This window comes from Strix uralensis, chromosome 1 (genome assembly GCF_047716275.1).
Source record: "Strix uralensis isolate ZFMK-TIS-50842 chromosome 1, bStrUra1, whole genome shotgun sequence".
In the NCBI taxonomy this organism is placed as follows: Eukaryota; Metazoa; Chordata; class Aves; order Strigiformes; family Strigidae; genus Strix; species Strix uralensis.
Window position 1 is genome coordinate 29,371,740 of NC_133972.1, and position 129,754 is coordinate 29,501,493.

The 129,754-nt window shown below is 43.5% G+C and overlaps 3 protein-coding genes and 1 long non-coding RNA gene across 11 annotated transcripts; 2 read left to right on the forward strand and 2 right to left on the reverse strand.

Annotated features, from left to right (window-relative positions):
* Positions 1–5,609: 5,609 nt before the first annotated feature.
* RPL15 (ribosomal protein L15) lies at positions 5,610–10,928 on the reverse strand. Of its 2 annotated transcripts, none has more exons than XM_074861125.1 (4): positions 10,826–10,928; positions 9,660–9,844; positions 8,480–8,616; positions 5,610–6,339 (listed from the first exon to the last, which is right to left on the reverse strand). In XM_074861125.1, the coding sequence occupies exons 2-4, from the start codon at positions 9,829–9,831 to the stop codon at positions 6,034–6,036; spliced, it is 615 nt and encodes a 204-aa protein (XP_074717226.1). In that variant the 5' UTR covers positions 9,832–9,844; positions 10,826–10,928; the 3' UTR covers positions 5,610–6,033. The 2 variants fall into 2 exon arrangements, with proteins under 2 accessions (XP_074717226.1, XP_074717236.1); XM_074861135.1 differs by having other exon boundaries at positions 9,660–9,841; positions 10,826–10,880.
* A 63-nt stretch (positions 10,929–10,991) lies between these two features.
* Positions 10,992–23,126, forward strand: NKIRAS1 (NFKB inhibitor interacting Ras like 1). Of its 2 annotated transcripts, XM_074861207.1 has the most exons (5): positions 10,992–11,059; positions 11,776–11,869; positions 12,563–12,689; positions 19,724–19,965; positions 22,762–23,126. In XM_074861207.1, the coding sequence occupies exons 3-5, from the start codon at positions 12,596–12,598 to the stop codon at positions 22,999–23,001; spliced, it is 576 nt and encodes a 191-aa protein (XP_074717308.1). In that variant the 5' UTR covers positions 10,992–11,059; positions 11,776–11,869; positions 12,563–12,595; the 3' UTR covers positions 23,002–23,126. The 2 variants fall into 2 exon arrangements, with proteins under 2 accessions (XP_074717308.1, XP_074717318.1); XM_074861217.1 differs by lacking the exons at positions 10,992–11,059; positions 11,776–11,869 and adding an exon at positions 11,904–12,225.
* A 3,833-nt stretch (positions 23,127–26,959) lies between these two features.
* UBE2E1 (ubiquitin conjugating enzyme E2 E1) lies at positions 26,960–72,511 on the reverse strand. Of its 6 annotated transcripts, XM_074861194.1 has the most exons (8): positions 72,332–72,511; positions 72,197–72,233; positions 71,590–71,654; positions 70,022–70,200; positions 67,844–67,894; positions 35,064–35,196; positions 28,887–29,034; positions 26,960–27,876 (listed from the first exon to the last, which is right to left on the reverse strand). In XM_074861194.1, the coding sequence occupies exons 1-8, from the start codon at positions 72,509–72,511 to the stop codon at positions 27,779–27,781; spliced, it is 891 nt and encodes a 296-aa protein (XP_074717295.1). In that variant the 3' UTR covers positions 26,960–27,778. The 6 variants fall into 6 exon arrangements, with proteins under 6 accessions (XP_074717295.1, XP_074717258.1, XP_074717249.1 ...); XM_074861157.1 differs by lacking the exons at positions 71,590–71,654; positions 72,197–72,233 and having other exon boundaries at positions 70,022–70,110; XM_074861148.1 differs by lacking the exons at positions 71,590–71,654; positions 72,197–72,233.
* Positions 72,512–82,826: 10,315 nt separating this feature from the next.
* On the forward strand, positions 82,827–88,998 carry LOC141940405 (uncharacterized). Its single transcript, XR_012627978.1, has 2 exons — positions 82,827–83,119; positions 88,286–88,998. It is a non-coding gene; the product is annotated as an uncharacterized LOC141940405 (long non-coding RNA).
* The last annotated feature ends 40,756 nt before the right edge of the window (positions 88,999–129,754 follow it).

Sequence of the window (129,754 nt, forward strand, 5' to 3'; positions counted from 1 at the left end):
CAGGGTTAATACTTCAAGGACCAAAGTGGGGCAAGATGGAAGGTAATCGCTTCCCTGGTTCTCCATCTCACTCCTCTGCATAGGACAAAATTGCTTCAGCCTTTACTGCCATTACAATGTTCCTATAAAAGGACCATACAATTCAATATTCAAACTGTAATGCAATTAATATGAGTTTAGGACAATTTGCAACATCTCCAAAAACCATCAAGTTTCAGTGTTCATTATGATCTGGACAAAATTCCAGTGCTGCTAGAAGGCAAGATCGTTTATTAGAGAGGTATTTTAAAGTTTTCAGTTCTAAACAGATGGGATCATCACTGGGGAAAGTAGAACTCATATGTCATATGTTTTCTATAGTTTTATGATTCTTGTATTTTTTTATTAAACTAGCCAATGAAAATAATAACTTTAGCAGAGTTTTTCATTTAGCCTCAGGAGTCAGAACAGTGACTCAGTTGTTCAGCAGGTTGTTTTCTTTTCTCCTTTTTTCCTTCTCAGCAACATAAATCATAAATCTAAGAATTGGGTTTCTAGCGTAACCCATTATAGTAATTAATTTATTTTGTTTCCCATGGACATGGTATAACTGTTGCTTTAAAATTGCTGTTTGGGTAGAACAGGGCTCAAAACCCAAGCAGCAAGTATAACCTAAAATGTGTATCACACAAAGTGCAGCAATTGTCTTCCCAGCTCAAATCTTTGGTGTTAACATGAAAAACTTAGTATCTCACTATAAGTTCACATGGGGTTTTAGTCTCTGCCTATTAAAATGGACAACCAGGCATCTATCAAATAAAGCTACCTACATTAAGACTGGGAACTAGATTCTCCAGATTCAATAGAACCAACTGCATCATGTATTTTGTATAAATAATGTATGTATAAATCTATTTTTTTAAAAAAATCAAGAAAGTTCCTTTTATTTCTACCTCTTTTTCTAAATTTATATTAACTGGTTTATATCTGTCCTTGATTTTTGTTGTGCAGATGAATCTTACTTTGTGTCATTTTCTGTAAAAAAGATCATAAGCAGATGTCCTCCATCAACACCTACAGCAACAGCTTTTAAACAAAGTGAAAATAATACGAAATTTTCTATTTTACGTAAAAGGTTTACTATGACTTTGTTTAACCATGCATTGACAAAACTGCTTTCCAAATAGTTGTGAACAACATAGCAACTTACAAGACATCATTTTTATATATAGCTCTGAACAAACTGAAAACACAAAGCCCAAAACACATTATTTATAAAGGTTGCATAACTTGCTATCTAAACTCATCTGACTAATCACGAAACCCATGAGAGAGGCAGGTGGATCGTAACAGCGGATGAGTTGAAGGGCCGCGATTCTCCTACAAGGAAAGGGTTCAAATAATTGCTTGTTAGTCACAGAAAAACAATGCTGGAAGAAAAAATGTATGAATAAATGAATGAGTGAACACCGGACTAATGAGCTACTTCCTCCGCTTCGCCTATGAGCTCTCTGGGGACGGCGACTCATTTTCGTTACACGTGTGAACACAACGCAGAGTGTAATAGGATCTTGGTTTCTGCCTGCTCTTCTGGCTATTGACACACAGCCTGGTGATGAGGCCTGGAAGACAGAGGGCCTGAGCGTTGGATGTAGTGCCTTTCACAGCCCGCAGTTCGCAGCACCAACCAAGAACCGTCCTTCAGCTCTGGGTTTGGTGAAGCGCAGCCACTGCCTGGTCTGTCGGGGTTGCAGATTGACACCAGAGGCACAGGCACACAGAGCTAGCTCTGTGCTGAGGAGACCTGCGTCCAGCCAAGTTCATACCACGGCAACTGCGCCATGCAAACTTGGCTGGTGAACCCTGCGGGACCCTGGCTAGCTACAGCCTCCTCTGCAACGCGTTCCTGTCACCGGGCAGCACCAGGGTACTAACAAGCCCCATGGGAAGCCAGCTGACTTGTCCTCTTTTTTCTTCTCGTTTTCTTTTTTTTTTCCTTCAACATGCCTCTTGATTCTTGTGTTTCCAAGGGAACTTCTCAGCTTGCACGTGGACAGTCAGCTTGGGTCCAAGGGTATGCTTCCACCGCCCTTCCGCAACAAGATACACACTGCATAACCCCTAAGGAGCCAGCTAGGGTCCAACATACTAACTAGCAAGGGTTATTCTAAAGCCTGGTAGCAGAAAGGCAATGTGGGGAGACCTGAGCAGGCTTGGAAGGGGGCTACCTTCTATGTGGGAGAGCGATCTCAAACAGCACTGATCTTAACACAGCCAGGCTTAATTTAGTCACTCATCTGCTCCCACTGAGCTCCCTGATCTCCAGGATACCCCAGCTCTCCATTTCCTTGAATGATGGAGAATTGACAATATTTAACGAGATTAAATGTCATCTTCATTACATAAGACCCTTTAATTATATGATATCTTTGAGCATCATTTGATACAGAGGAAAAGCATGCTCTCTTAAAATTTCAGGCAGTGACAAGGGGCCCAGAACTGGGTTCCAGACCTGGCTTTGCCAGAGGCCTCTTGTGGCACGTTAGGTAAGAGCAGATAGCCACCAAATTAAAGATTGTGTAAGCAGCGTAGCTCAGGCACTGCCTAACTTTAGGGAGCGAGACTTTGCAACCTAAACACTCTGTGTGTAATTATTGAATTGAGGCTGATTCAGAACCTTGACACATGAAGAGAACAACCCACAGGCTCTCCATCCTTTTCTACAGCTTTACATTTCAAGCAATTAACTTGAAAAGGATTGGATCAAAAAGTTTGTGTTTGCTCAAAGCCCTAGAAAAGAGCCTCCAATTCAAATCCAAATTGCTTTTTTGTGGCTGAAACAGTGTTTCCATCACTCTGGGTATTTTGGCCTGATACTCTCAGAACTAGACCTGTGCGTGCTGCCAAAGAAAAGAGCAGTACAAGGGCAAAAAAGGTGGTGTTTTTCCCTATCTTGGAGAGTGAGTAGGTAAAAGACTAGGAACTAGGTTTAGAGTTTAATTCATTAGCTGGACAGGACTGTTCACACGCAGCCACCTTTCTCACGGGGTCAAGGCTCGTGAACAACTACTGCATTACACAGACAGAGGTGAGCAAGTTGAGCTATTCCTCTCCTCCACCGCCAACTACCTCATTCTAGGACACCCACAAAATCACCAGCGACATCCAACGACCTTCTGCTGCAAGGAAGGAGCCAACCGTCCCCTCCACCAGCATCCATGCCTACCGCGGGCAGCACGCCAGCGTCCCTTGCCCAGCAGCGCCCAGCTGCCTTGCAGAGAGTCCCAACGCTTCGGAGACAATGTAAGGAAACAATTACACTCGCTGTTGATTAGCGAGTCTTTACTTTTCAACTTCGCTAGTGTTGCCAAGTAATGAGCACTTCTATTAGCTACATCGAAGGGAGTTTACTACTTGCTTATCTAAAGAGCATGCTAAATCACACAATCTGTTTTTACACATCCCACCCTCCAGGAGGACAGAATTAGGTTCTAACAGGGGCTGAGTTCCTTGCCAGGCCCTCATCTTCTACTAAAGGCTAAGCAATTAGTTCATCTAGGCAGCTTACACAAAACTGAAATCCAGCCTAATAAAAGCTTAAAAGCAACTATTTTCAACAGCACCCGTTACCAGGCTGAAAGAGACTGGTACTGTACAGTCCTGTTTCACTGCAGTTTTAACTGTGATACTCATTTTGTCTTGCCTAGAAACCAGACAGCTCTTTTAATTATGTCTAAAACATGCCTGCTCAGACTGAGAAATAATCAGTCCTGCAAGCAGAGCCAAGTAGGTGCCTTGGAAACAGATTATTGATTCCTCTGTGTCTTAACAAATTTCACTAGTGAAATTCCTGATGATTCCTCTTCCCTCTCCCTGTCCTCGTTCAGAGCTACAGCACAGTACCCATGTTTCAGACAGACTCTTGGTGTATAAGGAGGGTTGAACTCAAGTAACAGCCTCTCACTAGGACTATTGCTCAGATGACTGATCTTCACCAAACTCTTAAGGAACACAAATTCGCAATCTGTTGAACTTGCACAAGAGGTTCAAAAATCAAGTAGGAAAGGCAGAGATCACATAACCTCGCTAAGCCTGGTTTCCTAAGCTAACAACCCCAAACAATAAGAGTTTTTCCTCAATGTTTTGCCTGGTTTACATACAGATTTTAATAAAGAAAAATATAATTTGCCGTTCCTCTTCAAACAAACACCATACTGCAATTTCCCCTCCTTCCATCTCAAAACACTGTTTAACAGAGCATAAGACACTTCCAGCATGAGAAGATGCCAAGGCAATCTGATTTCCCAGACTTGGGATGAGCGTACCCAGAGCTCCCCTTGAAGACAGTACCAGATGTTTCAAATTCCTTAGTTAGTCTGAGAAACACCATGCCCTTACAAACACTATCATCAGTAGCTTTCAATAAAATTTGGAGGGGATAGCATTCCTCCCCCTCCCAATTTAAAGTTCAAAAAGCTACAGGACCATGAGGGGAAACCCCAGGCAACTCTCACTGAAGACACCCCCCTACATGCTCTAGGTTTTGAAATCTGAAAAGGGACACAGCATCAGTGCTCCCTGCCCAGTCACCTGCTATCACCTTCCCCCATCAATGGCAAAGGTCCTGAAAACTTAACAAGACCTAGTACAGTATTCAAAGTTGTTACCTTAAAAAAAAAAAACAAAAAAAAACCGGACACGTTGGCTATACTGGCACCACCTTAAGCCCTTAGATCTACAAAAGGGAGAGAGTAACCCCCTCCAAGCTCAAGGGAGACCTCATTCACTGAATTTGCTCCTAGGAACTTTCACTTCCTGTCCTACACCACTACAGGAGCTGCTTTCAAGAATACTAGTGCTACTTCACAGGAAAGGTTACCAAAAAAAAAAAAAAAAATCTCTTCTTTAGAGGAGCAGATAGCACTTTTTTAAGAGATTCCTTTTGAATTTTTTCTTGTTTGAGCCAAACAAAACATATCATGAAAGGATTGCCCCCTTGAGCTGGCTTGAAGAACACTACCAAAAACTTTCTTCAGACTACTGTCCTCCCGTAAGAATTTAAAGAGCAAATAAGTTTAATTTCTCAGTTGAAATCTTGGGAGAGTTCAGTCCCAGCATTTATTTTTTTTTTTTTAAATCTTTCTACATCCCAAGTTGAAGCTCCAGGAAGACACAGCTACTTCTTGGGCCTTCTACTGACCCCTTTTCCTATCACTGCACAATGGACATGGTACAAAATCTGTGGATAGCCTTGCAGCTGATTTACCAGAAAGTGCAGTTTTCTCCTCTCCGTTTACATGCAAGTTGACTTCACGCTGAGAGGTCACACTGCAATTTCACAAAATGTACACTAAAATATATTCATCTGTAACTATGTAACATCCAAATGTGATTATTTCTACCACCTAACCATGCAGAGTAAACCAGAATGCAGCTCTCTAACACCAGAGATATGTTAAAGGTTGTATAGCTCTTTGTGAAGTGTCTGTATTTAAAGTACTGTGCACTTTAAAGAACAGAGCCTTACCTTTCTATTCTGTCCTTAGTCAATTTAACCAACGTTTGCAGATAACACAGGCCCAAGAGCTGGTTTCACACTGAAGGCATACAAAAAACCAGAACTTGAAAGATAAAATTGCCATTAGTATTTAATCACCTATAAAATATAAACTAGCACTTTCAGTTTACATCTTATTGCACAAGATCAAAGCTGGCCTTCAGTCTAAGCACAGGACACAGAGACCCTGACCTACAAACAGCGAAGTATACTCAGAGCAACATAAAAAAGGAACACGGACTAGCCATTTTGGCTTTCAATTCACACTGCACATGTCTTTTCAGTCTTATCGAAAGTGAAACCCATCACGGAACTCTATGCTCAGGGCCTACAATCTTCACAAATATCAATTACATTTTCAAAAGCCTTTCAAAATATAGAAACAACTGAACTCCTGGAGAATTCTACACTTCTCCACATAAACCAAGAAGCAGCAGAAGCACTTGTTAAATTCAACAACCCGCATCAGCTTTATTAGATCGTTACATTTACAAGAATTAACGGTAACGGTGCAGCTGCAGGGTATTGCGTCTTCTCCAGGCAGCACGACGTGAGCCACCGATGGTGTGGTGGAATTTGTGGCCCTTGCCAAGGCCACGACTCTTCCGCCCAGCCGATGTCAGCCCACGCATCTCTCTGTGCTTGTGGACGGGCTTGGTGATCCACTGGGTATCAGGGTTGCGCCTGATGGTCTTATGGAAGGGATCAATCAGGATCACTTCAAAAAACTTGTAAGTGGAATCTTCCCCCACCCAATACGAGTTCAAGACTCTCAGAGCCCCACAGTGACGACCAGCACGTTCCTAGAGGAAAAAAATAAACGCAAAAGGCTGTAAAATCACAGATGCAGGGCACTCTTCATGCAGAAAGAGATGAATAATTCAAACCTAACAATTTGTAGGTGCTAGAAATTTCAATTTGCTCTGAGAGACCCTCTCTTCCTAAAAGAAGTGTTCCCCTTCCAGTCGCAAAGACGCAGAAGAAGTAATAGCTGAAAGGAATGCTGCATTAAAAAAAAAAAGGCTACTTGGATTCCTACATGAAATGTAGGGTTTTAAAGAACCTTAAGAAGGAAGGTGCTTGGTTGACAAAAGAACTACTTTGTACACAGAAGCACCAGATCAGTAAATACAGAGTTAAAAACAACTCTAACATGAAGATAAAGAGCACAAGCTGCACTTGGGGCCACAAACAATCTTCTGTGGGAAGTTATGAAAGACTGATCAATTTGCACATCCAAAGCTACAGGGAAGAAACACATTTCTGCAGAGAATAGGCCCATACTGATAGGAGAAAAGGAAGAGCTGATGTAACAAGTCTTTGTTCCACTGCTGACATATTAGTCTTGCTATTCCTATCCTTACTTGTGCTTGGAAAGCAGCAGTCTCAGTTTAGAAAACAAAACAAAGCAGAAAATATCAATTATGCAACTCCATCTGCCTCTCCTGTCAAGAATGTTCCTTACTTAAAAACACTGAAAGTATGTTTAGTCGTAGGACTTCATCACCACCCTGGGAAGGTATGAACCAACAGAGCCCACCCATCTTCTATCCCAATGAGATCCCAATCTATTGCTGCAGTTTTCCAGTAAAGAGCACTTGACTATTTTCTGCATATGTAATAAAATTCTTTCAAGTCCTTGTTTTATTCTAGCACATGAGAGCAACACATATTAAACATTAAAACACCATCCACCCTCAACCAGCTTCTATGTGGGGATGGCAGCTACAAGAGGCCTCATATTTCTATATTTCTACCTGAAAAATGTTAAGTCTTCCAGGAAAAAGTGTGTCAGATTCAGAAAATTTCAAAATAAAACTAAGGGCCAATAACCTCTTCCATGAGGTGTCACCACAAGTGAACATGTGACTAGCCATCAGGTATCTGGCAGTAGCGTATATGAAGAGCATGCCATGAGCACTGAAAACACCAAACTGCATGTTTAATATTTTAAACTCATCATCTGTATTTCTTTTAAATTAACATGTCCTATTTACGTTTTTCTCTTCCCTTTGAAAAAACCCCACCATATTCAACTTGTTGAAGTCACTTAAGAATATTTTTGAAGTCCTGGGAACAGAAGTCTTCGGCTTCAAGATGGAAAGGCAACGAGCAGTCTCCATTCTTTCACAATGTCTCTTTTTTGAGAGTGCAGACTAGTACTAATTCTAGCCCACTGAAAAGAGTTTTTTCTGAAGGCGAGAACTAAATCTCTTCAAGACCACTACTGTGACATTACAAAACTTATAAGACCTCATCAAATGAGGGTTGCCATTTTGAGTATTTTAGCAGGTAACATCATCTCACCTAAAACCAAGTTAACCACCAACTCTGTGCTTGTGAGGTACCCAAGTTTTTTGCAAGAACCAGCAGGTCTCAGGCATGCTGCTTTCAGATCCTCTGATACAGCCAAGCAGACTGTGCAGCACGCCTACTACACAAACAGGCACTACAGACTTCAAGACAGGAACTCATCTGCACTTTGTGGAAGGACCATTACCTAAAGCTGGTAATACATGCAACGTGGCAGGGAACACAGCGGTGTGATTTAGTGATGAGTAAAGTCAGACACCTTGGCATATTTGTATTTTTATTTCTCGTGCCTAACCCTTTATTTTACTGGGTTTTCTATTAGTTGTACATCTTTTTCCATTACAATACCATGGCATACTTTAGAAGCAAGTATACGCTATGAACTTCAATAAAACTCCTAAGTAGTACTTACCCCAGACCCCATTTGTAAAGTCTGAATAGTTTTTTCATTTGTCTCAATACAGCTTTTCAGGACCTTCTGGTGCTTTCCTGCCATCAGTATTCAAGATCTTTTACCCAACACATTATCAAAGCAGTTGTTTGGTTTTTTTTATCTCTTGAGTATTTTCAACTTTCACAGCCTAAGACCTTCCTACCATCAAGTTTCTGAGCAATAACAGAAATAGTCACCTCTGCTACAGACTGAAGACTCCGGGCAAACTTCAGCTGGTTAACACCATGATGCACAGGTTTACCATAGGTTGCACCTTTCGGGACTGGGCGTTTACGACCACCACGGCGAACGCGGACACGGTAGATAACGTAACCTAAAAGAAACGGTGACTTAGGAACTAGAAGAATTCTGTAGTGTAGCAAGTGCAGATCACAGCAAGACAGTTTTGATGGCCATACTGTATTTCCAACCCCAAAAACTTTACATGGAACGCTGCAAAATTAGGTCAGTACATGAATCTTCACCAAAACCTACAAGTGGAGGTGGCTAGCACAAGATGTTTTTGTTATTTCCATTACAACTGAGTAAAAGAAGTGATGTCCTGTCACAATTATTTTTTAGTTCCAAACCAGAGCTTATGGAACCTTTCCACTGTGGAGTTCCAAATACACTTATGAACAGCTACAGCTATGTTGTAACACCAAAAAACCCAACCCACCCCCAAACACGTAACAAAACAATCACCCTGAACCTAAAATCCCATATCCTGGTAGCAGCATTCATAAAGCACTGACACACAAGTCATCTGCAAACCCTGCTGCAACGTGATCACTGAAAAATGAGGAAACTAGACAAACTTCACGAACGTTGACAGAGGCATACTCTTAGCTTTGCATTTTCCTAGTGAACAAACACACTGTTTCAAAGATTTGCTCAAGTTACAGATGGATGACCACTTTCCCCACGTTTCTTTCACTGACCAGTAACTGCTAATGACAGTACAAACAACGTCATCTTGCTTACTCAAGCACATGCAGCTTTTTCACATGAAGTAATGCATGACTAATTCTGGGCAGAGAAAGGACACCCCCAAACCGAGGATACTAAAAGCACTGGTCAGCTCTACAGTACTAACACAGCACAAAATTAAAGCCAAAACCCACTTGATCTCCATCTGCCAAAATGGCCACAGATGTCAATTCAAAATGACATGAAGTAAGGTTTTGCGCTGCAGGCACCGTTACCAATGTAACACATTTATAATAGTTCATTTCAAGTTAGACACTTCAGATTCCGTGGAAATATTTAAGTTTCAGATTTTGTTATTCTACTATCACTTAAGGAAGGAAGGGAACTGACATAAAACTTGGCCACTCCATCACGAAGCACATGGACTTCACCTCTACATCTCGTTACCTTGCTTGGCCTTATATCCCAGCCTGCGAGCTTTGTCTGGTCTGGTTGGCCGGGGAGCTCGGTGCAAGGCAGACAGCTGGCGGTACTGCCAACAGCGGACACGAAGGAGGAATCGCATCACATCCGACTGCTTTTTCCTCCATAGCTCCTGGATGTACTTGTAGGCACCCATGTTTTTCTACCTGCTGAATTGAGAGGTCAATGAATAAAGCGTACCAAATCTGATGGCAAATTTGAACAGCTTCTAACAGAGACACTGCATAAAACCATACGCATAACACCACCGACACACAGGATGCTCTCCAGCTTCTGTATACCGCTGCTACACCTGGTAACATGGCTGACACTTGGCAGCCTCCAACAGGACACACTGCAGTTATCACGCTCAGCAATTTTCTTCCTTTTCAAACGTTCTTAAGTGGTGAACTCATCAGCTGAGAATTTTTCAGATGCGTATGTCAGATACTACCAAAATCGACAGTTAAGATCTGAAACAAGTTGTAAACATTAATCTATAAAGTATGTGATTGTGAGTGGTGTGGTCTTTATTCTTAACATGGTTTAATTACCTCTAAAATAGTTTGAGCTCTCACACACCCGCAGCAATTAGCAGATGTAAGTGAACTCCATCAAACCCCACCCAAATCACCACCAGAAAAACGTAGCTCACTTTATTTGCACCAAAAAAAACCCCAAACCAAAACCAGTTCATGTGTGATTTTTCCATACCCCTCTTTTTTTAATCTGCCCAGCTATGGCCTAGCTCTCGCCATCCCCAAGCTACCCCTTCTTTATGACTGCATTGTGGCATAAAACACCACAAATCAACTGCAAACCCAGAGCCAAGCCAGGACGTGCGACCTGTGAGCAACCTGCAGCCGCTACGTCACGATGCGCGGCCTTCCGCTCACACCAGGCGACCCCGGGCCCCACCGAACCTCCCCCTCCCCGCACCCCGGGTAGCCAGCCCGCCCCGACGAGGCGCAGCCTACGGGCCCTCCACCGGCCTCCCGGGGCCTGCGGCCCTCCCGGGCCCAGCTCGCCGCAGGCGCAGCCCCGTCCCAGCCCGCCAGGGTGGCGGCGAGCGGGCGCGGCGGGCGGATGGCCGCCTCGGGCCCGGGATGGACGCGGATTGAGGGGAAGGCCGAGCGCAGACAACCCCTCACCTGATGGCGCCCAGCACCGGAAAGGAAGAGGCCTACTTCCCACAACCCCCTGCGGTGGCACCGCACTTCCGGCAGCGGCAGCAGTGCCTCATGGGTAACGTAGTCCTGGGGAGGCGGGCCGCCCCCTCGCCCCGACCCGACCCGGCCCCCGCGCCCGCCAATGGGCGGCAGGGGGCGGGGCTCGGCCCGCAGGGCCGGCGCGGCTCCATGGGCCCTGCGGGAAGCGCTGCCCAGGTGCGCGTTCGCGCTGGGGGGGCGGGAGGGGGTACGCGGCGCCAGGGGCGCGCACGGGGCCGGGGGCGCGCGGAGCTGCAGGCGGGGCCGCGGCCCGTCGGGGCTGGGGGGCCGACGTGGGGACAGGGGCTCCGCCGGCTGGGGCCTCCTCTGAAACACCCCATAAGAGCCCCAAACTAGCGGGCGGGGGGGGGGGGGGGTTTGGCATAAAAAAGTCCTTAAAATCCTGAAAGAACCCTTAAAAAAAGCCTAAAAAATAATAATTAAAAAAATCATACAATTAAATCATAAATCCTGAAGGGCAAAAAAAGCCCTAAAGACAACCCTAAAACCTTTTCCGCGGGGTGGGGGGGGTGTCAGTGCCAGGGAGCCCCCGGTGCTGCAGGCCGGGAGTGCTCCCTGACAAGGTGAGCGCGAGCGGCCGGCGCTGGGGCCAAGGCCCGGCGTTACCCACGTCCCTCCTGTGCCCCAGCATTTCTGTGCCTCCCCCTGCATGCCTCCTCCCCACCACCCCCCGCAGAGGTGGATTTGCAGGAGCAGGGAAGGGGCCTGGTGCAGAGGGGACTTTTGTCCCCCTCTTTGGCTCCCTCAGTGCGCAGTGTGCTGTGCTGGAGGTGTCGGGCCCTTCTGGGGAATCAAAACTGGAATTAGGCTTTCCCTGCCTGAAAGCCCCCCCTGCCTCCCTGCGGCTGCGGGGTGACCTTTCTGTTTTGCAGTGTATGCTTTGCAGAGCACCCTGGCTTGTGAAGCGTTACCCGGTTAAACTGGAATCGAACCAGGACACCGCCAGCCCCTCCTGGTCCTAAAAAGGTACTCCTCAGCTCGCGCTGTGGCGAACGGCTCCAAACAGCAAACCGAGAGTGACGGCCTGCCACCCTGCCATGGCTCACTGGTGCGGGGAGCTGCCCCTGGCGCCCGGACACCTCCTGCTAAAACCAACCCCCACTCATCCAAGCTGATTTAACGCAGACCAAAACAGTTGCTTTTGCATTTGCTTTCCTGTGCTTCTGCCTTTAACGCTCCTATTTTCTAGCCCCTAGCCGGTAAAAGCTAGAAACTTTCTGTGTGTGAAATAAAAGGGAAGGAACCGCCGTTTTGTCGTGTTTCCAGAAGCCATCCCAATACCACCAGATGCCATCAGGCCCGCAGCAAAACCACAAAGCCTGGTAACACAAGTCTTTCAGTGTACCTACATGCCAACTAACATAGCCCTTGCCCCAGAGGGTTTATACACTTCAGTCCCCCCAAACCCAACAGGACAAGTGTCGAGGCTGCAGACAAGCATCTGCACCGATGGCAGCAGCCTAAAACATTAAAAAATGGTGTGGGAGGAAACTCCAGTCCTAAAAATATCAGTCGCTGATGAGTGCCTGGGAGGGAGCTGTGCCTCCGAGTCACCCGCTGCTTCGCGTTTTGCCTCTCGCCTTTTGTCGTGGGCTTCGCTTCTGTCTGGTGCCGAGCTCTGCCACCGCGCCAGGCTAACAGCCTCCTGTGTCTGCCCAGGGCTCGCCAGCTGACGCTGCCCTCTCAGGGAAGATGGGAAAGGGCTACAAGGTGGTGGTTTGTGGAATGGCCTCTGTGGGAAAGACAGCGATTTTGGAGCAGCTTCTCTATGGAAAGCATACTGTTGGTGAGATATTTTTGCTTTTTCGGGGGGATTGTTTCATTTTCCAGCATCTTGTTCTGTGTGGGCTTCAAAAAAACAGTAATCGAGGACCGCGAACTGCACTGGGGTGAAGGAGGAAACTAATGTGGTTTTGTTGCATCTCTGGGCAGTTCTTGAAATTCGTAGTCCCTTACCGATTTTTAAAAGAGGCTTGGAGAAGAACCCTTTCCGTGATGTTCCCAGTTATAAAATATGTGGATGTTTAAAAAGAAACAAACACAGAAAGTAGGTGATGTGCTTGCTGCCTATTTACATAAGAAATACCTCGTTCCCTGAAAGATGCTGTAGATGCCTGAAAAATAAATAGATGTCACATGATGAGTAGAGAGACTGTTTACATTTTTGTTCTCTTCTTAAAGCTTTATTTTGCTTGGTTTTGACTAATATTTAAAGCGCTGGAAAGAAAAACAGCTCAGCTTTAGGTCCCACATTATGTACAGAACTTCAAGGGCCAAGCTTCTCGGCTCTCAAAGAAATCCTTCTGTGGAAAAAAGGCTTGAGAGAGGAGCATGGGAAGTCTGAGACTTGCTGTGCACAAAAGAAAGGGAATGAAGGCAAAGCCGGCTTGTTTCCCTCTGTTTCCACATGACTTGGCTTTGAGAGGAAGGGCAATGATCAGCAGGCTGACAAATTATTCCTGCCTCACCCAGAAACAAGGGGTGGCACCAGGGGTGAATCTCGGGGCTTTGATGGAAGATGTCTAGTCAATTTGTATCTTTTTCTTGGGCTGGTAAATTCAATGTTGGGGTAAGTTATTGGATAAACACGAGGATTTCTAGAATGGTTCTTTGCAGGCACTGCGCCTTTAAAATGTGTTCAAAATGTGTGGATGGGAGGAATTTGCTGGCAAAGCGTGATGCAGAACTGCGTGCTAATACCCTTGTTTAAAAGGAGGATTTCCTCTAATGTTGCAGCAACATCTGTTTCCAGCATCCTACCGAGCCCTATGCACGTAGCCCCGTGTACCTTTCAGTGTGAAGGTTGCAAAACCTGCAGGCTGAAGGTTTTTCCCTTTGCTACTGACCTGCCTCTCCTCTGAGGTGGGCTGGGTGATTGTCAGAGCAGCATGAGCAAGGCCACGTTACTTAAATCGTATTGCCTTGCATTACTTCCTGCCCCGAGCTCCTATTAGCGACCCAGGCAGGAAGGATATTCGGGTGTTGCTGATCGGAGGAGCTATTTATGGAGCTAGCCATGTAAACGATTATACGACGTCATGGATGCTGGCTGACATAACCAGAGGGAGGCCTCGTGCCTGGGGTTTAGCTGTGGGTGTCCCTCTGTCATTCCTGAATGCTCCGCTCCAGCTCGACCGTTGCACAACGCAGACCTTCCCCCCACCTCTCTTAAAAAAGGTAGTTTTCCTTTCCTGCAGCTCTGCTTATTTTTCAGAGTTAGCAGTGAGGGAGGGAACATCTGATAGCGGAGCAGGGGTGCAAGGGGAGAAGGAAGAAGGCAGTCTCCTGTTTTCTATTATTTTGGTTAAATCTTATTCCCAAGACATTCGGAGGAAGAGGGCAAATAGCAGAGTCAAGATCAGAGTATGGAGAGGGCTCATATGGAGCCTCTGTAGCCCAAGGGATGAGTGGCCATGGCCCAGCACTTTTGATATCCCCTGCATGTGTCATCAGGCACATTTTGGGGGATGGACTGATATGTTAGTGTTCCTCGCAGTCCCGCTGAGTGGTGACGAGTCCTCCCTGCCTCTTCCTCAGCCCACGGGCAGTTCTGGCAAAGGGTGCCTGAAGTATGGGCTGCTGAAAATGGTTCCCGGAAGATCTTTAGCTACTGCTCCAATCTGTATTGATTTAAGCCTTGAACTGCAGAGGCAGTACACCACTGTGAGGGTCTCACTGGGCAAGGACAGAGTTTGAGGAATGGTGAGTCTTTTGACTGCTCCTTAGCTGAGCTGCTTTAAACTGCACAGACCCATTGCTGGTGCTACTGTTGCAGGGGTGGCCCCTCCACCCTTAAAACCTGATTACTGAAGCTTGATCCTCATTTCCTAAAGCTTGCAAGCTCCAGAAAGCTGACATGTACATCCTGGCTGCTGGCCTTTTTGGCAGGAGGCAAAAAGGACTAGTGTGTTTGCTGAAAGCCCGTCTGTTCAGAGCCAACCAGCAAGGCAGCTCACTAGGTATGGCAACATGGACACAAACTGTTTCAAAACCTGTGCTTCCTGACTGACGTCAGGAGCAGCTCTGCGGCTGGTCTGAGAGCTGGGGAGCCGTGGGGAGGACTGCCTAGCCAACAAACGGAGTCTCTCTGTTCCTGACATCATCCACATCCTCCTCCAGTGACAAGAGGCATGCCTGAACTTGGTTGCAGGCTCAGAGCACAAGGTCTGGTGCCATCCTCCGAGGTGTCCCAGCCACTGATGTGTGGGTCTCCTCCTGGCTGTAAATCGGCCACAAGTCTGTGTCGCTGCTCACGTGCCTCCTGTTGACTTTCCTGTAAAAGGGAGTGGTGGCACAGCTGCTATCAGGGAAGTGATTAGTGTCCTTGGAGGTTTCATGCTGCTATATAAAGCCCTTGGCTTTGAGCCCATGCTCCTGGCTGTGTGCTTGGTGATGGTGCTGTAAACCTAGTTGTGCTGTGTTTCTTTTCCTAGACAAATGTGCACCTTCAGCTCTCCCTGGCTTGCCATGGATGAAGTCTCTAAGTGCTGCTGTTGCTTACATGGTCAGCAGCTAGCACTCTTGGAAAGGCATTAAGATTGCTTGAGGTCGAAGCGGGAAAAGTACTTGTGAGGGAAGAATACACCCCAAAAATGAATATTTGTGTCCCTGGAGCATGTGAACAACAGTGTGTGGTACTGGGCTTTGTGCTAGGCTTTACAACTGCAAGAGGGGCTGTTTGCCTTGGGCCCTCGGATGAGAAAGGAGAGGGCAAAAAGATAAGAGATGCTGTCAGAGCCACGTAAAGTAACGCATGTATTGTATGGCAGCCTCTCCGGCTAAACTGATACAAGGAATCAGACAAAACCTGAAAGGAGATGTTTGAAATGGGTGCAGATTTAGCTTTGAGTCGTGTAGGGACTATACTGCCATAGGTCAGGCCGAATAGTTGCTAAGGTTTGCACATATATGCATGGTTGTCTGGTACCTGGGATGATCTCTCTTTTTGTGGGTTCAATGCTGTGTTTGTCCAAATCTTTCACCTTCTCTTGCATTCCTGAAGAAAGAGGGGCCAGTCTTTTCTCCTCGGTCATGAAACGGGTCCCTGACTGGCAACAGAATATTGTCCCAATAAATACCTGTGGTACCTGGCACTGCTTGTCCTGAACTCTCTTGAGAGGGCCAACAGGAGAGTTGCTGGCTTAACTTTGGCATGGGACACGTCTGTAAAGAGGATAGATATTTTTTCTTAAACAGTGTCCCTGTTCAGTAATGGTGCAGAAAGGAGTCTTCCTTATGCTTTTAAAATATCTCTGGCCCCTCAACCTATGGTAAAGCTTATCAGCTCAACAGGAGGAGGTGAGAACTCTTCCTGCAGAAAACACAATTTTGCTTATCTCTGCCTCCTGGCTGTGTAAATAGCTGGTATGGTCAGGTTACTCATAAGCAGCTACCTCAAATCATCTTACTAGCTAGGAATGAAAACACCATGTATTAGCGTGGTAGAACCCATAACAAGGGAATTTGCCTTGCTTGGTCGCAGCTGAAGGGATTTGGGGTTTTGGCTCTCACACATATGGAAGGCTAATTAACCAAATTATGCATTCTTACGTCTTAAATCAAAACTGCCTCCTGATAGAGCTGCAGTCAGCTTTCCATTTTATAGATAGATTAAAGTGGAGCTGAACGCATGGAAGTGATGGTCACAACTGTGCCTACTGGTTGGTGGGTCCAGTACTTAACTAGCAGCTAAATCTAAACAGACCAGCTCCTGTTGAGGCCTGTCCAGCTCTTCTCCAAGTCAGGGATCCTCTGATATGCTGTCATTTGAGATCTAAGTAAGCAAAGCCTGCAGTTTGCAAACACAAGGAATAGCAGGCTTTAGGAGCTCTTTGCTAAATTCCTGCTGGAAAGAGGCAAGGAGAGATTACATAGATCTTCAAAAGTACTCAAGAGGACACAAAATTTGCACTGCATTTATGGTTAAGAGTCACTCGGGATCTTCTGAAATTCTGTCCATCTAGAAATTTTGCTTTATTTTGTTATTTGCAATATCTCTGCCTTGCCTAGTCTGAGTGTGCAGTATTCATTAGTATATTGAGCCTTTTCTCTTCCTCATTGGAAACCACCAGGGGTTGAAACACCACCCAATTTATGACTGAGGCTTCCCCTTGCAGTTCCTCTGTGGCTGCAGTCGGTTGCATAGACGAAGACCTTTCTGCCTCTCCCAAGACTTCCACTAGCTAAGTAGGCGCTAGAGAACAGCATCAATCTTCTGTCTATTCCTCCTTTTCCTCCCTAACTTTTTTTCATCTTTAGTTTCCAAAGAAACCGTGAGATTGTTCACTGTCTTGTTAGTTCCCCTTTCCCCCTGTAGCTTCTGAACCTGAAAGCTGGTTCCATCTGTCCATTCATCTGTGTCACAGCAGTAGATATCTCAAAATATGTTTCTGTAAATTTAAAAAAACTAGTAGCGGGAAAGAGAGAAAAGGCCCGTGATAACGCTCTCCTCTCCAGGGAAAACCTACTCGAGCCAGCAGCAGTCTGCAGGGCAGTCACTCCCTAGCACAAGCTGCCCTGGCCCACCATGGTAGTGAAGATGAGAGGATGCCTGGGGATGCCAGGGAAGGAAAGGAGAACCAGGGTCCTTGTGACAGGGAGGCTGGGATGGAGCAAGACACCTTCCCAGGACACTGGGCTTTCCTGACTAGCTTTGCCGCTCGTACAACAACTTGCCCAGCCCATGTCTGAATGGAGACCAGGAAAGCATTTGAATGGGATGGTACTAACAAGCAGCATAAATATCGTTGTCAGCAAGATGTGGCTAGCATGCGGTCTGGGCTTTAGAAGAACGGTCTAGGATAAGGTGACACAGGTATGTCTAAAAATTGTCTGTGTTTGTTTAGGAATCTACTTCCATATATTCCCTCCCTCAATGTATGTAGGTGAAATTTCACCTCTGGAATCTGATACTGATGCATAAATTCCAGGTTCCTCCAAAGTGCCCCCCTCCCCCCCCCCCCCCCCCGTTTCACATCAAAATTTTTTGCTCTGTTCTGCTGACTTAAGTCCCAGGTCTTAATTCTTCCTCTTCATTTTCAAGTAGGATGTTGAAAGACATAATTTTCACTGCTACTTTTAATGCTATTAGGAAGAGACTGTCACAAGAGAATGTGGATATATTAAAGACTGTTGAATTACAGTGCAGCATTTAGATGGTAAAAACCTGTACGACATTATTTATTGCTTTCTAAAAAGAAAAACTTAGGTACTTATGGTTCATTCCTTCTTTCCAAAGTAGTATTTACTGATGCTAGATATTCCCTTGACCTGTCTGTACAACGTAACGAGGCAGAGCAAGAAAAAATACAGTGCTATATCCAGAAAGGGCTCTGTTACCTACTTCAGTCTTTAAAAATGCCCTTGTAACACATTCTCCAACCACACAGAATATGTTCGTGCTTCCTCTTTTCCTTAACCTTTGTTTTGTCCTTCTGCTCTTAGTCTTGCTCCTGCACGTTAGCATGGCTATATTTGGATGCGAGATAAATTAATTCGTTGCAAACCTAATAAAGAGTTTGATCTATGAAGACTGCACAGAGAGGGGCAAAAAGAACAGCTTGTGCCACTTTCCTGTGCAGGAATGCTGCATACATCATGGGAAACCATCAGCGTGGGTGGAATGCTTTAGCTTGTTTGTCAATGTGAATATTTTGAATAGTGTCATTGAATATAGCAAAATCCTTATTTTCACAAGCCAGATAATCCCTCGCGTTTTCTTAAACAATGCTGTAATATGGTCCCTTTTTGGCAGACAAAGAGAATAACGCGGGACTCATTATTGTAGCCCTGCAACGGCAAACAATTCATGCATATAGGAGTGCAGTGGAGGCAAAAACGTGGATTGCAGAGGGTTTACGTGAATACTTAAAACCGACTCTGAAAGTAGCCCAGCGACACTGTACGTAGTTTGTTGGGACCTGTAACCTTATGCACCTGCATCCAGGGGGAAGACAAAGCTAAGGTGATCTATGTGTTTTCAGGTTTGGCTTTGAAAAAATTGTTTTAATTAGTTCAAAGTAAGCTGCCTTGAATTACCTCACGTTTACCATGGGGAGAGGAAGGAAGGAGAGCCAGTATGCAGATAGTTACCATGGAGCAGGTGATATATATATGAAAGCTCATTACCTTGTGCACGCTCGTACCTTGCAGTAAATGAGCTTGCTCCTGTTAGCAAATCTGAGTAATTTTAAATCCCTAAGGGATAGAAAAAGCTCACTGTGTGTTTAAGTAAATATAGCATGCAACTTTGCTTGCACGCAAACATCCCCTTCCCTTTCTGGCTTGATTGCACTTGTTAGTTAGTTGTACCACCAATACACATCCATTTCCAGAATTATTCCTTTGGCTTCTGCTTCTGCTGGATCATCCAGCTCAGTATGAAGCAAAGAAGTAGGCTCAAGATGTTAGTACTTGACTATCTGGTGTTCCAAAAGGGTATGTTTGGGCAGGCCTGTTTGCAGCATGTTTGGCACAGAACTCGTACACTGGGTGGTTGGAGTTTGGGAAACCAGGGGGAAGAGCTGTATGTATTATCCTATCCTGAATGTGCATGTTGTATAGATTAATTTTACAGGCATAATCGTGCTCATATATTAGACGGTTGTATTTACGCAGTGTTGCTATTGTAAATAGCTGGTGTGGTGATCTATGAATACAGCCCTTCATAAGGGTGCCAGGCAAGGTTGAGTCCGGGTCAAGTCACGCTGGAAAACATGCACTGAAAGCTATTGTGAGGTAAAATTCTGCTGTGCTGCGAATAATTCTTACAGCGGTGCTGTACTTAACACCAGTTGAACTTTCCTGCTTGTTTTAAAACAGGCTTAGAAGAGGGTGCCACAATGGAAGATGTGTATTTGGCATCGGTGGAGACAGACCGAGGTGTGAAGGAGCAGTTGCGGCTTTATGACACCAGGGGTCTGCAGGAGGGGGTAGAATTGCCAAAACACTATTTCTCCGTCGCTGATGGCTTTGTTCTGGTGTACGCCGTGACTAGCCTTGAAGCTTTCCAAAGAGTCGAACTGCTCAAAAAGGAGATCGATGTTTTTAGAGACAAAAAGGAGGTAAATGCACGGTTCCTTAACTGCGTGTCTTATCGCTATGTCAGTGATAGGAAGTTAAGGTTGCAAAGCATAGATTTTGTTTCCATAAAACTCGCATACAAAGGAAAACGAATGTATCCACAGCCTTGGGCAATCCATCAAAAGGAAGATTTCGCATGCTGGGGAAGCCTAATTCACATGCCATGCGGGTCATGCAAAAGAACGTGGGTTTTTGTGTGCCTCCTTTCTTCCTCTGCTACAGCTAAAATTCAGTTAGCTGAATGCACCAGCCAGGACACTTACAACTAATAAAACATATGGTGTACAGTAGTGCAGTTCATATGTTTTTTTAGATATTGTACACAGGAAGTCAAGTGCATAGAATAATATAACAAAGGGCATTATCTTTGTTTGTTTTGTATTCATGTACTTGATGGCTTACAAACTAGTGTAATTGACAATGGGTCTCCCAGACATTAGTCAATTGGCAAAGCAGCTTTAATGTATTTTAACAACCATATTGAATCAATTCAATTGTGTGAAATGACTGCTCTATTTTCCCTTAGAAAGCAGCTAGTGTTTTCAGCTGACAGTGTTCCAGCTTAGCTAAACAAATATAACTTGCATGTGGCATTAGCATTATGGCTTTTCCTACAGTATCTTTATATTCTCAAGTAGTTTTCCCCGTGAAATGTCTTTAGCCTACAGCTTTCCAAATGTCTGGTTTATGCTGTTAAAAAAAAAAAAAAAAAAGTGCATGAAGAATTAATTGGGTAATGGTAGGGAGAGACTTTCCAAAAATGTAACTTGTTTAGTACTGACAGCACACAGGGTGGTAGAGGAAGGCAGGCTCCAAGTTTGACAGCAGCCAAACGTGCAGTCACAGGAGAGGTATGTTAGCTGGTAGGGCTGGTGTGAGCTGCAGACTGTCACGTATATCAGGGATATGGGAGTCAATCATAACTCCCCTGCAGGGCAAGGAAAGGTAGACAAGCAGGAAACTTTTCCCAGGCGCTGTGTTTTGCGAGGGCCCTGATTTGTTACTTTACAGGGTGTTGTAATGCAGAGAGGGAGTTGCAGCCCCAGCAGGATCTGCATCCCTCTCTTCTGTGTTACCTGCCGGAACTCTTCTCTCTTGTTGCATGCAGGTATTTTAAAAAACAGCCAATGTGCTTATCCTCTGGGAGAGCTTAAAGTTGTGATCTTGACTGAGGATAACATAATCGAAAGAATGGTGCCCACAATAAGCTAAATTAGTTTTATTCTTGTGATTTCTAATCCATATAAAATAGGCTTTGAAGAACAGAAGATGAGATCAGGAGTCCTACCTTAAGATAGTGTCAGTGGACTTATGGGCTCTGCTAGAATGCATCCTTAACTGAATTAGGGATGTATCTCCACATGTGGTCCTTTTGAGCTGGTAGAACTTCACCTTGTTGAGTGGCACAGTCCCCTGTTGTGTGGCAGATGACAGAAAGCACCGATGGCTGGTTCCTTGCCTCTGCTGGCTATGGGGGCTCTCCAGCATGCACCTTAAAATCTGGCCAAATTTTGTACTAAATAAAGGTTGTGTTCTCTTGTACTGACAGAGCTTAACCATAGGTAAAAGTCAGTTGAAGGATGTGGTAAATGCATATGAACATTAGGGCTTCTTTCAAAGCCTTTGCAGAGGGAAAAAAACATTTTTCCAAACACCCTGGGCTGCTATAGAAAAGAAAGAAAGCCTTAGATCTCACAGGAACAGGACAAACATCTCTAGCTGGAAAGAAACAGAAGACATCCTGGAGTTAGCCTGATGAACAGGAAAGAGCAAGCAGGTGTGGACACAGCAAATACCCCAAATCATCAGCAAGAGAAGGCTTTATCACTTGATCAAACCAGGAGTGTAGAGATGAGACCAGAGTTTGACTAAGGACCTTGAACTATAAACATAGGCATCGTTTCCCCTAAGAGCTGATGCTGGTAAAACATTTTTAGAAAATGGTTATCTTGAAATAAGCAGGAGCAGTACCTTTAAGAGGCCAGCACTACCTTCAGCACCTCCCAGAACTGAAGCACCAGGCAGGCCGCCAAGCTCAGCCACGCTGTACTGTCTCGGTGAGACCAAAGTCACTTGATGGATCCTTACAACTCGGGGTCTGGCTTGATACTGCTGTGCTGCTCTCGTTAGCTAACCAGCTGCTCTTGAAAGTGCTTCTGAGAGGCTGGTGCCAGGGTGCTCACCCGACCCTGTCAGCGGCAGAGGGCTGTCCCCGGAGGTCCCTCTAGAGGCTCACCGTGCATGGGGAGTCAGCCGGGGAGCGGGGCCCAGCAGCCTTCTGGCAGCCTTCTGGCAGGGTTGGCCTTGTTTGTATTGTGGGCTGGGGCTTGGGGGAAAAAAAAGCTGGGCAAAACCCACAGCTGTGGGGTCCCGGCTTTCTCTGTTGCCATGCGCTTTTTCATCTCTCGAGCATCCACTGCTCTGACCTACTTGGATGTCATGCTCTTATCATTTGTCTAGGGCAGCTCAATTGCCAAGTAAACGGAGAATAGGGCTGTTTAACTTTGGCTCTCTTGGGTGTCATTTCCCTTTAAGCAGTCGGAGGGAGAAGGGGAAGTCCTGCATATTCTATGATTCAGACCAACTCCCAGCCCACAAGTAGATGAAGCCAAATCAAAGCCCAGACCCTGATCTTCCAAACTACACACAGCTTTAATTTTAGCCAGCGCTAAATTAAAGAACAGGTTTGAACTGTGTTGCTACTTGCCTGCTGTTTAAAAGCATTGTGAATGGTGGATGCTTTTTGGATAAAGCTCACCCTTTTGTTTTATTTGTAGGTAACAGTTATTGTCTTGGGAAACAAAACTGACCTCCTGGACCAAAGGCAAGTGGAAACAGAAGCAGCCCAGCAATGGGCAAGGGCCGAGAAAGTGAGACTGTGGGAAGTGACTGTGACAGATCGGAAAACACTGCTTGAGCCCTTCACCTTCTTAGCCAGCAAACTCTCCCAGTCCCAGAACAAATCAACATTTCCTTTGCCTGGAAGGAAGAGCAAAGGGAATAACTGTGATAACTAAGCTACCTTAGCATTGTCTGCTGCTACCAGGTCACAGCCTAAGTCCTTTCTGTGCCATTTGCTTCTCACAGTTCCACTTAAAGCAATAATCTCATTCAGCAATAAAATCAGCAAGCTTATGGCTAAGAGGTATCCTCCCTTCTCACAGACTTAGCTTGAAAGTCACTGGCGGGAAAAGCCTTAAAAAGCACTTATGAGAGTTGTCGTCTTGCAACAAGGGTTATAGAGGAGAGAGGGACAGGGGGACGCCTCTCTAGCAGGGGCTTTGAGTATGCCTGGATACAGCCATGTTGAGGGACAAATCAACAATCCTGTCATTAAACAATCCCTCTGCAGATCTATAGCCTCTAGTCACAAATAGTACTAGCTGCAATAAAGCATTCAGTTTGGAGAGAGGATATGTTTGAAATAGCAACAGTCCTTTTACCTGGACCTTAAACAAGGCCATAGGACATATTGATGCTGCAGGAGACTGAGGTCAGTGTGTTGCAGTAGAAGGGTTTGGGGCAGGAGGAACAACTACCAGCAGATTCAGCACTGAAGTTCTGCTAGCATCTGGAAGGAAAAAAAACCAAAACAAAAAAACCAACCAAATCTTGTGGGAGATACTAGAGCAGATCCATCCCAACATGAAACGTCAGCAAAGTCTGGCAGGTAGTGCTTTCCGCTCAGGAATTTATTTGTACAAACCAGAAAAGCACTCAGAGCACTCATTAATTTAACTGCGACCTGAAGGACAACATAGCTGTACAAGGTTTTGTTCCAGCATGTCCAGTACAAATCAGTCACATTCACATAGGTGATAATTTTACTGAGAAATTATACAGATTAGTTTTGTATGCAGGAGGTACTGCCCAGGCTCTGCTTAGAGCATTGCATAATGTTCCTACCCAGCCGTTCAGCCAAGCTGGAGGGGAGAGAGGGGGCTAGGGCGCGTAGGAGGCTGCCCTTTGGGAACATCCCCATGGCAAACACCCAGAAATACCTGTACAAATGGCCTTGGTCTTAATATGCCGCACATTGTCCAGCAGCAGGAGCACAACTGTACGTGCTGTGTTTGACTCCACACTGGTAAACCTGTACTGTAGGAATCTGCTGTCCTAGGTCAGCCTGTCAGTAAACTAAACAACATTGGATATAGAGGGGCAGAATGAGCAACCGTTCCCAGAGAGTGGCCAGCTCTTGGCCTCTAACAATCTCTTACACTAATTGCTACTAGCTTTTCTTTATATTTGAGGACAAGAGTGGGGAGAGGGAGTGAAGTACTCAGTTCCCTCATTTTCCACGAACTTAATGTTGTTTTGAACAAATGTTGAGAATTTCACTGTGAGTCAGCAAAACCACGAGCAATATTTGCACTGTCATATCATAACTGCTAAATATAAGTGTGCTTAATGATCACAATTAAACTGTGTGCTTATAGCATTGCTCTTCCTGAATACTGACAAATAAAGTCCGTCAGCATTATTAACGTCAGAGCAGCAGTACAATTCAACTAAAAATTAAGCAGGTATTCCTACCTTTATAATGAAGGCAGACGAAACTGTTTATGTGCTTTACTCAATATAGTTTGGATTACTGTGGCCAAGGAGTAAGATAAGAGAGCAATTATGAATGAGCAAGCTCTTGTAATGCCCTGCTAGAAACATACAATTGTTTTCATTGCAACACTGCAGCTGAGTAAGCACTATAGCACAACCTCCCCTGACCTGGCTAGCAATAGTCATGGTCCCCAGCGATGCTGCAGAACAACACTCCCTCCTCACTCATTTCCTACCGAACACACGTGTACTCAAGGGTTCTCCCTCCCCAGAAGACTCTACATCTGCCTGTGTGCTTGGGAAGTGGGGGTGACTTCAGAGCAGCAGCAGTTCACCTCCTTGCTGCAACCTCTCACCAAGGAATTGGTGATGTTCCTCCCCTTCAGTTCTGCAGAACCCTTCTTCTAGAACAGACTTGATTCAGCTTTGCATCAATCAAAATAAGCGAAGACCTCTGCTAACTGCACATCGTCACTGAAGCTGACCCTAGAGCTAAGGCAGTGCAGGTTGACAAGTCAGAATTAACTCAAAATGCTTGGAGACGGAAGGAATGGAGATGACTGGTTCCCGTCCAGTTCTGCACCCTGCAGACTCGGTGCCAATTCCACTGCCAAGACTGATGTCACCTGTAGGCTGCCAGAGCCACACTGTGAGAGATCAGCTTGCCCTCTTGCTCCCCTGGACACTCAGGACTTGACAATGTTTTAAGAAAGGCAAGAGAAAAAAGGATCTTCTGAATTACTAAGGCCATTTTTCCAGACAGGTTACCTGAAGGCAAACACCTTCTCTTTGATTTGGTTAAATTAATTAGAAATGAGTTTAGATTATTTTGGGTATTCACATAAATAACCATTACCCACTGTTTTCTTTCATAAGAATTATTCTGATGCTTTTTAAGCATTCAAATTAATTGTCTTTTCTAGATACCATAGTATTTTACTGACAAGTGATGGAAAATGTAGTGTCTCCTCTGCAATCAATCTACACATAGTGGCTGGTATTGAGTAAAAATGAAACTCACTGTAGTACAGTTTTACATAGGGTTAATAAGTAAAGCACACAGTATAATGTAGTAGCTAAAGGGCAAAATGTGTATTTTGTTCCTACTATTCCACTGACTCAAAACCTGTCCTAGGTCACTGGGATCACTTACCTCCTACAAAGCTAGAGAGTCCCTTCAAAATATAATGGAGAAAAGTTATTATAAAAATGAAAAATAAATTAGTAAATTGAACCATCTTTCTCTGTTCCTCTTAAACTTCTATCATGCTGAATCAGTCACCCCAAATCAGCTCCCTTCCCCCTGCCAGCTACAACAGTTAATTTGGCATGCCCTGGTAGCACGAAGCAAGGGGCCCACAAAAACCTACTGAGATTAAGCCATTTACCTCCTCACTCAGTAAAGGACAGGCGGAAACAATTACCAGAGATGCTCCTGGTGCGATGTAGCTCTATACCAATAATTTTCCAAGGCTGAGCCAAACAGCTGAGGGAGCTCATAGACCAAAACATACATTGTGTCAAAAGAAAGCAGTTCAGGTGAGGTTAATGTACTACTACCCATAACCAGCCAGCAAGGAAGGGTACCTCTAATTAACAGATTACTTTGTACCAACTAAGATTTGATCTATATATATACAGATAGGAAGAGAAGTATATAAATAAAATATACACAGAATTTATTTTAAAGCACCAAAACAAATCTGAGCGCGCAGATGACCACATAGCACTCAGAAGAATGTCGCAAGGTGAAGTACTTGCTGTGTGAAAATGAATCTGTACTTCCGGCCTTTACCTTAAGGGAGTGGTCAAAAATGCCATATCCACAACTAACTGCCCTGTTGCTACACACCTCAATGTAAACACCATGTCTCTAGGAGATAATCTTTGTAGATAGTTAAAGGATCTACAGATTAAGTCTCCTTTACTCTCCTTTAAGGTGTCTTCTATTAGCTTACCAGGACACGATTCCTTCTCCTCTTCCAAGTGGGAACAGACCACTCCATCAGAAAACCATGAAGATATTCTCTTCTTCCTTTTACTTCCTGCTTGTTTCCCTTCCAGATCTCTTACACTTTTCCGGTTGTATTTTCAAATAATGCACCAATGCTGAAAAGCCAATGCTGTGAAAACTTAAGCTAGAAAGTAACCAGCACAGACCCTGTGGCAGGTTAACCTCTTCATGGGCCGTGCCAGCCTGGCAACACACAGTACACAGCTACAGGTACATGGTAAACAGCTGAAAAAGTCTTACGCTGTTATTTGTTGTATGCTTGTCTAGAAGTGTCTTCCTAAAATAGCAGCCGTCAGCACACTCACCTGCAGATCTGCCTGGTCCTCATCCATACTGTAATCCTCAAAGCGTACTGGGAGACACTGCTCTGGCAAAATGACAAAGCAAGGCATGAAGGAGAAATCTTTTCTTCTTCTTTTTTTTAAACATCTTTTTATTAGCACAGTAACAAATGCAGACTTGAGTAGCCCACAACATACAACCAATCCACTGAGTGACTCCTATTCCACGCCTTACAGTTAAACAGCTTAAGGTATTTCACTACAGGTTACCGTAAGTCCCGATTAAATCCTTTATTCTTTTCACAAAGATAGATTGGCTTATAAAATAATACATTAACTACTTCTCATTTCATATATGAGGCCATATATCCACCTCTCCGTATCACAGATCATGAGATGACAGTCTTTAAAAAGGATTTGTTAAATACCAATGTGCCCTCCATAGGGGAAAACAATCCCGACATCTTTTTACAAAAAAAAAAAAAAAAAAAAAAAAGAAACCCAACCCAAAACAAAATAAACCCCCCAAACCCAAAACAAAACAAAAAGCAAAAACAGTGTGTAGAGTCTTGAAAGGACTTTTACATAAATGTCAACATATGTACCTGTACAAAATGAAGCTGTTTTAATCTTTTACATATTGCAAGCAAACTGAAAACCAAAGAAGTCTAAGAAGTTTACATTCTTCTCAGGACTATATGTGAGCTAATATTGCTGAACTAATTACAGTCTTAAAATATGCTATTCCCAATCCTAGCTGTCTACTGTAGCAAGATACCTTAAGTTACAACAACAAAATCTTAGGAAATAAAAGACTGAATAAAATCTGTTATAGAAATACCCTACTCTTTACCAGCACCCTCCCTCCCCCCACCCCTTCAAAATCATAAGCAGCTCTTTCCATCACAGACGAATAATGTAAGAGTTTGACGAAAATCCGATTTATGTAGCGTATCTTTTGGTCCATTGTCTGGCCATTCTGTCATGCTCTGCTCTGTTAGTCATATACTGAGTGGCAATACTTCCAACCAGGGGGTCAGCTGAAAAGAAAACAGACCACTTATTTCAGACAAGTTATCAAATCTTAAAAATAAAGATGAAGTGTGAATTTAATTCAAGGGAAGCACACAGGTAGGGTACATTGCAACAATTTAAATATACTGGTGTGATGGTCTGTATCTTCACTGATTTGTGTGTATTTATGGTGATGTACTAATGTATTACTTAATAAAGAGCAAAATGACAATTAAAGTTTTAAGGAGTTTAAAAGACAACAATCCAATAGTCATATTTTGCATTACTGAGGACTTACACAGATTCACACATTTCTGGTTTATTTTACCTCTTCTAAAAGAGCCCGGGACATACTCATTGCTAAGTGTACTTGTATCAGTACAAATCTGCCTTCTAGGAAAATGAGATCTCAAGAGGAGGTTTTACTTTTCCAACAAGTTTATTTTTATTATACATAATACAGTGTGAAATCTGGTGTTTCTCTCATCTTCAGACACATATAGAAATACAACCTGCAAAACTGACTTTGGAAACGACGACATATTCCTCTTAACTGGTGTGGATAACAGGTGGGTTAGAGAAGCAGCAAGGGCTACTTGTGGCATAGTTGGTCACTGGTTTTAAGTGGATGAAGGAAAGTAAAAGGCTAATCCCCTTATTTTCAGAACTGTGTTTGTGGCTCTTCTAGCTGTGTTACTGAATTACTCCAGTCCTACAGACCAGCAAAGAGTGTTTAACCCTTACCCAAACCCAGAGTTAGTCTGGAAGGGGAAGGAGTTTTCGTGTGCAGGCGGAGGACGGCAGCTTTCCTCGCGGGTCAGCCTGAGGAGCAGTGAAGAGCAGGCAGGTAGGGTGTATCACCTCCACCACCTCCATCCCCTCTCCGGCTGCCCTGGAGAGGGAAGTGTGCTGTGCTGGAGGCCAGAACCGTGCTGGCCAAAGCCAACAGGACAAGATGAGATGCGGGCCACGTTACTTGGGTGCCGGGTGGGGTGCAAGGTGGTGGGCGGCCTGCATGGACGCGCAGGGGACTTACCCGGGTTGCAGTCTGTGAGGAGGGAGCAGATGGAGAGAAGAACTTTAGAAATGGTTAATGCCGGACTCCAGTTGTCTTTTAAAATGTCCAGGCAGATGACACCTTGGCTGTTAATATTACAGTGGTAGATTCTCGTCCGAAACGTTACCTGCAAGAAAACGGGTATTAGCTGGTGTGCTGGGGTACCACACGCCCCGTGGTAAAGTGACAGGCAGCAAAAACTGGCGGGAAAGGAAAAGAGCCCACGCACGCTGGCAGAGAAGAGGGCACGGAGGCCGGCCTTTCGGCCCGGGCTGAGGCGGGCTGACCGCCCGGGGCCGGCGGGGCCGGCGGGCCAGCTCCCGCCCCGGGGCCGGGCCGGGCCGGGCCGGGCTCCCCGGGCCGCCGCCGCCCTCTCGCGGCCGTTGGCGAGAGCGCAGCTGCCCCCCGGGGCCGGGCCCCCCCGGGGGTCCCCGCGGCCCCACCTCGGCCGACCGCAGCCGCCTTGCACTAAACGGGCATTTCCCACCGGTACGTCCAGGGTGAAATAAAAGATACAGCCCGAGCGCCCCTCTGAGGCCAGAGGCAAATAAAACCCAGCCTGATTTAAAATAAAGCCTCGGGAGCGCGTGGCTGGCAGTACGGTTTGTGGTACACCCGAGCAGCATCGAACACGCTGTGACGGGTGACAGCACACATTTCCCATCCGAAGGGAACCGAAATGCAGGGCTGTGGGTGACTTATGGGAGCCCTGGGGTGAATCCCAGTGGCCTCGGCACGGCTCACGACTGACAACACATTCACCACCTCGCTGGCAAACAACGGCCAACTTTCCAACATCAGGTGCCTACTGTGAAACACTGGTTGCGGGGGTTTTAATTTTTTTTAATTACCTTTTGTCTTTCTGCTCACAGCAGCAAAGGCGACTGGGGCTTTAACACCAGCATTTTTCTCCCGCTGAGCTCCCAAGGACTTACAAAATCCCCCAGACAGGCCAGGGCACTCAGAATCATGGCTCCCATCACTTCTAAGAGCTCAGCAATTGGGGATGTTGGTCAGATTTTTTTATTTTCAAATCTGGGAGATGCGAATAAGCCGGGCAGCTTGCCACAGAAGTTATCCAAAAGGGAAACAAAAGCACCACGAGCCGTTTTCAGAACACAATGTGACCTGCAGAAAGGCCTTACTCTGACTCTCTGGATGAACAGCGACAACAAATTTGGTGGAACTCGCATGGATTAGGATTATCTGTGTGAATAAAGGTTGGCGGGTTCATGCCCTAAATCCTCAGAATTTGTCAGCTCTCCACACCCACAAATTTTATTATCTGTTTATAGGTCAGAGGGGTATTTGCGAAACACACTCGGTAAGCGTGCAGTATGACAAGAACACACTAGTGCTTTCTCTCGAGATGAGACCAGCCCACACATAAAACTTGCCAGCCAACCCTCATTTTTTCTACTGTCTTTCTGATGCAAAAGATTTTGCCTGTGACCCTCCCTCTCGCAGGCTCGGGTGGGTGACACAGCTACAGAACCCCAGTGCCTGGCGTGTCCCCATACTATGCATCCAGGCAGTGTCCCCAAGAACACTCCTGATGCACAAGAGCGCACAGGCTATTTTCGGACTCACAAAAGCAGTTACTTGTCACACAGGAGACACCCACACTGCATGCTTGAGGAGACTTTCTGCTTTGTTCCTTGTAAACTGATTGGATTTTAGACTAAAACAGTAAGAAAACAAACACAAAAACCCCCAAATCCTTACACTTTTGCACATTATGGGTGGGAATGGCAAAATGCCTGCAAGAGACCGATGTGTCCCCCTTCCACACCTTCTGCAACAAGCTGCAACTCCAAAACCAAGAACCCCTGCTGCTTTCTATCTAGGGAACTTAAAGGTATCTGGTAAGAAACCAAAATCACCTTTGTTTCTCAGATCATCTAATCCTCAGAGGAAAAGCAGCAACGATTCCCTACACTCATGTGGAAGCCCACGTACATCAGCTTGAGCAGAGGGCGGATCTGACTCCGCAGTACCTGCCCCAGCCCATACTGTTTAGGGCAAAACAGAAGTTTGTGGCATTTGCAGTTGCTGGCAATGGCTCTGCCTCGGGTTCCCAAGCAGCCATCAGCCTAGCCCCACTGTTTGCTCAGTATTTCTCCATTTCACTTGCAGCTTTGGTCTCCTTCCAAGTGACTTCTAAATGTAGGTGAAGTAATAATTTTAACAGATTAAACACTTCCAGAAGGGGAAGCGTGGAGTATTTCCAAGTTGATACAATAAGGACCAAATTAACAGAGAGGTCAAGAGTTCTAATTTGTAAAGGGAAAGTTGTTAATCGTGATTCTGAGCACAAAAGCTAAATACATTGCAGGCAGTCTCTCAGTCCAGTTGACTAATAACTGATAAAAAAGCATGAATCCTGTTTGCCTTTAAAAATAACTTTTTAATTATTTTTTTTTTGGGGGGGAGAGAAGGAAAACTCCTCTGTATCTGCAGAACAGCCTGTTTCCTTAAGAAACCTTAAGATTCAATCCTTAAGGGTCATATCCATGGCACCAAAAGCAGTTTTCTCCAGTTAGAGGAGATCTACCTAACCAAAGCACTGTGGGAAAAATCTAAATTTGTTTTCACTTAAGCAGCAAGTCAGAACTGGAATGGTGTTAGACACATGTAGTCCAGCTGTTTGTCATTTACAGTTTTTGCTGATGGTACAAAAGCCAGTTGTGCTGGGAACCCAAATGAAGCTAGGAGAGGGAGAAGAATTGAAGGCCCACTTAAAAACAAACCAAAACATTTTAAGTAAACATTCATTACACCTTAAAAAGGGAATAAATAATGTGTTTTTTATTAAAAATCCCATAAACCTAGCACATTCAGACCAAAACCAAGAGAAACTGAATTACCTGAAAGGTAGTACAATGTATTCAGGGTCAAGAGAACAGCATGTGGAATAGCAGAAAAATATAGTGTAACTGAACAATCCTTTGGAAATGTCCCACCTGAGATTACATTAACGCAGTAACTACACAGAGCTTTTGAAAAGACATAAAAGCAGCTAATCTCAACCTTACCCTGAAGTGATAGCAGAGGTTAATTTATATAAGCAGCAAAATGGGAGTAGGGGGAAGGAAGTGGTTAGAGGTTATTAATACAAATGATCAAAGCACGCACCAGGTCAACACAAGCTACTGTTTTCACCTCAATAAATGAAATCTAACCCAACTATAATATAACTCTTGGGAAAACGTCCACTGCAATAGTACAAAAGAATAGCAATCATCTTGAGGACTAAGTACTGAACTCTTAAATTCTAATTATACTTGTTTACTGGATTCTCCTGAATCCAGGCCCACCCAGCACGTGCCTGACTCAACTGCTATCTGAAACAAAGGCAAAACCAGAATACCACACAAAATGAGAAAACATAAATGCAGAGAACAGATTAACACTAACATTTTCAAAGTGTTGTATAGAATGCTCAATAAATGCAAAAGAACTCCATTCTACATATTTAGGACAGGAGAGAGAGTATCTGTCCCTGTATCAGATTTCTCTCACTGAAGTTCCTTGCACTGTGCAACGCATTTCCAAGTCAAATTTTAAGACCTTTAATTTTTCCAGACTCAAGTACAGTAGTATAGTGCCTCTTTATATCCTTCCAGGAATCTGTTAACATCACTTCAAGCACAGTCCTCTGTCTCTCCTATAGGAACATCCTCCCCGCAAAGGTTTGCTCCAACATACTGAATCGAACCCTCATCTGGAGCTAGACCCAGTCCTCAAAGGCTGCACCTGTATATCCTTCATCACACACCTCTAGGATGCTCATCAACCACTGCATTTGTCAGCAGTGGCTATGCCTCAACACCTCTCATGCATATGCCTAGGGCTTGGAAGCTTGCTAGGATGACCAGTTTCAACTCACTTTATTTAAGAACGTAAATCCTGTAATGACATTTCATCTTCAGGTTACGAAATGTGTTCTACTATAGGCACTTCACCACAGGGCAGCCCACAGCAGGGACTGTCCTTGTTAAGAACTACTGAGGACTCAAAAGAGGCATAGAGGTTTTCTTCCACTGGTCTTGCAAGGCTTACTGAGGAAGATTCAAGGGAAACTAATCCTTTCACTCTAGAGAGCTTAATCTTTTCAGAGGTCAAGGCTTTTGAAATAACCTTCAACCACTCTACTGCTCTACTAGTGCTTATCATCAAAATGATAAACTGGGGTTTTTTTCAACTAGCAGTTTCTTTATTTCTTGCCCTAAAAGACAAATATAGAAAGGCTATAGTAATTACATTAGTCCTATAACTTCCAGATGACCCACAAACAATATTTATCAGTCACTGCAAGCAGTTGGGCAATCTGAAATCAACAAATTAATGGAAATAAAGCAGGAGCAATACGGTAATTATATTTTCCACATTATCATTAATTAACACTAGTGTTGGTGTTAACACAAGAGCTGCTCTAAGAGTTTGGTTCTCAGCAAAAGAAAGGTTCTTCGTTTAAACCTGAAGTACCTAAGGAGCACAAGTACATTCTATTACAGCACTGCTGTGCTTTCTCCTACATTTCATCTCACTGTGACTGAAGCTACATATATTTTATTTCCATACACACGTGATTTGTAAGCCAACTTAGACCCTGATAGAGAAAAGACTCCATTTAGATGCACCTCTGCTACATACAGTGAATCTCCACTAAATTAGTCTTTTAAGGACTCACTAAGTGGTCCCTGTTTTGGGTTTTTTTTTGTTGGTGTTTTTTTTTTTTTTTTTTTAATAATCCCACCCTTCTTTTCATCTGGGTGAGGGTTTAGATGGAAAGATAAAGGCAGAGAGATCCCTGTCAGAAGTGCAGAGCCGAAAGCAGGGCTGAGCTGGAACGACAAAACCATCTTTGGTTCTGCATCAGGGAACTAGGGCTGTCTCAATACCACTGGTAGTTATAATATGGTCTTGTAAGGCACCAGGCTGGATAAACCTGGGATGATAAATACTTCTGACCTGTAGCATAGAAAGCAAAGGTGTAGTGAAGCACATATGGGAAGGTAAAAGCTCCCTCTTTAAATACTTACTGGGCTCATGACATAAGATATTTCATATAGTCAGACAATAAATTATCCAATGCAAACTAATTAAACCAAAATGATGAAAAACTATTCTGAACTGAATTAAACTCTAACACAAGACACAAGAGAATCATCTGTGCTGTCAGAGAACCTCCAAAGAAGGATGGACGGATGTCAGCAGGAAATCATTAGAGATGTCCCAAGGTAGACCATGCTGCTTGTGAATTGGAACCCCAGCTAAGGGGTAGAGTTTAAAGCCCTGTTGATACTACCAGAAACCCTGCAGTTACACTAGCAAGAACAGTTTCCTTAATTCGGGAAGCTTGTATTAATTTGTCTGGTATGACCAATTAGCATTGTCTCGCTGAGATGGACTGATGGCCTGAACTACAAAAAGTCCTTTCTACTGCAAACTAGACCAAAGTCTGAAGATGGGGCAGTCACTGGCGTTTATATTTATCTCATTAATGCAATGACTTTTAAATAGTAAGTTAAACATGCACATAAATTATTTCAGATACAAGGCGAACATAAAGCGTATACACGGCCACCTCTTCCTGTAACCCAACACTCTTCCTCTGGCCATGTATGTGAACTACAAGGTAACATTCACTTGCAATGGTATTTGCTTTGTAGCATTGGAACACAAGACTGGAATATTAGAGCTTCACAAACAAAGCACACCTACAGAAAAAGTTTATTACTGTACAAGCAGGTGAACAACACAAGTACCCGACAAAACTGAAAAATCAAATACTACTTTAGTGGCCAAAACACACATAACTGTTATGCTTCTTGTAACCATGGTTTGAGAAACAAGTATTTGTATGCTTTCTCCTCTCCCCAAGCTTAATTACTTTTCAGTTTCTCAGTCCTGACCCGATGCTTGCACTAATTACTTAGGACCTCTTATAAACAGAAGCAGGGAAAAAGAAAACAAGATGACTGGAAAAGCTGTTAACATCAGCTAATAGAAACCAATGTAATGTCTGAAATGAGCTGAAGCTTGTTCTTAAAGAGAGTGGCTTTCAAATGGGCTGCATTCCATTAACACTGCTTGCTACTCCATGGCCTGTTGAGGGTTCATGACTTAAGATGTCAGCTACAAGTCTCTTACCTTTGGAGGCTTGAAAGGATATTCTGGTGTAAATGTGATGTCAAGGAAGAAAACACCTCCCTCATAGACTGAACCTGGAGGTCCTAAAATGGTTGATCTCCATTCGTAGATGTTATCACCTTTGGGGCCAGCACTAAAAGATAAAAAAACCAAATTGTTTAGGAATATTACCACAGTTCAAATAAATGTGACCTCTTACATTCTTCAAGTATGATATGGAAGAAAGCTTTCAGTGTTACGCTACATATACCACCTGAAGTAAAGACAGGGATTAAAATTAGATTGAACGCTTCCAAAATCTCAAGAGACCTTACCTGGTCTTCCAGATCTTACCAGTGTTCCAGACTGCTTAGCAAAGCTGAGAAACCAGAGGTGGGGTACGGTTTTCAGCTTCTCTCTCCTGAGATTTATAAGAGCAGTGTTGCCCAGAACTACTTCTAAGCATGCTACATAATCTCAACACAACAGAAAAGTTAAATTTCAAAGAACAATTTCCTACTGTATTTCAGAAATGGCTCTTTCAGATCAGCCTTAATAAAACTGTACCACACCAAAGACCGTACTAAATAAATTAAGGGCTTATGTTGATTTTATTAATCTTGTGTGTTCTTTAAAATTAAAATATATTCCTGTATTATTGCTAAACCCAAGGCTCGTGGTATGACTGAAGGAAGCCAAATACATGACGATAGTCTTAAATGTCAAAATTTTCTACACTTTTATCATTTTGCTACACTGATTTCTAAAATGAGGCCACATTAACTCATCCCATTGATATTGTCTGTATTGTGGAACTGCTTTTGTAAGGGGAATTAAAATCACTGTGTCAAATTAAAACAGCATTTTCTCAAATCAGCTTTGTCTAATTCTAGATTCTCCCTAACCTGCTAGCAGCTCACCAAGAGCAGCACAAACTAAAGGTGTTGCAGAACACAAATGTCTGTTTGTTGAAAATTAGTTTTACTGAGATCCTCAGACACTTGTATTCTGTAGCGTGCCATATGTCACTGAGTATTTCTAAGTACAGCTCAACCTATAAAGCCATTAGTGGTTTAGGACTCCATTGCTACCCCTTTCTTTCTGTGCTGCTATGGTAGTATTTTATCTGTAAAATGCCAGAGCTGAAAACTCCCTTTGCATAAAGGGAGGTGCTGACACAGCTTTTTCTATCATGGATGTGCTACGACTTCAGAAATCTCTTCTCCCCTTGTTCTGTAAGGGGATGGATTTTAACATCCCTAATACAACGAAAAACAGCCTTGCTCTTCTTTCCCTGTTCTTTTAACAAGGCTAATGTAAGACAGAAGGATAAAAAAAGGGTCTTTTCATATTATAACAATTATGGAGCATGAGGGGGAAGGCAATCCAATAAATTCAATATATACATGACTATGTATTTGATTAACGTGAATGGAACCAAAGTAATTGCTAGGTGTTAGTAACAGTGTTACAAATAGAAATACAATTACAAAAACATAAACTCTCAATGTAACAACAGTGATTAGAGACATGCTTTTTTTCCCCCTGCTCTTTGCAGTACTGGTGAACATGTTCTTGACAGCAGGGGAATCAGGGGAGAGAAAGGGAGTTAGTTCTGTTATCAAACCTAAAATTTTATTTTCAGATTAAACTAAAAATAAAAGTTCACAATATGTTGGTGCTAAATAGTTCAACAATAGCGAAGCTATGACTAAAAGCATGCTTCCAGGGGAAGGAAAGCGTGTAAGAAAGCAGTAAAGGGAGACAGGTTCTCTGCAAAGTGACACACCAGTCCCTAGGGGAAGATTTCTCTCCTCAGAACACAAAGCCCTGCGCTGCTCAAGATCGGTACTAAATTAAAGTAAAAGCCATTCCACCCTGAACACTCCTGGCATCCTGCTCTACGTTAATGACTTGTCCCTGTCCTATGCAGGTCTATATATTTGGGCATTCAGTACTCTCCAGCTACCACTTGTGCATTAGACTGGAAGAGCGCTGTATTTCGACAGGAAGCTCTACCTCTTGAAAGACACCAGCTTAACTGTGCAAACTTACTGAAAAGGACTCTCTGGGGCACCCTTAGCTACCACTCCAAGGAATCACCTCTTTATGTACATATTAGCAACCTACTGACACACTGTCATTACTGCAAGTTGCACTGGCGATCATCCTCCCCTCCCTCCCCTAAAGATGGAGCTACTGAACGGAACAGGTACTTGAGCTTTGTTAGCACCGATTTACTGTTGGAATTTATATCATGAGAACTGCCCACTGGGAGCACTTCAGCACTCGAGAAATGTGATGTGCGATTAGCGCTGAATACAGCCCTCTGAACCAGCGAGAAATATTACAACGTTTTGCATTTTACTTCCAGCTTCAACCCAAAGGACTGTCAATAAAAAAATCCCACAAACTTAAAAAATAATATATTATTATTTGTAATAGTCTTAGAAATCTCTTGTATCCTATTAGGTTTCCAATTAGAGCTATTGCTGTATGCAAGTAATATATTGCTGGACCTCTGTATTAAAAGAGTGCAACATCTTTGTAAGACATGAGTAGGCTTTAACAGCGATGTACTAACGCTTAGCTTTTAAGGTTTTCATAATTCAATTAACAGGGCGAAATAGCTGTAGAAGTCTAATTTTTACATATTAACATTGATTTCTTATAAATGAAAGACTGAAAGAGGAGGATGCAAGTCAGCTTCAGAGTGCAATATTACTTGGATTTAAATTAGGATTAGGTAATATCAAGCAGCTCAAGACGACCTAGTGCTTGATAGAAAGGTGACGATACTGGAACACAGCATAAGTGCAGCAGCAATAAATTTTGGTGGAGATAAAAAAAAAAAAACAAACAAACTGCCAAAGGTTAAAGATTACATTCTTTGTTTAAAACCCTTGCAATTATCGCCTTCAAAAAGAAATTCACTGATGCATAGATACAGGGCTCACTGGCACAGCTGCCACCTTGCCTGATGTGCATCATCACTGCTCAAATTAAGTGTCTAGATCTACTAATGCAACATTCTGAAGCTGTCCAACATATGACCACTGGAAAGACAATTTTTACCAATTAAGTAGAAATTGTTTTCACTGCAAGACAAGAGTATGAGAGCAACAACTTTCTGTATTGAACTCAATAGACTATAACCTCTTCACTTCAAAGAAAGAAATGAGACAAAGACTGGTAATGCAGAGCAAAAGACAACATCTGAAAGAAAACTAAAAAAATCCCAACCCATCATTATCATACCAGGCAGCATGTGTTACATAGCAGTGCAAATGAGAGCTCTCTTCCCTGGAAAAAGTGATATACTCAGTGAAGATGTGTTGTACCCACTGTAACAACTGTTTCTGATCAATCCTAAGTTGCTGCTAGCTTATCCTCTGGGTGGATGCCCAGTGCCAAGGCAGTTTTTGTTTAAGGACTCTCTACCTGTCCAAGTCTAGAAGCAGCAGCAAAGAAAGAAGCAGCTGGTAAAGGCAAGGCAGAGAGAAAGTCTTGGTACAGGTGAGACCAAGCTCAAAGTTCTGCCAAGTCCCAACCAGCCTTGTGTCACTTTGGAAGAACCTCATCTTGCTCTGCCTCCCTTTGCTGGCAGATGTCATGTTCTTTCTCAATTTAAAAACCAAACAGGTAAATTAGAAACACCTGCAGGAGAGGCTGGGGAGGAGAACAATGCCTTGGTAAATCAGCTTCATGCTCCAATGTCTTGTAGTACTAAGCAATTGTAAACAGGTCTGTCTTAGAGATTAAGTGTTCACAGAGAAGACACACACACCTTTTCATGTACTGAAAAGACTGAAATGACAGATAGTCTGCATGAACAGCCAGCCTGTGGCTTTTTCATGTTAAGCCAGCCAGATACAACCTCCACCTCGGGCATACATTACATGACACTACTCTGATATTTTTGGTGCACAAACTCAGCTCCCTCCTCTGCCTGGTCATCCCTGGGGAAATCACTCAAAGTATGCCTGCACCATGGAGGGAGAGCAGGATTTTTTGGTGTTCACCACATGTAGCTAATGTCTGAAAATCCCTGGGAACACACTGCTGGTACTTTCCAGGAGATTGACTCAGAAAGAGCCCGCTGTTTATGTCAACTTGCTAGGACATTTGGAAACTACCTAGTCCTTTCTAGGAGTTGACCAAATGATAACATAAGCTTTTCCTCTAGTGAAAATATAGCCCAGTGAATACTTCTGTTCCTCTTCTTTGAGATACGGAAAGTATGCAATAGAAGGTCACTGCAGTGATAAATGAACCAAAAATTAGTTGATGCTACAGACACTAGGTTAATACCCTGCTATACCAAAGAGGCATATATTCCTTTTATAATCTAATTAATTTAGCAGAGTAGTTTAAAAATGCTAGACAGCTATCCATCAGGGTGGTGAGAAGGGCAATTTCATGTATGTTGAAATAAATAACAGCTAAAGAAAAACTACAATGTTTCAGTTAAAACTGCAAGTAAAAAAAATCACGAACTCATACCCCAACTACTCCATACCCCTAGATTCTATTTTTGAGGCTATTTTGCCCTGAACAGAAAGAGTCTGATGTAAGTACCTAAGCTGTTTTGAAGTTGCACACTTGTGGAAAATAAATATAATTTCCAAAAACACTGCAGACATGACCTTTTCCAAGGGACATAGCTTGAATCAGAAAGCAAACGACATACTTACGGCACATGGGAATTCCAAAGTGGCAGAGAATCTAATGATCTCCAGTGTAAAGCTGCACCATTACAAACTGATAGCAACATCATTTTTTGTTGCTGCTGTTGTTTTATTTTGTAGTAGGAAACAATGAATGACTGAACATGGAATTGCATCTTGGTCATGTACACATCACCTTACTAGGCAGCTTTAGGAAACAGTTGATTGTTAGAAGGCCTTTTTTTTCCCCATTCTTCCCCCCCTTCCCCCCCCCTCCACCCCCCCCCTTTTTTTTTTTTAAAAGATGCAAGCCCAAAATGCATTAGAAATTTTGACTGTCAGGGAGGCAGCATATCATTCTCACATGAAGTTCTGGTGCACCTTGGTTTTCCCTCTTAATCCACCCCATTCCTGACCACGGGGTACATATCCTTTCTCTTCTGGTAGTCCACCAAGTGGGTCCACACTGAGCTTGCTCACCTACATTGTTAGGCTGAATCTGGTGCAGAGATTGCAAAGGTACCCCAAAAGTCCTAGATCACTTGGGGAGGCAGGTGCAAAGCCTACAAAGAAGCAGGACAGCTCATCTAGCTTAGCCATTGAAAAACACACACTTACAAAATCCCTCATTCGAAGAAATTTTGCTCTACAGACCTTTAAGCAAGCTGTGTTAAAAATGGGAATGTCAAGGGACAGAGTTAAAAATCAACCAACCAAGCAACTAATCCTTTGGCCACAATGTGCCTTCAAAAATTTCATATTAATGCGTAGCTCTAATTTTAGAAATAAATTGTCACCTTCTGGACATGCATTAGCTACCAAAATGTATTATTATTTTTATTATTATAGCATGGAGACACTTCATTCACAGACAGGACCCCACTATGCTAAGCATGCTACAACACAATACAAAGACTCGTACACACAACTTACATAGGTTTTTCGATTATAAAATAAGCATTAAAACATTACACAGTTATTAGGAAGAAATTCAGCCAGACAAGACTAGTTAAAAGGATACCCTGGGCCATCCATTTAATTGCCATTTTTCAGTAAGTAAAAGTGGGATATAAATTTTTGCCTCCTATTTTTAGTCAGAATGTAACTGAATGGAAAAGAAAGGAAAAAAAAAAATATCACACCAAAACCTCCTGGGAAACTGTAGAAACATATTGAATTACCCCATGACTATGTGAACCAGAGTAGTATTTTTTGCCCACTGTCATTATACACAGCCAAGCTGCTCCTCTGTGTTAACATTGGCTAAGAATGATGGACTGACCAGGTGAAATGCCTAGAGTTCAATGAGGGAACAGACAGCAAGAGAAGAAGTTGCAGCTGGCTTTAATTAAAACATAAGAAGGGAGCAAAGGAGGGAAAGGAGAGGTAAGTGAGCAAAGATGGAACATTATATTGCTACAGCAATCCAAACTATAAAATTATGAAAACAGAACTCAGTTCTCCTTCTAATGCATGTTCAGGGCATGGTTTTCAAGTACAAAGCAGTAAATATTATTATTTCTCTTGTAACTCATGCAAGGTACTGTATTTTCTGTCTTAAATTTAAAATGGCAGTCAAAATATTATTGCACAAGGGTAAGTACCTTACAAATCCCACCACATTTCTAACAGAGAAAAGCATGCACAAAATTTCTGTTTTAGCATCTGGGAAAGCTTTTCCCTTAAGTATCAGACTAATGTAAAATTGGGGAGGGAAGGTTTGAAACATTGCACATAAATTGCACAAAGCTTAATCTGGAGGATAAATGGTGCAGCGAATTACATTCTTACGAGGTTAAAAAAAGGAACTAAATAACTAAATAGCTCTGATAATGGAGCTGATAAGGTGTTATGCAGGGATTTATGAGACTTCAAGGAAAACTGTTTCAGGGGATTTCTTTGTGGGAAGAAAAAAAGAAAAGACTAGGTTTTCCAGGTTATATAAAAAATACTTGGCAATAAGATCACACAACAGCCAAGAGCCTTCTCATTGCCAAGATCTCACTCTTTTCAATTACAACAGGAAGAGAAATGCCCAGGAGTATTTGCAAATTTAGGACCTTCACCTGAAATATTTCAGTCTCTGCAAAATATTACTGTGAAGTTACTACTAAACTACTTGGTGAAAAGGCCAACCCTCTTCAATAATTTCACTGCAGAGTTTGATTTTTAAACCAGGCTTCAAAGATTTAAAATAAAATCTCAGTTAACAGGGAGGTCAGAAGGACACTTATGATATTCTCAGGAGTGTGCTGCAGCTCTATTTAGTTTAACAATAATCACTTCAATTTAGGAGCAAGTCCTCATAAAAAGGTTCAAGAGAAATTAATCCATTTAGCATTGGTTCCAAAATTGAAAATAAATCCAGCCTGCTCAGCTCTCAAGGGCTTCCGTTTTCCTTTGCAGTGGCTTCTTCTTAGCCTTCTCCACCTCAAAGCACTGGAATTTTGTCCCGCTACACATAGGAACATTTTCAGTGTCCAACATTACTGCAGAGAGGCTGCTTCTGCAAGTCTGTGGCTTTAGTATGTACAATATGCAAATACAGAAAATGCCAAACTAAGTAGTCAATAAAATTATTTTCACTGTATGTACATCTGTTTTCGTTTTCTCCTCATAGTTATAGCTTGACACCGTGACCAAAAATTAAATAAATTAAAATGTACTGGTTATATTTGACCTTGCATCTCCCATTAAATAATACCCTGCACAAGCAACAATAAAACAAATTGGGAAAGAGTAGAAGAGAATCTGACTTGCCTAACAATTAGCAAGGGCTTATTTAAAATGACAAGAAGATGTGATGGTAGAAACTGTGCTCTGCCAGCTTAACCTTGTGTTATTTTTACATCGGTTTCCTTCCTGCCATTTGTCAACTGGACTATTAGCTGCCAACAGGGGGACAGAAATTCCTTCACATCATCAGACCTCATTTCCAAATTTAGTATTTATGGCACAGATGTGTAATTTACAATTGGTAAGCAAAACTAGGCAGTTTCACAAATGCACCATTTTTGCAACTACGCCACTTGTTTGGGGCCTCTTCACGTTCCAATAGGTTTTTAGAAGTTGGTATAAAAATAAAACTAGTAATCCTACTTGTTTCTGTAATTTTAATGCTTTTGTAAAGCAAACGTACTCTTAAAGTGGTTGCCCAGCATCAAATTTGAAGACAATAAAAGGGAGTCGCTACTGTTAATATGAAAGTTCTTGTGTCACTAATCTCAAAGGTGGCATACCCCTCAAGAGAAAACAAAAGCTCTACTTCCTCCTGGCATTTATTGGGACATAACAGGTTCTTCACACATGGAAAAGAAACTACCCCCTCTGACAACAAAGCAGTTCAATAATGCCCCCTTCCCTCCCATAAGCTGCCCTAACTGTACTACATTAAATGATCAGAGGGCTATCTCCTAAATACCATGCTTTATCCTTTAGGGAAAATAGAAATCCCCCACAATTAACCTGCCATTTGAGAATCAAGCTGGGACCTACATCTGTGTTTCTGTCCTCCATGCCCATCTTCCATCTTGTCTGTATCAGTGTGGGAATATGAAAGGTGGTCTCAATAAACAGATAAAAAAAGCCAGCACATCATAAATATTTAGGTGTTCTGTAGTACATCAATTGTAAAACTGCTAAGTTTGGACCCACATGATCTGGAGGCTTCTGTCTCCTCAAAAGCCACTCGCCCTGTTTAGGGGGAAAAAAAAAAAAAAAAAAAAGGATCCCACCCATTTCATAAGTCTACCTATACAGCAACAAGATAAAGTAGTGGACTGGTTATTTTGGACTTTATCATCAGTTTGCCCTACTGATTTCATTATAACTAGTAATTCTGCAGATCAAGAAATGCATATGCCAAATAACTTTGATCGGAAGGGCAACAGCAGCTACAAACCAGCCTGGAAAAACTGGCCCCAGAAAGTTAAAGATGATGTGTAACAGTTGGCAAGATGCCCCTGCTATGCTGAAAATTGAAAGCAGACGAGACTCTCAAACTTCCTCAAACTAATAAGGACATGGTTCTTGTGGCTTCACCCCACCGTCTCCTTGAGCTAGCTTTCTTACTACCATGGGGAAGAAAAGGGCTATTTTAAAGAGGGCAGACAATGCATTGCCAGAGTAGAGATACACTATCATCTCCCTTGCACTGAACTACAGAAATTTCGTTTAAAGTCTGTACTCAGAACAGATGATGCAGTATTTTAAGATTGCTAGTTTATATGCAACTTTAAGTTTTAAAGAGAACATAACCTAAGGAAAAAAAAATCTGCTCATGTCCCACATGTTCCAAAACTGATCCGCCTGTCCCACCACCTACCTACCTACCAACCAGCTCACCCTAAAAACACACTACAAATTAAAACAAATCCATCAGCCAATCAACACCAACAGAGTCTCTTTCCCATTAGATCAAGGATAGGTGGAGTCAACATCACTTAACCAGAGAACCAGGTCATCCCATTATCTTGGCTTCAATCATTATATTGCTTCCCATCAGCATACCAATGCTGATACCAATAACATTATGTTGGTAATCAAAATATACTATGTTTTGCAGGGCATATCTTAGCAATACATGAAAACTAGAAAGAAGAGGGAAAAAAATCTTATCTGGATGTCTTCCCCTTCTCCTTTACCCACATTAAACTCTTTACATTAGCTTCCTTTCCTTGCCATTCACTAAAATCAAGATCACTGCATTTGGATGAACGTATTTCACTGCAGGTGATAACAGCAAAATTACACAAACCACCCAATACCAAAACAAAATTTGGTTACTCTTCTCAAAATAACAACAAAATAGTCTCAATTATGCTGCACTACCCAGAGCATCTCTCCTGATTTTCACAATTCTAAACTACTATCAAAGTTGTCTAGCAGAAAAGTAATTTGAAAAAACTGCCTTTGAGTTTTGAAACTGACAGGCACAGACTAGAAACTTTATCTGAGAGATCTAAGATGAGAGTTTACTATTTTCTAAGTAAAACAAGATTACCTACACTTTAATACAGCACAGCTGCCAGCCAACTACATAGCAATCACTGAAAATTGTTTATATACCACTGCAAGTTGTTCTCATTAATAACAGTTGCAAACACCAGCCAGTCACAATAGCTAATCGGCATTTATTGTAGCAGATACATATGTAAATATTATTCTGAAGCTGACATAAGGGCAAAAACTTGAAAAACAAAAAGTCTTTCCAGGGATTTAAAAACAAAATTAGGCTTTTGATTTCTTGATAGCATATTCACATGCATAAGGATAGCCTGAATAGGCATTTGTGGTGGCTCTTCTAAAGTTTGGTTGTTTTTTTGTTTTTTTTTTTTTTTTCCCCCAAAGTATTAGGAACATTAAATTTAATCCACATTATGAGCCACAAGAGGACTAAGCAGTGCTCTTAAATAAGGTATACAGTGTTGGGGCCAACCTGCATGCCTTAACCTTAAGGACAGATATAGCCCTTCACAAATTATCTTTTTTTCTCTGGAACCCTATCTGGCAATTGACATTAAATACCTTCCCCCCAAACCAAAAAAAAAAAAAAAAACCAAACCAAAACCACCACAACCAAACCAAAAAACAAACCACACATCACTGACTTTCAAACTTCTAAATGCCTTCACTTCATGACATTTTTGTCTGGAAGTATCTCCTGAATGTAACAAAACATTAAAGACAATGAAGTGCCAGGGAATAAGAGTTTCAATTTAGGGCATTACATCACTTACAGCTTTTATAAAAAGAACGCCACATTCACACACCAACAAAAAACCAACAACATAAAAGATGTCTGCTCCTCCCTGATTTCTACCAAAGAGAGAAGACTTAGCAACAATTTAATAAGATGGAAAGACAACACCCATGGATGGCAGTTAAATTCTGCTGACAGAGGTCTGCAGTGGGCAGGTAAAAGGGAACTAACTGCCAGGGAGCACAAGAAGTCCAGGCATCCTCCTCAACATCACTCCTGGTCCCACACGGCTTGGAAACTTGGCTCTTTCAGCTGATCACTGACATTCTTAGTTTAAACCAAGTTTCTACCTTTTGTCATCATGAAAAAAAAATGCTAAGTTTACATTGTAACTAGCTGAAAACACTGATGTTAAATAACACTTTAGGTATGTTCCCATGATCTGGAGGCTTTTCTAGTCATTAAAAAAAAAAAGAAAAAAAAAAAGGAGACATATTTTCCTCATAAACTTCCTGTGCAACCCATGAAGTTCACAGAGAAGGATCTTTAGTGACATTTAGAAAAAACTCACATTTCTTTATTAGATGGCATTAACATTGTAATTGGTAGTAGTGCTAGCATGAGATTTTCTATTATATTTCATAAATAGAGGCAGAAGGAGGAAAACACACCTCACAGACACATGCAAGTGTTTTAGACAGAGCAGTTTACATTTTCTAACCTTTTAACCTGAGCACTGTTACAAGTAACACCTTAAAACAAGAGTGACAAGATTGGAGAGAGTTCCTGGGTATGTTTTGAGAGTTGTGCATCACTTTTGTTATACTGTAACCATCTCCATATGGACAGCAACAGAAATACAGACAGAGATGTACAGTTTCCGCCTAATTTTACAGTATTAAATTTTGAAAAAAACCCAAACATGTTACTTCTAATCAGACACAAATATGAAACTGGCATAATAGCATACAGTAGTATGGCAAAACACCTGGAAGAACTGACAGCCTTAATACCCATGCTTGATGTAATTTTACATACATAACAACATAAGAAAAATAAATCTACCATTAGCTACAAATCACAGGGATTTGGGGTATGAAGGAAGGGAAAAGCACTGTAAGAACAAAGAAAAATGATTTGTCTCCAGTCACTACAGCTTCATTCACTTTGATTTTCACACTAAAAGGCATTTCAAATATTCCTTTTAGTGAAATAAAGATGTTCAAACAGCAATACATTTACAATGTAAATACATTTACACTATGTTAGAAAATTCCTCAGCCAGTCTAGGCAATCCCACCCGAACTTTCAAGACAAAATAATAAAGAGATATTTCTTCATTTAAGTTTCTATGTCAAGATCTCAGTTCAGAAAGGTCAATAAATAAAACCCTTAGAGTACACACAAACAGTGTTCTTAATAAAACAGTAAGAACAGACAAATTCCAAAGGCAGTGGACACTCTCATCATTAAACCAAACTTCTAATAATTTTTTATTTTATACTGGGTTTTTACTCAAATTTAATTTAAAGTTATGATGAGACAACTTCTTTTTTCCAGTTGAGGCAAACTAACTGAAAACAGTTCTCTCTTGCCAAGTTTGTGCCTGTCACGGAAGAGTAAAACAGATCACACACAAAAAAATCATTCCAACAGTAGTATCATTAACAGAGCAGCAAACTAACCAATACTAAAATGATTTTTTAATTCATTCTGTATAAATATAAGTAGAACTACATGACAGACAAGTAACTTTCAAGTCATGAGTTAATGATACTACAAGCTTGAAATCTGATCAGGTAAAGTCAACCTTAGGATTAAGTACTGGAGTAAGACACCAAAGTATGTGTGCACTTCTTTGCAGCTTTAAGACTCAATTCTCTGAGAGAGATATTATTTTGATAAAAACATTATGGGAAATATTTTTGGAAATTACTCGTAAAGGTGCTTTTGTTGCACATACATATAGATAAATGAGTTTGTGTTTCATAATGCACAAACTTCTTTATAACATGACTTATGAAGATTTTTTCTAAACAGAGTTTTCCCCTACAAAACAACGTTAAGATAAAGCTCAGTCCACCCATTAGTGTAACAGAAGTAGTATTACTGCAAAAACTTTGATCACAGGTCAAATGCAAATTTTGTCACAGAACTTTGTTCCTCTACTAGCTTATCAAAAGAAATACAGGAAATCACCAGGCTGGATCTGGTCTGAAGTCCGCCTATTCCAATGCCCTGTTTCTCACTGGTTTCCAGTGCTAAATGGGTCAGAGATGGGCATTGGAAGGCTCCTGCTGGGTCTTCTGCTTTCCCCTACCTTAGCAACATTCTCAGCAGTAACTGACTGAGCCTCAAAAACTGGCATCTGTGTTTCCCTTCTGAAATCAGTATTACAAATAAGCTGCAGTAATTTTGTCTGGTTTTGCCCTCCACAGAAGTCTGAGTCTTTTTGAAGCTTGCTAAATTCCTGGTTTCAGCAATGTAATACAGCATGGAATCCCTGTGTCTAATTTCATTCTCTAAAAATTAAATAAATTAAATTTCTCTATCTTTTAATCTCATTCCATATGCCTTTGTTCTTGTATTAGAAGACAGAGGAAAATAAGCTTCCCATCTATTTTCTCTAGAGAATAAAAATAAGGAAAATAAATATTCAGTCTATTTGCTGAAGGAAACAATCCCTGTGTCTTCACACGAGAACTCCTCTGGTTTCTTTTTAAATAATTTCCACCTCTTCTCTTCAAAATCTACCTACTTTTCCAAATTCTTTTTGGGATAAAGAGGACACCATTACACTAAAGTTGATGGACAAGACATTACTTTGTATGTATCTATATTAAGCCTTTTTCTCAATCACATGCCAGAAAAACCTACTGCCCTTCCTTTTTCAAAATGGGAAGACTTACCACCGTAGGCATACCCTCAATGAGCTCTAGGCCAGTAAAGAATAAGTTTCTTCCCTACTTTCAAAGTAAGAAGTTTGCAGCAGACCATGTGTTGTAAAGATCTGTCCTGTTAGCAAATACATTTGTCAAGCGTCTTTCTGGAAGCCAGTACTTCTGTATCAGTCTGGGCTAACTGAAGTCAATGACAAAACTTCCATCAAATTCATATGCAACACAGGACAAAGAAATCTCTTTGGGAACCTGGAAAAAAAAACAGCAGTGACTGCAAAAACCAGATTGCTGAAAAGCACTTTGATGGGGGTTTGCTTCATCACACTTAGCCCAGTCAGTAATTATGGCATTCCTCATTCTCACACTTACTGTCAGCAAAGAACACTTTTGAAAGCATCCTTGTTGCTTCTGCATCATGTAAAAAGACAGAATATTGTGTTCTTTATGGAAGAATAAACTCTTAACAGTTTGTTATCAATCAGTGCTGCTGCTGAGCATCTTCGAAGCAAGCAACAAGCTTTGCTTCTGTCATTAATCTGACTGTAGTTTTTAGATAATTAAAGAAAAGCAGAACCTTACAAAGGAATGCACACAGCTCTGCTGAACTCCTCTACAGGAGACATTTTAAGGTTCTTTCCTTTAAAGCCACATGATTTATTCAAGTTGCCCTTCCTAAACTCTCAATAAGAGAATTTGAAGACCAGGAATATTTTGGCTAATGCCCAGTGATTTCTAATTATTGTTTCTACTATGCTTTTGCTCAACTGGTTTTTTTCTTTTCTTTCTGACACTACAGATGTGGGTTTGTTGTTTTTTGGTTGGGTGGTTTTTTTGTTTGCTTGGTTGTTGGTTTTTTTGTGGTGTTTTTTGTTGGTTTTTAGTTTTTTTTTTAAAAAAAAAAGCTTTAGCATATCAAAAAGATATTTCTCCTCCCTGGCCGCAATGTGTAGGAACTGTGTGGTTTAAAGGCCTGCTGAGATTTGCAGGCATAAATGTCAACTACAATAGTCAAACCTTTTAACATATTTATTACTTCACTCCTGATATTTTTCCACTCTGTGGAATTAATTCCATAACTTGAAGTGCCACTTATTAAAAAGCCAAGACAGGGTAAAGAGCCTGCTACCATCATCACTTCCTTTACAGAAATATAGTGATTTCACTCATCACAGCATACTCAAGTTTAATCAACGTTGTGGCTCTTGCTCTGTGTAGGTATTAATCATTCATAAGTCCTCGGATTCTATTGCTCACTTTGTAGGTCGTTTCTGTAGGCATTCCTGTGCAACCTGATCAGACGTGATGCATAATGGTCATTCCTGGGATGAGCTGATATGGAAAGGAAGTGGAAAAGGGGCATGGAAAGGGACAACGAAAATATGTGAGGGGGACATTCAGTCCCAATGAGATATAAGACAGGTGCGTAAAAGTGCATGTTGAAGAAGGGAAGGAGAAAAACACTTGCATATGTACAAGCCGGGACTGGACAAAAAGATTTCCATGCAATGCTCAGAATTCAAGTAAATTTTAGTCTATAGGCAAGTTTAATTTGAAGGAACAAAACCCAGCACACTTTTGATACAACATCTCAAGCTAAACTTGCTTAAGACTAGAAGCATGGGTTTAATATTGCTCCAAAATCAGCATAATTAGTAAGACAGACTTTGAACATTCATGATAAACACATGCCTGCCCAATTCTATTTCAAATTCTGTTATATTCTTGGCCTCAATAATTTCCTGTGACAGTAAGTTCCATAGACTAATTATATGTGTGAAAGACACATATAATACCTACCTTTTATTACTCTTATATTTGCCACCTTTTATTTCAATAGAACATATCTCTTTGTTCTTCTGTTATGAGAAAAAGAAAACAGATGTTTCCAATTTATTTTCTTTTACACTAGTATTCAGTGCAGCATGAAGCTAACAGTTAAATAAATGACTGAAATATTTCATCCTGTGTTCTTCCAGACAGAGTAAACTTGCCTGCCTACTAGGAGAATCACAGAAAGATGAGCAAGTAAAGGAAGCAAAGAAACTCAAACTTGTGAGCTCTAAGCAAGAGGCTTATGAGAGAACATGAGAAAACAAATACTACAAGTGTTAAAAAACAGTCCCCTGTTCAATGCTGGTATGCCTATAATTCAAAGAAGAAAAACCAAACAAACCACAAACTCTAACCAAATGAAATATAGCACATATGACCGGAGATGCTAGTGAGGGAGAGGAACAATAAAAAAGCAGAAGAGAACCTATCGTGTAATGACACCCAAACCTCTGATATCACATATACTCAGCATGCTATTTTAAACCTCACTGTAGAAGCAGTTACAGTCAACAGTTCCAACTTACTTTGTAAGCATAAGCAAGTTCTCAGGTGCTATCATCAATGAATGGCTTGAAAGGGATTAATGCCACAGTTTTGGAATGACATTTCTAGGCACTTGCAGGAAGGGCGTACCTCTATATTCATATATAACTACCATTATCTAGGTGAAAGCTGCACCAAACACAAGCGTGACTTCAACCAAAACATTTCATAAAACAGAGAACTTTCATAGCATAGGGATCTTTATGTAGAGGCATTAAATTTATAAAAGCAGTGGAAGTAGATTTCAGAAGGACTTCACTGGATTACAGACTAATGACACTGATGTTACAATTTCAGTGGAAACCTTGGTTGATTTAGTTATTGCAGGACAAATCAGAGAAACTGCAGAGCTTTTGTATTACCTCAGCTATAGCACTAATCCCTAAATACAAAGGTTACCTACCCTCAGATCCAATGCCAGCCTGCACTGTGGCTTACCGAGCCCAATTCCAACTTCCCTCACCTTCCAATGACTGAGACACTGCTGCAGTTAGCTGCATCCAAACTAGCATCAAATCATCCAAATAAAACCACAGAATGCAGGAAAAAATTGACTTGAGAATTCTGGCAGTTTCTGTATGAAATCTTAGTCACCTATGAAGTATGCATAGAGCATGCTTGAAAGATATTTGCGTGACTTTGTCTCAACCTCTCTCCCAGGCTAAGCACTGAAAATCACAAGATTGTAATTCAGAAGGACAAATACAAAACCAATGGATCTGAGAAGTCCAAGATCACAGTCCTTTTATGTTATTCTACTTAAATGAGGACTACAGCCTCCTCATTTTGAATAATCTGTTTGTTCTTATGTTTAATGGAAATGACACTGTACTTGAGGAAAAAATATGCTTACATTGCAATGCTTCATTTTGCGGTATCATGGGATCCTTGATCTTTACACCAGCATCATTAATATACATTAGTTACACATGAAAAGGCATCAGCTATATGTGACCAGCTTTGAGGACTTGCAAACAAATTTCTGGAGCAGAGAAACTTGCTGACAATACACGTCATTTGGATCAGATTTTTTTTTTAAAGGTGTATTTTCAACAAAGAAAAAGTTTATGAAACAAATAAAGTGTTCTTACATAGCTAAAGTTCAATTTTTACGTCAAAACTCTGCAAAGACTGGGGGAAAGCCACCAGTCCGCTATGAGTAGCCAAGGGCACAAGAGCACGATTAGTACTTACTTGCTGACAGAAGGACTGGATGGAAAAAAAGAAAGCCAGGTGGGTGAAATACAAAATGAGGTGTCCTTGTTGAGTCTCTTGACATTCAGATTGAGTTTTCTAAAAGTGTCATACAACTTTTAACAAACTTGGGTGATAAAGATACAGTTATATCTAGTTCTGATCATACACACATTGTTTCATATATAAAATCTGAGTCTATATGCATGTGCATATAAACATGCAAATGTACATACACACACACAAAATCTGTATGCTCCATAGCTGTACTAACTCAGTTCACTGGCAGTTAAAATGAACAGCTACTGCTACCATAATAATACTGCAGAAGGTGCAGAAAGACCATCCAAGACTGATAAAAGAGAATTAGCCCACTTCAAACCCTCAGCACAGATATTTGTTCAGAACACACACACTCATATAGTCTTCCATAATGGCAGATCTAGAATTTATATTATCATTTTTGCTACAAAATGATGACAAGAATATACAATACTGCGGCACTGATCCCAGCTAACATCTTTTGCTCTCAGTCATGACAAGAAGTTTGGCTTTACCCTTTATACCACTGGGATTAATTGTAGCAAGTCAGCATTATCCTTGGAGTCTGTTTTGCCTGCACTTAAGAGACATTCCCATGTGAGCGTCTCCTGGGTGATGCAATGTTCAGAGTTTAGGAAAATGTGTATTCTGTCAACTTCTGCAAGTCAAGTTAAATGCTGAAGAAAAGGAGAGTTGATCTTACAATAATTCTTTTCCATATAGCCATTTTTGCACATTTGCGGGGGGAAAAGTAAAGAAAAAATAACCCTTTACTTTCTCAGAAATATAACCGCATTTTAGTAAGTGAATGCAAAAGGGGTGTTTGCACACAGACACACACACACACGCTCTAAACACACTACTAACAAAAACCAGATCTGATGCAACACTGTTCCCTTAGAGCTGTTGTACAGATAGTATCTAGTGGTTTTTAAATTTGTAAATTATTATTAACTCATAATTTGCAAAGTGAAATGGTGCGCAAAATAAAAACCAGGCTAAAGTCTACTTCATTTATTTCAAACTTGAAGGCCAACAGCTGTATTCTATTGTCATTCTTGAACAATTCACCTACTGGAAAACACATATCGAGAGGCACTATTTAGAGCCTTCCTTACTGTGAGGGATCTACCTCTAACCACTAGCAAAATCCAAGTACACATTCCCCTCCTGAGCATCTTTTAATCTTTACAATTTTTTTCTGTTCCAAGTAGAGCAGACCCCCAACAAGCAGGCATGCCTCCCTTGCACAGGCTACAGAAGTCAGGCAGCTCTGGCTCAGTGGCGACTGAGTTCAGGTATCTTTCTGAAGAGAAGTGGAAAGCAGGATCTAAGCTACGCAAGCTCCAATTAGAGGAAGAGTTTAAAGTAAGAAAAAAATCTACCCATTAAAAATGTCTTAGCAGCTGCGACCAGCATGGATGGAAAGTTGTGAGAGAGGCTGCCCAGTGGCTGTTGTGCTGGTTTTACACACTTTTCCCACTAGGGCAAAGAATGATCAAGAGACTCATCACCTCAACAAATACTCTTACTGTAAACAGCTAGTGTTGAAACTCAGACCATTAATAAATATATACATTTCATAATTTCACTCCTGAGACATGCAGTTCTACTACATACCAAAAGAGGTACAGAAAGAATCAAAAATATAGGATAATTTAAGCCCTTGTTTTCTTCAGTACTACTTGTAAAGGGAAACTTGCAACACATAAAATAAGTCACCTTTCATAATCCTGTGAGTGTGTGAAGGATGCAAACAGGACTGATTCCCTACAGGCATGCAAGTATTAAAAAAACCCCAAACCGTTCAACAGACCTTCCCTCATCTAGATCAATGTCTTGATGCATTTGTCTTTTTCCTTTATTTGTTATATTCCCACTTGCCCTACAATTGTCGAAGTTTCCCAAAATAGAGGACTGTAACAGTCAAACCAATGCACAGAGAAGACAAAAAAACCCAACCCTCCCACCAAAAAAACACCCCAGCACAGCATGCCCTAGCTTTTCTTATACTGTGAAACAGGCTAATAAATATGAATAAGGAAGCGACATGAATCTGTACATGGCATTATTATTATTATTTTTAAACAGTCTATATGCTTGCTTTTCATTAGCTCCCTGTGGTGGCAAAACTATAAATGTAAAAGTTAGAGACATAAAGGGAAAAAATGAAGTAGCCAATAGCAAAGATTTCAAATACACTTACACAACCACACTGTTTGTTTTACAGCTGCTTTACATAACAATAAAAATGCAATATACCGTGGGCTTTTGGCAGAGTGTAGAGAAACAGCATCAAATGGCAATAACAGAGTAAGCACAAATGATCTCTTTGGAACAATTAAGCAATTTTAGAAGCACCACTATGTCCAACAACTAATGAGTCCAAAGAGACAGAAAGGTCAAAAGCATGAGTTTCTCCCTATTGACAAGAGATCACATACATGACCCTTTGGAAGAGAGGATAGCTTCATAATCATAGTATATAATCCCTACTACAGAATAACCCTATATAAAACCCAGAACACTAAACAAAAAAAACAAAACAAAACAAATATATCTTTCCTTCAGAAGCCAAACGGAAGGTGAATTCTTCTATCCAACTGTCTCAGCATAATTAAAAAATTTTAAAAAGGAGAAAAAAATAAACGCTTACCTTCTTTTTATATAACCAGCTGAGAAAAAGATGATCACTGGCTATACATAAAACAGTAAGGTGCTCGCGTAGTTCAGTAAAGAGTCTGGCACTTTTTAAGAAAGAATGGGTAAATCACGTATATTGTACATTAAAACCCACCACTCTTCTAGTGACCTTGAACCCTAGTAATATGAACAGGGACACACAAAACCACTTATTTCTGGACACAGTTCATTCACAATCTCCAGCCAGGACTGAAATTTAGCACTTGACCTAGTGTGTCATTAGAATATGACACATCATCTTCAAGAAAGCAAAACATCACAGTTTCATTACTATTTTAATATCCAGAAAACAAGATTCTCTCTCTGAAAAGAAACCATTTGCTAAAACAGGTACTAGATGACTTTCCAGATGTGTCATTCAATATGTACATGAGAGAAAGATTAGTAAAAATACTGACCAAATAATCTTTCATTTGCCTGACATACAGTTGTCTGCTGTGTAAATGCTCATACAGGCTCACCTACTGCACATGTCAAATGTCCTCATAACCCCAAAGTGAAGTTTAGATGCATCCTCCTGACCAGAAACCTTTCAAGATAATAAAATTCACTTTTCCAATGACCAAAGAGTACTACAAAAAGAAAGATGACAAATGTCAATTCTTATGTTACCTTGCACTCAGGATTATCCCAACTGCCCATTTAAGTAGTTTAAAAACACTTTCCTCTTTCCCTTTCATCAAGCTCCTCTGATTCGTGATCCAAATACTTAAGCAATTTAAAAAAAAATAAATCTATATCCACAGTCAGTAGTTTAGCTGATCACTGCTACTTCATTTGCAAGTAAATTAATAAAACAAGAATGGTTTTGTCTGTTTATTTTTTAATTCCTCATAAACATTTTCCTTCTCTCAACAGGACAGCCTTGCCTCTTCAGTTCCCTGTGAGCATGGGCTGGAGACTTTGACAGATGTAATGGCTTACTGCCGAAGGACCAGTGCAGCCGTCAGGAAAGATAAGGGGCCAGAACCTGCTCAGCTCAGCAGGATAAGGAGGCAGAAGACACTAGCACTGTTCCTTACAAGCCTGTGACGGTTTGCAGAAAGAGGCCCAGCTCCATGGGCCAGAACAAGCACACTAGCTCTCTTCTGCAGAACTTACACCACACTGGTGACTTGGGACACATTGGAGTGTAATGAAGAGAGAGCCTAGGAAAGAAGTACAGACAGAGAGCTGAGAATCTGTGCAAGAGACTGGCAGCTTTACTACTGGAAAAGGATCTGGCAAAATGCATTTTTTTTCCCCTATTGTTCTCTGCTTTTAAGGGTCACATCTAACCCCACCCTATATTTTCACTCTTTTTCATAGTTCAGCCATCAACTCTAGCTCCGTCCTTTTTTTCCCCATTCATTCTGAATTGACGAAGACCACTGCAAACAGAACAGACTTCACTAGGTAACAGACAAGTCTCCTTCCCAAATCCAGACCCCAATCAGCACTCCTTCCTTATCTCTCTTTAAGCTAAGCTGTGAATCACTAACAAATCCAGCTGTTCAGCCAGCCATGAGAGAGGTCACAGCACATCCCCACTTACCCTCAGCCCTTTACTCTGCTGCTCCAGTTTACAGCTGGACCCTGCCAGTTCATTGCATCCCCGCTGCAAAGTGTCACCATACAGAGGCTCCACTATCCAATCCCTATTTTTCAGTCTTTCCTGGCAAAATCCAGTACTAGTTATTTAATATGTCCTAAATGGCTAGTTCTGTGCTACTTAGCACTGCAGTGAAACATGCACCTGAACAATTTCAACGCTAAGTTGTCTGAACTTTACACCTCCTCGTAAACAAGACTCTACTATGAAAAACAAAGCAAAAATCCTTGTAAAGCAATGTAGAAAGTACAGCTTGCACCATCTATGGGTTAGAAAATTTGCATTTTCTGTGGAAAAAACAATGTACAAGACATACCTGATACATCATAATACCTCAAATGTAAAATAATATTTGTAGTCATTAGGAGTACCCACACTGAATACTAAGTACTTTAAATTGGAATGTCTCGGCACATGTAATAACACTGCAATTTAACTACTATTTCCCTAACAAATAGTTACAGTCCTCCTAGTTATTGAGGTGGAAGGTGAAGTAGGAGCACAAAGACAGCAAGGAAGGAGATTAGCTCTTGGACACCTTTATTATTTCTCTGCCACTATCCAGGAAGAAAAAAACCCCAACACTAATATATCTCAAAACACATTATCCTATTACAATGTAGTAGTATCACAAAGTAACAGCTGTGATAACCTTGATGTGCATAAAACCGGAAAATAACCAAATCACATATTCAAGATAATACAATAGCTGCTGAATAAAACAACTCGCTTATTTACCTCAATCAGATAAAGAAAAAAAAAGCAATATTGCAACATAAGCAGAAATTCATTTTTTTGGGAAGGGGGGATAGGTAGACATCTATAAGCCCAAGGACTGAACCTACTTTATTATTAAAGAACATTTAAACATAGCTGGAAATTTACATACCACTTTGCAAACACAGACAAAAATGAAAGAAGTCCTTTGCCCTGAAAATTTTACAGCCTAAATTCAGCAAAACAAAGCACATGAAGGTTAACTCTTCACAGAATCAAGGAGAAGTGGCTGAGTGACAGGAAATGAGGGCTTGCTTTAAACAGCAAAGCATAAAAAGAGGGGCAAGAACAGTTCTGTAAAGGGCAGAAGTTGAGCATTTCATGTGGCTAAAAGTGATGTCAAGTGCAACGAGGCAACAGAAAAGAGACTGAAGTTAGCGGACTGAAATGAGGGACAGTGGGGTGGGGGAAGGAGGTAATTTTGTGGGTATTCCATGTAGAATGTAAAAAGATCAATTGGGGTCATCTAATTCAGGACCCTACTCCTGGCAATGGTAACAGCAGATACTCCTCAGAATAGGTGACTGTCACCACTATCTGTAGCCCATTCCCCCCGTACTCCCGCAGCATCCGCAGCCACTGCATTAGGGGTGCTAAAGGGTACATCCCTGACCTCTCTCTTTGAGTCTGTTAATGGACCTGTTGCCTGTGAATTTGTTCAGCCCATTTTTAAATGTGCTGATAATGCCTCCACAACCTCCTGCAGGAACAGCTTCCAGAACTCCACTGCCTACTGGGTAGAAGGACTTAATCTGTTCTAAAATGATCTCTTAACAGTTTGTTCACTGAGTATCTCAGTGCCTAGTACTATAGAACTTACTGAATAACAGTTCTTGTCATGCTTCTCTTCCAGATGCTACAAAAGCAAGGTGTGCTCCTTTGGGAGATACAGGTTCACAGGGCATTCAACAAATTAAATTTGCAACTTCCTATCTTTAATACTAGTCTACTTGACTGGGATTCACTGAGTTTCAAGTAGTTTTTCGAACTTTCCTACCTGTTTTTGCTTGCTTACTTGTTTCTCTCTCCCCCTTCTGTTGCCTCCCTCCACTTCTGCCTCTGCCCTTCCCTCTGCTCCTTTCTTGCTATCACTCCTCCAATTTTCTTTTCCCACTCCTCACATCTTGCTCATGCACTTCTAAAGATACAGGACAATCCATGGGTCAAGAACCACACGAGGCTCATGCAGTGGTTCAAGAAGGTCTGCAATGATACAGTTGGGCACCTGTTACATGTAATATTCAAGGTATAGTAGGTTATGCCTTCTTAATTTACAGAGTATTGTAAACAGTGTCAGACCATATAAATGCACTGACTTTATGGGTGTATGAACATTTTGCCTCCCAGGTGGGTTGTAATACAAGCAGCACAGCAAAAACTATTGTTGCAGCTAGCATGCTTGCCTGTTTAAAAATTCACCCATGCCCATGAAGAGGTTGGCCCATGGATGGCCCTCCCCATTCATTCAAGAGGAGGATGCCCTGTCTCTTCTGCTCCTTAGAGAAGGCAATAAGAAAGTGGAGCTAAATTGCTAGAGCAGACAAAGAACCAGTCTATCTTTGCTTCCAACTGTTTCAGCAACCAGTGCAAAATTGCCTCTGCTGTCTTGAAGGGCCATCTCTCTCTGTCACCCCTTACAGTCTCCATTAACACCTTGCACAATCTTGCTGTCCATAGGAACATAACACCCTTCTGCCTTGAGTGGTTTTATGTCCTTTTCCATTCCTCACCTGCAACTCATTCATCTTCTCAGTCTTGCCAATGCCTGCAATCTGATTAACCTAGTAAGGAGAGTGAGGGGATGGAAAAAATTGGAAAAATGCTATTCTAAAGGAAGTATTAAAATTTCACTAGAGACTTCAATCCTGGGATCCAACTAAAAGACAAGCAGTAGGGCAGCTGAAGGCCTGAAACTAATTACATTCAGAATCTAGATTTCCTAGGTCACTCTTGTCACTACTATACATTTTCTTGCCCGATTTTGTAGATCACGAGGGTGCTGTTGAAGTTTGATTTGAAGTAGAAAAGAAAACATCACCACAGCTTTAATACAATGGAGAACTCTAGTCAGATTCATGATATTTTGAGATTTTATCTGGCACATCTGTTCAAAGCCTTCAGTCTTTTCCCTCTCTCCTACAAACCCCCAAGGGTAAGCAAGCATAAATACTTTTATCAGAAGCCAGAGCACTACAAAAATATGAGATTCTCAAATGGAGAATTACCCCATCAAAACCAAAACTAGACAATTCTTATTAATAAACTACTTACAGGGAAGTCAAGGAAGACACCAGCTATAAATGCTTGCATGCATCATCTAATTTATCTCCTTTAAAAAGGTTATCAAGACATACAGGAAATAATGTGCAAATATAGTATTACAACAATCAGTCTGATTGATCAGAAACTTCTGATGAAATGACCTTTTGTGGTACACTACAGTATTGATATAATTGCTTTAAAACTATGTTACTACAACAGCGTGCATTTTAGCAATCTTTCAAAGCCATCTGCAACAGTTAATTAAATATATTGCACTTTTCCCACCATTCATAGGCCACTTCTCAGAGCAGTCTACACTTTTCAGAATACAAAATAACACACTGAAACTTTCTAGAAGTTGTCCACTTGAAAATTTCAAACATATGACAGATCCATAACAGTCATCACCTAAATCAGGACCTTAAAATTTCAGTGAAGATCTTCAAGCTGCATGTAAAACCTTTGAGACAGATACCCTGACAGGCTTCCTTGTATAACAATAGCTATTGCCCTGAAGCTTTGCTGTTGTCTCCAAAAACCCTGACAACATTTTGAGTCCACACTAGAAGTATTTTTCTTTTTTTCATCAATTCATCTACTGTGAAAAGACACCTTCGACTTCAGAATTAATTTTTAATGTTTGTGAGCCTTTTCACTCCTGTACGCAACTCTCTGTGGGATCCTAGGCATCAAAAGAAAGAAAGAAAGAAAAAAAAAGAACCCAAGACCCTTCTCCTTCTTTCTCCTTAATAGATACTGAAATTAGCCTCAATGGCAAGAATCTATTGCTCAGATACCCACAGCAGAAATAGCATTAAATATTAGCAGTCCACCTGCCTCAGGAAGCACCTTCCCTCTAGCCCACAGCATTTACTACTGCCTTTACAATTCTCGGTACCAGTTCAAGATTCTGTTTCCAGCAAGTCCAGCGGCTCCAGAGGGAAAGATGAGAAATGCAGTTCTCTAATCTCTTAAATAATCATTTACGCTGATACAAAGTAAGTGCAAAATACACCTAACTAACATGCTGATTTGGTTTACTCACTTTTGACTCCAAAAGTTGAAGCCCTTGAGGAATCAAGCCCAGAATTCTGCACTGATTCACAGAAATACAGAAGTAAAGGAATTTAACAGGACTCTACATCATTAAACGTACAGCTTCTTTAATCCAATTACTTTGTATTTTCCCTTAAACAAATGAACTGCCAAAACCTGGCCTGAACCCAATTCTCAAAACGTTCAACTTCATCATGTTATGTTTTCAGTTGTGAAATCAAGGAAGAGATTGGAAGGAGTGTGGGGTATCAAACACCACAGCTATAATCTGTACGCCCCACTCTCCTTTCTTCCCCCACGTCCTATCCCAGGGAGGTCAGGTTAATAAAGAAAACACTGCATTTTGGATGTTGCAGTTAAGCATACAGATCTATGATATATTCTCTTGCTAATGTCAATTAGCCACTCATGCACAGAAAATGCACTGTAGTAACCATTACACTTTCCACAAATGCCTTGGAACACCAATTGCATGTTGCTGAAATGTGCAAATTGGCAAGAGAAACAAGAAAACCCCTCTGAATTCCAGTGTGTACAGTGTTTATTTTGACAGTTGTAGTTTATTTATAGTACTTGACAATACATGTTCTCTAGTTCATCTTGTAAAATAACAAAGTCCATATTTAGACCTCCACTGTTAAGCCTCAGAGGGAAAAATAAGTATAAATTTATTTCATTCAAATAAATGTACAGATTGGCAAGATTCTACTATAATGACTAAACTACATCATTAATTTAACTTAGTTGAAAGCACTTTCTTTGGTGGAGAAAGCACAGCGCCTAGCTTTGTATGTGGTGTGCAAGTCTGCACAGATGTGCAATAATCTCTGAACTCATTCACATGAAATGATACCTTCTTTTTGTTTGGTACATTAAATACTTTGAGAGACATGCTGTATGGAAGGCTGGTCTATCATGCAGAATTACACCAAAGTGCAAGCAGAGGCTGCAGAAGTTTCGCTGTGTGCTAACTCATACTTAATCCACTGACATAACTCGTACCAGTGCAGGTCAGCTCTGTTCTCCCAGAACAAACCCCCTTAACAGCGGGGCCAAAGTTAACGTCTTGTCAGATGGCATCTTATCAGCTCTCAAGACCAACCCGTTCTTCAGAATCCACAAAGCTCTCTGTCACTAGCAACCTGCCCTCGTTGAAATCCTCAAACACAAAACCGTGTCCTATCACTTTCTCAATCCCCTAGACTAGCCAGTTCTCTGCGGATAATTTTGTCTTCATATAAAAAGACAAGATACATTCAAGCCCTTAAAGTATAAATACTCCACACAGTGTTTCCCGTTTATGTCTACAAAGTACCATACACATATCATGAATATTTCTTAAAACAAAACCAGACGTATAAACCGCTGCTATACACATATCCAATATAAAAATCTAGACAAGCAGAGCTGGAATACAACAAAAATGAAACCAAATTAAAGACTGCATAACCAAGAGGAAATATTAGAATTTCTCAGATAAAACATATACACAGCATCATAAACACAGTTGCACAGTGCCCTCCAAGGGCAGCAAAGCTGAAAGTCAAATAATAAAATTAAGTGGTATACAAGAGAGTGTGCACAGAAGGGATTTCAATCCTCTTTGTTCTTAGCCATGATACAATTTCACAGCCGCTCTCAAGATTCATCGTTCCGATGTTTGGCATGCAAGAGCACAGAATGCAGTGCATTTGGGAATTACTGAGCCAGGATGTGCCAAACAAAATCTACCACAGCATCAGCCAGCTCCTGCCACAGCGTCCGAGAAGCCTGGCCATCAAAACATTTCTGATGTTTAAAGGGAGATAATAAATAAAAACAGGAATATCTTCAGAAAGGTGAATTCCTGCAATATTAACTAATCAATCCACAATAAAGCAGCTGCTCCTGTGCAGCTATTGTCTGAGTACATCAGGCAGAGGACTTCGCCTGCAGGAGCTGCAACCTACACATACTTCACATTCACCAAGTGTAGAAATGGTATGATTTTTATGGTTTGCAAGCTAGACCATACACAGCTGCGGAGGATCTCTAAATTAGTTAATACACCATTTCAAAAGGAAGAGTTATTTCTCCAGGGATCATGTGCCAAACAAAGCGGGGAGGGAATGCTGAACCACTGGTAGTTTATATGACAAAAGATATTTTTCAGCTACACACAGCGCTAATTAACGAAGGTCCTTCCTATCCTACGGCTGGAAACTTCTCACAGAAAACATTCCCATTTCAGAAAAACAACAGGGGAGAAAAAAAAGTGCTAAAACCACTTTTGCAAGATGATAATTTTCATTAAACATAATCTGCACCTTTTTTTACAAGGAAGTAAAATCCAGCATTTGTGTCATTCTTGATCTAATAATTTGAGTGTGCACATTAAAAAAAAAAACCTGCCTCACTGAAATTAAGATTTCTATTTACAAAATGCAAGACAAAAAAGTTTATGTTGGAATATGGCTATGTCCAGGAAGGACTATTCCAAGCATGAAAATAATAAAAACAACACTGATATTATAATTTAACAGTGACAATCCACCCTTAGATAATACACCAGATTTAAAAGCAAACACACTTAAAGCATTATTGGAGGTATTGAGAAAATACCTTTGCAAAAAATTACAAGCACCATAAAAACAAATGTAATCAAAACAAATGCCAGACTTTCATGGCATGTAGATGAAATCTATTAATTATAATATGAAACTATTGAGCTCAAAACTGCCTTTGAGCCACACATTTTCTGCAGACTTCTCTCCAGACAAGAAATCTTAATTCCACATTGCAAAGTTTTGAAAACTATGAATATTCCACACATTATAGTGGATAGCACTTCTCCCCACCACCTATACCGAGACATATATTTATTAAGTGCTGACAGTTAACTTTCACAAGACTCTCAGGGAGATCTGGTCCTTATTCTGTGAATTTTCAAAAACTGGGCTCAAGGAGACAGGAGACACAACTGTATTTTATTATTATTCTTTAAATAATGAATTTGTGACAGCATTTTACTCTGAAGCAATGGTAAGCCTTGCAGGCAAATGCCTTCTTCAGTGAAGATTTGAAAATTATTTTTGTTTATGTAACAGCTGGTTTTTCCTATATGGACTTAAATAAGCCACGTGGAGACAACCTTGTTTCAGTTTGGGTAAGAAAGATTAAAAAACATTAATTTGAGTTAATATCCATTTTGGTCCCTCTACACAGATGGGAAAAATAACATTAGATTACCATGCCTACATACAGTCAATACCAGACACCCAATAAAGCACAAATTCAAAGCCCTGCTCATAACGCAACCAATGCACACAGTTCCAGCAGAACAGCTCAGCTGCAAGTTAGCCTGAAACAAAGGAGATTTACATTCATTTCTCCACTTTGCCACAGACTTCCTGTGTGACCTTGGACAAGTCACTTGGTTTTTGTGTACTGCAAATCCCCATCCCTAAAATGGGGAAAACCATTTATTTCATAACTTCACAGCAGCAATTAGATTTACTATCAGGAGATGCTTAGATACAGAGATCAAATAAATGACATAAAGAGAATAAACAGTACTTAAAGCTTTAATTAACTTCTGTTAAAGCTTTGGGAACTTCGTCACAGTGACAGAAGGAAAGCTTTGGCACAATACTCACAAGTGTTAGCTACAAAGATCAGGCTTGCCTACGTAGCAAGATGGAACCGTATTTTGACACCTGCAGACAGTTGCAGACGCAGACTTCCATGACGCAAAAGAAATACGTGACTTACTCCACCAGAAGTCCAAAGTCTCTAGGTACCCTCTCTGAGTTCTAAAACAAGAGTTATAACTTTCTGATATAATATAAAGTAGAAGAAATCACCCGGTACTCTCTTAAAAGATTTAAACCACTCCAGGTCCGAACAGTTATTCTCCAATTCATATTAACCACTAACCACCTTTTGAACTTGAAAGCCACTTTCAACTTTCATAACTCAGTGTTAATATCAGAAGTCAAATCATCTTGGAGACAACAGAAATTAAAGACCTCTAGAGCACCAGCCTACCAAAAATGATGATGAAGAGTAAGAACTATTCAGAAGCAGCCGAATGCCACACATATACTACTACACCAGGACACTCAGGAGAACAGCATTGTCTCCATCAGGAACACACATATTTGTGACATGTATTAAATGTATCTTTTCAGAAAATGTCTTCAAGTCCAAAAATCTATTTTTTAAATGCAGACCAAACTCAGTCTGTGTTTATCTGCACACAGTCTGCACCTCTGTACAAGTGACTGTACTAGCCTGCATAAAATCAAAATCACAGCCTGGGGAGGGAAACACGAGGGGCAAAGGGACTACAAAGAGATGATGAAGCAGTCAATGAGAGACAAGCACAGGTAAGCATTTGGGGGACACAGGCAAGCTATGGAAAACCAGAAGCGAGGAAACTCCTGAGGGGAGAGGAAGGTCTGGAATAAACTTCCCCTCCTATTACCCACATATGTGTAAAACCCAGACAGCTGCTCAATCACAGGGTGTTGAGTGTGCTTGGGGTTTGGTTTTGTGTTTTTTTTTTTTTTTCTTTTTAAACAGATGATCTGTGGGTTACACACATGAAAATATGGTCACTGTAAGCTACAAAAATAAAAATGAAACTCATTTGTTTTTAAGCTATTTTGTTTGAAATATCAAATGGTTTTCATTATTTGTAATTGCATCTTATATGTGGTGTTTTATAAGAAGAAAAATAAAACAGTTCCTTACTAAAAATCATTTACAACCTAAAGCTTTTTCTTTCAATATGCAGAGCTGCTCTGGGATGTGTTAAATATCTCAAACTCCCATTACTGCAATAAGACTGGAAGAAGAACAGCACTTTGCAACACGGCCAACAATGAACTGCTATCAAACACCGGGCACAGCACAGAACAGTGGAAAATACAACGATAGTGGTGTAAGAACAAACATCCAGTAGAAAAAAAGAATAACACAGGATACAGTTTCAGACACACGTTTTCAAGTGTGACTTCTGACACTGTGACACCCCTAAAGCTGACAGTAGAATACCAGGTAGTACCTGGTATTGTATATAGCTCCCTGAATATGTAAGTTTTGAGATTAGTCTTGCAGAAAAGAGTGAGATGCCTAAAAGGAGAGGACTGCACTCCTCTCCAGTGACACCTGAAAAAAGACTGTAGAGGCACAAAGGCAGCAGAAAGATGAGGGGCTAGAGGTCAGAGTAAAGGTGAGGATAAGCAAAGTCATGAAGGCAGAAAATTGAAACTAAGTTCTGGACCTATGTATTTAATAGCTTCCTCACAGCATGCTAATAATGTTCATATAAAGGAAAAAAAAAAAAAAAAAAAAAAGAAAAAAAGGACATCAGTGACACAGTTAGCAGGCTTCCCCAGAGCAAATTTTGGCAACCTTAAACATCACGCAACAACCAGTCTCTCACTTGCTTAATCTCCTCGCACTCACAAATTGACTATTTCTATTTCTTTTTCCACAAGAGGTGAACTTTCCCCATAACTGCAATAGTTGAAACTCATCTCACTGTTGAAGCAATCAGCACCTGCCTACCCTCTTACAAACCAGCTGCTACAGGAGCAAACTCCCAGTGCTTGGCTGTGCAGTTGGAACCTCGTTTGCCGTAAGCAGAGCCGCTCTCCACTCTCAGCACTACCTTTACTGCAGTAAGATGACTTCACCCCAAGATGAGCAATACCAAAACTCCTCTGGTCACACACACACAAACCCCTCCATTCACATTTTCCTACCTATCAACATATTAAGAGACAGTAACAATGACACCAGCTTCATGTATTATTTGCAAGAGTTGCCAGCCTTCACTGTCACTCATTTAAAGGTCGAAGGAATGCAGAATACTTGTAACTGCATTATGAGAGAAGATTAATCATCGCTACTTGTACTATGAACTAATTTTTATCATTAGAAATATTTATAAAGGCTGAAACAACACAAGTTTACTATGTGGGCTTTGAAGTGCATTATCCTCAGTGGTCCATGTAATTAAAAAAAGAAAAATCAAAAACATATTCTATTTTGACAGGCAGTCTGCTAGCTCGTCTTTACCTGTGAATTATGCCAATTGAAACAAGGACAAATTAAGGTTCTAATATTATTTACACAAACCTTCAGATGAAACCTGTAATCTGACATACTTGCAATCTATCACAACTTTTGGATAGATTTGCAAAGTTCAGACTGCAGTCCCTGCACCTTGATGATCCAAACTCAAGTTACCACAGTGCCTTTCTGAGCTGTGCTTTTGGGTTTCTCTCCCATGAAAATTAGGTTATGGCGGGAGGAGGAGGAGAAGCACGTGGACTTCACCCTGACACACAGCCAGGACAGACACCTCCAGCCCAAGAGCTGGAAGCTCTTATACTATTCAGGTAGTCATTATTGTCACACCTAAAGATTTCAGAGCTCATCGCTTATCTTCCAAACAGCACAAAAATCTTAGTATCAGCCTAGACCTCTGCTCACATGCCTCATCCCATCCCTCCCTTCATTAATTATGGTCCTTGGCACTGGTACTGAAAGAGTGGCTCTGGACCTGTCAGGCCAACTCTTGTGCTAGCTAATGCCTCCCTGCAGACCAACGTGGCAAAAAGCTTCAGTAAAAAGGTTCACGTGCATTTGTGGGTGGCAACTCAATACTAAAAAGATCAACTTAAATAGTTATTTATAAACAGAATTTTGATTTCTGCTATTACCAACATCAAAAAGGCCTCAAACCTCAGCCACAGCAAGAAGACAGGACAGAGTTCTGCTTTGGCAACTTCAGCGAACACAAATCAGACTGAAAGCCACTTTCCTCTCGAATGAACAAGCACAACCAAAGATGTTACACTGCTACTGCCTCCTCTCCAAATGCAAAGGGGCTCAAGCCGCCAGGCAATGAACTAAATCAACCTGCTAGATGTTTCAAACAACAGTACAAGTTTCTAAAACATAGTTAAAAACAAGCCGCTCTATAAAGGGCAACAGAATATCCCTGCTTTTTATTTCATCAGCTAACATGTGTGCTTCTGTAGGGCACCCACTAAGCAACGAATTCACATTTCTCTTCCACTGTTGAGTTACTGTTCGCAACAGAACTCTGAGCTAAAAAGCTCATTGCATTTTACTATTCTCTGCTTCCTTGGCAGAACTCTTATTTATATAAGATTAGTGCAGTCAGGCATTAGATTTATAAACCAGAAAAAACAAACAAGGAGAAAGTTTTCATACTCTTTATAGTCCAGTTTTGGAAACATACACATAAAGCAGTATAACAGATTGAAATGCAATTGTTAAAAAACACCAAAACAAGCCCAAACACAAACAGAAAACTCCTATCAAAACACTTATAATCTCTGGAGGCCCCCCCCCCAAACTAATGTCATCCAAGCATTCACAAAAATACTGTCGGCCAGCTAAACAGCCATTCCTCTGCTCTATCCAGAGCCTCTGAGGACACTTACAAACACACACAGGCCCACTTCAGCCCCTCACCTTCCCCCACCCTCCTCCGGTAAGGAATCGACACCAACCTGCAGTTGGGAGGTGGATCTAAGGTGATGTCAGCCAATTCCTTCTGAATCCTGTGGCAATAAAAGCAAGAAGGAACAAAGGTAAATCACTGTGTGGGATAGCAGTTAACACATACACCTTACAGACATACCGTGAGTTTGCAACACTACATAAGAGAGAGGCACTGTCAGCTGCAGCCTCCCACCCGTCCAATCACACTAAGCAAGACAGGTGCCCTGTTACAGAGCCGGACAGAAAAGCTGACCAGCACCGTCACAGAAAAACCGACCAGCACTGAGCCCAGACAGGTGCGCTGTTGTATGCTCCCACAAAGATGCCAACCACGCAGGGGCAGTGGAAAAGACTGTTCGCTTTACCCTGTCAACCAGCCTGTAAATGAGGGAAAACCTCTGCAAATGTGATGCACCAAGTTCTAGGAGTTGACTTGCTGGATTGCGAGAACAGTCATTGCCAAACTGGCTCCCCTCCCCCCCAGCTTCCCATCACCATCCTGAGAAAAAACACCAGCCCCAAGGGAGTGAATAACTGCACCGTTCCCAAGGACACTTAAAGGAAGGTGAATATCTATTTCCGAGGCTCCTGCACATTCCTGCCACCTTCAATTCTCCCTTCTCTTCACCCTCAAGAGCTACACAACATCCCCACGTCCCCTCCCTCAGGACTCCAGACGCTCCCTCTCTTCACTGCGTTCAGACAACACCCTGTCCTCCCTGCCCAGACTATTCTGGGCTCACACTGCTTTTGCCACAAAACGCCCAACCAGCTATCATGCCCTTCCCTGGAGTCCCATTACTGTCACTCAGGCTTCCCCTCCAGATTTCCCCACCCAGCACTCAGTCTGCTTCCCTTCTCCTTTAAACTCGGCTAGCATCTTCTGCCTCTCTTCCACTTGTACGTGAGAACCACAGTCTTTTCATATTAGGCAGTTTACAATCTTCTTTTTAAAATAGTTAAGGGCATGACGCGTAAACACCACTTGCCACTATCTATGTCAGTTTGCCATGGAAACCTGCTGAGTGGAGATCTGGAGTAACCAAACTGCCTAAATTCTACAAAGCCACAGAGAACTCAGTTGCGACGACAGGGCATTTTGCACAGAACCCCAGTCACTTTTGACACCTACAGACACAACCTCTCTGTGCTGCTTGGCAAAGCTGTTCAGTGAGATGGTTTATTATTCTTACTGAAGTACTGCAAGTTTGCTTGAAAACTTCCATTTTTCAGCTTAGCTCCCTGGAGCAGGATGGTGCTGAATTCAGGTGAAATGCAGAATAAATAAGGTAACAACTTATTTTTTTCAAAAAAACCTGAGTGGCTACAAGAGCCTGTCCAGGTGAAAAACACTGACCGACATAGCTGTTCTTGAATTACTATTCTATGCAGGCACCTCTCCCCCACGTAGACATTATTCTGGAATAAAAATTACTTCATTCCCCAAAAAACCCAACCCACTCTGTGCTGTGCGCAAGAGCTACTGTAAAACAGAATGTCCACAAGTGGACCTGCTGTGGATTATTTATTCTAGTCAACATCCAACCATACACAGAAAATTCAATACAAGTGATGAGCAGACAGAACAACAGTAATATATTTGGTGGAAAATATTTGAGGCTATATTACACCACTTGCACTAGAGTGCACTCCCCCAGTGCAAGCAAACTCAAAACTCTTCACAAACATTAATTAATCCCCAAAGCAGTCCTGGAAAGAAAAAAGGCCCTCTAGATCAATCCCAACCTACAGAGGGGGAAACTGACATTGAAATGCAATGCTTTACTCAAGACCACATAGCTTCCAGTAGCAGAGAAGGAATTACGGTCCTCTCTGACAATCCTGCACCATCCCTATAACTGATGCTAATAAGGAAAAAGGAAAAAACAGTGGAAATAATTGAGGGACAGAATAACAGCCTGCAGGAAGGAAAAGAGGAAAATATTTGGGATGGAACAGAGGAAGAAGCAGGAAAAAGACCAGAGAGCAGTGAAGTTGGGCAGCCACTCGCTGCACCGAGATGCTGAAAAAAGTGAGACAATGGCAGCTTCATGTGGAAAGGTTGAGCGTAAGGGCTAGAGATGAGGAATGGGAGCAGCAAAGGAGCAGTGGGGGAACGGGGCAAAATAAAATGAGGAAGGAGAGAAGATGCAGCGAATCAGTGAGAAAACTGACTGCAGCCTCACCTCTTGGCACTGGTAGATAGCAGCTTAGAGTTTTTACTCATGCTGACTTTGCTTTCCTTCTTCTTAGGCGTGCTTGTCTCTTTCTCTGTCTGTTGGTTGGAGGATGAAGATGAGGAGGAGCTGGTGCTGGCCCTCGAATCGTCATCCGACATAGCGACCCCCCCACCACACACCCCAACCTGGAGAGGAAACACCATGGGGCGTGGGGAACAAACAGTGAACACAAACACACAGAGAAAGGCTGCTGACAATCTCGCTCTGTGTTTGGGTCATGCTCCTTTTAAAGGGTCCTCGCGTCTCCCTCTCCTCTTCAGGCCCTACAGCTGAAGCAGGAGGAGCAGTAGCCTCCCCTGCACTAGTAACACTGAGGAGCAGGGGGAAAGGGACTTTTAAAGCTTCCTCTCAGAAAGCAAGTGCGAAATGAGAGAAGGGACTGGAACGAGGACGACTGTGAGGATCAGGGAAGCTCGAAGCAATTCCTTCTAATCTCCCCCAAACTGCACACACAAGAGGAGCCATCACCACCCACCACTATCCAGCCTAGGGGTGTAGGAGATAAAAATGGAACAGCTCCGGTCCCTTGGGTTCCCGGGAGGCACGTGGGGGAGGCAGGAAGGGACGGAGCTGGGGGGGGGGGGTGACGGTCGCCAGCACTAAAATGGAAGTGGGGCATCCCTGGCAACAGGGGGGAGACCCCGAAGGAGGATCTGTGACCTGCAGTGGGGAAACCCCTGCCTGCTAGATAACCCTGCCTGCTGGATCGGGTGTTGGGAGCAGGGGGGGCAGGGAGGGGGCAATGAAGGGGAACAGCTAAGCAGGGAGTGGGGTGCACGGAGGGATCCCGCCGAGGCCCACTGCACCGAGGGGCATGCCGGCAAAGGGGGAAGGGAGCGGAGGGTCTGTGCTGGGGGGGTGCGGGGGAGGGAAGAAAAGGAAGGGCCGGGGCCTACAAAGGGTGAGAGTGGAGGGCCTGGGGAGGCCGGTGGTAGGGAGGGGGGCAGCGGGGTGCCGAGGGGAGGCTGCCCGGTTTCATGCGGGCACCTCTAGGGTAACAGGGGAGGAGGGCGAGCACAGTGGGCTACCAGGGGCAGGTCCACACCCGAGAGGGGCGAGAAGCCGTCGAGAGGGATTGGGGGGGGGGGGGGGGGGCAGGCAGGGCACCCCGGGAGAGTTGGGGTGGGAGCGAGGGGGGCAGCCGCGGGCCCGGGGCGAGCGGCGGCGGGGCAGCAGCGGGCCGGGGTGCCGGCGCACTGCCCCCTCCCTCCCAGGGCCCCCGGGGAGCTCCCCGGCCCCCCCCGCCGGGCCGCCCCTCCGCCGGGAGAAAGCCGGGGGCAGGGGCGGTCCGGCCGAGCTCCCCGGGCCGCGGGCCCGCAGGGCCGGGCGGTCAGGGGCCGGGGGGGGGTGGTGGGGGGGGGGACACAGCGGTACCTGACAGCCCCGGGCGCGATCCCCCTGCCCCGCCGGCTCCGCCGCCTCTCGCCCCATCTCCGGGCCGCAGCCGGCCCTGCCCCTCGCCCCTGCCCCCGGGGCCGGCGGGGAGGGCGGCGGGGGGTGCCCCGTCCCCCTACCTCTCCCTTTGTGTCTGGCTGCTCCTCCTCGGTGCGGCTGGGCCTGGCCACTCGTGTCTCTCTCGCTGGGAGAGAAGCGGAAGTGCTGCAACAGCAACTATTAAACAGGCAATGGCTTCCCTGGCTGCCTCCCCCACCGCCGAGCGGGGCTGAGGGGCGGCGGGGCCGGGGCGCCACCCGCCGCCACTTCGCGGGGGCCGGGGGGGGGGAGGGGTCGGGCGGCGGAGCCCCCGCTCCGGGGCTGGAGGGGGGATCACCGGCAGCCAACAGTGTCCCCCGTCCCGTGTCCCCCGTCCCCCTCCCCGCCTCCGGCGGGTGCTGGGGAAGGAAGAAAGGGGCGCTCGGAGAGGGACGTGAGTTTTTAATGGAGACCCTCTGGAAAGTAATCTGTAGGGGTGTCGGGGAGGAGGGATAAACGCCCTCCCCGGCTCCGCTTCTGCTTCCGTGGGAGAGCCCCACAGGGACGCGGTCGAGGCAGGTGGCTGGGAGAGGGGGCGAGATCCCGGGGCGGCTTTTTTTAAGGCTGAGAGGGGGTTATTAGGCTTGGCGGGGGGGCTGCTTCCTTTCCTCCTATTCTTACAACTGTTTCAACCCCAAAGCTTCTCACCTGCTTTGTCCCTCCGGCAGCAGCAGCAACTTCTCACCTGTCTCAGTCGGAAAGCAAAAAGGGGGGGGGGGAGCCCAGCCCAAAGCCCCCCCCAGCAAGCCAAAAGGAATCCCCAGCAGCTTTCCCGTCTCTCACCTGTTTCAGCCCTAAAGCAGCAGCTGTGTCTTCCCTTCCCTCCCCCGGCTCAGCCCTGAACCAGCAGCAGGAGCAGCCGCTTCCCACTCGCCCTCGCCTGGAGTTCAGGATTCCATTGTCCCCCACACTGCACTTGGTGACATCACTGACACACAAAGAAGGGGTACTTCGTGATGTCATCAACGCATGCTGGGAGAGAAAACAAAATCCTGGGCTTGGCAGCGACAGCGTGAAAAAACCCCCTTCAATTTTCCAAAGGTAAAAGTATTAGGGATTTTTCTTTTTTCTTTTTTTTTTTTTTTTTTTTTTCCCTCCCGAGTCCCCTGATGGGGAGCCCGTCTGCGGGAACGGCGCAGCGGCGTTCAGCCGCCTGGACTGCCCCCGTAATGTATTTTGCGAGGCGTTTGCCTCGTCTCCCCGAAACCTTCGCTGTCCATCCCTCGCTCTCCCTGTCCACCCAACGCAGAAAAGTGCTGTGGCCGGAGCGACCCGCCGCGCCGGCCCACGCGCGGGCGCAGGGAGCAGCCCGCCGCCCCGCCGCGCTGCCGCGGCTCTTCCCGGAGGTGCCGGACCCACTCGTGAAGGGACAATAGGGACCAGCGTTCCCACTGCGCTCACCCGGGGCAAGTTTGGCTCGCTGCCGCCACTTTCCACAGCCTGTGGAGGGATCGCCTTATCGAATTACTTGGTAGCTTCAGTGGCCGAAAATGCAACGACTGTCGCCACCGCGCATCACGATAACGAACAGGAGTTTGTATTTTCGCCCTTCCTTCCTCCGCGGGGGACCCCGAGGTGACCCGCAGGCACACACGCCGCTGCTACGGCAGGACCCCTTGGGAGTCCCCGGCGTTCCACGACAAAACCGAGGCGCGGCGGAGGACGGGCGGGGGGGCGACACGGCCCCGTGCCGCGGGGACATCCCGGGGCTGGACATGTCCACAGCGCTGGGAGGGGGATCGGGGAGCGCGGGGGGGGTATGTGCGCAGCCGAGGCTGTCTCCTCCCGAAGCCCAGGCTTGCCGCCTCCCGCTGCCAGGGCTCCCGGGAGCCGCCGCGGGGCCCGGGGCCGGCGCTGGCTCCCTCCCTCCCTCCGGCCGGGCGGCGCTGGGCCCGGCCCCGCACGCCAAGATGGCCCCAGCGGGCGGCGGCGGCTGGCGCGTGGGCCCCGCGGCCGCTGGGCGCCCTCAGGGGAGCGGCGGGCCCGGGCCCGGGTCCAGCCGGGGGAAGCCTCGCCGAGCCCCCGCGGCGAGCGGGCTCGCCAGGTGCCGCCTCCGGGCTCCCGTGGGACCCGGCTCTCAGCCCGGGGTTGGGTCCGCGCCGGGGGTGCCCTGTCCCTTCGCAAGGGCGCGGGACTTGAGTGGGGACAAAAACCTGACGGTCGGGCCGGGTAATGGGTGCCCGTGGCTTCTGTTGGGGACACTTGGGACCGGGAGAAAAGGGGTGTTTGGGCCGGCTGCGGGCAGGACTGCCTGGGGATGCTGAGCCTCCCCCCATGCGACAGCGGCTTCACACTTTTGTGACTCACCGCAAGGATCTGGTCGTGGCACTGATCTTTCACCATTTATATCCAGTAATCCTTGAGCCAGAGGTACCCCTGGAGGGGACACCCCTGCAGGGACAGGCTTTCCCTTTGTCACCCCTCCTCTGTTTCCTTCGACCTCTGCATCTGCTGCTTATCTCTCCTCATCGTCTCTTTCTTCCCCCACCCCCTCTCCTTTTCTACACACAGCAGCACCTCACTTCACCTGGGTCAATCCCCAAACTCCCTGCACTCCCCACAAACCTGCTGCCCAGCCTCCCGTGTGGCTGAGCCGTGAAAAGTGTTAGATACGTACATCAGTGACACCGAGAGTCACCCTCACAAAAGAAGGAATTCCACTGCAGTGTTACACTTCCTGGGGTTTAGGTGGGTTTTTTTGCTTTTGGGGTTTCTTTTTCTTTGCTAACCCTCCTCTTCAGTCTTTATTACCGGTAGTACGGAGACTGGCGATGCTTAAAAAGGAAATGCTGGGTTTCTTTATAGGCTGAAATGTAGGAATCTCATCTTATGAGAAGCGATTGAAGGAGCTGGGACTGTTTAGGTTGAGGAAGAGAAGGCTGAGGGGAGACCTCATCACTCTCTACAACTACCTGAAAGGACATTGTAGAGCGGTTGGTGCTGGTCTCTTCTCACAGGTGATTAGTGACAGAACAAGAGGGAATGGCTTTGAACTGCAACAGGGGAGGTTTAGACTGGACATTAGGAAGAAATTTTTCACAGCAAGAGTGGTCAGACAGTGGAATAGGCTGCCCAGGGAGGTGGTGGAGTCACCATCCCTGGATGTGTTTAAGGGTCGTTTAGATGAGATACTGGGGGATATGGTGTAGGGGAGAACTTTGTAGAGTAGGGCTGAGGGTTGGACTCGATGATCCCAAGGGTCTTCTCCAACCTGAATGATTCAGTGATTCAGTGATTCTATTAGGCCTCAGTGAATTGTCCTCCAAAAGCAGCCTGCTAGCAGAGCCAACCTGTCTAGCTTGACCTATGGGAGTGACCCTTGAAAAGCCATGGTCGTCCTTCCCTCCAGTATCTGTGGAGCTTTGGCATCTCCACCATTGACAACGGCCTCAAAGACACATAATAAATTTCATGAAAACTGGCATTTAGATAAAGACAGGTGATCTGATCACTTCATGCCCCTCATTGATGAAAGGGGGACAGAATTCAGCTCCTATATACTTAACAGCAACTGTCAGCATTCTCCTAACTAACCTGGGGGGCTCTGGAGGATGGGGCTGGTCGTATGGTGGTACGTGCCAGGTGCAAATGCAGGAGATGAGAGGACACAAAGCAAGGTGACCAGGCTTTACAAATTCCACTGCTTATGGAACAACTTTCTTAAAACAGAAGATCTTCACTTTCACCACAAACAAACCTCCATCCCTTTCCTGTCATCACAGGAAACTTACACCAAAGTCAAATGAGACAACTGACAGTAATAATGAAAGCCCTCCACTTCTGTAATAAGGGGCAGGGAAAACATAAAGATCACATATGCACTTTACCTTTATTATATTAACAACCTTGGTAGGGGGTTGTCTGTAAACTAACCTTTTCTGCAGCATACAATCCTTGGTAACCCTGTTCAGCAGCAGTTATTTACTTTGAAGTCTACACAAAAATGCATTTGCTGAAAGCACCTACTAGTGTCATCACTTGAGCAGCTGTTACAGTGGCAACTCCTATTTTATGACTCACCCCCTATGGGTCATGGCTAGGACCTGGCAATAGGCTGTTCTCCTGTGCTAGCCATGCCATACCCATAGCCCTGGAGAGAGAGGGAGCCAACTTCCATGCCCAGAAACATTTTTGCAGCTTGCCGTGCTCCCACCCATCATTGTCCTCCCAGGCCTGCATGGACAGTGAAGAACTGTAAAATCGTGTAGAACATGATCCTTTTTCCAGCAAATAGGAGAACTACCTCCTCTAATCTAATCTCTTCCTACCTGGGGAATTTTGACAAAACCTCACTGATCTGCTTCTATTTCTTTTCTGTAAAGCACATGCATGTTATTGGGTGAGCTTTCCTTCTTATGAGTGCTTCCTCTCTTCCTCTTGCTGTCTCCTTACTTTTTTTTTTTTTTTTTTTTGACAAGTTGTGCGAAGGACTTGCAGAGGAAAACTGACCCAGATTATTCATTTTCCCTGTGCCCCAAGCTTTTTTAATCGATGGCACTAGCTCAGTGTAGCAACTGAATAGGATTAGTCACTTTTCCCTCTGGATCAAGTTTGGAGGAGGCTGCAAAGCTAGATGACTAGAATTGAGTTGCCTTTGGGGCTTTGAGCTTAATTCACAACAGAAGCTAGCCAATTCAAATCACTCTGAGCTTTCTGCTAAAGGAAGGTGACTGCGATTAGTTCCTTTGTACCATCTCAGCTCCAGATACATTTTCAGCATTATTCCTGGCTGGTCTGTTTGAGCCTGAGTCAAAGCCCCTTATATTTCTACCAATTCCAGCGAGTTTTGCGTCAGGCCTTTTGTGGGGAGCAGAAGAGAAATGATCATCTGTTTGGCTCTTCTAATGTCAGCTCGCTGGTAATGTCATGCTTGCAGGTAACAGTGGCAAAGCCAGAAACACGCTGATATCTCACACAGTTCTGTGATGACACACTTTGTCCTTTTTGTGTGACTCTGTGATACAAGGTGAGGTAGCAAGGAAAAGCTACAATAAGCTCAGGACCTAGGCAGAAACTCTGATTTGGGCCAAAAGAGGAAGGAACTGCATTCAAATGAGAGAAAATGTAGCCGAGAAAACACAAGTGGCTCATTTATGTGACATGAGGGTAGTGAGCTTACAGGCTCACCCTTTCGTTTCCTGCTCACGACAATCTTGCCGTAACTTAATGATGCAGTCCAACTTCCCTTGCTGTAATTTTCTCACACAATACAGCTCTTAGTCCTTAGAGTTATACCTTTTTCAGTTCCTTACAGGAGAATGAAAGGGTCCACAAGCAGAAAAAGACTTGTTTCCTCTCCTTTTATTCCAGTGCCAAAGAGGACTTAGTTGTGGAAGGAAAAGTTTAGGTCTCATTGTCAGACCCCTGCTATTTGCTATTTGGTTTTCATTTTGTTTGAGACTAGTCCTCAGAGTTCCCTGAAGGCCTTGTTGAGAGTCTGTCGTGCGGGCAGAAAGACTTGAGACCTGTTACATGTCTTGGCCTTATTAAAGTCCTGGCCGAACTCCCACAGACTTGAAGAGTGGCTGGCAATTTCATACATATCTTCTACATCTACCGTGCTTCTTTTATGCCTTTCCTGGTATACGGTCTGGTTCATTTTGGTAACTGAAAAACTGAAGATACTTAGATCAATTCAGCTTCACAGCATCATAAGAAGTTTCATGAGATATATTTCCAGGGTTTTCTGCCTTGCTTCCAGGTGATGAGATTGAGCCTTAAAATTGCTTTACCTTGAAGATACGATGATTCACTGCTTTCTCAGTTTGCCTGACCTATAGCTAGTACTTAGCAATCAGGACTGAGAGATACGTGATGCTGTCCCTGTCTATGTTCCTAGCAGTGACTCCATATTTCTGATCCTCATTTTCTCTCCTGTAAAAGAAGAGAATAATGTTAGTCAGGAGTGAGACTGAAAGTGTAAATAGAGGTGCACATACAGACTTCACCCCTAGCCACTCATTAGACTTTTCTGTCACTTCCTTTTTGTGCCTGATGGATCTGCTTTTCTGCAGAATGCTGCCTCCCCAGTGGTCTCTCTGCTTCCTTCGGGCTTTGCAGTAGCTGGCTCTGCTTTTCTTCTCTGTCTCTTCAGCACACAGGCTCCCTCAATTGCTGTATTCCAGACTCCTTGACTTTTTCTCTTCTGGCACAGCATGCTCCCCTAGTTCAGATAGTTTTCCTGTTTCTGCCTTTTTCAGTTTACAGAAACTGCTGCTTTATTGATCGTCATCAGCTCTCCATTTCTACATACCACTTCTATTTGGCAGCAGTACTCAGGTCCTGAAGAAACTCAGAAAGTGGAGTGATTATATTAGATTAAGCAGTAGATGGACTATCATCAATCAGTCCTGCCCTTGGAAAGCTCCCAGGGCAATGACATTCCTGTTGGCAAGAGCCCTGGGAGAGGTGAAAGGTGTTGGCCAACATGACCCAGGCTAAAGGACTCCTGGAGGCAATGGGTCAAACAGCAGCAAATGCGTTACTTTTGCCACTCTTCTCCTGCTAACTTGCAGGAAATTCCAACTTGACATTTAAACTTGCCTTTATTTTTTATTTGTCACCAATAAACGGCCAATGGTAATGGCCACTGCTGGACCAAATCCGAGGTTGAAGCTTTCCACTACAGTAATAAATGGTTAGGTTGTTACATTCCTATGCTGGCATAATGCCAGGTATAGCCCAGGAAAAGCCAGACTAAAGACTGTTTTGCCAGCACAAACTGCACCTCCTGATGTTGCGTTTTGCCTGTACCACTGTCTTGCCTGCACAGCTATCTCAAGAGATCTTTTTCTGGTGTAAGCTTAACCTCAGAGTGTCTGTCTTGCATGGAATAGTCAGAGAGGAGAACTGCTGGGGATGGCTTATTAATAGTGTATGCTCACACTTTAAGCCTCTGCCTGTATAGGGTGCTTTGATAAGTTCAGATTAAAAGGACAGTATTTTTCATATGGTCACCAGAATGTTACAGGTTGACCATAGACTCCGAAGATGTACCCTGGAAAATCACTCATTGTGGAGATGCAGATCTGCAGTAAGACACATAAAATGTCAGTCAATTGTACTGAAGGGGCTATTTAAGAGCTCAGCAATAAGTGGACAAAGTAATTTTCCTAGTATCCGAGACAAAAGGGTTTCTCACCATATAAATAATACTTACACCTACAGTCCTTTCTGCCCTTTCAAATATTTCTCAGTGTCACAGTATGTGTCACTCTGGCTCAGATGGGTTAGTACAAGAAAATCTGCTTTGCTTGCTCATATGCTGAATTGGTAATATTCTTATTCTAGTTTATTCTTTTTACTAAAAAAATGAGTGATTCCCCGTCTGCTCCAATTCTGTGGATTCATAAATCCATGTGGGGAAAAAAATCCACATGTCCTAACTTCTCAGAAAATGTATTTAGTGAGGATTTCAATTGAGTCTTTCAACCTCGGCCTCCGCATCTAACAAAGGTTCTTCTCAACAGAGAAGGATCAGGAGAGGTGTTCAGGGCTCAGTAATTTCACTCTGTGGCTTGACTACAGTTCAAGACTTCAATGGTCTTCAACTGCAATTTTTCTCCCTAGGCCTCCTTATTATTAGAGCCCTTCAAAAGGAAGCAATAGAATCACTCAGACTTTTACAGATCCCTGATGCTGCATTCTTGAGAAACCGGTGTATAGCACTTCTTTTCTTCTTTTTTGTCTGACCAGCACATGGAAGCAAATAATAGAACATGCATTTGATTGCTAACCGTTACTTATATTTAACACTCGAATCATATCTTTTTCATATTTATTGAGGGATAAAGCTATCTCTATTTGCCATGTAAAGTCCATAGTTAAAACAAAAAGGTGTATGTTATCAAAAATTCCAGCATTAGAGAGCCCTTCAGTTCAAGTCTTCTTAAATGCCATTGTCTACTTTTTTCTTCCTGATATAGGCCATGGTAACTCTCAGATTATGCCAAAGGTTATAGAAGTGTTCACAGCATGGACTAAAACTTCACACATAATATTTTCTTGTTATCCCTTCTCACATTCAAGATCACAAAACTTCCATTTAGCATCTTCAGCAATTGCTTACATGGGACTATAAGCTTAGGAAACCTAAACATTTCCGAACACCTGTAAGAGACTTTTTTTTTTTTGTTAAATAGCCTTGTGTTGTTCTGCTGTCTTCCCATACAATCATAAAAGGTGTCTTTGAAATGTGGCTTCTTGCTAAGCTAAAGAATGTCATGTCTATGGCCTGAAGGACAGCTAGATATTTCAGGCTTTGTCCACACAGGCACATTTCACCCTTCACATCAATACAACTATACAGATATAGTTAAACAAGCATAACCCTACCTATGAACTCCTGTCCCAACACAAAAATACTGTCTCCAGTTCAACTAACCCCCTTTCCAGAGCAATGTAAGTCAAAATTGGAAAAAGACTCACTTCTAGAGTGTTTACACAAGGAACTATACCAGCATAATTGTATAATATTACATAATATAATATCTTTTATCATTATTTTATATCATTGCATAATATAATAATATCTTTTCATTCAACATTTCTGTTGAGTTAGAACTGAAACAGGAGAGCCTTGCTTTGATGCTGTGATCCTTTCTCATGATGTTTGCGATTCTTTCTCAAAGAATTCACTGCACCTTTTCTCCACCTTTGTTTTTTTCCTTTCACTCCTCCCATAGCCTGAAGCACCATCTTTCTCCATTTTTGCCTGGCCATGATTCTCTGGTTCTTTTTAACCTTTATCACTTTATTTCCTTTACACCCTTCCTTGTTTCTGGCTTTTTGTAACACCCTGGAAGTGTGTCCAGTCAGCCAAGTTTTTTTTCTCCCATCTTCTCCAAGCATACAAAATGGACCATTAGTTCGTTCTTCCCCTTCCTTCCAGATATGGTGGCTACTTCTCTAGCAAATGCCACTACATTTGTTCCTTCTCCTTATTTACTACTTCTTCCAGGCTTACAGGCTGCTTCTTGAAGTGCCTTGCAAATGGCCATGAAAGCAGCTTTCTCTCAACAGACCAGCAGCACAGTAAATGTTCTACATCCTTGCTGGTCCACAGCGGCCTGTAGTTTGAGAGCCGAGCCACTACTTATGGCATCAGTTGGCATGATAAAAACAGGAGCCCTCTGGACGTGAACTTTTCCTTCTTATAGCACAGCTGGGCTTTAGGCATTACCACAATATGAACAGGACACAACAGCATAACTGCAGCAATTTAAGTCCTGTTTCGAGAGTTTTAACTTCTTTTTTGGAACAATACACCAAGTCAAAAAATATTTTTATAGAACCTGATTTAGTAAGACATCTACTAGCCTAGAGACACATGGCTGGTAAGAATCCAGTCATGTATATGCTTAAAGCAAATCAGAAGGACATGCCTCCTATACAGAATACGATGTTCAAGGTGTTAGTAAAACTGTGCAGCTCTGTGGTACTTTGGGTGGCAATCATACCACACCCTTGAAGCATTTGTTTGCAAAACTGAGGTTGAAAAAAAAAAAAAAGACACTGAACAACAGATGTCAAGCGTACTTCCTCTACTAGGTGTAGTCAGGAGGACAGAGAAGAATCTTTTCACTTGCTCTTTGAAGATTTGCACACAAATTTCTGTGTCCTCAAAAATGAGATTTGCCTTTCAGATCTCAGAATTTATGTATTGAAACTACAAACTACAGGCAGTCTTTACAGGGTGGGCTGATATGAAAGGCGTATTCATATGATTTTTTAAAAACAGCTAATAATGACATGGAATATTGCCATTTTTTCTAGGAATTTGTTGGCAAGGAAATTGGAGATTTTTCAAATAGCAGAGACGGGACTAACACCTTTCCAATGTCACTTCTAAATTCTGCCATTATTTTTGTTTTAAACATCTGCTAATCTCAAAAGATGCACATTTTTTTTTGTTGATGTCATAGAAAGATGACACTCACTCTTCTAAATATACAGAGTCACACAGGACAAACAATGCAGTACAATCATCTGCAGTCTGGGAAACTGGGTTCATTTATCACGACAGTATTTCACGAGTTTGCCTTTTATTTAAACTCATCAGGCCTCATGCACTGACTGATGAAGTCAATAAGGTTCTTTTCACTGGTTTGATCTGTTTCAAACCAAGCCATTGGATAAAGACAGATTTTTGGAAGGAACTCATTAGTGGAGATGATTCTACTTTCTGCAACTCCAAGATTGCCATTGGGAGAATCCTTTAGTTGCCTTAATGTCTCCGCTGCAGCCATGTGCTGTGTGGGGGCTGTGTTACTCAGGTATTGTGGGTTTCTTTAATTTAGCTGCCTTGATCTCCATTCAGTTATGTTTTTTCCCCTGCTGTGAAATATTATTTTCCCATCTTCTAGTTTCTGTGCTATTGGCAGCCCTTCCTCTCTGCTTATCACAAAGGCAAGAGAGAGGACAGTGTCACACTTGAATGATTTTTTATAAGGTTGGGGTATACTGTAGGTTTCACAATAAGATATCCTGGCCAATGGAGTTTGTATATATAGATTTTCCAGTTTCATTGCAGCTATGGGATTAGCTAGCACAGTAAAAGAAAAAAAGCAAAGAGAGGGATTCTGATTTTGCCTTGGCATAACTCTATTTTCAGCAGGCTTACTCCAGATTTACGCTGGAATAAAGGGAGTTCAGAGTCAAGCCAAATGGATCAGTTTACAGTGCTTTTGGAGACATCAATTTACTCAGTCACTTGGAAAATCTTACTCCCCTACTGCCAAAGATCTGGGACAGTTCACGATTCTAATGTATTTGGGGGTCTGCTCTGTGGTGTGTAGATGTGTTTGCTTAACAGAATTAGGAATCTGTAAAGTAAACTTTATACAGCAAGCCCTGCCCTCTCCTGTGCTCAAGGGCAAAGTAGAGAATAAGACGCACGGGGAATTTCCTGTCCCTGTACAAAGACAAAAAGCTCATGAGTGCTGGCCTGTAACAGACCTGGATATAGCCTTCCAGCCAGTGATCGCTTACGCAGCCCTCAGAAGCAAATTCTAGCTAGATACAGATCTGAGAGCTCTCATTCGCAGTGAAAAGGATGCCAACAGCCTGCTGTGAGGAGCCCTGTCCTGGCTGATAGCATTTCTCATAGCAGAGCCCACGCTGAACCGCACCTTTGCTCCCCTTCATTGCACAGACAGGATTCTGGTCCCGCTATTAAATGGCTTAATGTATGTATCGGGTCTGGCTGAGCCAGAATTGTTTTTCCCCTGTAGCAGCCCTCATGGTGCTGTGTTTTATGCTGGGAGCTGGCAAGGTGTTGATAGCACACTGGTGTTGTGGCTACTGCTGAGTAGTGCTTACACAGCACCAAGGCTCTTTCTGACATTTCCCCCCCACAGTGGGACGGGGTGGGCAAGATCTTGGGAGGGGACACAACCAGGACAGCTGACCCGAACTGACCAAAGGGATATTCCATACCATATGACGTCTGCTCAGTATAAAGCTGGGAGAAAGGAGGAAGGGGGTGGGGTCACCCTTGGTCCTCCGAGGCAACCGCTACGCGTATCAGAGCCCTGCTTCCTGAGAAGGCCCGACATCGCCTGTTAATGGGAAGTAGAGAATAAATCTGTTTTCTTTTTTTTGCTTCCGCGCGCGGACCTTTGCTTCGCTTTGCTTATATTAAAACTGCTGTTGTTTTACCCACAAGGGTTGTTTTGTTTTCCTATCTTATTTTCTTTCCCTTCTTTGCCCTATTGAGAAAAAAAAGGGGAAAGGGGGGGAAGTGATAGAGCGACTTGGTGGGTACCTGGCATTTAGCCAAGGTCAAACCACCACAGTCTATTTTGGCGCCCAACGTGGGGCGGGACAACGGCAGTTTTATATTAATTGTGCTATAGCAGTTAGTAAGCGACAAGCTCTTGTGCTGGTCACGGGTTTGTTTATTGCTCTGCTTATCTTTATTTTGCTAAGCTCGGGAACATGCTGGAAGAAATTGGGAACATCATGAGTGGTTTTATTCTGCAAGCTCCCGAAGTACTTATTAATCCTTATGTTAGCTCTTTGATACTGTTCATTAATGCTATTCGCCTATTGTGGGCTGTGTGGAGCTCGTTAGGTTTTTGGTGTAAGAGAAAGCAAATTTTGGGTGAGAGAATACCAAAATGTGCCCTGAGGCGGCCTGTCCCTGGGTGGCAGGGGGAGTGGAAGGATTTGGGCAGATTCCTAGGACGGTTATCACCTCCTGTAGCCTGGGATCTTACCCCTGAACAGGCAAGCAACCCCGCAAAACTGACACAACACCTGATAGAAGGGTGCCTTGTCTATCCCGATGAAAATCAGCAACTCCTAGCGCTGTACTGGGGCCTGGCCTATGCTTATCGAGCTGCAGTTCAGTGCTCTCAAAGGACTGTGGTGGAAACGGGAACTCAAACAAAAACAATAACAGCAGAGATTGCCCCAGTAGTAAAAAAGAAACAGTGGACAAGGAGAACAACAGGTCCATACCCTCGATTAATAAGGGAGGAGAAAGAAGAGGAAGAAGCAGGTCCTTCAGCAAAGGGGTCAGAAGAGGGAATAACAGAACTTAAACAGGAGGCAGAAACTACCCGGTCCCTGACATCATCAGAACTGCGAGATCTGCGGAAAGACTATAGCCGCCAGCCGGGTGAGCGGATTGCTGCCTGGCTGCTTCGATGCTGGGATAATGGGGCTGATGCTCAGCAGCTGGAAGGTAAGGAAGCCCAACAGCTGGGTTCCCTTGCTAGAGATCGAGGAATTGAAAGGGGAATTGGAAAAGAAACAGGAATTTGCAGTCTGTGGAGACGGCTCCTTTCAAGTGTTAAAGCAAGATATCCTTTCAAGGAAGATCTTACGAACAACTCCCCAGGGAAGTGGGCTACTGCGGATGAAGGTGTCCAGTACCTGAGAGAACTAGCAGTGCTGGAAGTCATCTATAGTGGTCCAGATAATGATGAAGCCCCTAAAAATCCAGAGGATGTTCTGTGCACACGGGCCATGTGGAGGAAGGTGATTAAAGGTGCACCATCCTCGTATTCTGCGGGCTTGGCTGCGATGTACTATCCAGAAATGGATATGGGAGAAGGACTAAGATGTACGCCAACTGTGGAGGCAGTCTCTTCCTGGCTTCAGAACTTTGAAGAGAGTCTTGGAACCTCCTCATCTCTACGGGCGAGTGCCTTAGATGTCAGGAGCACCCCAAGAAATCGGTTCTCTTCCACCCCAGTCAGAGGGAAAGGGAAACCTAGGCACATGACACGTGGAGAACTTTGGTTCTTCCTGCGTGACCAGGGGGAGGACATGAGGAAGTGGGATGGTCAACCCACCTTCAAATTGGAAGCTCGTGTACGTGAATTGCGAGGAAAGACCCCTGCCAAGAAGACAACATCCAAGAAGGTTGTTAATGTAGCTGGCGTGAAACCGCAAGAAAGTAATCAGCGATCTCCCAGATACAGGAAGACTGAGATCACCTCCCTTGGCCCTGATGAAGGAGTTTCCGGCCTGGCACAGCAAGGGTCAGACAGTGAATACTCTGACCAAGAACAGGAATAGAGGGCCCCTGCCTCCAGCCAGGAGGAGGAAAGGGATGATCGGGTGTATTGGACAGTGTGGATTCGATGGCCTGGCACATCAAATCCACAGAAGTACCAGGCTTTGATCGATACCGGGGCACAGTGTACATTAATGCCATCAAGTTATAGAGGGGCAGAACCTATCTGGATCTCAGGAGTGACAGGCGGATGTCAAGAACTGTCAGTACTGGAGGCCGAGGTTAGCTTGACCGGGGATAAGTGGGAAAAACATCCCATTGTAACTGGCCCAGAAGCCCCTTGTATCTTGGGCATTGACTACCTCAAGAGGGGGTATTTCAAAGACCCAAAAGGATACCGATGGGCTTTTGGTGTGGCCAGTGTGAACACAGAGAAGGTCAAACAGTTGTCTAATCTGCCTGGCCTCTCAGGAGATCCTTTTGTTGTAGGACTGTTGCGAGTTAAAGAACAACAGGTGCCAATTGCCATGAGGACCGTGCACCGACGGCAGTATCGCACGAACCGAGACTCTCTGGCTCCCATCCAAGAACTGATCCGTCAACTGGAGACCCAAGGTGTCATCAGTAAGACACATTCGCCTTTTAATAGCCCAATATGGCCAGTGCGAAAGTCTGACGGAGGGTGGAGGTTGACAGTAGACTATCGTGGCCTGAACGAAGTGACGCCACCACTGAGTGCTGCTGTACCAGATATGTTAGAGCTCCAGTATGAACTAGAGTCAAAGGCAGCCAAGTGGTACGCCACAATCGACATCGCCAATGCATTCTTTTCAATTCCTTTGGCAGAAGAGTGCAGGCCACAGTTTGCTTTCACGTGGAGGGGTGTCCAATATACCTGGAATCGACTACCCCAGGGGTGGAAGCACAGCCCCACTATTTGTCATGGACTAATTCAAACTGCACTGGAAAAGGGTGATGCCCCTGAACATCTACAGTACATCGATGACATCATTGTGTGGGGCAACAAGGCAGAAGAAGTGTTCAAGAAAGGACAAAAAGTAATTGAGATTCTTCTGAGAGCTGGGTTTGCCATAAAGAAAAGCAAGGTCAAGGGACCAGCACAGGAGATTCAGTTCTTGGGAATAAAATGGCAAGATGGACGCCGCCATGTGCCTATGGAGGTTGTCAACAAGATAGCAGCTATGTCTCCACCGACCAACAAGAAGGAAACACAAGCTTTCTTAGGACTTGTGGGATTTTGGAGGATGCACATTCCAGGTTACAGTCAGCTGGTGAGCCCTCTCTATCAAGTAACCCGAAAGAAGAACAATTTTGAGTGGGGTCTTGAGCAACAACAAGCCTTTGAGCACATCAAACAGGAGATAGCTCGGGCGGTAGCTCTTGGGCCTGTTCGGACAGGACCAGATGTGCAAAATGTACTTTACACATCAACTGGGGAGCATGGCCTCACATGGAGCCTCTGGCAGAAGGTAGCAGGTGAAACTCGGGGTCGACCATTAGGATTTTGGAGCCGGGGATATCGAGGATCAGAAGCCCACTACACTCCAACTGAAAAGGAGATTCTGGCAGCATATGAGGGGATTCGAGCCGCTTCCGAAGTTGTTGGTACAGAAGCACAGCTCCTCTTGGCACCGCGATTGCCTGTACTACATTGGATGTTCAAAGGAAACATCCCTTCTACACACCATGCAACCAGTGCTACCTGGAGTAAATGGGTAGCGTTAATCACGCAACGAGCTCGACTGGGAAAACCCAACCGTCCAGGAATCCTGGAAGAGATCATGGACTGGCCAGAAGGTAGAGATTTTGGAGCACTGCCTGAGGAGGTGGCTCGTGCCCAAGAAGCACCACCATATAACGAATTACCAGAAGATGAAAGGCGGTATGCTCTGTTTACTGATGGATCCTGTCGTGTGGTAGGAAACCATCGAAAGTGGAAAGCTGCTGTGTGGAGCCCCACAAGACAAGTCGTTGAGGCCACTGAAGGAGAGGGCGAGTCAAGTCAGTTTGCAGAAGTAAAAGCGATCCAACTAGCCCTAAAGATTGCTGAACGAGAAAAGTGGCCAGTACTGTATCTCTACACTGACTCCTGGATGGTGGCTAATGCCCTGTGGGGGTGGCTACAGGAGTGGAAGAAGACCAATTGGCAGCGCAGAGGTAAACCCATCTGGGCTGCTGCACTGTGGCAGGACATCGCTGCCGGAGTGGAAAACGTGGCTCTAAAGGTACGTCATGTAGATGCCCACGTGCCCAAAAGCCGTGCCACTGAAGAACATCAAAACAATGAGCAAGTAGACAAGGCTGCTAAAATTGAAGTAGCTCAGCTGGACCTGGACTGGGAGCGCAAGGGTGAGCTATTTGTAGCTCGATGGGCCCATGAAACATCCGGGCATCTCGGGAGAGATGCAACGTACAGATGGGCTCGTGATCGAGGGGTGGACCTGACCATGGAGGCCATCTCACAGGTCACTCATGAATGCGAAACATGTGCTGCAATCAAGCGAGCCACACGAGTAAAGTCTCCCTGGAACAGAGGGCGATGGCTGAGTTTTCGATATGGTGAGGCCTGGCAAATTGACTATATTGGACCATTGCCACGAACACGCCAAGGCAAGCGCTACATACTCACTATGGTGGAAGCAACTACTGGTTGGCTTGAGACGTACCCTGTAAATCATGCCACTGCTCGAAATACCATCTTAGGTCTTGAAAGGCAAATTTTATGGCGACATGGTACTCCTGAAAGAATCGAATCAGACAATGGAACCCATTTTCGAAATAATCTCATAAACTCCTGGGCAAAGAAACATGGCATTGAGTGGGTGTATCACATCCCTTATTACCCACAAGCGTCTGGAAAGATTGAAAGATACAATGGACTGTTGAAGACTATGTTGAGAGCATTGGACAATGGGGGATGGAAACACTGGGATATAAATTTAGCAGAAGCCACTTGGCTAATTAATACCAGAGGATCTGTTAACCGTCCTGGTCCTGCCCAAACAAAACCCCTTCATACTGTGGGAGGAGATAAGGTCCCTGTAGTACACACAGGGAAATGGCTGGGGAAGGCAGTATGGATTGCTCCTCCCTTGGGAAAAGGCAAGCCCACTCGTGGGATTGTTTTTGCTCAGGGACCTGGATGTACTTGGTGGGTAATGCGGGAGAATGGGGCTACTCAGTGTGTGCCTCAAGGAGATTTAACCTTGGGGGGGAAATAATCTGTGAGCTGAGTTGTATGTTGCAGGAAGTGATGGAGGAAGTAGGAACGACGAAGAGTGAACCAGATACATGCGATGATGACCCAAACCTAGCCGGTGCTGGAGTCCAACAGTCAAACATACTGCTCCTGTCCTGAACATCCACCTTGACAGATGGCAGCCAAGTCACTGAACATCTAGAGGAGTGAAGAAAGCTTACGGAATGAATAAATGAGTGTTATGTGGGACCTGGGCATGACGTAAATGGTATGGAATAAGGGGTGGAGATTGTATCGGGTCTGGCTGAGCCAGAATTGTTTTTCCCCTGTAGCAGCCCTCATGGTGCTGTGTTTTATGCTGGGAGCTGGCAAGGTGTTGATAGCACACTGGTGTTGTGGCTACTGCTGAGTAGTGCTTACACAGCACCAAGGCTCTTTCTGACATTTCCCCCCCACAGTGGGACGGGGTGGGCAAGATCTTGGGAGGGGACACAACCAGGACAGCTGACCCGAACTGACCAAAGGGATATTCCATACCATATGACGTCTGCTCAGTATAAAGCTGGGAGAAAGGAGGAAGGGGGTGGGGTCACCCTTGGTCCTCCGAGGCAACCGCTACGCGTATCAGAGCCCTGCTTCCTGAGAAGGCCCGACATCGCCTGTTAATGGGAAGTAGAGAATAAATCTGTTTTCTTTTTTTTGCTTCCGCGCGCGGACCTTTGCTTCGCTTTGCTTATATTAAAACTGCTGTTGTTTTACCCACAAGGGTTGTTTTGTTTTCCTATCTTATTTTCTTTCCCTTCTTTGCCCTATTGAGAAAAAAAAGGGGAAAGGGGGGGAAGTGATAGAGCGACTTGGTGGGTACCTGGCATTTAGCCAAGGTCAAACCACCACAATGTACTACCCTTGTTCTGTAATAAGACAGGCTTAAGCAAGCTTATAGGTGTGGGGTAAAAGGCTGTTTTCGTCCTGCATCAGTGGCAATTACATGAAGTAAGCTTATCAACTTTGACCACACACTACTACCATAATTTTTCTTTTAGGGAGAAAGACTCTGTGGTAAGTAAAAATACAGAAATGTTGCTGTTTGGAGCTTTGTTGACAGATTATTTTTTTTTTTTTGTGCTACCCAAGGTGTGAAATCACACTTGGCAAAAAGCATCTGAACACTAGAATGTGTCATTTAGTGCCCTAAGTGTTTACGTCCAAACCCCTGCCACTGATGACACAACATGCTGCAAGAACAAAAGACTGTTGGCCAGAATCTGAACTGGTTTCCTAATTTGCACATGTGCGTTGGCAGACAAGCAGCCATCAATCACAGACTCCCGTGCATCCTGGGTACAGTGCTATAGGCAGGGCTTAAAACACTTCTCAGAGCGCTGACGGGAGGGATAGGGTAAGAAAAAACAACCAGAAGAAAAGTAAGAAACAAAAGGTAGTAGAATTACAGGAAACAGGGCTGGAAGGGATGTCAGGAGGCTGGGTTGACTATACTTGTGTAATTCCTGACAGATGCGATTAAAAAAAAACTCTTTGAAATGCATTATGGCCACAGAGCCACAGATATAATTTGTTAGAAACAAATCACGCGCTACATCTGCTAAATCTTAAAGCACCATTCCAGAGTGGTAGATGGCAGTTTGAATCGCTGTACAAAAGTTCCTGTATCTTGTTTTATTTGAGTGTGTATAAAGTATCTGTATAAAATGTTTATCTACAGAATGGAATAGTATAGGTATGTATGATTTTTGTAACACTCTGCCAAGAAATGGAATTTTACTAGAGTAAGACTTGTGTAACATGCTTGAAATTGGGCTCATAACCAGCTTGTACAGCTTTCAGTTTTATGGGCGGATTTTGTGTTTAAGAAGTAGAAGTAAATAAAAGAAGAAGGAAAAAAAAAAGCAAATTAACTCCTATGCAGCTAAATCATCTTTAGAAAGGTATCAAGGCCAGGTCTCCTCATTAGTTTCTTTCTTCATTAGCACTGGAAGAACAAAGAACAGCATTTACTTTATATTCTAAAGATTAATTGAAGTGGGGGATGAAACACTGAAATTGAATTAGTAAATTATTAACCCATTTCTAAGTAATAAGAAATAATCTATTACAAAGTCTATCCCTCCATCTAGAGATTTGTCTTAAGCATTTGTCTTTAGGAGAGAAGATGTAAGGAATAAGGGGACACAGACTAAAGACAATCCATCAAGTCAGCTACTGGACCATTAATAATGAAGACCTTTGAACTTGGCAAACCTTCCAGATATCTTTCTCTTAACTATGACTTAGAAATTATCCCAGGGTTGCTGCTTAATCTAATGGCCTCTTTTTAATTTTTGTCCCCCACGTTATTAAAAATGCTCCTGTTACAATGTCAGCAGCTGACAGCGAAAGCAACAGTTAACAAAGCCCCAATCTGGCAGCCTGTCAGCTCAGGAACTCCCTCCAGCCTGCAAATACAACTCCACCCACTCACATTTTCAGGAGAGGAGCCTGGTGCCAAGGCAGCGCTGGCGAAGGTGGTGGCTGGGGAAGTGGAGATTCTGGCTTCTTTGATTTCTGAGGCTGCCTATGAACAGCCAGGTTCTTTCTTCCCTTTTGAGTCAAACCTCGCTTTGACAGCTGGAAAGTTTCCCCATCACTTATTTCTAAGATTAAAACTCTGGATTTACTTTTAGAAACCATAATAAGTAATACAAGCTTTCGACTGAAACCAACAAACCTACCTCGTATAGAGTTCTGACTAAGAGGAAGGGTCTGGCTCTCACTATGAATACTTCTCAATGGCCCTGTGGCATAAAGTGCTTTGAAGCAGCTCACAGGGGTGAGATTTTAACCTGCCCCCTGGCGTAGGGGATGGGCTTGCAACATGTGTGAAAAGATTGGGGAGGAGGAGGGGTACTCACAAGCACCTCCACCCACAACTGCCCAGTGGACGTTATGGCTGTTCTAAACTGTGCCACCCAGTCCCCTGGTCTGGGAAGGGTTAAAGCCTTTACACCAGGTATACAGCTCTATTCCTTTCTGCCTGTATTGCAGTCTCCTGCCCTGCTTCATATATGCATATCTCTGCTCATGGCTCCAGCCCACAATACTTTGCATGCAGACACACATACACTCTGCTCAGAAGAACAAATGTGTTTTGTCCTACAGTCTAACTGTGCTCCACAGTCTACAGGGCCTTGATGAATTTTAGAGATGGGAGAGGGGAGGACGGAGTAGGATTTTTTGGAAAACTTCTACCCTGTGGTACCTGAGCTGTGCCAGATTTCCCTGCCTGGGCTGCAAACTGTGCAAACACACATTGCTCTCTCTCAGACTTTTGCTTAGGCTTTGGTGAAAGCCCGTAAGTAATGAACTAAATTCTTTACTCCCACCTCCAGTCTTAAATGAATAGCTTCTTGACTCATTGTGCCCTATGCACAGCTTTAATGAAAGACTTCAGCTCCACGGGTGAGCCTCTCTCCCCAACCTCCTTCCTTGTGTGTCAACACCCCTGTCTCCTCCCCACCCTAGCCCAATGGCTTAGACCATCCTCCAGAAACTTCCAGGGCCTGCCAGGAATGGGAAGTGGCAGAAGGACACAGGTGAAATTGTCCTGTGCCTGGGTTCACTTTCACCCCAAATGGTGCTCCTCTTGTTCCATTTTAGCTACAGCTCTCAGCTCACATTCAAGAGGAACCTGAATCCGGTTTCTCCCTATTCCCCCTCCCTCCAAATGAGTGTTGGCTCTGGTTTGTAAACACGGGAACAGTTACACACCTCGAGCAGCTGGTTCACAGTTGCTCTGGAGTACACCCTGCCTCTGAGGAAGACTGAGAGGAAACTCCTGGACTTGTTCTGCTCAGCTTCACTGTGTGATTGTGCTCTAAACCACATCAGACCCAAGGGTAGACCTACAGTGATTGCCTGTTGTCTGGGAACACTGGCTGGTGATGATTTCTCAGCAGAGCTTTTACTTGGAAAAACCTCATTCCTTCTTAAAATGCTCTCAAGACACTCTGTGTGAAGATGAGCTTCGGTAACACTCACAGCAAAGGAGCTTCTGGATCTGGCTCTCCCATCCCTCATGCCTGACGTATACTATGCGAGGTTCTGCCCATCCTCCTGCTGTATAAATACACACTGCATCTATAAAACATAGGTGGGGAGAGCCTGAACAAAATTGTTCTGACTACAATGCATGTGGTGCCCTCTCTCAACACTACTCTGTATTCACTTTTCCTCTGTGCCTCAGGGGCAGGCTTACAGTCTGAAACATTCTGTTTTCTCTTTCTTAGATCCCAAGCCCTTTGAGTTAAACCATTACAAGGGAAGATACAGAGATAGCAAAGGAACAAGGGATTTTCTTGTAATTTTAGCATTTATTTCATTCTTAAAGATACAATTGTTTAAAATAAGTGACGTCCTGGCAAAGGCTAGCATTATACCGTGCCAGACAATTTTATCATCCCAGCCCATGAAGGCTCTAGTGTACAACGTAAAGCTGCTTTGCTTTCTGACATGCCAGTTTTTCGATGCCAGACCTCCCTCGGCAGTGCCCTATTCCTCTCCGGAGTTTTCTTCCTTCCAAATTAGCACCCCCTCGCTTCCTTCAGCATCCTTCAGCCCTCCTGCAGGTACCACCGGTGTCGTACGGCTCGGCTCGGCTCGGCTCGGCTCGGCGCGGCTCGGCTCCGGCTTGGCGACAGGAGGGGGAGCTCGCAACGCGCCGGCTTTAATCAGGGACTTGTAGCAACCCTGCAAAAATCACCACTGCGGCTGAGGTGCCCATAGGGCCCTTCTCAAGCCCCCGCCTCCGCAAAGGGAAAAGCGGGGTTTTGTTTTGGGGTTGAGGTTAGGACAGAGAATGAAACTAAATTAAAGGGGAGTTGGGAGGTGATGCAGCTGCCGGGAAGTGATGGAGCGGGTGGATCTTAATATTTACGGCGCTAGCAGCGATGAATAAGATACTTGCAGTAATAAATAACACCTTTGCTCTGATCGACTGGGGCAGGTTTGCTGCTGGAGTAGGCTCCTCAATTCAGCTGAGGTATAAAGACTAGCACTGAATTTAGCTGTGTGTCTGCTAGGAGACCTGTGGAGGGAGCAGTGCTGTGCTGGAGGAAAAGTCTTTGTTTCCAAAAGTGAGACAGAAAAGCATCAACTACCAGTCTCTTCATAAAATCACAAGACCAAAGGATCGAGCGCTCTTCTTCAGGGTAAGTCAGGAGAAGGATATTCAAGTCTGTGCTGTTACATGTAGCAATAGGGGCAGAATGTGGCCTCACGCACAAACTTTCTGCCACACCTTTAGGCCTGACACAAGACTCAGCCCAATTTAGCATCAGACGCTTTCCTGAAAAATTCCACTTGAACTTGGAGACACCACACTTTTTTTTGCTATTGCTTTTATTTACTCTTTCCTCTGAGAAGTCAGCCGAGGGCATAATCTGGGAAAAATTCCCAACCCATCAAAGCACCTTCCTGAAGTCATTTCTCCCTAAGGATGCAGAGGAAATCGCAGCTTTCAGATTGCATTCATCAAGACAAAACTAACATCAGCTCTTACGGAGCTAAGCTGCAAGGAAAACTTGTATTGGTTTCACAGCAGGAGTGAGAGCAGGTTTTCATGACAGAATGATAAGATTAAGTCCTGTCTATCCTTGCGCACAGCCTACCAGTGCAGTACTGCAGCTGAGCTAGTCTTTAAAATGGACATTATTTTTCCTAGTGCAGACAGCCCTGTAGAAAGCTAATCTCCTAATACTGTAGTGATACATCTGGGAGAGATTTATTTTACAGTCCCCTAAGTGCTTGCATGATTCTCCTGTATATATTCCATGAAAATTCCCGAATTTGAAATCCAGCAATCTCTCACGAGGTATCTGTCTAAGGTAAAATATCCTCCTCTGTACGTGTAAACTTGTGACCCTCATTATTAGTGCAAGCTGGGCCTATGATTAGAAAAAAGAGCCTATCACTTGAGCTGGAGGAGAAAGAATCTAGATTGGATTAAAAATATTTAGTGCCAAATTAAAGAATTTCCTGAGGTGGTCTCCCAGATACAGGGTTGTATCTTCCCTTGCTACGGAGCAGGGCTCTCTGCAGGCAGAGAAAGCTTTCTACAGATACAGCCCTGTGATACATTTAAACAGAATGAACCTCATTCTTAAACCTATCTAAAAATGTTAGTGGAATCATGAACACTGACCTTAAAATGAAAAATGATTTGCAACCTTTGCAGAGGTGTCTTTATCATAGTGCCATAATTTAAAGTATTTTATCCACTCAGCTACACAATCTTACCATTCATTTGCAGTTGTCATTTTACCTGCAGAAGAGTTCACCTAATATCCCCCAAAGCAAGAGAAACCTACCGAGTATTACAAAGGGAAAATTATTACTGGTATATTATATAGAAAGGTTGTAAAGTTCAAACAGAGAGAGTTGTGTGTGCACACCACGTTTCATGCAAATTATGCTTAATAGTTTAATACTGCATTATATTTTGCCTCCTGAATAAAAATGCTTCTTTAGTTATTTTTCTAATAATCTATGTAACTTTGGGGAACTAATTAAGGCAAACTGTTTCCAGTGTGCCTGTTTAGCTGCCTAAATCAAGTGGCCTGATTTTCAAAAGTGCTGAGTACTGAAGCTATAGTAGATACTTAGCATCTCTTACTGCTTGATAATTTTTATGTGGTCAGTATAAATTTAGGAGCCCTATGTGAGCTACCTATGTGAAATTTTTGGGTTAATTATTTTAAATATAAACCCATAGCTCACAGTAAGAAAATGAAATCTAAGAAACATTTCTATAAGGTTATTTCTCCTCTTCTTTCTCCCCACCTTTCCAACATAGCTGTTAGAAAAGATGCCAACCTACAAGACTTTGAATGCAAAGGTGTTTCTGTAGCTGCAGGAAAATGCTGATATTACTTCTTGATTGCAGAAGGAGCATGTGATGCATAATTAATCCACATATGGATAAGGATGTCTTCCAAGACTGGAAATGGAAAACTAATCAAGAGTACATATGACACACTGGATCTAATACACATGCTTCACTAGGACTTCTTGGCTGCCTCACATCTGGCTGGCTTGGAGCGCAGGCAGAGCCGCACATGACTGTCTGCCCTCTTTCATGGAGACAAACGCTGAACTGAAGCCTGGCTGTGCCTGCAAGGCTTCAGTTTCATCAGCTTAGTGAGTGCTAAGTATGGTTTATCTCGCCTGGACTAGAGTTTTGAATGTATTAATTTGCTTCCAGTGAGCTAACACCATCCAATAGGAATATTTTGAATCCTTAACCTTTGGCTTGGTCTATACATAGATTTTGTACTGATGTAACTAACAAAAGTGCTATCATGAATTTTTTTTTCTTTTTTTTTAATCCAGGGACATCTCCCACAGAAGCAAATCCCTTCTGGAAACTGACTTGAAAACCGCATACTGATACCTTATTTTGAAGGGCCAAACTGGCTGCTGACACAGATGCCAAATTCTCACTGACTTTAGTGGGAGATCTGCCTCGGAAAGGATGGAGGTGTCATGTTTTATATCACTGCATTGGCTACTGGAAGCAGCTGTGCTTTCCAGCCATATGGAGAATTACTGAGGTCTCAAACAGGGTGCTGAGGTTCCCATGGCTGAGCACCTTCAGAAAGGTTTAGACATTTCTTTCCTGAAGACATAGATAGATAAACATGATGACAAACAAATTCTTCAATGCTGGATGCCATACCTTATAGAAAATTTACAGAGCTGTTTGTAGCAGGTGCTTTGGCTGTGCTGTTTACTGCTTCAATGAGAGACCAAGTAAGATTTTTATATTCCTCTCCTGTAATATTTAATGAGCAATATTTATGCTTATGTCAGAGATATGCTTTGAGCCGTGATTATTGGCTGCAATTTTGCAGTCTAATGTGATGTCCAACTTCAATACTCATTGTTATGAGGCACCGTTACGAGGCAGTGGTCCTTGTCGTCTGATCTCACAAAACATACAGAGCAGTTATGGTTTAGGAGGCTGGAAAGGTCTGTGAATGTTAATAATGAATTATGAAACTGTTGATTTTTTCTGTCCTGAATCTGAAGAGCAGCCAACCAAGCAATGTGCCTACAATATATACACACGTATAAAAATACACACACGCACATGCACATAAACAATACAGGTATGGGGACAAAATTCAACTCCGTAAGTGTGCCCTGAATCAAACATGCTGAAATAAATCTCAATTACATTGTCTCAAAAGTATCCCATAAATAGAAAACTGCTCAGAGACGTTTGACCCTACTACCAGGGTATCATGCATCAGCTGCTCTGTAATACCTCACTTGAAGTACCCGACTCATCAGTCATGCTACTTCCCTTTTACAAGGGGCCAAGGGATGGGCACAATCTCCTATCTCATGGGTGGCTATTTGTTGGTCCCCATAATGAAGGCAGGAGTCTGAGCTCTGTTTCTGAGGGAAAGAGCTGACATGAGGCTAATTCAAAGGGAACATAAAGGACGAGATGCTGGTGGGGCCAAATCACTGTAAGTATATCAAAGTGGAAATTTGCATCAGCTCAAGATGAGGGCTGATGTACTTTGAGAACCCAGAGCCTTAGTGAAAGAGGGGACTTTTCTCTTTAAATATCTGTTACCTGTTACAGATCAGATTCAATGAGCACTTCAAAATGCAACTGAGGGACAAAGATTGCAAAAGTACTTCAAGCTTCCTCTATATATTCATCTTAGTAGGACCATGTTTGAGGTACGAAACTTCCAGACAGATCTTTGCACAGAGGATTTTAATTCTTCCCATGGAAAGATGGTGAAAGGAAAGTAAAGAGTGAGCAATACTCATGCATGGGTTTGTGAGAGGGTGAAGAAGGGGGTCTCGTGTCAAGGAAATTGTCAAATCCTGAAAAAATTGTCAAGAAAGGTTTTCACAGTAGGTTTTTTTTTTTTGGGAGAACTGTTCTTCAAGCAAGGTCTCTTGGGGCTGTATCACACGATTCATTAAAGAGAACTGGTGGGAAAAGGAGTGGCAATGATCTTTGAAAAAAAAGTCCCATTTCCATTTCCCATTTTGTCATAAGCTGTCAGGAAGTGTTACACAGTGCTATTAAACAGCTGTTGCCTTTCTCCTTAAAGATGGATAAAGTAACATTGGTAGAGAGCCTTGCTCTCAGTAGATCTGTGGAGTGTGATGGAAATCCCTCTAATCCCCGCCTCATGATACTGTGAAATCTTGTCCTGGATTTTTTTTCTTCCTGAATTCAAGAAATTCCAGTTTTCTTCCCTGGGATGTTCCTGAGCTGGATTTTAATGTTTTTCTCAAAGAGATGGGTGCTGTGACCAACAACTGTCACTTTGAATGGTTCCAGGTCTGGGTGAGGAGGCAGTGGAGAAACAGGAAAGAGGATGTTGGGAGAGGAGATAGCCCTTGGACTAATGGAAGCAGTTTTTTAATAGCCGGCCCTAGCAACTACTTCCGGTATGGGGTTTTTTGGCTGCTGGCAGGCAACTGTTCTGCAGTGGCATCTATACTCTGTTAGGAGACTTGGAAAGGAATTTAGGCTGTCCTTTAAACCAGATCTCCCTGGCTCTTGTTGACATCCTCCTGATTGACGCCAGCATAGATGAGAAGACAATCTGACCTTAGGGCTTATAAACAGCCCTCACATTTCTAAACAAATTTTTTCATGTAATTAAAGCTGGCAGAGCACTGATACAACCTCAGAGAGAACTGAATTGGTGTGTAGTCACTTGGCTCCACATTCCTGCTGCTCCTGAGGCAGCCAGATGACAGTGAGAGGGGAAGGGAGGGTCTGTGATGAATGTGTGGCAAAAGCACCAGAGTGCAAGAAGATGGGGGAAGAGGCAAGCAATTCCCTGCTTCAAAGCACTACCCAGTAAAGACTTCTATCTCACACAAAGTCGTGCAGCTGAGGCTGTCAGCCTGCATCTGAAGGAGATGGTTTGGATGGCTACACTGAGTTGCTCAGTGCTCACCCCTCTACATGAGCTCAGCTGGTGCTATGAGGCTTATACCTGAGGCATCATCAGTGCTGCCATACCACTGACGAGTGGTTCCAGTCAGCAGAATGGTCCTCCCGCTCAGGTTGTCCTCCCTGCAGTAACTGAAGGGCGTCTTTTGTTGTAAGGCATCACTAGGTACCTGCAGGGCAAGTGTCTCTCACTGAACATGGCTCTTGTGGTGGGAAACTGCAGTGGACAGCTGCGTTCTTAAACAAACTCAGCATCTCCTGGGTTCGTGTACTGTGAGGACATTTTTATGCCTGAATGCAAGTGTTAGGTATTACTTTCCAAGAGTTTATATTTAAAAGTCTCACCATCATTAGTGTATGTGGACTACCAATTCTGCATTTCAGATGCTCCCTTCATCACATGGCTGCACAGGAGCAATTACTGGGACACCTCTACTGCCGATCCACAATGAACACGGTCCAGGAGAGCAGCAGACTATGCAAGCTGAGCCTCTTCGGAAGCAAGAGTGAGGCTCACTCACACTGCCATTGAAGACAACCTCCAGTTGCACAGTATAAGGGACCAAATGCCAGTGGGAAGAATCAAATATTTTCAGAATTCTCAGAGGAATATAATAAACAAATCAGAATAAAAGGAAAGGTGTATAAAATGTCTTGACAGTGCCTTTTAAGTGAGTCGCCATGTGTTCTTTTAGCCAAGTCCTTATTCATTTCTACTTAATGCTGGGTACTAAAGGTCTCAAAGCTGCTGGCAATACTCGGTGGAATAATTTTAAAGCAACCTTAATAGAATGAGCAGAAAAAAGGATTGTTCAAATACATTGTAGCAAGATAGATTTTTAATAGAACAAGTTATCCAAACCACTGATGGCTGGGGCTTGTGAATGGAAAAAATCTCCCCTGTGTTTAATTACCCCAGCCTGTCTTTACTTCCTTCTTATAATTCTAAACAGTGTTCTCTCATGCTGGACATAGTCCAGTTGGAAAGTTGGTATTTGATCAACGATGTGTCCTATTCACTGGCTGGAAGTCCAAAGAGGATGTCTACAGCCAACCATCCTGTCTGACCTCCTGCGTAATGTAGGTTATGGCATTTCACCCTGCAAGGCCTGCAGTGGAAGGAATTACTCTTTGCTGCTATTCTGGATTCAGGAAAGCATTTCTATTTAGAGCAGTACTTAAGCACACACTTAACTTTAATAATATACTTAATTCCCATTTAAACATGTGGTTAAGCGCAACTTTGAGTCTGAACCTTTGTGAGCAAACACTATGGGGTCCAGTAACTTGTTCATACTGAAAAGTGTACTTAATGACTCCCAGTGCAAAGTGAAATCTTAAGAGTTTGTTCAAAAAGTCAGATGGCTTGCTAATGTATCTCCAGTGGGCAGGTGACCTCCAGAGAGGTCTGGTTTGCTTGGGGATTTTCAGGCCTATGGGGGTTCACTGGTGTCGTCAGTTGCAGTCTGAAACTGCTGCAGGAAACATAAGTGATATCCCCTCCCATTTCACTTATTAGAAAGGATATATGAATCAATAGTATTTCATTAATTCAGTAACAACCTCTGCTAAACCTCTCAAAAGACAAGAAAGAAAAGAAGCTGATTTTGTCTTAATTTCCAAGGTTTTTTCACTTGCTTGGGGAATGAAGGAAATCTCTGCTGCACCATAATACCTTACCTAATTGAGCTCTTAGATTAATGTTTAAACTTCATTTGCAAGTCCATTACCAAATCTAATCAGTTACAAAGGTACCATTAAGGAAGGGATTTTTTTTTTCAAATCCACTTCTAATTCACATTTCTCCCCACAACTGTCCAAGGCCCTGGCAGTGGTTGCAAGTGCTGTGTTATAGATATTGTACTTACACCAGGAGGGAAAAAGAAACCACAGAATATTTGCAGTGGAGATAATAATATACAAAATTACATGGAGTTCATATGCTGGTATGAGCCAAAAAGGGGTTAGTTAAATCTTGAATCTACTAAAACTTCCAATTATCAAAGGAAAACCATACTAATGTTCAGCCTCTTTTAAAGTGATGATACCACCTTTGAGAAGGTGCTTGATTGATTGCAGTGAAGACTTTTCCCTAGCTCCATTACCTGCAAGAGATGTGCATCATGGTCAACATTATTCACAGCATCTTCTAGCATACTGAAATCCTGACACAGTCCAGAAGTTTCAGGTCTGCTTATTTTTCCATGTCCATGTACTCCTCAGCCTTGTTGCTAATAAATCCTCTTCACACTGCAAGTAAATTGTTCCTTTTGAGCTATGTCTCAGTATAAGACCACCAACTTCTCAGTACATGGGATAGCAGACAATATAAATGCTAACACACGGCTGACCTGACCACAGTTGAATGGGTGACTTCAAGCCAAAGACTCTCTCTCCCATTACCTAATCCCTGAGACATCCAGACCCCCATCCTCATCAGCACTTTAAAGAAATCTGCATTTTATTTTTATAACTGTTCTCAGAATATAAACAAAGCTGAAATTGTGATATAAAAATCAGCAGTGTGATATTATGCAGACACCACTGCTTTCAGCGAATTCAAAATTTTGCTGCTGTGTCTGTGTAATTGGGGGAAGCTCTGTCTACCCAGGGTGGTCGGACCCTGGGTCTGGGATGGAGGGGTGTTTAGAGGTAGTTGCTAATAATCAGGGATTTAGTCACCTCTTCTAAATCTCCTGATACATATATTCATTTCCTCATACCTATGCACCCGTTTCAGCTTGTTAACCAAGCCAGCCTAGTAATCTCTACGGGAAGCACTGGTTGGGAAGGAGTTTTGCAGAGTCCTGAGATGAAAGTAATCCTATTGCTACAATGCAGATAATATTACACTGCACTGGCTTGTCCACTAAAACATGCAATGCTGCAGCTCTCAGAATTGCTGTTTAAAAGGATGTCTTCTGCTGGTCAAAATGTCTCTGATTAAGGACAAGAGAGGTCTTTCCACCAGGCTACTTGGCTTAAGAAACACATAGCATAAAACCCAACGTGCTGTATGGAAACTGTAAGGTCTCTTCCACCCTATATCACCAGCCTGCCGTGTGCCCTTGGTTTTCTCTTGCAGCCTCGCTTCTCTGATTTGACAAACAGGGATGATAATTGTTATATTAGCACTTACCTTTGTAGAGCACTTTGAGATCTGTGGATAAAAAAGTGCTGTGTAAGTACTTCTGCTATGATATGCTACTGCCTTTCTGTCTTGCTATACAGAAAAGAATGAGAGCAAAGAACAAAAAGAGAAACAGGTAAGAATGATTAATAAATATGCAGCCTACGATGGCCTCTCTCCCAAGATAAATGTAACAGCGACAATGAATGCAGAGGAGGAGAGAGACCAGCATACGGCAAAAACGAAAGTGTAGACAATGCTGGCATTATATCCACAGATCCTTGTCTCCACGGACTTCAGTCACCACTGTGTGCTTGAAGCCAGTCAGAAGAATCCCCAGCAGAGGTATCTGACTACGCGCCCTTAACATAGGATCACTCTGCCTGCTTTAAACGTGAAGAAAAAAGGAGGGAGGAAGAGCCTCAGGGTTCAACATCAACAAGATCTAAACTGCTTGACATTCGCGTTCTGAAATGCCAGCTCTTAAATTATCAAGGCCTCTTTTTTCCCTTTTCTCTCCCCTGAGTGCTCTGTATTTCCCCATATAACAGTGTGCAAACATTTTATCAGCAAATACTGAGGAGGGGGGGGGAAATATTGGCTATCTAAAACTGATCAAGCAGTTTGGCACGGAGGCAGCAGCTATCACTTCTAAATGGGTATGAGCTTTCTGAGGTTTAACAAGTTGCAGGGATAAAATTCTGGGGATTGACTACTCCCAGGGTGAACAGGAAGCTGTGCTTGCTCTCTCTGTGACATTTTTACCTGCTCCACTGCCCATGTTACTGGGACTGTGCCCTAATGAAAGGAGTTATACTACTCTGCTGTATAGCAACAGTCCGTGACACTGTGCTAACAGTATGTTTGGGGCCATTACTTAAGTGATAATCTCACTGCTCCTTTGTTTTATGAGGCAATAATCTGATTCCCATGTGCATAAAATGAGGCCAAAGGGTAAATAGTTTGTTATAATGAGGGAACAACATTAAGACTGATGAAAACTAGAGGTCAGTGTTATTATTTCTGTTATGACACCCATTCATTTAATAATCCTTGTGTTCATATCCTAACGGCAGGGATCCATGTCCTGCCTTTTCAAGGCAGTATCTGTCCCCTAATAAAGGCAGATATTATCCTGCTGCCTCTCATATCTAACTCAGCTTGCTCTTGATATGGTTCCTCATTACAAACAGATCTGAGAGCCTCACAACATGGCTGTGTGGCGAAGAACTACAGGAGGGGGACCAGAGACACTGAAGAGATTCTCTGGGTGGCCGCAAGGCACAGAGGTATCAGTGGCAGGACAGGGAACTCATCACAGGTTTTCTAATTCATGATGAGCTTCCAACTTTGTGGACTCTCTTTCCTTTCTGCTGCATTTTTTTATTCTTTCACCCAAAGTGTCTACTCTCTACTGACAGTTTGTCATTCCCAGCTGAGAAAATATTCCCAGTGGGAGTTAGTGCATCAGTGATGCATTTCTATAGGTCTCTTCTTTTTTTTTGAGAGAGTGAGAGAGAACAAAAGTATAGGTAGTATACTTAGAATGGACCTGAACATAGCAATATTACAGGGTTTTCTTAATCGCAGAATAAAATAAGTAGTGTCAGGTTTTCTGAATGGGCAAAGTTTCCATGTGCATTAAATATATATATAGGTATATATAATTTCAAAAACCATTTAAATAAAAAAAAAATTTTTATCTAGAGACTTTATTCTAATATACAGTCTCCAAGTGCCCTGGATCCACCTGTTCCCATCTTATTCTCTTGTCTTGTCACCCAGTTAACCTCCTGTTAGGTAAATCCCTTCTTCATCTTAATACTGGTACATATTCTTCTACCTGTGGAGTATATCAAGTATTATTATTAATGTGATCAAGTATTATTATTAATGTGATTATCTTTTAAAAAATTATTAATAATTATGATGCTGTGCTGGCTAGGAGAGGTAAGGATGAACCAGCACTCTGCAGGAGTAATATACAAAGAACAGTAGATACGTCTTTTTTCATATCAGCTATAGGTAAGAACATTTTAATAAAACCAGCCAGGTAACAGAAAACAACTGCTGAAGAATAGGGACCTTGTTATATGTTTTCTAACTCATTTAATGTACAATATTCAGCATTGCTGCTACTCACATTAAAAAAATTCTTACTGATATTAATAGTGAGAAAATTTGACTTACAGTTCCCAGTGAAATCATCAGAAGTAGAACTGGCTCTAACATTCCACATCCAAGATCTTTACTTTGCTTAAACACATTTTTTTCAAGTACACCTAAAGGCCAAGTTTTCAGGGAGGTTTGATGTAGCAGAGAGGCATGTATGAGAGACAAAAAAGAACATTTAAGAAATGGGCATTTTTGTTTTAAGAGCTAAATGAAAACTATTGGGTTGAATTACCTTCACGTCTTCTAGAATATTGTCCCTTGCTTTTGGGGCAAACAGAGAAGTTCAAAAACCAAATTATTTTGTACTGACATTGTGAAAATGAACCTTATGATGGAAGTCAACACTCTCCTAGTTGTGGAAAAGATACTATATATACAGAATAACCTTGATTTCAGCAAAATATAATTATCTGGAGTGCATCCAGATCTACGCCAATGTAGCTGAAGTCTATACTACTGACTGGATGTGGATACCAGAAAACTGCTTGATGACTGTCTGAATATGAGTGAACCTGATAAAACTCCCACTGGAAAAACTCTGTGGAGACTCCCTTTAATTTCAGTGGTCTTTGGACTGGGCTTAGTATTAACTATTTATCACAGATAATAATAGGAACCTCCAGATGCTTTGCTTCATTTGCTTAGCAAATGAAGACATTCATTTGCTTACATGAATGTATTGAAAGCATAAATTTAGCAAAAGAAAATAATTTGTTTTCCAAGCCTGCTAGTAGGAAAGCATTTAGGAATGGGAATCCCCACAAAAATAAATTCATTTCTTGCCCTCTAACATTGTTACTAAAGAGTAAAGTTATAACTAAAATATCAAACTTCTGGTTGTTAGAAGCACCCTCTACTCCTCTCTGGATGCCAAAAGCACCAGTTCATCCTTTCCCCATTGGCAATATCTCTCTGTAGTACCAGAATTCATTTCTTTTATTCATTGATGCACAGAGGTTAAGGTGAAAAGGGATTGTTAGATCAGCTGGTATAGCCTCCCATGCATCACAGGCCATTAAATTCCTTGCAGTTATGTCTGTAATGAAGCCAATAATTTGCATTTGGCTAAGGCACAGCCTGATTTGAAGATGAGATGGAGAATGACTTGTTCCTTTGGTCTTGTGTTCCAGTGATTGATGACCTCCACTAACAAAAAAACCCCCAAACCTCAATTTTCTAATTTGAATTTGCCTGGCCTTAGTTTCCAGCCATTAGTTCTTATTACCGTTTTCTCCACTAAGCTGGGGACCCCTTCCACTTTCTGCCTACAACAAAGGTATTTCTGTGCTATAATTTAGTCCCTTCAGTATGTTTTTCAATAAGCTAAAGCACTAAGCTCTTGCATCTCTTGCTGCAAAGATTTCTCTCCTTTTGGAGACTCTTTCCTGTTTCAAATATCTTTTAAACATGTAGACACCAAAACCAGATGTTGTATTCCAATATAACTTGCCTCAGTGTTATACCCAGTAAAATCACTTCCTTAGTCCTAGTCAGTAATCATCCGTTTAGAAATCCCAGGCTAAGACTGCTCATGTCTCATCACAGAATCACCTTTGGAGTGCAGTTGAATTGCTTTTCTGCTATAATGTTTTTCAGATCCATTCTTCAACAGGATGAAGTATGTAACTTTGGCTGCTTAAATGAATTACTTTACATTTCGCTGCATAAAACCACATTTTGTTAAAATGATCCAGGATTTCTAAGCTCCTGGTCAGTTTGTATGAGTGCTTTGCCCTCAACATTGTCTCTGTCATCTGCAAATTTTATTACCAGTGATTTTATACTCATTTCCAGGGGATTCATTCGAGATGTTGAATGCCCTCCATCCTAATGTTGATCCTTACAGAGACCCGATAGATGCCCCCCAATACAATGTCATACAGTTACTACTACTTTTTGAAAGCTTAGTAGTGTGTTTTCCAGTCCACTGTAGACATACTATGTGGAAATTGTATAGGGCTAAATTTAAGCAAAATGGTATGAATTACTATGTCAAACTTTATCAGCTGGTAAAAATAACTTCATAGATGTAATACATTCAGTTTGTTTGACCTGTTTTCCACAGCATCTGTTGACTGGCAATAATTATATTTTGGTCCTCCAATTCATTATTAATTGCGCCTTGTGTCATCATTTTCTTTTTCTATTTTCTTTTTTCCCCTGGGAATGAAATCAGCCCAACCAGTCTGTACATCATGTGGTGACCCTGGAACCTTGGGGAGACATCTGCTAATGACCAGCACAGCAGCTATGCAATTTATTGCCTGACATATGTGCAAACATAATATAGGGCAAATCTAATTTATAAAATGTATTCATGAAACTTCTGCAAAATTCAGCTCTGTAGCAATTGAACTTACAGGTGCTCCTGAGGATCAGGCACAGCTTTCTGTAAAATACCTGAGGACACAAGGTATTGATACAAATGGCTGGGGAGTCAGCCAGGACTGTTGCTTGTACGCTCTTGGGATACTTGCAGTAGCTAGTGCAGGCCCATGCTGCAACTGAGATAGACAGGCTCTCCTATGTTACACTAGGACCTTCTCCGGCACGCGAAGCAGGCAAGACCAGGGAAACATTCAGGTAGCTCTCTCTTCCCATAGGCAATACATCTTGTACAGCTCCTCTCAGTACACCTTGGGTGGGTTTTTCTGCCTCTGTACTGCTTGACACGGAGATGTACTAAATATGTTTCAAGGCTGTCAGTCTGGCAACTTTCACAAGGACTAATATGATATTTGCTCTCTCTCCTTCATCCCAAAAACAAGTGACACAAGAAGTTAGCATTAAAAATTACAAGGTGCCCAAAGACATTAATGCCTTTATAAAACTTTAGACACATCATAAGACATACGAGCAGTATTCATAGGCAACTGACAATATCTTTTGCCCTGTCCTATCTATAAGTGATTGAAATTTTATTTCTGAGTCTCAATTTCCCCACTTTCTACATTCATGATAAACAACCATTAGCATCTGGGGTATTTTTATTCTGCGCTTGAGAACAAAACGGTAGTGATAAAAATAGAAAATCCACACTAGGAAATAAACACTGATGTTATTTAGTATATTGAATAAAACCAGAACTCGTTGGAGCACTATAAAATATGGATAGCTGTTGTACCAAGAGTACATTGTGAGCCTCCCTGAGCTCAGTCAGGGTTTTCCAGGTCTAGTTGGAAAGAGCAAAGCTTCCTTTTTTCTTATTAGTAATATCTTTATTCCCATGAGTATTCATTTAGAATTGCTTGGGACTCTGGTTTGTTTGCAGTGCCACTGATGGAGAAGCTTTAACTTGCAATTAGGCCTGAAGCACGGTGCTAGGGAACCACCAAAAAGGTGGACATTGTACACCTCCTGAGAGCCTGTGTGGTAGCAGGAGCGTTGTAAAGTACTGCACGTAACTCCACAGATGAACCAAAAGAAAGCCCAGTGGTTCAGGCCAGGAGATTAGAAAACTGTGTGGCTAATGATGAAGGGCCATATTTTACAGTCAAATGACATAGACAGTATGTGCTTCAGATGATGATGGGCATAACAGGAAGACAAGAGGAGACCAGTGGCTGAAAGGTGATACCTTGCGACCAGAGGTGCTGTAAGCTTGTTTCTCCACCACAGTCTCACTTGCATTAGGCAACACAGCTTTTTGTACTTTTAAAGAAAATACAAGTAGCAATATGGTTTCACAAGGTCAACTGCAATCATATATGTTATCAGTGGTTATGTGGAAACCACATGAAACAACAATCTCTTTCCTCACACCAGCTCTGCACTGCCTTCTTGTGTAGCAACAGCTTGCAGATGGGGAGCTGAGTGTGGTTTTGTTTTTCTTCCCCTCAGTGCAACTCTTTCATGACTTGCACAGCCCTAGGCCTTGAAAAGTAGCTGCAGAGTTGGTCAATTCCCATGAACACTTCTGAAGACAGTGGGAGTGGAGGTGCCACTGCAGGAAACCCAGCTGTCCCTGCACCTTCTGCAGGCTTTAAAGGAGATGTTGGACCAATGGTTACAAAGGGGGCAGAGAAAAGTGGTGATAGCCTTCCCCAGTTCTTTCATGACTTCTCCAAGACTCACAACAAGGATGAAACAGCAGCACCTAGCAGGCAGGATGTGAGCCAGGTCCAAGGTTGTCTCCAAACAGCAGAAATACCCTCCTGCCTCAGTTTCCCTGCTTCGGTGGGGAGACAATTCAATTCCTTGCGGCAGATGAAAAAAAAGATGTACGGCAGGCCAGTCGACCTCCTTCAGCAGGTGGCACATAAAGCCTCACAGGTGTAGCAGATCCACCTTCTGCTGACCCGTGGCTGTCCCTGGAGGTGAGGCAGGAGGTGGATGCTGGTGCTGCCGGTGTGGGCAGCCTGTGGTTTCTGTAGGTGTGCTGCCAGTGCCGGGACTGTGGCAGCAAATTCTTTTCATGGGAGGGGCAGGAAACGGTGTTTCTGTAGCGCAGTGGAAAGGAAACCATTCACTGCCTTCAGGGTTTCATCTCCTCACAAATAAGATCTTTGTAGTGGCTTTGTAGTTCTGTGAGAACCGGTAGAGTTCCACTTTCATGAGAATACTAATGATTAACCATAAATAAGTAAAGGAGGATGAAACCTTTGTGGTGTCTGCTGAGAGACAACAGTATTTTGCCATAGCTGACAAAAACCCAAGCCCACGGCATGTGGATGCTTACTCCAAACTTCCACTTACCCACAAACAAGGCACGAACCGCATAGGTCCTCTGCAAACTTACCCAGAAAATTGCCTCCCCCACCCAGTACGTAATCCTGGGGATTCTTAACCCGAACCTCCCCTGTCCCCCTGGCAGACCAAGGGATAAGGATTGAGAGATTTGCCCAGCGTCAGTGAAACTGTGCAGTAAACTTTAGTAATCTTTCCAAGGTAGGAACTAGTATCCCTTCTTCCTCCTTCTTCCTCCTCTGTCAGCACCAGCTGCAACAATGCATATTGCCTAATAAAACACTTTCTGTTCGATACTGGTGCCCTCAGGTGCCCTTCTCCTCCCCCCTCCTCCCAGATGAACACCTGTGAGAGGCAGATGGTACAGATAATCCAGAATATATTTCTTGAGTCCATGTAGAGAACCTGCCAAGCTGCTGATTTTTTGGCATCATGCCTCATGGCATCCATGGCTGGTGAGAGATGCAGATGCCGCCTGAAAATAGCTGAAGAGGAAATTCTCCCAGTGTCTCCAGAGGTCCGGGGAAGGTAGCTGCTGCCGCGGGGTTTGTGGACAGACACCCCGCCAGCACCCCTGCTGGGAATGCCTTGCAAGCAGAGCTTCCTTGCTCATGTCTTAATCAGTCCTTCCTCTGGCTATTCTTCAACGGGGTCCATGGGCACTGCTTTGCCTTCCTGCAGTGGAGGGAGAGAGGCTGTTTTCGGTTCCACATGGCCTGGCAAAGGGATGAAAAGTGTCTGTAGGGATCTGGGAGCTGTTGTTTCTGCCTGCAGACTTCACTTCCATGCACACTCACAGGCTGCAGCAAGAGATATCTGTTCATTTGTTTTCATAAAAGATAAGCACCAGCTCACATTTATGTCTGCCAGAGGTATAATATGCACCCTCTTAACCGCTGAGCTTTGTCAGAGTGGTTGCATGGGGAGGCTGTGTAGGCATTCAGCCGTGCAGGTGAGAGAGGACTCCCAGCACAAGCCCACACCACCCTGCATCCTTCAACCAGCAGCCCTCTGAACTGCCGCGAAGGGGTTCCCGGGACAAGCCACCACCACTAGTGGCTCAGCTCCTTCCTGACAAGAGAGGTGGCTTTTTAACATGTGCCTGTGCCTGGGAAGTAGCCTGGTTCACACACGAAGAAATTAACTCTGGGGTAGGAGTCATGCTCAGGCACAGCCACAGCAGTCCCTCTGAAATTCAGATATTCATCAGGATTTATCACAACTGAATCACACTGTGGATTATTCCACAGCAGTCATCAGGAAAACGAGCTGAGACCAGCTTACCAGTACATAAACCCAACAATAACAAATGTCAAAGAGTCAACACACTGTGCTCTTCCTACTGTGTGGGGCTTCAGGGCAGCGTAAATCCTTGCACCGCCTGGCCAGTTCTGAAAAGCATGTTCTTATTGCCCAGGGTCAGCCAAACACTTTTCAGATGCAAAGGAGAGCACAGTCCTTGCCTGAAGGTGCTGATGGTCAGTAGCAGACGAGCAGTGAGGAAAAGAAGCAAATGAGACAGAAGAAAAAGGCATGTGAGTGTTGGAAAGTGTGTGGTTTGCCCCAGTATATTTTGAGAAGCTGGAAGAAATGTGGGAAACATTAATTTTCTTTCCACTATTTATTCTTTATTAGTTCTATAACATTCAGATCTCTAAATCAGGGTCTAACATCCTTCCTTTCCAGTATTCAGCATTTTTATGCACATTTTGAAGAAAAATGCCTCTTGCTCCTTGCCCCCTCTTCCTCTTCCCCCAAAATGAGGACACTACACTCAGCTCCTTAAAAACATGGGGGTACCTAACTGCACTGGGATCAAATAGGCTTAAACAGATTTAGGTGCCTAAATACCTTTGAGGATCTGGGCTTTAATCAGCTGATTTAATGAGCTTCTATAGTTAAAATGCACAAACAAGGTCTTAAAGCCAGTGGCTCTAAGATCCAGTGCAGAACAGGCCCTCCAAATGCAGGCACCGAGGCAAAGGGTCAGGGACACTCCCAGAAAGCAGGGCTGAGATGGAGACAGGTATCACTCTCTCCAGGCAGCAATGCTGTGTCTGCATCAGGTAATGTAGTAGTGATCAAAAAAGAGCCATGCAGTATTTGCAGCAGACCGGCTTTTCGCATTCCCTGTAAGACAGACCCTCCTGCTCCCATTTTCTGAAGGAACTTGATTTCTCGCTGAAGGCCAGGTGATCCAAAAGCAAGAACGCACCATGGAGAATTTCAGCTACACTAACACAGTTTTGGGAGAATACTTCTTCCCATTAAAGGGCACAAGGAACAAATTAATTAACTTCAGTCACAAGCAACTTAGAATAGAGACATGAAGGAACTCATAGCTGCCTTACCACAGAATGAAAAAGAAGTTTCCTCTAAAAAATAATAATGCTATTCTCATTACCACAGAGCTTGTGTGCCAATCCCACTCCACTACAGAATCTAACTCTGCTAGGTAACGTATGAATAGAAAACAAAAGAAAAAAAAGACAAAAAGGGTGCCTTTTGGCTGGAGAACTTTAAAAGAATAGATGGTGTCATAAGCAGCAAGGAGCAGTATCCGTGCTGCAGAAGCTCAACCATAAACAAGTCTGGGCTGTGTTTTTTGGGAAAGTGTCATAGAAGAGACGTTTCAGGGAGCAATTTTAGGAGGAAAATAAGATTACTTTTGCAGTAGTTTATGGGCAGCCTGCAGATAAGAAGATGTAGATGATGAGGCCTAAACAGTGCTATGCCATGAATTGTGGCAGTGCCAGCCCCAGGGCTCAGTGAGGGCTCTCCTCTCCTGAGCAGACAGCAGCTGAACGCGAGGACACAGACATGCATGACAGCACCCAGCCTCTCCAGGAAGTTACTTATCTGCTACCTAGTTCAGGAGATCTGACACAACTGTACACACATGATTTGTGCTTGGGTTGCTGTGTTGAAATGCAAACAGGTGTTATAAAAATATGAGCTAGTCCTCTATGCCTTTCACAGAGGATGTGGGCTTTGATCATATAAGAAATGGAAATTTTATATTATTCAGAATATTTCACTGCCTCTGGATTGGCTGATGGATCTCAGGAACCTTTTTTAAACAGTGGTGTAGGGCTGGGAAACTGTGGGTCCATGCCTTAAAATAGTCCTGGACCATGATGACAATTTTCACTGTGGTGAGCTAGGAAAAGCTATTGCTTGGTATTATTACATAGAAGGGACCACTGATACTAAGTTATGTGTGTGCGCTTAGAAAATGAAAAGATGGATTAACTATGTCTAATGCAGGAGCTGATTTCCACAATAATCAAGAAAAACAGTAGACGTGGAGGGCCTAGATGACAGTAATAGCTAGCCATGGTGAGTCAAACTCATGGATTAACTTTCTCAAAGTGATGTCCAACAAGCTGGAGATATGAATGGAGGCAAAGAGTCAGGTCCACAGCTGGCAGAGAGGTTTGGTGCTTATCCATGCTCCTCAGACAGGTCTGGACTGCAGAAACTGGATGACTGAAGCATTGTATGATGCAAGAGAGAGTCCTTCTAAGCACAATATGACCCTTCAGCATTGCCTGCTGCATCTGAACACACTTCACTTTAACTCACTACAGGGCACACAGTTCGCCTGTTTTAGAATGTCTCTTAGCAATGGGACTTGATATTATAGCAGTGTCTGCAGTATAGATTAGAAAGGGGCGGAGGGAGTTGGAGTAACAACTGCTCTACTAATGGTAGTTCTTGGAGGAGCTGCCATTTCTGTTTTATTCAAGTAGCAGTCCCCAGGCCTAGGGCTGTACTGGTTTCGGCAGCAGGCCTCCTTCAAGGCAGCTGTTTCAGAAATCCTTGCAGACTTCTTCGATTGCTCTCCAATCAAGTCAGTGCACCAGTACCCACTCCAGCTCCTCTCTTGCTCTAAATGATGCAAAGATGCTCAGAGCAGCAGAGAAGAAAAAGAGTAAATGTCACTGAGCACCTTTTCCTGTGCTCTTGCGGAAGCACCACTACACCTGATGGAACTCCAGGGTACCACTCTCTGTCAAAGACCTGCTCATTTCCCATCCTTCTAGCTCAACCCTCAACCCTCCTGATGCAGCAGCTTTAACAAGAACCACCTATTACTTAGGATGAAGCCAAATTCTGCTGGATGGCCCCATCCCCTGCTTGTCGTGGAGGCAGGGTTTCTCAAGTTACGAAGGTACCTGAAGACCAGTTAGGCACTTCTACAAATTCTGCCAAGTATTGGTGCAGGAGCAATGCTGAACTCTTCATGAAATCAAGGAGAGCTGAGGACTTGGCCTGAAGAGGTATTTTTAGAGTGGAGATATCTTAAAAATATGTCCTGTCTGCATTGTCCGAAAGCTAATCGCCTCTCAAGGTCTGCCTCCATGGTTTCTTTATCACTTTAGCAGTGCTCAGGGTGTTAGGTAAATGTCGTAGCATTTCCAGTGAAAAGAGGCATTAGTGCAAATCATAATCAGGCCTGAGGATTCAAATCCTCCCTCCAGGTACATCGGTGTGACCCTGGCTCCTGTGGGGCACCACTCCAAGCATAAAACAGGGAGTTCTCTGACCTGTTAGGGTCAAGATGGATTAGAAATTCAACTCAAGTCCTGCACAGCTGCACTGTAACCAACAGAGGTATCTCTGCATATGTGTTCAGCTTTTAGGTTAGCTTTCACTGTTACTAATTTCCTTTTATAATCTCCATTTCGTGTTTACCAATGCGGCACCAGATTCTCAGCTGATGTAAATCAGCAGTGATCCGTTGCTGTTAAGTGAGTGGCATTATTTTACAGCAGTTGAGGGAATGGCTCCTAGCTCTGAATTTTGCTTTGCTCCTCTCTTTTGACAGGAATAATCTCTTTTAGAATTTGAGACAAAATAAAAAATCACCCCTTGAATAGCTCAGTCGGGCAATTCCCTCCCGGCCTCCACTCTCCCTGCTGCCAATGGAAATGAAGAGCACGGAGCACCTGGCAGGATCAGGCCCTCGGGCGCCTCAGTGGCTGTGCCAGCCCTCTAATTCTGAGGTAATGATAATAATCAGGCTTGCACCAAGTGTTGACACATATTTATTAATTGCAAGGTGTGGCTGGCTCTGCACTTCGCTAAGACAAACACTTGCAGAACAATGTGCACAGAGGAGGCTGGAAACCTCCCAGCCATGTGTCAGCAGCAGCTGAAAGGGGAGGAAATTGCTAACTGTCCTGTGCAAGGAGGTAGAGCGCTGAAAATCTGGCTGGAGAAGCAAGGATCTCCTTTTCTTGGGTTCAGTCTTCCTTTTGGAAAAACCTTTCCTGTTTCATCAGAAAGTCCCCGACCTCGCCGTGGCTCCAGCGGCTCGTGACACAAGACCAAGATGACACAATCAGAGACAGGCTTCGTGCCAGGGCTGGCAGTGATTTAGTGACGTTCCTAGAGAGCAGGGGGAGGCAGGCCCTGGCCCACGAGCTGAAGGTTATTTGTGCAGAGTCATATATTTAAGGCAGCAATCATGTGAGTCCCACAGTGGTAGGGAGGGAAGGGGAGCCTGCCTGCCTGACTGCACCACTGCCTGTGAGGTAGCTGGTCCTGCAGAGGTGAACTGCTGGGTGCTCAAGGGAGAAACCAGTAATGACTCTGGGACAGAGAAGAGCTTTCATTCTTACTTTCGATACAAAAAAAATAAGTAACAAGTGACTACACTGTATTTATTTACTGCTCTGTAAACGGTGCTCAGTGACTCACTCCCTTTAGTGCTTTCCTTTATCAGTGGTGAAATTACTCTCTCGTGAGCAGCTTCCTTCCTTCCTTTTCTTCCAGCCTGAGGATTTACATAAGGCAATACCAGATAAGCGAAGACAGTGCAAGACAGCTCATTGACTTCATACCTCAGCTTTGGTTGAGTTATGTCTGGCAAAACTGCAGCTAGCTTGAATGTGTCTGTAGGCTCTTCTTCACTGTGCCTCTGCTTGCTTTCCCACACAGCTGAGAGCACTTCGGAGCTGCGCTAACTCATGTCACTTAGAGCAATTTTCAAAGCCCACTTAACTTATCTGCCCTGTCATAGCTGTGACCAGCCTGGCACTAATCAGGATGTTTAAGAAATATCAGCCAGTTACACATAGTCCTCTGAATCAGTGAAGAGGAGAAACTTCCTTTCTCATTTTAAGTAGTTTCTATATGTCTAGAGATGTCTTACAGAAACGGAAACTATACCTGATAAAGTGCCAGCATTAATCCATTTGATGTATTTAAGTGCGGCTGTTTAACAGCAACATATCAAGTTAATGTAATACTGATGGAATAAGAAATGGCATCAGAGGGTTTCAAAAGATTTCTTATCACACGGAAGAAAAAGGATTTTGACTTCCCACTTCATTTCTCTGTGAATGAAAACACCTTTGCTATTTACATTATTTACTGTTTACTGTAGTAGAGTCACTACTAAAAATCAAAGTGATTTGCAGAGCCCTGCCAGTTCTTTTTATATCTCCTTTGCTGACTCAATAAACATCTGACACTCCAGTATTGTAACTAAGTACTGTACTGATTCTGCTCTCATTCTCTTTCTAAGAGAAAGGAATTGTTCTGCTTCTGCTAAAAATGTGATTTGTCTGGCGAAGCATTTGTAAAAGCTTTTTTTCCCCAACGTTACTGTGGCAATTGGAAGCAGTTAGGCATGTACATTAACTTGAGAAGCTATGTGAAATCTTCTGATATGCAAATGTACTGCTGTATACATGGCAAAGAAGAGTTTTGGGCATGCTTACATGAAACAGAGTTGCGTTAACAAACAATTCCCTTACATGGTATTTTGAAATAAAACTTCATCCTGAAAAATGATATGAAGTGAATATTTCAAAAAGCCTGTGCTGGTGGGAGATTGGTTCTGAATTCAGACCAGTTCTGCCCCAGGCTAGTTTGGTTTCTCCCAATACAGTCACCTTGAAATAAAATAGATCAGGATTGAAGCCAAGGAGCCTGAGCAAGGTGCAGCAAGGGAAGACACTCTGGTAGCAGCTGGCAAGGACACGTCATTTCACTTCTCAGCCATCACCTGGCAGAATCAAACTGGATGGATATCCCTACAAGAAAAGGTGGCCTTCCAGTCTGAAGAGGACACGTTGCATCTGGTCCGTATCTGCTCTTGGATCCAAATTCAGGCAGGGAAGAGACAATGGGAAACCAGAAAGAACAGCCTAATGTGACTCCACTATGGTGTTCTTGGATGCCAGCCACAAGCAAGTTTTCCAGGTAAGCACAGAACACAAAGGAATTTATGAGCACATAAATCATTGGAGCTGAAGATGGGAAAGGCCACTGGAGGACTAGTCAACGCAGGCCTGATTTCTACAGGGAATTTCCTAGTTGACAGTTTTAAGAATTTCAAACAATAGGGCTTTAACTTTCCTCTGGAAGCAATTCAAGGTGGTTAGGCACCTATCTGAACCTTTCAGCATCTCTGTGCATTTCAGGGGACTGGCTCTATGCAGATTCCTAGCAGCTCTTGCTGCAGGTCATTACAGTCAGATTTCTTTTTGCTGTTTATTCCAGGCTTATTCTGTAATGAAGCAAATCCAGAAGCAAAGGTAGTAACTTCAGGCTTGCCTGCACTGCGGGTTTCCCCAGACTTCCTCCCAGGGAAGCCAAGTCAACAGGAAGAGTAGCTGTGAAAAGCTCCCTGGGTGGACAATCTGGGTTTGGGTTACAGTGAACTGGGAAAATGCATTAAAACTGCAATGCTGCCTGCATGCAGCATTGTTGTGGGATAGTTGCAGTGCGTTGCAGTTACACTCTACCATACAGCAGAATGTCCTCTGTGCAGTCAGATCCCTAAGATTTGAGCCAGTTCCATAAATTGCTCCTAGAAACTAGGCTGAGATCATGTCTTCAGACAGCTTTGCTGGTTTGCACTAGGGCAGGCTGTGCATCAGCAGCTAGTCCACAACAGATTCCCAAAGAAGATCTAAGAAAGAAAGGGCACACAGAAAGATCGAGGAAACTGCCTCTGTCCCTAACATCTGAGAGTAAGGCTGCTAGAGCAAGAACAGAGACATGCTTGTGCTTAAATTCCACTTTATATTCTCTGTCGAGATGAACAGAGTCTGCTGGCATTTTGGAAGGATTGTGAGGAACTTTAGTGGTTAATTATATCCTCTGTTTCTTGCCTTGCTATCTCTCTGCACATTCACATGAGTCCTAAAAGGAGTTTACTGTTCAAATGCCTAGGCTCTGGGCCAGGAGCAGTGCCTAGATAGAATATCATGAAACATCTCCTCACGTGCAGTGATAACATGCCCAGGGACATACTATATAGAGCTAGGAGTACATCTGCAAAGTCATGAAATGTCATGTCATCAGTGCTACGAGTGCTGCAAGGTTGTGATCTCAGAGCAGTCTATCGGCCAAAGTAGGAGAGTAGCAAATCTAAATGGCACCCAGCATTCAAGGACTGTGTCACCATTAGATGGTGGTACTTTTCAACCCAGTGTGCCATGGGTGGTGAAGATGTGATTGGCCAAAATGTGCAGGTTAGTGCAGTGGGAGAAGTGGGGGAGTGACATAATGGGCACAAAGGAAGGGAAGGGTGAAAAGCAGGTGAGAGCAGAAGGCTCCCAAGGCAGTGATGCGCTTAACCATTTCCTCTTGAGCTGGGTTGGTCACTCTCTTTCAGTGTGTGAAAGGGGAAGATGGTGGTGTGCCAATGTGGTGTGCCAGGTGAGAGTCAGGGAGGGGGAAGGAGAGGGGGCTGGGGGTGGGTGATAGTTTAGGCACAGCTGGAGGAAGATGGTTTGTGTTAGCCTTTGTCTTGTTTGAATTGATCACCACCCTTCACCGTCCCTTTCACATCCGTTTCACTACCATTTCAATTAAAATGATAATAAAATGTAAAGAAGGACAGACACTTTCTGCTGAGGTCCCTTGCCCTGGACTGGCAGTCTACATGTCTGTGCTCATGCACAGTCTGGCCTCTCCATGCGTATTTCCCTCCTGTGTTACAGAAGGGTCCTTTCTTACAAGCAGAGATGCCACTGTGGCAACTCCCTGGGATCCTGGCCAGGTGAGGGGAGAAGGACAATATATGTAGCTAAGATAGAAAGCAGTAAACACATGCAATGCTGAAATGGAAGAAGAAAGGGGCTTACCTCCTAGCTTCCCCCTGGCATGCTAGAATTCTGTGGTTAGATCTTCCTCACCAGATACCCTGCCAGTCCCAAAGTATTCAGCAGTCTTGCCTAACCTGAGGCAATCATAATAACACATAGTTTAGTAGGAATGACCCATGACAAAACACCCTCTCACCCATCAGGATTTGTCAGGTAGCACAAACCCTGCCAGAGTCTGACTTCTTTCCTTAACAAAGCACTTCAGCTCCAAGCTCTTGATAGAGAGCTACAAGGTGCCCTGACATGTTCCTGCTCCAACAATGATTACTGTATTGCAGTATTTCTTCAGGATCTCCTAGCTCTCCCCAGGAATTAGGAAGATGCAGGATCAGCGGCAGAGCGGAGCATCAGGCAGTGCAGTCATGCCCACTGTGGAGCTTTGCTGCTGATTCTAGCAGTTTGCAGTTGTGAGCGAGCTGCACTTGAGTGCAAGCCTGCACTGAAACACAGACTTGGCCATCTGGCCAACATGATTGCAAATGGGTGGAGAATGTGCAGGTACTGATCAGTTTTGGCATGACACGACACAGTGGGAGAGCGACTGGAGGCCAGTCAAACCGGCAGAGAAGCATTAATCCTCCTCACTGGGCTCACTGGGCGCTGTTAGTGAGCAGAGCACAGATTGTTTCCAGTGTTAATACCCACTGGAAATTGCGCTGTGTGGGTGCAGGGCGTTTCAGTGAGAATGCAGCTGGGCTTGCTGGGAGTCTTGTGCCAACAGGCTCTGAGAGTAATAGCAGGCGTGGGAGATGGGAGGCATGTGTTTAATTTCTGTGGGGTTCCTGGGACAAGGTCCTCTTGGCCTTTTGCCCTCCTCCCTGGCACTGGGAAGCTGCGAGTCCTTTGGAGCAGGGGCTGTCCCTTCAAATGGGTGTGGACACAGTGGGTGGAAGATCAGGTTTGGGTACCTTTATCTGCACACATGTAAAGTCCGAATAATCACAGTGAGGGCCTCCCTTGCTTAACTGTCTACCTTTACTAAACCCTCTGCCCGTGTATCTGTGTCACAGTGGCAGATAAAAGTGTGACAGGAAAGGGTTAATTGGTTGGGGGGGCGGGGGAGGTTTGCAGGCAGAAGGGAGGAGCAGGACAGTATTTCTGTATTAACATGCAGCTGGTTAATGCAGCTGAATAGCCCTGGCTCAGCTGTTACCTTTCTCAAAGCCAATGGCAAATGATGAAAAACCGTGGTAATATCTATTAAAAGTTTGTGGAAGGGGCCTGCTCAGTGGGAGCTTTTCCATCTCACATACAAGTGATGATTTAGAACAGAGAAAGATCCCCTCGAGGGGATTTTGTGAACCATGCAATGCTAATTAACTCCATTGTTGTATTTTGTTTTGAACATAAGAGTCCCTCTGGGATTGCAGCACTCTTTCCTCCTGCAATAGATTTCCATTTTGCACCACTGTATAAAATCTCCTCCACATCCCATCAGCAAAAGGGATTAACAATAGGGAGAAGCATATGTGCATAGTTTTATGGGGTTCTAGGGAGGAATGTCTCTCCCTTCACCTCCCAGATGCATTCTCAATAGGGGCCATTCTGTACATCCTTGCTTTTGCTGTTTCTTTAACCTTGAATTAAAAACAAGTGTACATCAAACACTGGGCAACATCTCCCTTTGATCTTCAGCATATTCAAACCACTTCCAAACATGCTGTGCTGGAGTTTGTTTTAGTGGTTGGGTTGTTTGGGCACAAATGCAAAAAAAAAGAAAAACAAAACGTAACACCCCAAAAAATCAACAAAAGCTGTCAACACCAGAAGTGGAAGTACTGGTGAAAGACTTATTCACTCACCTACAGTTCATCCTGGAAGGAAAGCAAGAGAATGAAAGCTCCCATCCATTTGAAGCCCTTACTGTCTTGAGCCAACAATGTTAGGAAGAAACTTGGGTCTCTCTGTGATAGATCTGCTCTTCATTTTCTGGACTTCTGGTGTTCCACTTTGGCTTGCCTGGACACCCTCCTCTCTGCTCACTCCTTCTGTGTTGAACAAAGTGAATCCTGACTCACCCTCTGCTCTGGCTATTGCAATGTAGCATCAACTACAGCGAAGTCAGAACAAGGACAAGAGCAAGGAGTATCAGGTCTTTCAGGTGAATCAAATGACTTCTTAATTCTTCAATTTCAGTCTCTGACCTCCATCAACTCTGAGAAAGCCCAGAACTCCATGTGGTGTCTTGGATATTTTCGTTTCTCCGCTGCCTTAATTTTCAGCTCTGCACAGGTGAATATTTACAGAATGTTGATGTCCATCTTCCTGCGTTAGGCAATTTGGTTGTTTCATGGTAAGAAATATTTAGCAAGCTGTCCCATATTTAGCTAGTGTACTGGCATCAGATTGACAACTTCTGGATGGAACTGGAACTGTACTGGGAGCTACCTGCCACCAGCTGTTAACGGGGATTCTGCATGAACTTGACCAACAGGAGCAGGGATTTGCAATAAGAGACTTTCTTATGTAACTTATAACACTGTAAATTCTTAAGTATTGATTCTTAATTCATGCTGGAATATATTTATAATCTGGGCAATTTCTGAGTTCTCTGAATGAACAACAGGAAAGACATTTAACAACATCTTCAGGAGAGTAAACAACACAGGTCATAGAGGAGCCCAAGCAATGCTGCCTTGGCACTCAGGCCCCTGGGGACACGACTGTGTCACCTCCAGACCCAGGCAGAGCTGCTGCCCATCAGAGCCCTACCCCTTCCTCCATCTTCAGTCATCTAAGCAGAATACTGGTTATCTTAAACAGCTTTGTCAGGGATCCAGGGGGGGATGCTTGTTGAGGCAACAACCTCTGTGGCATTGCTACTAGACTGATGAAGTAAAATTTATTGTGTAAACCTTCCCATTCTCCCCAGAACATCCCTTGCTTACTGCAAACTCGTTTTCCTTTCCAAAAGGAAGGGAATGAGTTCCAGGACATTTATACTGCCTCTACCCCAAACCTTCCTGCACCACCATGGCTGGCTGGATTTTCCCTTGGAGTAGTGCATTCAGTGATCCCAGCAGAAGGTTCTCCTGAGACCCCTCTTGTTCAGATGCTATGACATTATCTTATGCTGTAGAGTCTTGAGGGCTATTACTACAACAGCCGAAGTTGTAGTTATCTACTGCAACAGAGACTTACAGACCATGCTAGTGTATATAAAGCAACATACTGAAAGGACATTCAGAGTCATTCTTCCTGAAAATGCTGCTAAGTTTTTTCTGCTTGAGTGTTACAGGTCCATGTAAATACATATTTTTCTTTTTATCTTTGCAGTCCCTTTATAGCAAATGACAGAATTAAAGAGGTAAAACTCAAGGGAAGGGCCTTTCCATTCTAAAATCCTCAGCTTACTTCAAACGCACATGGTGGTGTAGTGACCTCAACACCTTCTCACTCACATCTGTATAAAATAACCAGAGCAACTCCATAGGTTTACCCCACTCAACATCCAGAGAGGGAAGGGTAAGAGCCAACCTGTTTTTGAGAAGCATTTTCAGTGCAGTGTTCTCAGCAGGAGTGCATTTGCCAAATCCTGCTGCTTTTTTCACCCTTTAATATATATAGCTACAAGGGAAGATTTCTGTGAACAGAACAAGCCCACAAGTCATTTTTCCCAGTCCTCTCTCTAAGCTCATCTTTCTTTAGCACTCACTGACCACTGCTGTGTTAATGTGCAGGCATAGAGAGCCAGCAAAGGTGCTATCAGCATGGTCCTCATCACACCAGCCAGGATCACCCTCTTTGCTTTCGTATAGCTCATCACATTAGTCCTTCATCGAGCTGCTGCAGATAGCCATTGCCCTGAGCAGCTCGGGCTCGTGTCTGAAAGCTAACGAATAGTTTCCTGACAAATGTGTGACGGGGACACCAAATGCCACACGAGAAAGTGAGCCCTTTTATGATTGCTCAGATCACAGCAAGCCAAAGTGCAGCGAAGGTTTTCCCAGACACTGAGAGCAGATTTTGCTTGAAGCCGCTCCTGCTCCTGGCACCACAGAGGCATCGCTCCCCTCGCCCCCTCTCTCCTGAGCTAAGTATAGAAGACACTTGAACTCCCAGAAGTTTCATTCCCACTCTGAGTTTTGCAGCGCAGCTCTCGTGGAGAAATCTCATCTGTGTGCTTTGCCCGGAGAGGTCCCCGCCAACTCCTCTGGGGCTCTGCAAGGGGCTGCACATCCCCAGCGTGCAACCCCCAGCCAGGACTGCCCATCTCTGTTTTCCTTGCTTCACAGCAGCAACGCAGAGATATTTTTGTAGTTTCCATGATATAGATGCTTAATGCCAACATCCATTTGTCCTATGTGACCTATGATTTTCCACACCCTGCTAGAACTAGTGAGAAGCAACTCTACTGCTACTTGAGGGGCTTTCACGTACTGTTAGGATGAGGCTGGATACGGGGAAGGGGGGCACAGGGAAGGGTGGGAGTTGCTTTCACAGCCGCTGAGCTTTCTTCCAGCCAGTTTCTGAGCTTTGCATCACTGTGTGAACATTTTCCCCGTCAGACAGAAATGAATGAAAGGGTAGCTATCCCTGCTCATCACAGAAGGCACATGCTACTTCCAAATATTATTTTAGCGTGTCCCTGCTCTTCCCTGTCTTGGCCTAACATTTGCAGTGGATAATTTCTAAACCCTAAATAACATAAGCTTGTGATTGAACATGCTTTTCCAGAGCTAAACTCCACCCTGTTCCAAAGTAATTGCTTCCTCTCAGTGCGCCTTGTTAAATCCTCAGAAGTATAGGACAGAGGTTCAACCTCAGAGTCTCACAGCCAAACCACAAAACCCAGTAATCACCCCCATGTGTCTGGGGGCTCCCAGGGCTCCTGTATCACACCCCAATCCATCCCTCTTCCTTCCTCTGTCCCTCTCCATTCCACTGTCATGAGTCAAGCCCAGCTCTTTTCCTGGAGAATAGGGGTCCCCTGCCTGGGACTGGCAGCTGCACAGAGCTCCTCCAGGTTAGATCCCTGAACTGCCCAAAATCTCCCGCTCAGCTGCCAGCCGCGTGACAGGAGGCAGAGGCGGGTGTCACGCCGGGATGCATTTCAAAGCCAAAGAACCCTTGTTTTAAGTCTGTGGCAAGCTTTGTGCAATAACCTTTCTCCCAGAAGATTGGCGATAAAGCTTTTAAAATTAATTTGCATAATTGGATCTTTAATTCTTTTTAAATGGAAACCAAAATGGCACTGTTCTCAACAAAAAAAGACTTTCACAAAAGCCAAAGGATTGGTTGCAAGGTGGAGATGTGTCACTGAACTGAAACTAAGCCCAGATAAAAGATAATTAGGCAGACGGAACCAAATTCTGGTTGTGGATAGAGGGGAAAGTCTGAGTTAACAGCACAGACTTCAGTAAAATTACTTCACGCTCGTGTCAGCATAACTGAGAGTCGGTCTGCAGCAACTAACTTTTCAGGTCTGTGGTTAATTAGCAACTCTTTTAGTTTATGACTCATTTTTTATTCAAAAAATTATTAGATTAATAAACACTGCAGATATTTTTATAACAGTGGGGCAAATGTTCCATTTGTGTAAAAGACCAAGACACCATTTGAGTCAATCTGACTGCAGTTGTTTAATTCAGTGGAAATTTTGGCCCACCGAGATACTATTAGGATGGCTGTGCATAGAAAACCAGACAGAGTTCAGCTAGTGAAAAACCATTCTCATGTGCTTGTAAATCAAAAGCAACATTTCTAATGAAGTGCAATGTATTTTACCTCCGACCCCTCCCTGAATTACACGTGCAATTTTATATGCTGTTTTACCTGAAAATAAAAAAAAGTAATTTTAGCATGTACAATCTACCACACTTATTTCTAAAGATCTGTTTTTATAGCTAAAAATATCCAAATGGCAAGATACGAACCTGTTCTACAAGACAGCTCTATTGCCTCCCCCTGCTTTCAACAATTCATTCTTTAATCAAACACAAAGAAACTCCATCGGTGTCCTCTACTCACCAGCGCTGTTAGTTATCCAAAGCAGTCCGAACACCAGCTAAAGGCTTATGGCCATAACCTCGTTAGCCTTTGCTTTAAACCAGTAGTAAAATAGAAACACCGGAGCTGGGGTGAGCTGGCAGAATACAAATAGACGATTTCTGTAACTTGTCGGTCCTCCTGGGTGCTCCATCACTGCTTGTGCCATGGAAACGCAGCCCAGGCAGCGGGAGCACGCAGGAAGCCCACAGTTAAATTCTGCTCATGGGTACCCCGGTGTAAATCCAGAACAATGCCACCAGACTTAATTGGGATTTTCACCTGGGCAACCAAAATGCCTGAAGAAGTAAGGCATAGCTGGGTTGTTGCAGACACTGCCAGGAATAAAGCTGAGCTGTCAAGGTTAGTTGCAAGTATTGCTGCTCAGATCAATTTTAGGTAGTTTAGAGCTCTCACAGATATCAGTATTGCCCATATTTTTTTTGGTTTTTTTGGGGTTTTTTTTGTTTGTACTTTTTCAAGAATCCTTGTAAGAATAAAAACTGTGTTGCTATAAATTAAAAAAACCCTCATGAAATACAGTGAGAGCAACACATATCACATCGTGGCACCAGGGATGTGATCTGTTTTAAGAAACACATGGCTTTATGTTTAATGAAGAGAGCCTGTTGAAGGATTGCAGACCAGGAGGGTACACTAGATTTGTTGTTTTATTAGGTTCTGGGTTATGTACTTCTCCTTTTGCTGGGTATCTAACAACATATGCCATTCCACTCGCAACTGAATGAGCTGGGGAGGAGGAGGGCAGAAACAAAGCATTTATGAAGGACTGGTGCATTTTATTTTCTGCCTTTTGAGAAAAGTGTTAAGGGAAAAAAAAAGGTATCATTCATTTTGTCTAAACTAGAAACAGAAACAGACGGAAAGAGAAATAGAATTTAAGTAGACGGAGGAGAATAATCACTCTCCACAAGCACACTGAAGAAATTGTTAGAAACACATAAAATCCACTCACCAATATCCAGATCATTGAAATCATGCACTCAAGTTGCAGCAAAACCCCTCCAGTATATGAGGGCCAGATCCTGAAAATACTTCACTGCCTGCAAGATGAATTGAAGGCACTTTCCATCACACACGGAATAATTTGCACTTCATGGGGTCAGGAACACATGACTATGATCAGACTGTTCTTGCAGGTACAGCTTTCCATGTTCCATCTTTGGAACTGACCGAAACTAGTGGGTAAAGGGCACTGCTGAGGCTGGCATTTGCTGCCTCTCCCCATCCAGCATAACTGTAGGCCACTGCCAGAAGGGTCAATGCCAAATTCCTCTCTAACCCACTCTATGTGCAGCAAGGTGTCCCCACCACTTTATTTTGGGTTTTGTGATACTGCAACCAGCACGGCTCCGTTTCAAGTCCGCCCAGGTTCATTTCTCAGACGATTGCTTTCCACACATGCCTCAGAAACCCCTTGACATCAGGTTAGCAAGCTGTGCCAGTCTGCCCATGGTTGTACAAGAGAGAGATTTGAGGCACAAAGAGATGAACTGTAATCCATGGCCAAGGTAGAGGGAAGGGCTGGATCACCTCTTCCAGCAGCAGCCTACATACATGTAACATGAGGCCACATGTCTAAAACGTGATCCAAAACACCCCTCAAGAAATCCAGGCCTCCTGCCAGTACACCGTGGAGCTGCCAGAATGATCCCACAGAAAATATGAACAACTGAGGTGGTCTCTAAAAAACCTTCCCCACACCCAAACTTCAGCAGCGGGCAAGGGCTGTAGGAAGGTTCACTTCTGCTTGTTTGAGTTTCACAGCCCCAAACCAGCTCCTGAAGAACATAGAAACCCTCCTGCAGCCTTTAACATGGTAGCCTTCCATTTAAGACATTGATTCAAGACATGTGGAGACTTGGCTTCAACTCCCTTCTAACTCAGAGAGGAGTTAGACCTCCTAGAAATTCAAAGAATAGGTGGGAGTGAGGACAGGGAATCCTCCTCTTGATAGTCTAGTGGTGCGTGGTGATGGATGCAATATTCACAGGGTTGGCACTAAGCAGAAGGGAGCATTAATCCTGCTCTCCTGTCCTAGGTAACTGGTTAGGGCAATAAGTCTGCTCTTCAGCTCTTTTCCACAACTAAGATCAATGCCCAGGTCTGCTCACCTCTTCAGAGTATCGCAGATTTCATGCATTTGGCACTTCAGTGCTAGCAAAGCACTTAACAATGGCACGATTTCACTAGTAATGGCTTCATTACAGTACTTTAAGCCTGTTGCACAACGAAATCATCATTACAATACTCTGGTTGCATGACACCATCCCCTCAGGTGGCAACTCTGCATACTTTCCACTCTCTCCTCAAGCCCCTTAGAGACCTCTTTTTGAACAGTTTGGTGTAAGTATTTTGCACAGGCTCCAGGATATTAACAGCTGGAATTTCTCACTCCCACACAATACAATTATCCTTTTATTAGATACTAGAGCTACTGGATACGCTGGTGACAGTGTCTAACAAAGCTCTGGATCAGTTAACAGACCCCATATTTACAGTCTTCAGTCTCGGATATATAAATCGGGCTAGGGCTCTGGGAATAGTTTTCCCCCTCCTTGCCGCTGCCAAATCAAAATCGGTGAAGAAGTTGGCCAGGGAGAAGTGCTGGGTGTGAGGTCCCCTCTCCAGCGCTCTGGGCTCTGCTCCGGCAGGGAGCGCGGTCGCCTCTCTCTCAAGGGCTCCATGTCACAGCCCTGCGGAGCCGGGTGTCTGTCCCACAGGATCACCCCTGGTGGAACACCCTTTGCTTTTAGTGGTAGAGGGAGATTTCAGTTTTAATTCCCAGGCCATTTTTTCTTATGAGGTCATCATAATGAGCTGTGACTCTTCAGTGAGAAAACCAACACATTTTAACATTTCTCTGAAAACATTCAGAGAAAGTCCCAGACCCTTGGGGTTTTGTTTATAATTGCTGCCAGGCTGATAAATCCTGGAGACAGAGGACTCTATATAAACAAAAAGATTTCCAGTAGCACAGGAAAACTGTGCAATACCAAGCTATCATCACCTTGTGATAGACAAAACATTTATAGTTTATTGTCAGGAGGACTCTGGCTGAAAAGCATTTGCCTGAGCCAGAATGGTGACCTTTTACAGTAGGCACAATAAGGCAGCGAACACCGCTGAGCTGTCAGAACTTCTGCAATAAACCCAAATCCCTTTTGATAAGGGGAATCAAAAGCACACAGCTCCCCACCACCTTCTAATAATGCCTGTGACCTCAGCGGTGCCTTACAAATCTGCTACATAGTTTGAGAACTAGATGCAACACTTGCTTCCTGGCAGCAGTCTTTTGTTTTCCTCTGGATAGGTGCTTAGCAATTTCAAGTCAAGTTTCCTGAGTGCTGGCTTCAGAGCCGTAAGAGAGTTTTCATTTGTTATCATGCTATCCTAACCTGAGCTGTCCAAGAAGCCTCATCAATATTACAGCAGCAAATAGCTTGACAACATCCTCGTAAATAACACGCTCCCACTCTTTGTGCTCTGCGTTTAATACCATACTGGATATTTTAGAAATATCTGGAATCTAGCTGAAAGCATGTAGTAATAAGATTAATGTTTTGCCCACTAAGAGTCAAAGTGCACATTGCTTACTCCTAGCACCTTTTGAGTCACTGCTTAATAAAGAAACAACTCAGAGAATTTTTCAAACAAACGTGAAATGGGTACAATTGCTCTTCCCTTTGTATTGTGTGTGTGTATATATATATATATAAACCCCACTGTATTGCATTATGGAGTTTAGTAACTGGTCCTTACACGTACATAGCCTACCATCAAAAGCAGAAATTCATTCAAATCTCTTGCTTGATTTGCATTAAAAGGAAACATTTTTTTTTGTTTTGTTTCATAAAGGTTCATTAAAAAGGCGAGGGAAAAAAAAAAAGATAGCTTAAGGAAAATATGAAACCAAGCCAAATAATGAATTGCGGTGGGAAGTTACCAGCCTTGGGTGGTGGACTTGAAATGCAAGTCCACATTCAGAACCAGGGGCTTGGCGCCTATGCCACAAGCACATGTGTTCAGCTGTCAGCTCTAGGGGAGTTTAAAATCAAAAGGAGCTTTAAGCTTTTTGTTTTTAACTGCTATTTCAATTGGTTTAAACAGTTATTTAGATATTAGAGTTCCAGAGATCCCTAAAAGTTCCTCATTGCTCACTATGTCAGGCTGCTCAGTATCTTTCTTACACCCAAACCTGTTCCTGTGCTTCAGTCATTCTTCCACCTACATGGGGGTCCTTTGCAAGGTCACCCTGAACCCAAATCATTTCATTGAATAACTGGGTATAACTCCTCTTCTTACAAAATAAATACAGACTCTGGATCCAAAGAGGATGGGGGTTCTTCCATGTGTCTTTGATTGAGGCAGTGAAACCCTAAGTCGAGGGCAGGCCTCTCTGTTTCACATTTTTTGCTGACAAAGTAGAAAATTCTCTACTCGGCACGCAGATTGCTTAGACACCAAGCCTCCATCTGCTCTGTCAGGATCGTAAACCTCTTGCCTTGGGTCTGGGTTCTGCTAGTCCTTTGCCTCCCTTGCCTTCTTTCCTTATCTGAGGATAAGAAATGAAGTGAGAATAATAGCATTTTATTGTTGCACAGCAGGGCTGCAGAAGTAATTAAAGATTCTGAGGTTAGAGTAAAAGGAGATGTATCTGTTCCCTAGATAGATGCATTTATTTTCATTAAAAAATGTAAACCCCAAAGATGACTGTAACAGTACACATTGCCCTCCTCCACCCCAAACAACTGAATCCATTTACCTGGAGTTTGATCAAGTTACAGCACAGCAAATCCTGTTTAAAAACAGGGCCCTCCTCTCTTCCTTTTTACTCTCATCTTAACGCTTTACAAAGCAAAACTCCAGACACTTTGTGAGTCACATATCACTACCAAATAAATAGCAGTCATTGAATGGTGCCTCATAAAGGAGGCAGGAAACAGGAAAAGCTCAAAATAAAGCTGTTTGTAAATTAAAGAACTAAGGGGAAGAATGGATAGGAAATGAGCCCCTTATTTTTTCTTCAAAATTATTCTGATTAATGAGGAGAAAGATCAATAGCCTATCTGCAGCTGCCATGGGGAAGACAGGGTGAAGAGTGAATCCAGACCCAAGTATCCCTGTGGTGCCAACACATCACATTCTGCACAAGCTCAATATAATGAGCTGCAGGGTGAGATCTCATGTGACTGCGCTACTTACCTGTCTGTCTATTCCATCCCTCATTATAGCTTGATGTGATCAGTTATAGGATACCAAAAGGAGAAATGTATGGCATATATTTGTGAGTACTCAGAAAAAGGATTGCTTTTATTCCTGCAACACTGCTTTCCTCCTGCTGTAACAAGAGCTCCAAATACTCCGAATTTCTCTGTGCACTGCTGCTGCATGCAGCTCTGAAGTCATGTGCAGTTTCCACAAGACGTGACAACACCTGGGCCCATGGCCTGATGCAAAGCATACTGAAGGCACCAAAACATTCCCACTGACATTTTTTTTTAATCAGCCCCTAAATGAAATGCCTCAGATACTGCTGCTTCCTTTATTAATGTTTGGTTTGGGGACTTCATAATTATGTTTAGCAGCTTTTGTGGGCCAGCAGATTCCTAGGCAAAATGACCTGACAGGCTGCTGCGGCCATTTCCACTGGTTTTGGAGCACTGTGTAAGGAGAGAATGACTGCTGTTTGGCTAGAGACCCTGGATGAAACAAGACGACGCATCGTGCTCCCATCCTCTTTGGCTTGCCCCAGCGACAGGGAGAAAGTACCCAGCACTATTTCATTAAGGTCTTGGCATGTTTCTTAATGGCACTTGTGGTGGTTACGGGCACAAAGGAAGCACTTATTCCCAGCTTTTCCCATCTGTGGCCATTCATTTGCAGATCTGCCCAGAGATCAATCCACATTGGCATGAGAGATACGAGGGGACTCTGATGCTGGGCTTCAGAGATTACAGCAGCCAGGCATGTTCCAACAGCCAATGCAGAGCCACAGAAGGGTGCTGTATTTTTGAGCATCCCCTGGTACATGCAGCCCAGAAACACAGAATCACAGTCGGCCTACTCCAAGCTCTGCAGAGAGCTGATGGACACTCAGATGCAGTTAGGGAGCGATTCCTCCTTTCTATGGCAACTGGGAACATACAAAGCAACACACAGAGCAAGGCTAGTGCCAAAAAATATTACCGATACACATTTGTAAGAGAAAACTCTGCTTCAATTGCCAGCTCTCCAGAAGACACAGTCTCCTTTCTGGCATTAACCTGCTCCAAACCGGGAGGCAATCGAAGGGCTTTTAGCAGAAACCTCTTAGCAAGAGGCACTGCTCCTGCAGCCACAGGAGTGACTAGCAGATAATGGGATACAGTTCTTAAAGTGCTGCCTCCTTGGCTATAAATACAC

Bases quoted from the DNA above. Each gene is read 5' to 3' on its own strand.
- NKIRAS1 (XM_074861207.1), top strand. From the start codon at position 12,596: ATGGGAAAGGGCTACAAGGTGGTGGTTTGTGGAATGGCCTCTGTGGGA. The intron at 12,690-19,723 runs GTGAGATATTTT...GTTTTAAAACAG, and splicing joins CTATGGAAAGCATACTGTTG to GCTTAGAAGAGGGTGCCACA. The intron at 19,966-22,761 runs GTAAATGCACGG...TTTTATTTGTAG, and splicing joins TTTTTAGAGACAAAAAGGAG to GTAACAGTTATTGTCTTGGG.
- UBE2E1 (XM_074861194.1), bottom strand. From the start codon at position 72,511: ATGACATCACGAAGTACCCCTTCTTTGTGTGTCAGTGATGTCACCAAG. The intron at 71,655-72,196 runs GTGAGAAGCTTT...CTTCTCTCCCAG, and splicing joins CTGCCGGAGGGACAAAGCAG to CGAGAGAGACACGAGTGGCC. The intron at 67,895-70,021 runs GTGAGGCTGCAG...TTATTGCCACAG, and splicing joins CTATCTACCAGTGCCAAGAG to GATTCAGAAGGAATTGGCTG.
- RPL15 (XM_074861125.1), bottom strand. From the start codon at position 9,831: ATGGGTGCCTACAAGTACATCCAGGAGCTATGGAGGAAAAAGCAGTCG. The intron at 8,617-9,659 runs GTAACGAGATGT...CGTTTCTTTTAG, and splicing joins GGGATATAAGGCCAAGCAAG to GTTACGTTATCTACCGTGTC. The intron at 6,340-8,479 runs GTGACTATTTCT...TTTTTCCTCTAG, and splicing joins GTCTTCAGTCTGTAGCAGAG to GAACGTGCTGGTCGTCACTG.